We start from the raw sequence: 121,896 nt of genomic DNA on the forward strand, positions 1-121,896 counted from the left end.
TCGTGGGGCAATTGCCCCACTCCAGGGGGAGGAAGGGTTAAAGCAGGTCAGAGGGAGCCTGCACAGAACCCTCCAGTTAGAAGAGGGCTTACTCAGTAAGCCAATCGGGAGGTGGCTTGTTGCAGCAGCCAATCAGGGCCAGCAGGGGCCATATATAAAGAGCTACTCAAGAGCACAGAGGGTAGTCTTTCCCTGGCCTGCTAGAGAGAAGGACTGGCTGCCTAGGTGCGCCATGGCTAGAGCAGGGCAGCAAAGCAGAAGGAGTTTCTGGCTGACTGCTGCCAGACTGAGGCCCTGGAGGAAGGGCAGAAAAGGTGCTAGGGCTGCCCCCACTGGCCTCGAGAGAGGTGGCCAACACAGACTGCAGTTTGCCCCTGGGACAAGGGACTAGACTAGTGACTGCAGTGGGCTACTGAGGCAAGTGGCTGGACTATAGACTGCTGATTCCCCTGAAAGTGGGGGAGACAGTGGAGTGGGGCCCAGAAGAGGATGCTGCGGTCTGGGGAGCAAGGTAGGTTACAAAGTGGTGGAGACAGTGAAGTGGGAGTAGTGGCCAGTGAGACACCACTGGAGGAGGGTGCCCTGCAGAGGGACTTGAGCTAATTCCAGAACAGCCAGCAGGAGGCACCAAGGTTGTGAGTCTTGCTCCATCACAGTGGCACTCTGCTATCTGGTTTGCCCCCAACTGCTAAAAGCAGTGTGGTACCCAGCACTATCAGACAGGTGGTATGCTGCACCAAAATATGCCCTCCAGTTCTGTTTCATTCAATGGCAACATAAGAGGGGAGAAATAGGAGAAAGTGGTGCAAGGCAGCACTGAGCATGGCTTTAGCAAGATCAGCAATAAATTTCTTTTGAAATAAATATCCATTTAGGAAGACAGAGGGTGATTGTTTTATGCTAGCTTGGTCCCAATAGGAGGTGCTCTGTGGGGAAGCCTTTCAGAGGAGTGTCTTGTATTGTTGTATGTATTGTTTGTATTGTAATAGCACTGAGGAGCTCCAGGTATGCACCAATGGACACTGGGTAGAGAAAGGGTTCATTTTAGAAACCCCTTTGAAGGTTAGTTCTTCTTTAACCAGTCAGTGGGATGAGAATCCTAACTTCTTAAATCAATTAATTCCACTCCTCTGAAGGGGGGTGAGAGCCATATAAATTGAATTTTAAACACCCACACGCATGTGTGTGTGCGCACACACACATTAGTAATGTACAGTTTTTATAGACCAGCTCAGGGTCTAGATAATACGTAAAAACAGAGCAAAAAAAATCTAGAGTTAAGACTTTTCATGGAAGAAATATAAGGACTCTTCTGTGTAATACAAGAACCACCAGCTGAACTATAATCTATAGAAGAACAAGTGCTTCCACTCACAATCAGACATTGAATTATTTGAAACCTTTGCTAGTACATTACTGCGGGATATAGAACTGTAAGTTTAGGGGGTGGAGATCTGGATTTTTACAAGAGAGACTGATTTTACTTGAGTTAAAAGCATCCTCTTGATGCTACATTGCCAAACTAAAACCAGAGAATGAATTTTACAACCTCAGCCAGAGAAGAAATGAACTGGAGAAGAGAGGAGTTGAAGTTTCAAGCAGAATACTATTAAATCTCAAGGAGCTTTCATCAGATCTGAAAGGATCCTCTAATTTGTCCACCTTCCTCTGGGCTGCATAAAGGCAACAATAAAAGTTAAGAAGAGCCAGACCCTACTTTCCTGTGAATATTTGCAGGCTCTGCAACTACAGCCAGGGCTATTTGTCCTTAAAATGGAACTATGAAATTATTTATGGTGGTGTATTCAAATGTTTAGTTAGTATTCAGCTTGTAAAAATGTTAAGTTACAATTTCAACACTAGATGGCTGCATTGCTTATTATGCACTCATCCTCTGCTAAAGCTGGGTAAATGCAGCAAAAAAAAAAATTGCGAATACTCTGAATCAATTTTTCTGTGGTGGGGGCTGGGCTTACTGGTGGTGATGCCCAGTGATTAGGTTGCTGTGTCTCCACTTTCCTGTATCTTCCATGCCTCTAACCAGCAACCACTCCAATGCTGTGAGGGCCTCCTCTTGGTAGGCAGTGACTTGGCCCACCGGTCAGGCAACAAATTTAGTTCACCCTCTTCTGGGATAACAGAGTCCAAAGAAATATATAAAGTTCAATGTCTTCACAACAGGGAGGGCCTTACAGGGGCCAGAAGGTGGCTGTAGGTGGCTCACCCTTGACTCAAGTTTTTCAGCATCTCTACCCTTCTGATAGGGTCTTCCATGGCTGAGCTGCCTAGTGGCTAGATCACTGGTCTTTCAGCCTGTAAGGCCACAGGGCCGTCCCAGCTAAGGGCCCTGTGTAGATCAACCCCTAAACAAGGGAGATGGAATCTCCCTTCTAAGGGGGAGTTAAGACCCACTTCCAGGGGCTACTTCCTACACTTCTCTTCACTTTGGGGCTTGGCCCTGCTAGTTCAGTTACCCCAAGTGCTGGGGCTTATTTGCAGCCTCCCCTTGAAAGGGGTCCCTTTCCTTGCCTCAAGTGGCTGCACTGGCTGGCCGGTCACTGATCTGTCCCTTCAGGCAGACAGAGAGCTCCTGCCTCCTTGCCAGTCAGCCCCCAACTGAGCCAGGCTCCCTTCTTTTCTACCCCTTCCAGGCCTGGCATTTGCTGCAGATACAGTGGGATGGGGCTAGTGGAACCCAAAGGTTTTCTTTAACCCCTGCAGTGCCAGACAGCAGTTTCTCTGCTTTGTCACAACCCTCTTTTTACTTCTTTTCATGGAATAGATTCAAGTAATTATGACTATTCTCGAACGATTTACAAATACAAAAAAGGACCTCTGTTTATAGAATCATAGAAACGTAGGGGGACTGGGGCGCTCTAGGGGATACCCCTCCCTTCCCACAAGGAGCACGGGGGATTCCCCCCCCCTTCCACCCACAGTGGCTGGGGAACTCTGGGGGATTCCCCCATCACCTGTGGGGACTGGGGAGCTGCAGGAGACCGCTGCACCTGTGGGTGCTGGGAAGCTGTGGGGGATTCTCCTCCTCCGCCCACGGGGATTGGGGAGATCTAGGAGGTTCCCCTACTTCCCGCAGGAACTGGGGAGCTCCGAGGCAGCAGGGGTACACCGCAACTCCCAGCCACTGTGGCGTGATGTCGTGGAGGTTTGCAGAAGTCACAGATTCCATGACCTCCGTGACCAAATCCTAGCCTTACTTATCAGGTCTGCCAGCAGTCTTCTTTTTGAAGAATAAACTTGCCCAGTTTTTTTAACCATTCCTCACAGGTCAAATTTTCTAAAACTTTTATCATTTTTGTTGCTCTCCTCTGGATGTTCTCCAATATGTCAATATCTTTCTTAAAGTGTGGTGCCCAAAAGTGGACACAGTACACCAGCTGAGGCCTCACCACTGCCAACTAGAGTGGGACAGTTGCCTCCTATATCTTACATGCACACTCCTGTTAATACAGCTGAGAATAATATTAGTCTTTTTCACAACTGCATCACATTGTTGACTTGTATTCAATTTGTGATCCACTATAACTCTCAGATCCTGTTCAGTAGTACTACCACCTAGCCAGTTATTCCCTGTTCTGTAGTTGCGTGTTTGATTTTTTTTTCCTTAGTGTAGTCCTTTGCACTTGTCTTTATTGAATTTCATCTTGTTGATCCCGGACCAATGCTCCAATTTGTTGAGATCATTTTGAATCCTAATCCTGTTCTCCATAGTGCTAGCCACCCCTTCAAGCTGGGTGTCATCCATATGTCTTATAGGTATACTCCCCATTCCATTATTGAAGTCATTAATGAAAATATTGAATAGTACAGTATGCAGAACAAACCTCTGGGGACTCCACTAGATTCATCCTCCCTGTTTGACAGTGAACCATTGTTAACAATTCTTTTAGTACTGTCCTTCAACCAATTTGCACCCACTTCATAGGAATTTCATCTCTACCCTAAATATTTCCCTAATTTGCATATGAGAATGTTATGTGATACTGTTTCAAAAGCCCTACTACAATCAAGATATATCATGTCTACAGCTTCCCCCCATCCACTAAGACAGTAATCCTGTCAAAGAAGGAAAGTAGGATGGTTTGGCATAATTTTGTTCTGGACAAATCTATGCTGGCTGTTACATATAACCGTATTATCCTCTAGGTTACTCCTGAGGAAATTCTGTGCCAAAAAATTAAAAATTCTGTGCACAATATTTTAAAATTCTGCAAATGTTATTTGTTAATAAATAAATGTGGCTCCAGCATGGCAGTGGGGACCACAGGCTATTGGCTGCATTGAGGTGGGAGATCACCCTGAAGCCCTCACATGCCCTGGTACAGGGACTCGGCAGTGAGGCTGCATCTGACCCTGACACAGTGCGAGGGCTGGGCCTGCCCCAGAAACAGCCCGGGTCCTGGCCCCTCTGCGCCAGGTGCATTAGGTATGGGTGGGCAGGCTCAGCCCAGCAGGATACAGGTGTGGAGGGACTTAATGTGGGGGGATCCAGGTGTGGGGTGAGATGTTTCTGAGTGGGGCAATCTGGGTGCAGGCAGCTCAGTGGGAGATCTGGATGCACAAGGGCTCATTGGGGGGGTTCTGGGTGCAGGAGAAATGGGACTCTGCAGGGGATCCAGGTGAAGGTGGTTGGGGCTCAGCAGGGGGGTCTGGGTGTGGGGACATGGGACTAAGTGGGGGGGTCTGGGTGCTACAGAAATGGAGCTTGATGGGGTGGGGGTCCAGGTGCAGCTGGTTGAGGATCAATGGGGTGGCAGTCCAGGTGTGTGGGGGCTCATCGGAGGGGTCCAGATGTAGGAGGGTAGAGCACGTCAGAGTGAGGGTTCAATGGGCCTGCTTAACAGGGGAGCCCCAACTACTGCCGAGGGGGACACTGCATGCTGGTCTCCCACTTCCCACTGTGATTCCCCTATCACCTTTTCTTCTCCATTCCGCTTCTTAATTCCCACAGTCCACTCCCTCTGCCCTATTCCACCCCCCCTTCCTTCCCTACTGCCTCTTCCCCCCTCATCCCCTCACCCCCTTCCCTCATTTCCCCACTCCCCCTTACTTAGCCCCACTGCGGGCACTCACTGTTGCACAGAAAACAGGAAGGTTCCCAGCACACAGAAGGGGAGCATGACTGGCCTCAAGAACCAGGAGATGGTATTCAGCTGCAGAGTCTGCGGGGCCAAGATGCAGCCTCCTTCAGCTGGGCAGCTCTGCGCTTGCAGAAATGATGGGGGGTGCAGTGGCACGTAACCCCATGTGCCCCCCTATGCCTTGCCTCTGTTTGGAGGGGGCAATCCCCCCCAAAACTGCACCCCGGGTTGCCCCCCACCCCCCCATCCCACATGGCTTCCCTGCCATTTTCTGCAGAGAAACACAGAAATTCAGGAGGAGGGGGGCATTTTCTGCAGATGCGCAGTCACGCAGAATCCCCCCAGAAGTATCTAGGTGCTTACAAATTGATTGTTTAATAATTTGTTCCAGTATGTCTCCAGCTATCAAAGTTAGGCTGACTGCTTTATAATTCTTGGGGTCCTCTTTGTTCCCCTTTTTATAGATAGGTACTATGTTTGCCTTTCTCCAGTCCTCTGGGACCTCACCCATCCTCCATGAGTTCTCAAAGATAATTGCTAATGGTTCCAGGAATGATTCCTTAAGTATCCTAGGATGAATTTCATCAGGTCCTAGAATACATCTATCTTATCCAAATAGTCTTTAACCTGTCCTTTCCTTATTTTTCCATTCTTTCCCCCTGGTTGTTAATATTATGTTAAGTATCTGGTCAGAATTTACCTTTTTAGTGAAGACTTAGGCACAGTAGGTATTAATCACCTTAGCTTTCTAGATGCCTTCCATTATCAGGTCTCCTTCCCCGCTAAGTAGAGGACCTACACTTTCCTTCATCTTTCTCTTGCTCCTAATGCATTTATAGAACATTTCTATTCCTTGCTAGGTGTAATTCATTTTGTGGCTCATGTTTTCTGATTTCATCCATACATGCTTGTGCTACTCTTTTATACTCACCCTTAGCTATTTTTCCACTTTTCTACTTTTTGTATGATTCCTTTTTGATTTTTCATCTAGTCTCCCTCAAGGTGGTGGTTTTGTATGTTTTCTATAGCTTTCTCTTTTTGTTATTGCATTCAGTCTTTTACCAGGTAATATAAACATTGAATGTACGTACACTCTCCACAAAAGCACCAATAAATCCTACTTTGAAAATGCACTGACAATAGTCTGAAAGTAGAATATTTAACTTACATGCACTGCAATGAGGATTCATTGCTAATGGGAGAATGGAAGAAACATATCTGAAAAAGTTTTAGAAATGGCTACTCAGTGTTCTATCTCTGGTATAGGCTGAGGAACAAAAGCCACCTGGGGTTTATAAATGTCATACTTATAAATTTGACCCCCAGGCAATACCTATACCCTTGGCATCCAGGTGAAAACTATTGACACCCAGAACACAGAAACACCTTTTACTCCTGGTGTGCATTTTTTAAAAATTGGTAGTAAATATTAATATTTTTATATGTTAAACTCTCATAATTCTTTGCATATTAGTTCTTCTCCCAGAATCCTTGCAATATTAGCAAAAAGTGTGTCTGAATTCTAGGGCCTCAGAGTATTCGTTCTTAGTCTGAACGTAGTATGGGTCCAGAGTTCAAGAATGTATATATTTAAATATTGGGTGTACCTAATTATCCTCAGCCCCTCTCAGTCTGCGGGAGTTCACATGTCCAGGAAAAAGTCCCCTTGAAACTAATGAAAGAGGCCAATAGAAGTATGTTATAATAAACAAGATTGGGTAATAAGAGGTGCTTACGTTCCAATTATGTTCAGTGATTGATAAGAGGTATCTGTTCTTGCACATGTTTTCTGTAATGAATGAAATAGTGACCTACTGAAAGATGTTTTTAACTCATTAGCAACTGCCTGTTATCACAGATGGCAATAATAAAAACTGGATTAGAAATCCTCTTTAGTTATCACTCAAATAAATTGAAATAACCTTAAAAGAAGTTCCATAAATGAAATGAGACATTACAAACGGTGAACATCCTGGGAAAGGAATTTTTCCCTTCAAAAAAGAATTTTTGTCATTGGGAATGATCCCTGCCATCACTCCATCAGTTATAGAGAGAGGAAGTGGGGGCCAGCTCTGCATTACACAGAGTGGTATAGTATGTTTTTCTTTATTCTGAATAGTGCTGTATTTGTCTTTGATTGATAATCTTTAAATAATTCCATCCAAGCTTGTCATTTTGACAATCTCATGTTGTTGTTATTAAATTCAAACATGCAACAAGATGCATTCAACACAAATAATCATTCATTCCAACAAGAAATGTCTCCAGAGTCATCCACCAAAACAGCAAAATACGTATTTGGCTTTGCTTCATTTATTGTGCATCAATAATACACTGTGTTCTGGACTGCATGCACCCTCTTTAGTAATTCTGTAGAAATACATAGCACTGTACAGCACAGAATTCATTCCAAACAAGAGTACTATCAATCCATTTAATCAAATCTAATATCTTTCTAAAATTGCCTGTGCTCTGATTTGCCTAACTGTTGTTTTACATTAGCTTGAGGCTTTTCTTTCAATGCATCCAATTGCCCCTTGATTCTAAACACAGTAGCAAAAATAGCAAATGTTTGGGGGGGGGGGTTGTTTTTTTGTTTTTAAAAGCGCACAGAGGTTTTAACAGCTTCTGTGTTATATTATCTTGAGCTGCCCAGGGCTGTGACCAGGGTCAGGGCAGCCTCAATCACAGGTGTGAAACTATTGAACTCCCTCACTTAATCTTGCTTACAATGCAGCAGTAGGCTGTGTCCCTCTTTAAACTCGGATCTATAGAGCTTCAGCACCAGTAACGTAGTTCTGACAGCTGTGTTAGGTAACTCACTGCTCCAGGAATAATAATTGTAAAGAGTCAGACCGCAGACTCTCATGAAAGGTGGGATCCTGAAGGAGAGGAAAATGTAAAGGTTACAAGTCTTCTGTGGATTATAACTGGGGGTGGGAGGAACCTCTGTGGACGAATCAGGGGAGTTAGCCCCAAACTCCATGGATTCCTCAAGATCTGCTGGAGGCACAAGTCTGTCCACATAAGAGACCTGGTGCTTCTATATTGGTCCTGAGGCTCCCTACTGCTCACCCCATCTTTTTGAAAGATTGGCTCCATCATAGCCATGCTGTCAGGACTCCACAACCTGCAGCTCCCTCTGGAATCCTAAGGTAAGTGAGGGAAGAAGTCCTATGGCAGTAAGTTTCTCCAGGACAGTTAATATATTGTTATGGCAAGATGGGGCTGTTACACAGTCTCATAAGTTCTGCTTCTTAGGGTGCGAGCACAATTTAATCTTTGAAGAAATGCTGCATTGTTCTTTATCTTCTGATGCACTGGCCTTTGCGGGGAGCTGTTTCGAGCAGCAGTAGAGTTTACTCTCTGCCTTCTCTCTAACTAGAGTCAATCAACCTGCCAGGCACTGAAATCTACTACTGCTCAGCAAAGGGTTGACAATATGCCTTGGCTGTGTATCTGAGGCACTGGGGTAAGTTGATCTAAGTTACGCTACTCCAGCTACGTGAATAACGTAGCTGGAGTTGACGTAGTTTAGGTTGACTTACTGTGGTGTCTACACCATGCTGCATCAATGGGAGATGCTCTCCAGTTGACCTACCTTAATGTTCTTGTTCTGGTGGAGTACCGGAGTCGACCAGAGAACTCTGTGGTCGATTTAGCGGGTCTTCACTAGACCTGCTAAATTGACCCCCGGTGTATCGATCGCAGCAGCATCGATCCTTGTTAAGTGTAGACATGGCCTGAATGTTCACTTTAGTTGGAGGGGGATGTGACCTCAGGCCCATCTTTAATTCTGACCTGCTCACACCCCATGTACAAGTCTCTGGAGTTCCATGGATGGTGCTGTGCAAATAGCCCCAAACTCTTTCAGCTCAAGAAAGGGAAGGTCCAATTGCTGAGTCCCCTCTGTGCAGATCTAATTGGTACAAACAGGCCCCAACTTCTGCAACACTACCAGTTTGTGGTAGTTTAACTATTGAATGGAGTAGCCGTCTCCAATAAAGAGGTGTTTGTGTAGTCTCTTATTTTAATAATTTCCTGGTCTGTAGCCATATCCCATCTGTCAAATAATACAACTCTTATTTTTAGATGATTTGATACAAACTGAGGTGGCACCAGGGAGAGCTTCTAAAGAACAGTAATAATGAAGCCTTTCTAGTCCTTTTTATCCAGTATGTAAAATTTAACCTTGTGGCAGTTTTATCATCACTTCCCTACCCAGGCATGAAACATCAACATAGAGAACAGTAAATGCTCTGTTTCTCACAGCTGTCTTCAAGTCAACAAACCTTTTTTTCCAGAAGGGATTAAATACACACTTTTTGTGACAGATAAAACATAGAAATTGGATGTAATAAATTTTAGAACTTTATCTTCTGTATTACTCAACAGAGAAGGGCAGTAGGAGGCAACTCACACTTTGTACTCTGGTGGAATCTTTCAAATGGGGAAGGCCGATTACTTTACAAACGTTACAATATTAAACCCCACAACCCCCCTTAGGAAACTATTCCTACAACACCTCTCCGCCATGGGTAAGTGTAATGTAACATCCATCCTTCTTGGAAGGATATTGGCACTGTCATTGCTGGGATATCTCAAAGGAAGAGCCTGATTCTGGAAAACATTGTTAATGGCACTGATGAGGATATCTATATGAAATTGCTTCGACATACTTCTACAGAAGAACACTTTTTTTTTCCCCTGAATGAATTTTTACAAAGCTGTTAAAAGTAACACTGCTACCTCCTTCCTCATTGAAGGAGGCAATTTCACCTCTAGCTTTATTAACTGAGGGTGCGGATGTAGAAACCTAAAGAAACAGCAAAAGTCCAACATTCATAATATTCCTGGCTCCTTTTTTAATACTAATCCCCTAGTGTTAATTATTCCATTGGGAGGATTCTGATTAGAACTGAAGAAACAGTTATGAGCATTGCACGGAGAAAGGTGAATGTCACAATTCAGAGAGTAAGGCCCAGATCCCCAAATGGTATTTAGGTGCCTAACTCCCCTGGAGTGCCTAAATAACTTTTGAGAATCTGGGACTAAATGAGCAGCTCATTACACTGCAGAACAATGCTCTGAGGAAGCTCAGATGTCAGCTGCTGTTTTTACAGGATGGTATTACAAATTATTAATTATTCATTACGTATTTATTTGCCTTAAGCAACAGAACAAAATTGCGTAGGAATCTCTTTTCTCTTCCCCTCCCCCGGAGCTTTATTTCAAAAGTAGTGATGAATGATTCTGAATATGGACAGCCTGCTTGTGCCCTTCTAGTCAGTTTCTGGCTCTGCTCTGAAACCAGCCATAGAACTGTGGGCCCATCTCTGCTCCCATCAAAGTTAAACTCCCACTGACTTCAGCATGAGCCAGAGCTGGCCCTGGAACAGCTGCCCTCTGTTAAGGAGAGGGAGGGAGAGAGCGAGCTAACCAGAGAAGGTGACAAATATACATTTTAAGTTTTTCAGGAAATTATTTAAAAAAGCATCAAATAAAAGTACAAAGATTTACAGAGACTTATCAAAGTACATACACCAAATTGCTGTTTTAACCTGGCCCAAAGCTTACTGAAGTCAATGGAAAGACTTCTGTTGATTTCAGTGGACTTTGAACTAGACCCTTTATTATTTATCAGCCCTCCAGAGCTGATCACCAATATCAGAATACTATTCAACTAGGGCCAGATCCTGTGGTCCTAACTTATGTGAGAAAACTTTACTAATATGTGTAGGCCCATTGCCTTGAGGCAGTGTTGCCTAGTGGACAGATCACTGGACAGGCACTCAGGAGACTTGGATTCCATTCCCAGCTCTGCCACTGGCCTGCTGGATGACCCTGAGCAAGTCACATCCCCTATCCGTGCCTCGGTTTCCCCATCTGTAAAATAAGGGCTATGAGACTCACCTCCTTGGTAAAGCACCTTGAGATCTACTGCTGAAAAGAGCCACATAAGAGCTGGGCGATATTACTTGCCCTCTAAGCACTCTACGATAAGTCTTCCGCCAAGACAGCAAAAGAAAGATGCCTGTGAGTAATTATGTCCAAAAGGGGCGCCCAGAATCCTTGGCTGTACATGGACCTGGCTCTCGGAGATTCTCTCTAAAACACTGGTTGCTCGATGATGTGGTTAACATGCCAAGATGGCCAGTAATTGGAACGCTTCAAAACCTAATTATGCATAAAATCTGTAGCCATGATTTGTATATAAAATATTGCAGGTTTAACACAAGGAATGTTGATTTTTGGTTTTACATTAATAGGCCTCATTAACTCCTTATGTAATTACAAAAACCGGACAGATCTTAGAAGAAGCTGATGAAGCAGCTCTTTCATAACCTCCACATTTTAAATTCTAACTTCTGTTTTCTTTACTGTGCTCTGGTTTCTATGGTTATCCTTTCCTTTATGGCTGACTGTGCCATATACTTAGGGTCAGATGTGGTAGAATGGAATAAAAACAGCTTATGAAAACAGTGTAGAATCCCTCCCCCCTCCACTCCTGATTGTTTCCATTGCTCAAGCGTTATTCATTTTAATCACTAAAGTATGAGGTTCTTTATTTTATTGCCATGTCTGGCGGTGTATATTCCTATCTGCTGGTTTTTGTTTGAGGTCTCCCCCCCCCTCCCCCCGCACCTTTGTTCTGCTTTTAAACAGCAGAATTTAACTTATAAATGGCTCTGTGACTGAGTCTAAAATCTTTACTATTCCTTTTCACTATTCTTGTTTTAAATACCTAACTGGTTATGTGTAATCCCCTACTATTACAGGGATGGTAGTGTGGAAGACAGCATGAGGACATAAAAGACATGCTTGAAGCAGCAATCCCTAACCAGGAAGTTCCTACGTCAATAAAGCTCCCTGCTGCAACACATCCTTGTCCTCTTTGGTAAATATGGAGGACCAGGAACTCTGATCATTCCAGTTCTCCCTTTCTTTAAAATAAGAAATTAAAACTTAAGTTATAAATCAGTACACACACACTTCAAAATAAATGTCAAATTCCTTAAAAACTATTTACATTATCAATTGCACTTATAGTGCTGGGCCATATTCTAAACATCAAGTCATTGAGGGGGTCAGATCAGTCTTCCAGACCATGTTCTCACTTCTGTTGAGTTTGTGCATGGAGTGCCCTGTGGAAGGGGCTCACTTCCTGACAGAGTACCTGTAGGTCTCAAATCCTCTCTTCATTGCATTTGGAAATCTTTAAAATGACCTCAATACCTCTGGAGAAGGCCTCTTGGAATCTCCACTAGTTAGGGTTCCAAACAGTGCTAAAAGCTTCTGATCCAAACTTTGTTCCCTGGTCTCAATTAGGTGGCACTTTTATTCTGTGCCAAACACTGAAGGTTTTGTTGTTGCCAAGTTTTTATTTCAGCATCCCGTTTCTGAAATTCCTTCAGGCCAGGCCACTTGGGTTTAAGCTGTGTCAGTGCCACGGGTAAAGGTGTCCTTAGTCATCTTTCCCATCAGAAATTCTGCTGAAGATAATCCAGATGCGAGCAGTGTTGACTTATATGCCACAAGTGACTTATATGGGTCCACTGATTTTTGCAGAAGTCTTTTTAAAGTCTGCCCTGCTTTCTATCTATCTCCCCATTGTTCGGGGGAGAAGGGGGTAACATGGACTACTAACATGTTGTTGCCAAGTTTTTATTTCAGCATCCCGTTTCTGAAATTCCTTCAGGCCAGGCCACTTGGGTTTAAGCTGTATCAGTGCCACGGGTAAAGGTGTCCTTAGTCATCTTTCCCATCAGAAATTCTGCTGAAGATAATCCAGATGCGAGCAGTGTTGACTTATATGCCACAAGTGACTTATATGGGTCCACTGATTTTTGCAGAAGTCTTTTTAAAGTCTGCCCTGCTTTCTATCTATCTCCCCATTGTTCGGGGGAGAAGGGGGTAACATGGACTACTAACATGATGTTCAAATTCAAAGTCCTCTGCAAATGCTAGGAATGTTTCAGAGGTATTATCAGGTCTGAGGATTTCAAGAACTCCATATCTCGCAAATATTGACTAGTTTCTGTGACTGTAAGTCTGTGTAAGTATAGCCGTGTCAATATATCTGGAGACATAGTTGACTGCAATAATGTATTTATGTATGTGTGTCCTAAAAGGAATCTGTGGCTATCCCCTGCCAATATCTGTCAGGTAGCTTTGTAGAGAGTAACAATCACCAGAACCACATTTTGTTTCCCTTATTACATGTCTCACAGCCCTCTACTAAGGTCTGAAGTTGCCTTCTCAGACCGGGCCACCATACAGATCTCAGGGCACTAGCAAAACACTCATTTATATCCTGGTGTCCCTCATGGATTCCGAAGAGCATCGCTTTCTGAAGTACGATAGGAATAAGCATCACTGTCTGTTCAGAAGCAGGTCATCAGCCACATGAAGGTCATTTAGGCCCTGGCAATATGACAGCAGGTCTGTTAGAAATTGACTCCTTCAACCCCACCCTCTTTGGCAAAGTTGAGTGAATTTCTGGCAGTCTCATCCTTTTGTTGTTCATCTCAAATTTACTGAAGTTGGCTGGCAGATGCTGGAATCGCTGCCAGAACAAAATCAAGTGGACTTGGACATCTTTTTTCAAAGCCTTTTCTTCCGTTGGTGGCTGCTCAACTGGGGCGCTAGATAGAGCGTCTGCTGCTATGAGACTGCTTTCCCTGGTATGTGTGCAATGTTGAAGGGAAAAAAAATTCACATTAGTCGTAGTCAGAATCTTTTAATCCATGGTGGAAGGTCATCCAGTGGTTTTGAACCTAATAATATCACTACGGGCTTGTGGTCTGTTAAAATCCAAGCCAAACAGGTCTACACTACAAGTGGCTGCTAGAACTTAATTTTCCACTTGAGTGTATTGCTGCTCAGTTTCTGAAAGACTTTTTGATATGAGTGCAACAGGTCTCTGGTTTCCTTCTTTGTGTGAACACTGCTTCTAAACTGTACTCAAGGGCCTCTTTGTCTGTCATTCTGCTTCTGCAGATTATGTGGCCTAGCCCTCTGGCTAGGTCATCTTTCAGTTCAGTCCCTTTCCAGAGGTAACAAGAGTCCAAACAGAAAACCCAAAGTCGGCCTTTATGCCAGGCTGTCAGCTCCCATTTTGTACTCATATGTCTTTGCCTCTTTCAGCCCCAAGGCTTGTACCTCCCCTCTTGTTGTGGGGAGTGGTAGGGGAACCTAGGCCTACCCTTTCCTCTGGGTTCCAGCCCAAGGACGCTGTGCTAGGCAGCTAAGGACTGCTCCTCACAATCCCATATTGGTGTTCTACCATTTCCCTGCTTGTGCACATCTCTCACAGGGCAACAGCCTCCACTACTCCGGCTCTGAAGTTCTGTCTCCTCATGCAGCTTCTTTCCAGCCCACTGCTAAGGAGTTCCTTCAAGGGTGGTCCCAGCCTCACTGACAGCAGTTAGGTTATCGTCAGACAGCTACTCTCACTCCTGAAGGCAGAAGTCCCCACAGCCCTTCTCCTTGGAGCCTGGTTTATAACTCCTGCCAGCTGGAGGGCCTGAGCCAGCTTCAGCTGAAGCCTTTCCTCCAATTAGTTCTGAGGTTCACCACACAAACATCCCCCTACTGCTATTGCCACTGCTGTGAGGGATGAGGCAGCATATATGCTGGTGTCCCCCCTAAAGCTCATCCCAATTGGCTGGGAGAGAGGGGAGCTTTCCTCACGCACTCTGCAGGCTCTTGGTCCTGGTCCTTAAACAGAAGGTGACAGTGTTTGGGAGGAAATCCTATCTATTCCCAGGACTGCTTCCTCTCTACCACTATCTCCTACATTATTATACATATCAAACCTCCCAAAATCTTAAAGGTCCATGCCACATGATGAGAGTGGACTGACCCCTAGGTCTCACTCCCCTTAAAGGGACAGACTAGGTAATCCCACATTCACTTGATAGTGGTTCCTGGGTGGCTCTCCACAGTGGGGGCAGGTCCAGAAAAAAAATTGTCTTCCCGTGGGATCAGGTTCCTCAGTGGCTCTTGTTTGCTCCCTGCATGGTGGTTCCCCTGTATCCAGACTACTCTGTCGAGCAGTTCTGGGTTCAGGGGAGGTGAAGAAAGCAACTAAGTGTTTTCAAGCATCCTGACCAGAGCTGCACACAAGGGAAAAAATCCAGCAGCAGCATGTGGCTTCCCCACTCTCCTCAGCTGGCCAGGAAGGGCTCCACAGACCACACAGTTTTGGAATGTCTCTTTTAAACTCCTGTTCTCTCTGCCAAGAGCTACTTCACCCTCAGCCATGGATACTTTAAAGGCAGGAGACTTATAGCTAGGTCTGATCCTCATGACACCAGATCTTATTAATTAGTTTGGCATTGATCCGGGGAGCTTGCTATATGGCCACTAATGAGCTCTGGCCTGTGAGTCTCTTGTTCTTTTGTTACCAATTCAAGTGGCTCCTCGCCCCTTAATAGGAAGTGTTATCAAAGGGCTTCTGAATTTTGAGTCTGGACACAAATGAAACTGCCAGTGATGTCATTCCCAAAGTCCATAATGGTGCCCATTGCTGAGCAATTCTTATTTTTCTGAATTCCTTTGCGTAGTATCGGTAAGATATGACACTGAGTGAGTGCACTTGAGGGTGATGACTGTGCTTCTCACGTGGTTAAAAATCCTTTTGCCCCAGGCACGTTATAATCGCTGAGAAATGCATTGCCTGTCATGTGTTATTGCTTAATTCAAACCGATTAAAGGCAATAAAACAAGCATCTATTGAGAGCACATAATGCTTCTTTTGTATTAAAGATAACTGTGTATATGTGAGCTGACATTTTTTAATGCTCAGGCATCAAGGATTATAAGTGAATAAAACAGGCCATGAATAAACACAACAATTATATTTTATCTAAATGAAGGAGGGAGAAAAAGAATAAAGCCTGAAATAATACTTTCAAGCCTCATTAGGTTTGGTATGTGTGTTACTCTCAAGCTAACAGTCTTCTAGCAGGGTTGATGTGTCCATCAAAGAATTCTTCCTGAAAACCCAAGGAAAAATTATGTATCAGTAAACTAAAACCCGTTTTCTCCTATGATACACAGGGCCCAATTCTGGCCTCTTTACACTGCAATAAATTTAGAGTAACTGCTATAATATCAGAATGTGGCTTGGAATATTGATTGATTATATGTGTGTGTGTGTTTGTATATCAGAGGGAGAAATGGCTTTCTGTTTAATTTTTTCATTGGTTTTTGGACAGAATTTTGTTGATGGACACATCAAAATGTTTAGTGATCTCTTTAATCATGCCAGTGTGTGATTCAGCAGGGGCTGAATCTTTCTCCCCCCCACATACACAAACAGTTTCAGAAACCCTGCTGACGAGCTGAGCACGGGGGGGGGAGGGGGGGCGGGAGGGGGAGGGGAGAGTCTTGTTTTGTCAATGTAATATTTTGCAATCAGGTCAGCAACACTTCCGAGGCTGTTCTACCTGCAGGTCCCTGGTGGGATCGTGGCTTTACAAAGCCTGTCTGGAAGCAGCGCATAATTTCTAACAGGTAATGGAGGGATTGGCTTTTTTTTTTTTTTTTTTTTTTAAATATATAAATCAGATATCTACCAATTCAGCACCCACCCACGTTGTATGACCCCCAAGAGGTAAGTGGTACCCTAATACTCTGGAACCTGCAGTGCTCAGTGAAGGGGTGGGGAACTTAGCGGGTGAATTCATCCAATGCTGCAGTGCAGCTCAGAGCAGTGCACAAGGGATTTGTTAGTGAGCGCTGCAGAATGGATCCAGTAAGTCTAATTGTTCTCTTTCCATCCTTCTTTCATCTACCTCTTTTTCAAATTTCAAGTTTTACTTCTTTTAACCTTTTAATTTCGAATTAAAAAAGAAGAATCTCAGTCAGCATTTTTGTCACGCTGAATCAACCCAGAGACGAACCCAAGCCAAGAAGTTCAGATCCAGATCTACTTCCATAACCTCCCGTAAAGTACGCAGCTGGGATACTGTCAGTGTGCGTACTGCAACTTTAAATTCTAAGAATTCTGGTCTCAGGCAGTGGCCACTTTGTTCTCAGCGATGCTGCACCCAGCACATGGAAGATTGAGCTCAGTGTGTTTGTGTGTCTCATGACACAGATGCCAAGTTTTTCAGGTGTTTCATATGAACTCTCTTTCTCCAGTTTTATTGTATCCTTTAGTCCAGTTTTGTATGGTCGCAGGACTAATTAAAGCCAATGCATCACCACAGCTATGTTCAAACTGAAGGCTCACAAACTTTGGCAACATTTACCCTATTTTCTAGTTTGTACCCAGACCTGAAAACAGGCAAATTTTTCCTGGGATGGGGTTTCATTGTGACATTTTTGCACAGCTGTACTAAGCTAATTCTATTATCTTAACCTTCACAAAAGGACATGCTCTCCATAGCCCACAGGAGAGGCACGGAGATTTCAGTCCATCTGAAAGAGATTTCAGCAGTGGTGTAACTACTATGCCGCAAGGGATGCAGTCATGCTAGGGCCCATGACATTATGGGGGCTCAACAAGACAGAGTGGCATTCCAGCACTTCACCTGGCACAGGAGGTGAAATGCCATTCACTTAAAATTGGCCCCATAAACCCTGCATCAGAAGGAGGAGCAGCCAGGCCAAATTTGAGTGGCATCACGACCAGGCATGCAGTGCTTGCAGTCATTCTCCACTAAATGCATCCGATGAAGTGAGCTGTAGCTCACGAAAGCTTATGCTCAAATAAATTTGTTAGTCTCTAAGATGCCATAAGTACTCCTTTTCTTTTTGCGAATACAGACTAACATGGCTGCTACCCTGAAACCGGTTTGGCCCAGTCACCTCTCAATCATGACATGAGCTGGGAAAGCGCACCTGTAAATGGCCAGAAAGGTCTCTGGTCATGGAGTGGGTGAGGGGCTGGGGGCAAGTTGTTTAACTATGGGATGAGTGGGAGGGATTCCCCCCGGGGTACCACTGAGCCCTCTGACATACCAGCCTGGGCTCCCTCTCTCACTGTGCTGCTGTGGCAAGCTGCAAACATTCTCCCAGTCCTCCACCTTCACCAGCATTCATGCAGGTAGGGACTCGCCCAGCTTTATCACTAGCCACTGCATGAACCAACAGTAGAAAGGCTAAAGCCAAGGTAACCATCAGCTTCCCAGGCAGGCACCCCTCTGGAGCATAAACCCAAAGTTATGCCATCTTGCGCTGCACAGGGAACCGTAAAATGTAAGCTCATAGAGTTCACCTCCCACCCCAGTCAATGTGGAAAGGAATACACAATAGTCTTTGCCCCTTTAGCTTCAATGTCCCATGACCTTCACTCCAACTCGTTGGTTTAGATAAAGCAAAAACAAATTTATTAATTTCAAAAGATAAATGTTAAGTGATTATAAGTGATAGCAAACAGATGCCACAGGAAGGTTAAGCTACGTGGCTCTGGGAAGAAGGATAAAGGAGTTTGAGGCGCAAGTGGTGTTCTCGTCCATCCTCCCTGTGGAAGGAAAAGGCCTGGGTAGGGAATGTCGAATCATGGAAGTCAACAAATGGCTACGCAGGTGGTGTTGGAGAGAAGGCTTTGGATTCTTTGACCATGGGATGGTGTTCCATGAAGGAGGAGTGCTTGGCAGAGACGGGCTCCACCTTACGAAGAGAGGGAAGAGCATCTTTGCGAGCAGGCTGGCTAACCTAGTGAGGAGGGCTTTAAACTAGGTTCACCGGGGGAAGGAGACCAAAGCCCTGAGGTAAGTGAGAAAGCGGGATACCGGGAGGAAGCACAGGCAGGAACGTCTGTGAGGGGAGGACTCCTGCCTCATACTGAGAATGAGGGGCGATCAGCAGGTTATCTCAAGTGCCTATATACAAATGCACAAAGCCTTGGAAACAAGCAGGGAGAACTGGAGGTCCTGGTGATGTCAAGGAATTATGACGTGATTGGAATAACACAGACTTGGTGGGATAACTCACATGACTGGAGTACTGTCATGGATGGTTATAAACTGTTCAGGAAGGACAGGCAGGGCAGAAAAGGTGGGGGAGTAGCACTGTATGTAAGGGAGCAGTATGACTGCTCAGAGTTCCGATACGAAACTGCAGAAAAACCTGAGTGTCTCTGGATTAAGTTTAGAAATGTGAGCAACAAGAGTGATGTAGTGGTGGGAGTCTGCTATAGACCACCGGACCAGGGGGATGAGGTGGATGAGGCTTTCTTCCGGCAGCTCGCAGAAGCTACTTGATCGCACGCCCTGCTTCTCATGGGCGACTTTAATCATCCTGATATCTGCTGGGAGAGCAATACAGCGGTGCATAGACAATCCAGGAAGTTTTTGGAAAACGTAGGGGACAATTTCCTGGTGCAAGTGCTAGAGGAGCCAACTGGGGGGGAGCTTTTCTTGACCTCCTGCTCACAAACCGGGAAGAATTAGTGGGGGAAGCAAAAGTGGATGGGAATCTGGGAGGCAGTGACCATGAGTTGGTTGAGTTCAGGATCCTGACACAGAGAAGAAAGGTAAGCAGCAGGATACGGACGCTGGACTTCAGGAAAGCAGACTTTGACTCCCTCAGGGAATGGATGGGTAGGATCCCCTAGGGGACTAACATGAAGGGGAAAGGAGTCCAGGAGAGCTGGCTGTATTTCAAGGAATCCCTGTTGGGGTTACAGGGACAAACCATCCCAATGTGTCGAAAGAATAGTAAATATGGCAGGCAACCAGCTTGGCTTAACGGTGAAATCCTAGCGGATCTTAAACATAAAAAAGAAGCTTACAAGAAGTGGAAGGTTGGACATATGACCAGGGAAGAGTATAAAAATATTGCTCGGGCATGTAGGAATGAAATCAGGAGGGCCAAATTGCACCTGGAGCTGCAGCTAGCAAGAGATGTCAAGAGTAACAAGAAGGGTTTCTTCAGGTATGTTGGCAACAAGAAGAAAACCAAGGAAAGTGTGGGCCCCTTAATGAATGAGGGAGGCAACCTAGTGACACAGGATGTGGAAAAAGCTAATGTACTCTATGCTTTTTTTGCCTCTGTCTTCATTAACAAGGTCAGCTCCCAGACTGCTGCGCTGGGCATCACAGCATGGGAAGTAGATGGCCAGCCCTCTGTGGAGAAAGAGGTGGTTAGGGACTATTTAGAAAAGCTGGACGTGCACAAGTCCATGGGGCCGGACACATTGCATCCGAGAGTGCTAAAGGAATTGGCGGCTGTGATTGCAGAGCCATTGGCTATTATCTTTGAAAACTCGTGGTGAACGGGGGAAGTCCCAGATGACTGGGAAAAGGCTAATGTAGTGCCAATCTTTAAAAAAAGGAAGGAAGATCCTGGGAACTACAGGCCAGTCAGCCTCACCTCAGTCCCCAGAAAAATCATGGAGCAGGTCCTCAAAGAATCAATCCTGAAGCACTTACATGAGAGGAAAGTGATCAGGAACAGTCAGCATGGATTCACCAAGGGAAGATCATGCCTGACTAATCTAATCGCCTTCTATGATGAGATTACTGGTTCTGTGGATGAAGGGAAAGCAGTGGATGTATTATTTCTTGACTTTAGCAAAGCTTTTGACATGGTCTCCCACAGTATTCTTGTCAGCAAGTTAAAGAAGTATGGGCTGGATGAATGCACTATAAGGTGGGTAGAAAGTTGGCTAGATTGTCGGGCTCAACGGGTAGTGATCAATGGCTCCATGTCTAGTTGGCAGCCTGTGTCAAGTGGACTGCCACAGGGATCGGTCCTGGGGCCGGTTTTGTTCAATATCTTCATAAATGATCTGGAGGATGGTGTGGATTGCACTCTCAGCAAATTTGCAGATGATACTAAACTAGGAGGAGTGGTAGATACGCTGGAGGGCAGGGATAGGACACAGAGGGACTTAGACAAATTGGAGGATTGGGCCAAAAGAAATCTGATGAGGTTCAATAAGGATAAGTGCAGGGTCCTGCACTTAGGACGGAAGAACTGAATGCACCGCTACAGACTAGGGACCAAATGGCTAGGCAGCAGTTCTGCAGAAAAGGACCTATGGGTGACAGTGGACGAGAAGCTGGATATGAGTCAGCAGTGTGCCCTTGTTGCCAAGAAGGCCAATGGCATTTTGGGATGTATAGGTAGGGGCATAGCTAGCAGATCGAGGGACGTGATCGTCCCCCTCTATTGGACATTGGTGGGGCCTCAACTGGAGTACTGTGTCCAGTTTTGGGCCCCACACTACAAGAAGGATGTGGATAAATTGGAGAGAGTCCAGCGAGGGGCAACAAAAATGATTAGGGGTCTGGAACACATGACTTATGAGGAGAGGCTGAGGGAACTGGGATTGTTTAGTCTGCAGAAGAGAAGAATGAGGGGGGATTTGATAGCTGCTTTCAACTATCTGAGAGGTGGTTCCAGAGAGGGTGGTTCTAGACTATTCTCAGTGGTAGAAGAGGACAGGACAAGGAGTAATGGTCTCAAGTTGCAGTGGGGGAGGAGGTTTAGGTTGGATATTAGCAAAAACGTTTTCACTAGGAGGGTGGTGAAACACTGGAATGCGTTACTTAGGGAGGTGGTAGAATCTCCTTCCTTAGAAGTTTTTAAGGTCAGGCTTGACAAAGCCCTGGCTGGGATGATTTAATTGGGGATTGGTCCTGCTTTGAGCAGGGGGTTGGACTAGATGACCTCCTGAGGTCCCTTCCAACCCTGATATTCTATGATTCTATTCCACAGTCCATTGTCTTTGCTTATGGGCCATCAGCCCAGTCTGGCTTCTTCATTGTTGTACCTGAAAGGCTGGCTGTGGGTGTTTTCCAGAGTAAGCCCACTTGAAATACAGATCCCTAGTCAATATTCATAACTTCAGATACAAAAATGATACATGCATATAAATAGGATAATCATATTCAGCAAATCATAACTTTTCCAATGACATCTTCCATGCCCCATCTTGTACAAAATGCATCATAATATCCTAATTATATTATAATCATACAACTATGAAGAATATGGTGTGCAATGTCACGGAGTGTTGGGAGCCTGTGGGGTGAGGAGTTGGAGGTAAGAGGGAGATGTTGGGGGTGAGTTGTGGGGCTGTGAAGGGAATGGGGGAAATTGGGAGCTAGTGGGGTAGGTTGGGTGCCAGGATGTTATGGGCAAGTGGAGGATGTTGGGGGCTGTGGTAGGTGGGCTTGAGGTGTTGGAGGCTGCTGTGAACAGGACATATGTGGGGGCTGTCAGGAGAAGTGGCAGCTGGTGTATGGTTGTTGGTGTATATGTGGGGTGCAAGGGCCATTTGGGGGTCTGTTCGTGTGATGGGGGAGGTGTGGAGAGGGATATGTATGGGGTGGGGGCACTTGGATCAGTGGCCCCTGGTGAGAATGAGGCTCTTTACTCTGTTAGACTGTGATTCCCCTAACTAGGCTAGATGGACTGGCACACTCTGGCTTCTGTGCAATGTTTTGACAATGGAAAGCCATTGTCAACCTGATCTGATCAGCTAGTTAAACTGGATTTATGAAGTGGCTCAGAAGTAGCTGGAGCATACCAGTCAGTCTTGCCCCATATGGGGTAGCATCAAATCCTATCCAAATAGTTTGTGTATCTCAGAGGTACTTAGAAGATATTACAGATGATGGTGAGGCCTGGCTTTTTATCTAGATCGAGCAAAAGTTCTATGACATGGAAGCAGACCTACCATAAGTGCCTGACTTAGTAATGTAAAATAGGCGAAGTATTGTGATCTTTGAAAATTGCTGAGGATGTAGTTGCTTTAAAAGATTTGTTTATTTGTTTCTATTGTATAGCAGTATGGATCTTTTTAACAGAGACCACATTTTCAGGAATGCTCTGTATATTTTTGTCAACACTTGTTTGCATTTGATGCCCAGCCACATGATTGGTGAATGCAAAACAAATGAAGTTTGTGTTCAGATTGCAAGGTGTTCCCATGGGCAAAATTTTGGGTTCAGCTATAAAGATTTGGGGGGTTGGACTGCCCATTACATTACACCCTTTTGCAGGGGTGCAACTCCATTCATTTAGTTCCAATAGAGTTATACCAACTTGAAACTGGAGTAACCCATGGGCTTTTTGACTAACTAAATGCGTGCTTTGGATGTGCCTTGCTGTTAAGTTTAAAGTTAGGCATATAAAAGCCGCGTTGTGTGTGTTTCAAGTGGATATGATAGGTGTATTTATTACTTCTGTGTGAAGTCTTGTAATTGTTGTTGCACAGATTTTCAGTTAGAAAAAATTTACTGGTAAATTGTTAGTTGATTTTGAACATGGGTGCTCTGTCTTATGGTGATATCACACACACGTTTGTTTGTTTTAGACTATCTCTTGTTGTGTGTGACAAAATTAGCAACTTGAGATCATTTCTGCAGGGCTCTTGCACTATAAAATTAAGCACCATATTATTGCCATTGAGAAATGTATTTGTTTGTATTGCTAGAAATGTATGTACTGTTTTAAAATGTTGATGCCAGAGCTGCTAAACATGGAAATAAAAGGAGACTAGTGAGAAAATTGCCAAGTTGCCAAAAATTGATTTAAAAAAACACCTGTCACTACACTGATGTGCTCACAACACTGTCAGTCACCAGTGACAAAGTCACCAAGTATTTTGGCAGTGACTGTGTTGAAAATTATTTTAATCCTGATAGCCCCAAGACATTCAAACTCGATAGTGCTCAAAGAGTGCAGCATGAAAATATTAATAACCCCACAGCAACTTGTGATATATTAATAACTGACTCCAGTGAAGTTCAAACTGAGTTATTTAGAGAAAATTCCACTGACAAGTCAAAATTTAGTGCAGTTCGGAACAGAAATGTTTTATTGTAAAACACGGCCTGTGTCAGGCTGAGGAGCATTCCCTTGTCACGCTAAGACAGATTGATGCTTTTCAGCATCTTATTATGAAACTATGTCAAAGGCTGAAATCAAACTTAAAGTAACCTGGTTATGCTATTCTCCTGTGCTGGACAAAAGTTACCGCCAATGCTGTTGGCTTTTTGGGGGTTGGAAAAAAACTCAGATGACTCAGCATGGATAAGTGGAGTGAGAAACTGGCAGCATTTATCTCGAAATAGAGCAATACACAAAACATCTGCTAGTCATGTCAAAGGTTGCATTAGTTGTGCTTGCATAGTAGCATTGACAAAGATCTCAAATTAAAAATAAAGAAACTGGCCATTTATTGACGGCAGGTCCTTGATCGTATCGTTAGTATCACCCTTACTTTAGCTATGTCTAATCTTCCATTTGCAGGTTCTAGAGAGATTATTGGTGAAGGAAATAGTGGCAGCTTCTTGTCTATTATAGAACTATTGGCCAAACATGATCCTGTTCTTGAAGAACTCAAAAGGAAGCCAAATGGCTCGCTAATGTATTTCAGCCCAGAAATTCAAAAAGAGGTCATATAGTTGATGTCAGATCAGGTTATAGAAAGTGTTGTTAGTGACACCCATGAATGCTCTGTTTTACTCAGGGATAAGAGACAGAACTCAGGACTTATCTAAAATTGACCAGCTATGTCAGTTTCTCAGTACGTTACTATAGAAAAAGATGAAAATGCAATCCCGCCAAAATAAATATGAATGAGAGTTTTCTAGGGTTTCATGAAGTAAGTGGTCAATCAGGTGCTAATCTTGAAAGTGATATCATCAAACATATTGAAGACAACAAGTCTAGAACTATCGAAATTACAAGGATGGGGATATGATGGTGCTGAGAATACGAGTGGAATCTATTCTGGTGCATAAAAAAGAATTGCTGCGAAAGAACCAAATGCAAGGTATGTGCACTGTGCTGCACACAATTTGAATCTGGTGTTAAACAATCCATTATGGACAATCACAGAACTTCAAACTTTTATGATTTAGTTGTGCCATTAGATACATTTTTTACTATAATTTTAACCAAGGGGCTTTGCTCTCTTCTTTTATAAGCAAATCTGACCTAACTCTGAACAGACTTTGGCCTACACATTGGTCTTCTCGTTATGATTCTTTGGTTTCTTTGAGATATTGATACAGAGATATACTTAAAGTCCCCTTATCTCAAGTTATTGTTAAGACACTTATCACTGTTTTTCAGACTGAAGTTCTGGAAGCAATAAATGTTGTGTGCAAGATGTTGCAGTCAGAAACTCAAGAACTGGGCAAAGCTGCAGAAATGCTATAAAATGCATACAATGTAATGGAAGGTCTTAGAAATAGTTTTTCTTATATCAGACAATCAGCCATCAAACTTGCACATACATGAGGAGTACAAAATAACTTCAAATCTAAGCATGCACAAAAAGCTAAGCATCATTTTGATGAACTATCAGCTAACTGGAGATTAACAGATCCAGAAAGTCAGTTCAAAGTACACCTCTACCCCGATATAATGCCGTCCTTGGGAGCCAAAAAATCTTACCGCATTACAGGTGAAACCACGTTATATTGAACTTGCTTTGGCTTTGAGCATTTCCGTTATTAACAGTCACTTCCCGCACCCTGACTGACCCCTCAGAACCGCTGACCCATCCAAACCCGCCAGCTCCTTGTCCCCTGACTACCCCCTCCAGAGACCCCCCTGCTCCTTGTCCCCTGTCCACCCCATCCAGAGACCGACCCCGTCTCTAATCATCCCCAAGACCCCACCCCCTACCTAACCCACCTGCTCCCTGTCTCCTGACTGCCCCGACCCCTGTCCACACCCTTGCTCCCTGACAGGCCCCCCGGGACTCCCACGCTCTGTCAAACACCCCCATTCCCTGTCCCCCGCCGCCCCTCCCCCAGAACCTCCGAACAATCCAACGCCCCCCGCTCCCTGTCCCCTGACCGCCCCCCAAGACCCTCTGCCCCTTATCCAACCCCTCAGTCCTGGCCTGGCACCCTTAACACGCCACTCAGAGCAGCATGTCAGAGTCAGACACGCTGACGCGCTGATCCACCAGAGCGTACAGCCCTGCCTCCCAGAGCGCTGCTTTACTGCGTTCTATCCAAATCCGTATTATATCGTTTTGCGTTATATTGGGGTAGAGGTGTAAATGTTTTTTTACTAAAGTATAGACATTGTAATAGCACAGCTCAACCATTACTTCCAAAGCCTGAAATTAATTGTGCATGACTTTCACTCTATTCAGCCTGTTTTTTGTTTCAAATCTTCTGAAGACGATGTCCATGCAGCTGAAGTGGCTTTGGCTTTGAGGCGGCTTGCAGAACTACCTCCATATTTCACAGCTCAATTTATCACTCAGATTGTTCTTGAAATCCAAAAAAAAAAGAAAGAAATTGCCAGCAGTGAAAGAGCCAACACCAATGCTGAGAGTCAGAAAAACACACCAACAAAAAACATTCTTATCTAGTTTTCCTGATGTTTGCACTGCATGCATGCTGTTTCTAACAATTCCTGTTATTCTGTCCATTAGTGAATGATCTTTTCTAAAATTAATTTAAAACTTTATTAATTCAACAAGGAAACAAGAACAGCTAGAGCTAACCATTCTCTCAGTAGAAAATATATGAGCAAGAAAAGTGAAATTTTGAATAAATAGCTTTTCTGTGTGTAGATAGCCTGTATATTGTGTTTGTGTATTGATGGATATGTTCTGATTTTCCAAGAGGATAAAGCTAAGCAAAAATTTAGATTTCTCTGAATTGGGACTGGGGCCCCTAGCCTATTCTTGCACCAGGGCCCTCTGGTGACTTGTTATGCCACTGGACTTCAGTTCAAGTACTCATCATGGGGGCTACCTTATAACCCCGTCATGCTAGAGTACTTATGTAATTCGTAGTGATGACACTAGAAAAAGGACAATTCTGAGGCATCAGAGATATGACACCGCTGCAAGAGCTCAAGAGAAATGAAAGCCATGGAAAAGTACTTTTCTAACAGAGATCCTTCAAGGTGCTGGTGAAACAATGAAAAGTACGTCAAATGCTAGGACAGTCAAGGCATATTATGACTGACTTTGCCTAGTTTAAGTTATGCCCTAACCTAGAACTGTCAGGTGTTATTATTTCCAGCAGTTTGAGTCCCTTGGTTATCCATTTAGGGTCACATATGTCTTTGCTTCCTTAACAGGCAGATCTATTTGCAGGCAGACCAATTATAGTTAAATATGTAACCTGGAAAAGAAACATACATTCATAGTTTACACATCCCTGAGGAGATAACTGTAAACACTTAAGCCAAAAGTTAATGCTGAATGCTTGACTTTTGTTACATGACGGTAAAATGGTTAGAACAAGTTAAACTGAAATTCACCTTTGTTTTGCAATACCTTATCTGTCTGACAGCATTAAAGAATGTGTTGCCTATGCAGCAGCTCACTGTAGCAAACTGACTGGCTGACACAGTTAAAGAATATGTACTGTCAATGCCTATTGCCCACTCAAGAGATAACATCTCTCTCTAGTCTGCAATGACTTTAGCTACCACAATGAGTTTTTCATATAACAGATGGCAACAAGTGCATTCGCAAACAAGACTTTCTGTTCTGATAATCAAAGTTGAATGTTAATGTATTATTATTATTATTCAGCTCTCTATTACTGAGGTCATGTCCCTCAATGTACATCATATTGCAAATTCCCTTGACTCATTCACCTTTGTCACCCATGCTATTCAGATCATGGTGGCATTGTAGTTTAAAATAAGGAGGAGAGCTCCCGAAGTATCCAGGGACACGTCCTTCTCCTCCCACAGCCTACTTTCCTGTGTGGACTTGGCAATTAAATCACTGTGTTTCTCTGCTGCCCTCCTGCATCATGCTTATTGGCAGCTAACGTTAGACTCATTGTTGCAATGCTAAGTCCCTTTGTGGATCTAGCCCATAGTAATTTTCCCATATGGCTACTCGACTCCCATCCCTTGCTGATAAACCAACAAAGCCTTGCAAATACACACAGTACGTGAACCTGAATCTTGCCTAAATTTTGCAATGATATCTGACTATGGCAAAACCAGATTCATTCAGTCTGGAGCCTAATTTGAAATTGAGGGCCTGAAATTCCACTCCAATTGATTCTGCTACAGAAAAAAAAAATGAACCAAACACAGAATACATTCAGCTCTAAGACCTTGTCGAGACTAATAGCTCTGGTTTAATTAAACCACTTTTTTTTAAACTGGTACAAGTGGTTGCATAGACACTTTTGTTTCCATGGTTTATGCAAGTGGATTAAGCGTAATTTATTTTACTTTTTCTTAAAACTTTTCCTAATTGACTTAAGTGAAACTGAAATAAGTTTGGTTTAAGCCAAAATAACGGAACTAAATTGGTTTGACTAAATCAGTTTAAAATTATGCTGAATTTAAATCAGTGCAACTCCTAGTGTAGACAAGATCAAAGTCTGGGACTACCCTGAGACTCTGCTCCCCTAGAATATTATAACAGCCAAGAGAAAGTGGTTCGATACATGTAAGGCCCAGATTGTCAAAAGGTATTTAAGCTCCAAAATACCTTTTGAAGATCTGGGCCCTACTAACAAAAGTGCATGGTGGGCTTGTCTACATAGGAAAACTACACTAGTTCAACTAAAGGTGTTATTTTAAACTGATTTAGTTAAACCACTGCAAACCCTTGTGTCTCCACTCTTATTTCAGCTTAAAAGTGGCTTCTTTCCATTTACTTTAAGTTGATTAGAAATTGACTTGAGCTGAAATGAGAGAGTAATGTACACTGGTTTAACTAAATGGCTTTTAAAAATGTTAAACCTGTGCAACTTGTGTCTTTAGACAAGGCCTGTGACAGTGCTTGTGTGCTAGGGATGGCATTCTGGTCCATGACTAGGCCTCCATGGTGCTAGAATAATACAAATAATAAGTAGAGATCAATCATATTCACTCTGCTGCTGGCACGTTAAGAGCACAATGAGAAAGGAGTACTAAAAAACAACCAAAAACACTGGGGCTGGGACTCCCTGGTTAATAAAGACACTTTCCTAAATTGGTTACCTGTTCACCACAGCTTTATTAATAAAATACATGTATGTAACAACAAGCGACCAGTTGTCTAGACCAGAGGTGGGCAAACTACAGCCCGCAGGCCACATCCAGCCTGCGGGACCGTCCTGCCTGGCCCCTGAGCTCCCAGCCGGGGAAGCTAGACCCCAGCCCCTCCCCTGCAGCCACACTGCCGTGTGGGCAGCTCTCTGGGCGGCAGGGTTGTGCACTCATGCAGGGCAGCGTGGCAGCGTGTCTGGCTCCGGCCGGGTGGCGCGGCTCCCAGACATCCTGCTCTGAGCGGCATGGTAAGGGGGCCGGGGCCAGGGCTTGGGGATTGGATAAGGGGCAGGGGGTCCTGTGGGGCAGTCAGGGGACAGGGAGCAGGGGGTGGCTGGATGGGGCAGAGGTTGGGGGGGGCAGAGGACGGGGAACAGGGGTGTTGGATAGGACATGGGAGTTCTAGGGGGCCTGTCAGGGGTCCAGGCAGTCAGGAGACGGGAGCAGGGGAGGTTGGATAGGGTGTGGGGTCCTGGGGAGCGGTTAGGGGCGGGGGTGTGGATTGGGGGCGGGGTGGTCAGGGGACAGGGAGTTGGGGGGTTGGATAGGGGGTGGGGTCCCAGGGGGCGGTTAGGGGTGGGAGGTCCTGGGAGGGGACAGTCGGGGACAAGAAGTTGTGGGGGGGGTTGGATCGGTGGGGCGTTCTGAGGGGGGCAGTCAGGGGGCAGGAAGTGGGAAGGGGCAGACAGCCTTCCCTACCTGGCCTTCCATACAGTTTTGGAACCCTGATGTGGCCTTTGGGCCAAAAAGTTTGCCCACCCCTGGTCTAGACACATGCACACAAAGCTTTTGCCATAATTGATACATTCATATAAAATTGGAACAGGAATAGAAAAACAAGTGGGCAAAGAGATAGTCTAAAGCAGGCATCTGCTTCCATAGTATAGAAAAACAATCAATAAAAATCATTGCAAAAGTTCTTAAAGAAGAAAACATACATGATGGAGAGACAAATGTAATAGTTGATGATTTGGGGTATTTTCATATCTAATTTGGTAGGTGAGGACATTTTGTTTATATTTTTCAGCCTTCTGTGGGTGAAAATCAAATATTTCAAGGAAATATTCCTGGGTTGAGAGAATGAAGGGTTATGATATCTATCCATATGAAACCAAGATAAGTCAGTAGGAGGGAATAGCTAATTGGTGTAAGCATCAAGTGCGTAATGCCTAGGAGAACCAGTAGGCCCAGTTCTGTGGCCTTTTGTTACACATGAGATCAGAATCACAATAGTCCCTTCTGGCCTTAGAATCTGTGAAATCCTGGCATTGACACAAATATAAAGTGTGGTATAAATTTAGAAATCAAATACCTTCCTGAATCAGGGCCTTAAACATGTGAGTAGTCCTAATGAGTGATTTATGTCCTGATGCTTTGTGAATCATTAGGGGCAGAAGCGGAGAGGTTCATCTCGTTTGACAGCTGTAAGTCTAAGCATTCCAAGGATGACCACCATTCATTTCCAGCCCTCATTAGACCAGGGGTGGCCAAATTTATCGACCCTCCGAGCCGCTTATGACAATCTTCAGAAATTTGAGAGCCGGGGCGCTCCTGCCAGGGCTTAGGGCTTCAGTTGCACAGCGCGTGCCTGCTGGGGCTCAGGGTGGGGGGGTAAAGTGCCCTCCAGATTTTTGCCAGGATTTGGGGGCTCCGCTTAGTCACATGATGCAGCCGGATGCCCTTCCCTGCACAGCAACTACTGGAGCCAGATGTGGCTGTGGGGTGAGGCAGCAGCAAACAGCTGGGCGCTGCAGGGAGGGGCTGCTGAGGGTAAGAGGTGGGGTCTGCCTGGGAGTGGGTGACTCAAGCTGTGGAGAGACATCTGAACCTTCCCCCTATTCTCAGCAGTCACCAGTTGACTCTGACAGTAGCCTTTAGCCCCACCATCCTGCTGCAGGGCAGAAGCCCTGAGCTCCCTCCCTGCAGTCTGGAAGATGGAGAATGGGGTGAGGGGCAAGGGGCAGGCATGGGGTCTTTCGCGAGCCACACTGTCACCGTAAAAGAGCTGCATGTGGCTCACGAGCCACTGATTAGCCACCCATGCATTAGACCTTAACATCACACCAACCCAATTTATAGAAAAGGTTTTAGATATCTTAACGCTCCCCTGGCTTTACAGAATAAGAGTTATGAAGAGTCCCAATAAAATATTTTAATCCAAATAGATGACATAATACATCAAGATGTGACATACATGACCCTTTCTTTGGGATGAGCTGCATAAGTTGCTCATAGATTCAATGTTCATGAGTAATGCAATCACCTGCAACAAGAAGCTTTAACACACCAACCTTTCACAAATTCTTTTTATATTACGTTACCGATCTGTAATGCGCGTATACTCAGGGTCTAATACAGAGGTATTTATTGATCCCTAATGTCCCTAGTTTAGTTGGGGAAAAACAAATGTCACAACAAATTACTGGTAAATCACATCTGTTCAATGATCTGTTCATAAGGGGGAATCCAGGGAAATCCTTCCAGCTGAGAACCACACCACAGTGCTAACGGTTCCACAATTCTGAACATTTCGAACAGGCAACATTTCAGTGCGGGGAGGACCTAGGTTCATATATGAAAATGTGTGCCCAACTGATTCACAGTGTGTGGAGTGACTGCAGTTGTGGGCACAACTAATTACACGCTCAGTTATCAAGGTACATTACTACACACTGGGATTCTCCAATTCAAGTCTAGTTTGCACCACTAACTGACCAGAAATGGCCAGTAGATAATTCCACTCATGTACAGGAGATCCCACCATTGCAAAGCTAGTGGAAGCACATAGCTGCCTCCTGCACCAGCCACCCCTTCCACTCCCTAATGAAGGGAAGGTTTCAGGGAGTGAAGAGCCATGCCAGGAGTTAGCTTGGGGTATGGTAGAGCAGAGCTCCACTCTGCCTATTCCTCCACTGATGGAATGTCATGGATGGACATTATGCCAGTGGCATTAGAGATGTTCATCAGCAGTTCTATCTTACACTGGCATTGGGTGGTGCAGAATCAGGAGGGCACAACTAGTTTCTCCCTAATGCGTCCCTCTCTAGCGCCTTCCCCCACCCACAAAAAAACTCACCAACTGTGTCTGAGCAGATGAGAATCTAGCTCCCAGCCTTTGGGCCTCATTTTAATTTGGACCTCAAGACTTTCAAGTCAAGAAATGTATTTCCTCAGTTTCCTATCCAAATTTTATGGTTTGTGTAACCATTTTATTCATTGTCATATTCTTTTATTTGTCAGTACAACAAACTTTTCAGCTTCCATCCTCTCCCTGGGAATTTCACAAGGATATTGCTGCTTCCAGTTAGTTAGAAGGGACGCTTTGGAAGTGGAACTCATGTTAGCCATGGTGTGCATGGAAGAGAATATCTAGGCACCACAGTCTCCTTGGATGAGCACTGCAGGTAGCAGTGGAGGAATGTGTATCAAGTTGGTACTGGAGAATTCTCTCTATCTACTGCTGCTTTGGAAATAAATACAGGTGTGTGACGTTACACCCCATATTCTTCATAGAAATATGGTTATGATATGAAGATGGCCTAACTAACATATATTTTATGCAAGATGGGTCTTGTAAGGTATCATTGGAAAGGTTATGATTTACTGAATGTGATTATCCAATTTGTATGCATGTATCATTTCTGTATCTGAAGATAGGAGTATTGACTATTTAACAATTATAGCTGTGGTAATACTTGGAGACGCCCTTCAGACAATAAACAATCTGCCTTGATGGGTTGTTAGAAAAAGACAATGAGTCTTTAAAGATGTGGATTTCCCATCTTGCTGGAGTTCCTTCCTGTGGACATTGTAAATAAACCTGGTTTCATGGTTGCTACAACACTGAAAGGTCAGGTGATATCACCTGATACAAAGTGCCATCTTGGACACTGCTGGTACTTTTCCACTGGAAACAAAGGCTTCCTGCCTTATGTAAATTCTATTTAAGGCAGGGGAGTAAGGCAAACAAGACTCTTCTGCATTGCCTTCCTGCCCAAGAAGAAAGAGTGCTGAAAATACCTGAAGAAACAAAGGAACTGAGCTGTGGGAAAAGCAAGGGCTGAGTCCCAACTAAAACAGAGGAGTCTAGTCTGTAAAGAGAAATAACTGGAACTCTAAGACACAGAAACTCTGCAACTTGCCTAAAAACAACATTTAGGGTGAGAAATTACATTTCGTAACCTTTTCCTTTAGTTAATCAAGCTTAGTTTGCGTGTTTTGTTTCATTTACTTAGTGATCTGCTTTGTTTTGTTTGCTATCCCCTATGATCACTTAAAATTTACCTTTTATAGTTAATAAACTTATTTCTTGTTTATAACATAACCCAGATTGTTCAATTTATAACTGGAGGGTCAAGAAGCTGTCCATATCTCTCTTCACATTGAGGGAGATGGTGATTTTTTATGAACTTGTGCTGTGTAGGTCTTTCTGTGCAGTGCAAGACAATATTATCTGGGGTTTATCTCTCCATTGTGGGTGTGCATGTGAGTGCTGGGTGAATCCTCTCACACAGATCTGACTACATGGAGTCTGTGTCTGCAGCTGGGTGTGGTCTTGCCTGGCTGCGTGCTGGAAAGGGGCTTGAGAGCCTAGCACAGCAACTCAGTGTAAGGAAAACTTGGGAGGGCTGAGTGGGACCCCAGCACATCAGGTGGGGTCCAACCCATCACAAGGTGATTACAGAGATTGGGGAGTTGGGGGAGGGGGGAATCCACCAAACCCAAAACAAATGGAACTGGAACAGCACAGTTCAGGTTGTGTTTTCTTAGCTTTTTTCTTTGCTTGTTTACCTCTTGTTTGTCTTGTGATGCTTCCACTTACATACAGCATTCTTTCCCAAGGTAGCATTTCCCTTAATAACCCAGTCTAACAAACTGCAGCCTCACAAACGGCAGATGCATCAGAGTGGCAGTTGCAGAATACAACTAAGTATATTCCCCTTGTAATCCTTTACCTAAAAACAAGTCAGTAAGTAGAAAATCTTCATTTCCATGAGACACCCTATGGCAAGGCAGATCAAGCGGATCTGTTCCTCAGTTATCACTGTTGTCCCCTCTCTGCAAGATTAATAAGCATTACTGTGATTTGAGATTTGTGTCCAAGTGGGAGATTGCCATATTGCTACACTGCTTTGTGTTTGGTTAGCAACAGCTGCAAGCAATTATTATTATTATGGTAAAGTTACAGCAATGATCTGTGTTTCTCAATCACCATTAAGAACATCAGTATTTGGCCACAAATGGGATTGTGTCGATGCAGATAGCCTGATTTGTGCATGCATTCTTCCCCACTTTCAGGAAACAACTTTTTCCCCTTCAGGGCAGGCAGGATTATGTGCTGAGATAAAAGCAGAGTTTACAAGACAACATTGATTTAATGATGTTAATAAACCATAGTTATTAGTTCAATTATATAAAAGCAGGTTACACTGCCAAACTTGATAGCAGGGGATGATTAATACAAATGAAACTCATACTCTTTAACTTATTCAGTTCTCCAGGTAGGGAGCAAAATATCTGAGTTTATCTTCTTGTAAATGGCTCTGAAGGATTGGTTCTGACTTGTAAATGGCCTTCTGGTCAACAATGCAAGTCTCTCTGTCTGCTTGTAAATTGGAAGGAAATTGCCCTCAACCTGTAGTTACTGTAGGCTAGGCTGAGGGGTGAGAGCACTTATATTTTTGGATTGAAAAGCTTGAGCAGAAGATGAAAAGGGGAAAAGAGTGCTCAAATTTAGGCTGCTTTAGAGGAAAAAAAATCTTAAAAAAGAAAAAATAGACTGGCAAATTATAATGCTCCAAAATGTAGGGGTGAGCCTGGATGGCCCAAGTAGCCTTTTATTGTCATGCCATGTTAGTATGTAAGAATGTCAAGGCAGGCAGATTGGAATTTTTCTGCCAATTGAGCATGCTTCTTTCTAGGAAGAAAAGCAAAAACCCTGCCAACTCAAGGTCTACTTTTTTGTATTATTATTTACTTGTTGTGCTGCAGGATCAGATATCCCCATTATGCTAAGTGCTGTATAAACACATAGTTAATAGCTTCCAACCTAAATTAAGATGAGAACAATAGGAGTTACAACATAGTTGAAGTCTGTCTTCTTTCTACTTAGTATTTTATTGAATTTGATCAAATAAATTTGTTAGTCTCTAAGGTGCCACAAGTACTCCTGTTCTTTTGCAGATACGGACTAACACGGCTGCTACTCTGAAACCTGATTTAGTCCTGTGATTTTGCCTACACAGATCTGACTTGCTTTTGCATATGTGTCCCACACCTAGATGCTTTCATAGAAGGGTTTTTTTTTAATGTCCACATCTAATTATAGTTGGATCCCTATGGAATAACAAGCTCTTTTAATGTACAAATATCCAAACCAGCTTTCAAAAATCTATTTTAAAAGTCTCACTCCTAGTCATAGAAGTAATGGACACCTCTATAATTAGTCTGATGTGTTTGACAGTACGTTTTTCACACAAAAACTGACCACAAAAGTACTTCTTGGTTGACCTAACAACCTTTCTGTTTGACAGCCCATATGTGAATGAGAGAGAGACCGTCTTGTGTCTAGTGGCTGGATATAATTTGGCAAGACATAGTAGTTTGAAATTAATATATTGGTAGTATAGATCAAAGAGCTGATGAAAAGATTTTAGTTCCTGAACTGGGGTAAGAAAGTTAGCCCCACAAGTTCTACTTGTACATCATTTTCAAAACAGGATTCCAGGCTCTTGCTTCCTTTATCTGTCCAGTGTCAATCTTCCCATTGTGACTTGCTCTGCTCTGGTATGTCAGATCTCAGATTCTCTCTCAGCAGCTAGCTCAGCACTCAGCAAATCTCTTATTCTTATCATCCAGAGTACCTGCCATTGCAGCTTTTGGATCTCCTTTGGTTAACCATACTTGAGCCTCTCCACTCAGTTAGATCACGATCAATTGCAAATACTTTTACCTGTATCTGTGGCATACTTACTGGGGAAAACAAAAGGTCTTGACCCAGAAGGAACTTCTGTTGCCTTCATTGTATGGCAGGTCAGAACAGATGACCACATGCTTTCTTCCCAACTGTTTGTACCATTCCCCTAACTCCCACCTCCTTGTTCTCCCTCACAGGGTATGTCTACACTATATACTAAGCCCAGGATCTGACTCGGCTTTTAGCCCAAGCCCCCAATTATCCACGCACAAATCAGTTTGACTTAGGTCAGCAACCCCTCAGGACCCATGAGGCTGCTAGAGCAGTGGGCCAAAGCCTAATTCCCACTGAGTCTTTATTTAAATGATGTGGAGTCCTGAGATTCAGGGCTCAGTTCAACAGTTGAGGAACAGCCCCTATATTAGGTGTGATGCAAAACTACACTGCCTTGTGGGGAGATCCAGTAGCCTATATGACGCGGTTCCTGGGACATAACGTGGACTGTGGGACCACCGAGCCCTCCAAACCCACCAACCGGATCTGCCTCTCACAGCATGGTGCTGATGTCAAGCTCCAAGCCTCTGACAGGCACTGCACTCTCACAGCCATCCACAGGCAGCAACACACCCAACTGAGTTATACGAACAATCTCCTAGCCATTCATGAACCATCAATAGGGAGGCTCCAGCCAATTCCCCACAGCTCCCCAATCTTGCACCCCAGAACTATACCAGTGTAAGCTCATTACCTAGTTTGGCATTTCTTCATAGGAAAGTGGACATGCACCAACCTGTGTAATTTAAGCTGAGATTTCCCAAGCACTTCCACCAAAAGATACCATTTTAGGTAAAATATAAAACAGCTATATTCATTACAGAAAGATAAATTTTAAGTGCTTATAAGCAGTAGACATAAAGGTCAGAGCTAGTTACCTTAAGAAATTTGAACATGCATTCAAAATACTAAACTTTTAGTCTAAGCAAATGTTGAAACTAACAGCTTTTCTCCCCCTGACAGATGTTACAAGCAGTTTACAGTTCCTCAGTACATAGACTGGACCTTTCCCACATGCTCCCCATTTGAAAGTCTTTGTCTTCCAGACCTTCTTCCAGGTATTGAGATGGGGAGGGGAGCACGGGGGAGAGGCCAAGTGATGATGTCAGTCTCTCTTTTATATTTCCTTCCAGCTTCCTGGGAATATCTTTGCTGTGACATGGGTTACTTTGCCCCCATGGTGTATGTGCCTTCTCCGAGAAGTCTCCGGGATAGTGGAATGGGCATTGATGAGCCATTAATGCCATCTGGCTATTGATGGCTGGTTGGGGGGGTTCCCAACCTCACGACATATTTCAGTAACACGTATAGCAAAACTTCCCATACAATGACAGCACATAAAATCCAACAGGATATTAGGGTTCATCAGATCAAGACTTTTGAAATGATACCTCACAAGGCATATGTTGAACAAAACATATCATAATTATACAGCAGTGGTGAATTTGGGGGTTCCAGGGTGCTGCTTCGAGGTGCATCACAGGCTACTACACCCTTTTGTGGGGCACAGAGTATCCCTCACTGTGCACTGGTCTCATTCTGTGGGACAATGTGGCAGTGTAGCAGGGAGGACCATGGCTCCCACACTTTTGGGGTTTTTTTGTATCCCAGCGAGAGCTAGGAGGAAGCAATTGCTTCCCTTCCCTGAGCCCAAAAACTGCAATTGTGGCTGGCATTTATGCAGGCTATACACAGTAGGGGAAGAGTACCTGCAATCTCCCCTATATATACTATCATGTAAGGACCAGGAGCAACCTGACTTTCAATGTGACAGTGTTTGTAGAACATTATTAAGCACCTTCAGGGCCTAATAACATCAGCCACACTATCAGAGGCTCGTTCACCTGCACATCCACCAATGTGATATATGCCATCATGTGCCAGCAATGCCCCTCTGCCATGTACATTGGTCAAACTGGACAGTCTCTACGTAAAAGAATAAATGGACACAAATCAGATGTCAAGAATTATAACATTCATAAACCAGTCGGAGAACACTTCAATCTCTCTGGTCACGCAATCACAGACATGAAGGTCGCTATCTTAAAACAAAAAAACTTCAAATCCAGACTCCAGCGAGAAACTGCTGAATTGGAATTCATTTGCAAATTGGATACTATTAATTTAGGCTTAAATAGAGACTGGGAGTGGCTAAGTCATTATGCAAGGTAGCCTGTTTCTTCTTGTTTTTTCCTACCCCCCCCCCCCAGATGTTCTAGTTTAACTTGGATTTAAACTTGGAGAGTGGTCAGTTTAGATGAGCTATTACCAGCAGGAGAGTGAGTTTGTGTGTGTATGGGGGTGGGGGGGATGTGAGAAAACCTTGATCTATGCAGGAAATAGCCCTACTTGATTATGTAAAGAGTTGTCACTTTGGATGGGCTAGCACCAGCAGGAGAGTGAATTTGTGTGGGGGGTGGAGGGTGAGAAAACCTGGATTTGTGCTGGAAATGGCCCACCTGTTGATCACTTTAGATAAGCTATTACCAGCAGGACAGTGGGGTGGGAGGAGGTATTGTTTCATATTCTCTGTGTGTATATAAAGTCTGCTGCAGTTTCCACGGTAAACATCTGATGAAGTGAGCTGTAGCTCACGAAAGCTCATGCTCAAATAAATTGGTTAGTCTCTAAGGTGCCACAAGTACTCCTTTTCTTTTTGCGAATACAGACTAACACGGCTGTTCCTCTGAAACCAGTTTCTACTATGCCATTCAGCCAAGTCCTCTCACTCTCCTTTTCGGGAGGCTTTGTTGTAGATCCTGCAAACTCTCTCATCAGTCCTGTTATGTGACCCCAGGTCCAGAAAAGCAAATAAGCACATGTGTTGCTTTACACCCCTGAGTAATCCCATGACTTCAATGGATCTACCTATGGTTACGCTGCGCCTATCCTGAGTGCATTGCTAGATTTGGGCTTTGGTCTGGCTGAACTGTTACAGTTGACCAAAGTCCTAAGAGCCATTAAACAAGAATATACAGTTCAGGACTATATAGGAAAGGCAAAGAGAAAACAGAGATAGGTGCTAACAGAGGAAAATTATTCCAGCAACTGGTTTAATTTTAATATCATTGGAAAATAGAACAAACTAAAGAAATCAAGGGAAACTTGGTGATAATAAGTTGCAGTTTACTACCTGGGGAGTAAAATTGAGACAGCAAGCCTAGGAGCTGGACAGAAAGGAAAACATAAAGGGTGCAGGCTGTTTCATGAACAAGACTTCTTTATATACTCGGGTTGTAAGCTACCTATGCTGAAACAGCAGAGAAGATTTGAACAAGAAGGATCAGTTAAAAGAAAATACAGCCTTTTCTCCCCTTTTACTGAAGACAGAGTGAAGCTCAACTAATATTCATTAAAGCATTGATTACTGACAGATTACAAAATATTTTCTTTGGGATTTAATTTTCTATTACTCAGCTCTTCGTCAATAAGGTTACTGCTTGAAAGACTTCCATGCCAGTGCCTATTATTGTTGAGGTGATCCCAACACTTGAAATATAGTAAATCTGAATTTCTTGGCCAGATTTTGAACGGATATAAATTGATGGCTCTCCATTAAAGTCACTAGGACTTCTCTTATTTACACCAGCTGAGGGTCTGGACACTGATGCTCAATGCCTTAGAGGTAAATTTGTTCAATTCCCTTCCCAACTGGCAAACCAAAATACTGTGCCAACACAGAAGGAAAAACGGGTTGAGTCATTCATTGCAACTGAATGTTCCCTTGATCTAGAAGGCTCAGAAGCATCACCTGCAAACCAGCCATGGAGTCAGTAGACTGGAAGGACTGTTTCACTGCATTATCATTTAAAAAAAAAAAAAAGGCTTTCAGAGCTTTTCCTAGTTGCAATATTCTATGTGACCAGTTCAGTCGACAAGTTGTGAACGATTAAAATGCTACGAGCCCTTGACCCAACTGCTCAACAGCTAACACTCATTTCATTTGTATAGATTTGTAGGCAGATGGTTACAGGAAGGATTTTGCAACAAAACAAAGTCTCCCAATTCCCCAAATTCAAAAATAAATAAATCAGTATTTATGTGGAACACTGTTTAGCAAAGAGGTTTAAGATATAATGAGCCTAGCAGGAGCTATAAGCCCTTTATTGGCAAGTTGGACTATTATTGTGTATTTTTTCTAGCGGGGCGAGAGAAAATGTTCAAATGCTACAAATTACGAAAGGAGTATCCCCACAAGGACCACCGACCTCAGCCGTACACTGGGTTAGAGCATTAGTTCAAATATAAACAGATCTGTGCATCCCTGCCCCCACCAAAACCAAACTATAGAAATGCTGTGGGAGGGAGATTTTACTATCTGTTAACTCTAAATGAAATAACTTGTACCCCTGTCCTCTTTTGTGAGGCTTAGCTTAGAAAATAGTAAACAAGAGGCCCTGTCCAATGAGGCACTGGGTACCCCCACATGATGCTGAGCACCCACAGCTCCCATTGCTTGTAGAGTGTGAGGGGCACTCGGCACCTCACTAGCTCTCGCCCAGATTATATGCACACACTGACAAAAGCCACTTAACTCAAGCCACATATTTGACAGGTTTTCAGGGAATTAGCATTATTTGCTGAAATGCTCACCAGCTAGGGTTTGCCATCAAATTACAGCCTGAAGTATTTGCAATTAAAATGAACACTGGAGGCCAAGCTTAGACTTGGTATAAATGCATAAGATACCATTTAAGTCAAACGAGTTGTACTGTGTTCCACCCGGTCTAAATTTAGCCCAGAGTAGGCCTCTTCCCTTAGGCCCCAACTCAGCAGAGCACTTAAGTGCAGAAGTAACATTAGACACATGCCTAAAACCATCCCTCTTTTCAGGGCCTGTGTAGCCTTATCAGTGTGAAGCACCATTTCATATAAGGATGTTTACACAGAAGGTATATTTTAGAGTAATACAATATAAAAAAATAGTATATGACATAAGGTATTTTTGTTGGAAAGATCTCATAGCTTTTATTTTCTGCAAGATTATATCCACTCTAACCCTGCCAGTACATGAGGGACAGACTAGGTGACCTCTTGAGGTCCCTTGCAGCCTTGTCTTTCTATGATTAGAGTCACAATACATAAAAAATCCTACACCTATTTTAAAACATGAAATATAAGAATAAACTAAATCATTGAAGTGCAAAAAATGCTTTAGACTCATGCTCTGATGCCACAAAGCCCTTGTGTTCAGAAGTTTGCCATTTGGGCTGAGGTTCCCTATCCCTGTCTGATGGCAATTTTTTATTATTATTTTTTTTTAAATTTAGGACAAATTCTGCAACCCTTCCTCAGACTGTAACATCCTGCCCACAGTAGTTCCACAGTGTCCAGCATGAGTACGTTTTGCTGAATTATGTGCTGATTCATTTGAATGCATTAGCTCAAAAAAATGTAATACATTCTAATTCGTATAGCATCTTTCATCTCGGGGTCTGAATGTGCAACATAAACATTCATGTCTTTGTTTCAGTAGGGAGATAATACTTCTCTCCAGTTTACAGACAGGAAAACTAAGGCAGAACGATCACTGTAAATGACTTGGCTAAGGTCACATATTAGAAGATGTGGCAGAGCCAGGAATAGAACCTAGGTCTCCTGACACCCAGTCAAGTTTCTTCACCACATCATCTTTCCCCCATGCAAATAAACAAATAATGTACATTCCTTGTGCACTGAAGAGAAATGGGAACTTCTGATAAAGCAGCACTTATGAAGCCCCAGTGTTCCAGTTAATGATCCAACTCTTGGACGTGGCAGTAATGTTTTCAAGAAGTGAATAGGGTCCAAGCTGGCAGGGGAGACAGTAGTTTATTTTGGAAATAATGTTGCTTTAGTCTAAATGGCTCTCAGATTGTGGAGTTGAAATGGGTGTCAGTTGTGAATGAATACTCTGCCACTGGCATTAAAAGTCTCAGTGTGGCAGAGCTCTCCAGACCCCATATTTGTGTATGCACTCTTTGACCACTAACACCCCTGTGTACAGCTAACAGTCAGAGGCCAACCTGATTTATCCAAATTGGTTTTGCATATGAAAATAACATTCCTGTAGAAGTGACAGAATTCTTGAAAAGTATGCAGGTATTTGCATTCACAAAATGGTATGTTTCCCAGATGAGGCATCTGTTTGAAAATCTGACTTTTCGTTCGTTTAGATACATTTCTTTTATAAAATCTTAAAGAAAAAAGTTTGTGAAAGTGACATGCTGGTGTTACTTATTCTGTGTATCTCCTATTTTCCTACAGTTGAGAGGCACATACATACTCACTTGCTCTCCTCTGCCTGATAAGGTCAAGGTAATGAAATCCGAGTCTGCTGTACACATCATTGCTATTCACTGTTAACGTTGGCATTTGAACTTCCATCTATCTGTTTTATATATTAGGACAGCAGAGTTGAGAGAAGAAAGCTTACCAGCTAGGGTGAAAAAAAGCATTCTTCACCATTAATAAGTTGATCCAAGTAATTTTTCTTGAGATGGAAAAACAGACTTGACTGTGCTCCCAGTCCTAGAGATAGTCCCTCATAGAATCAGTCTTTGAGCCCGATGGAGCCAGGGGTTCTGAGCCTTCCTCATTTGAGGGAACTACACACTTGGAGGGCAGTCGCACTTTCCCTGTTTAACACACAAAAGGGCCAGACTCTGGGCTTGTCTTCACTACTGGGGTAAATCGACCTAAGCTACGTCAACTCCAGCTATGTTATTCACATAGCTGGAGTCAACGTAGTCTAGGTCGACTTACCCCGGTGTCTTCACTGTGCTGCGTCGACGGGAGATGTTCTCCCGTTGACTTACCTTACTCTTCTCGGGGAACTGGAGTATCAGAGTCAACTGGAGAGCGCTCTGCTGTCGATTTAGCAGGTCTTCATTAGGCCTACTAAATCGACACCCACTGCGTCGATTTCAGCAGCGCCTATCTACCTGGTAGTGAAGACAAGCCCTCTGTCTCTTTCATTCACATTATGTAGTATCTTACTCCTTGTGCAGTGTCACCGAGAGGGATGGAACTATTCAAGGCAGCAGGTACTTCTCAGCGTGAGCACAGATGGCAGCATCCAGTCCTAATTTTCTAGCTCTTTACATTGCAAAAATAACCTTGAAATATAAACCAATATAAACTCATATAAGCAGGTATCTAGGGCTTAACCAGCTGGGAACCAGTTATGCCACAGGAGGACCTCAAGATTCACCTCCCCCCACCAATTATATTTAAGCAAAATGAGTCAGATAGCATGGACTGTATCCTAAAGATTCATCTCAGGGACCCACCCTAAACTCCTTGCTTCTGCCCTGTGCATAGTGGCGTGATCATGGTGGATGGCAATCAGTTACATTTGGAGGCAGGGCCGCAGTGAAAAATTTGTTTCCCAGGCCCTGGTTCTTATGGACAATAGTTGAGTCTACTTGGCAGGGCAGCATGAGGAAGCGCTGCTTGCAGTGTGAATAAATGGAGGCATTCAGGCTATAGTACAGGCAATTCAAGACATTTTGCCAGTGTTACAATTTACTTTAACATGAAAGACAACTTAAGGTGGTTCAAGAAAAGGACTTGACCTGTGGTCAAGAAATTTAATTTGAATGTGATTTTTATAATTGACACAGGGCCAGACTGATTAGCCATAGTGTGACTATGCAGTGAGTAAGGGGGAGTAAAACCTCACCCCTATCTGTACAGGTTCATTAAAGGTTGCTTGGGTTCAGTAGGGAGAAAGCAGGGGCTACATCAGCAGCGTGCTCCCCACCTCCCAAGTGACCGAACAGTGGGAGAGAACAGAGCCATGGCTTCACAGATCCCATGTCAGGCACAAGATGGGAAGCAAGTTCCACCCGTTACTACTTGTGAAAAGCATGAGAGGGAAGTCACAATTCCATCCTGGAGCAATGCAGCCACACACCAGCCCATAGTAAGTGCTGAGCCGAGAGGCTCAATCTAGACCACAGTGATTTGCAAATGAAATCGCCACCAGAAATCCATGAAATACTTGAATACTTCAAGAATGAGAGAATCACTTAAAAGTACACAAACACAAGCCATCTTTGATTTTCATACCAGCATCATTCAACTCATTTGTATAATCCATCATTTGAAGCATTGAGATCTGAAGACAATGAGAAGCACAAATTTGCAGGGAAATGAAAGCTCTCTGTAAGACCATTCGGTTTAACACATATCTGCAGAATGTAGGTTCTTTTATGTTAAAAGCAGTTGCCAAACTGACCAAAATTCACAACAAGATGGGAATTACGGGCATGCACAAAGGAAAGCAAATATTCAGAGATGAAAGGAAATATCGCTGTAGCACCTGGGTAAAGTGGTTTCCATTATTTCTTTGTCTAAATAGTCTATTAGTTTCTATAAAACAGAGTTTAGGCCCTTTTCCCCCTAAGTTTACTTACAGGATTGTGTCGTCCCTCCACAGCTAGTGAAGTAGGTGCAGAAATTTATAATCTCACCTCCACAAAAGGGAGAGGGAGGACAAGAAACATTTAGAGAATTGTATCCAGATAGAAGCTTGTATATGTTCAAATTATAATTTGGTTATTTATAATGGCTTTCATACTGGAGTTATGTTATTCAGTGATCCCAAAGTATTTTATAATAAGAATTTGAAATTGGTAGTGAATGACTGAATAGCCCAACAAAATGATTTGTGTGCTTAGAAATAGGTTTGGCGTTAGAGAACCTGTTTAACTGAGACACAATGTTTTAAGTTATGTATGTATCATTTTTCTCTCTATCTCTTCATCTGTATTGCCAGCCTAGCTTAATATTATGATCCAGCTGCACAGGACTCAGAGGGAGAAGAAAAACAACTATTGCATTTTAAATATGTCTAAAAGATGACATAAAATGGCTTTTCCATACCCAATATCATATTTTAAACGTCTGATATCTCATGATCTATTTTGGTTAGTAAAAAATGCTGAAGAAGAGGGGGACTCCTGGCTTTCTAATGCTAGAGAGCTTTCAATGGGTCCTGAGATATCACAATTTAAACTTGTCATTTGCATGGGACTAAATATTGCCAATTCTGAGCCTTGAACCAGTCAGTGCAAGTTTAGTGGAGAATATCCAAACTTTGAGGAGAAAGAAGAAAACATTTTTTTCTGCCAGGTTGTTTAAATGTCACTGAGAAGCTGCTTAGAGGTTGGACATGCTAGAAGTTGTCTCCACAAGAATGAATTGGAAGGTAGCGTGCATGTGAGGTGATTAAAGGTGCACTGTAAATTCTCACGATGCCCTGGCAGTTTATTACACAGATACCAGCACCAAATATGGGATATGTAGCAATATAACATCATTTTAAAATGTCAGAGATTCTTTAATCTTACCTGTATGTATTCACTGCTCTCAGTTACACTAGCACAAGTCTGAATTAATTTTATTGACTCCTGAGGAATTACACTGGGTTACACTAGCATACCCAAGACCAGAGTCTGGCACCGTATGCCGGTTCTGCATTGGTGGTGTTAGCTTTATATTTTTTCTTGAGCATAACTAAATGTGATAAACTTCACTAAAAATTACAAAAACGATGTAGGAATTCAGATGACCTCAAAAATACAAGAGTTTAATGATCTCTGTTTGGTGGTATCCCAAAAGATTTGGATAGACGGTTTACACGACAACTTTCATTGCAGTGCAGAATTAGTTCAATTAAAATCAATATCAGTACTAGCAATTATCTATGTAATTTCAGTACATTTCATTGCAGGCATTTCAGCATGGCAATGTTTTGGTGCAACTGCACTTCTCCCTCATTATCATCTGTGTGATACAGTTTGGAGATAAGAGAAATGTAAACCATTCAAAGGGCTGTTTTGGGGCCCAATCCATTAAAGTCAATGAGAATTTTACCACTCGCTACCATGGGAGCAAGATCAGGGCTTTAGTTGCTTTTACACTTGAAAATGTTCAGATGAAATAGAAATTTAAAGCAGTCTGTAGTGAGGCAGAGTGGCCTCCCTCTGGACAGGAAAGCGAGGAAGCACTACACTCCTCTTGGTGGGTGGAGCCAAACCCACCCTGCCCAACGTATAAAAGGAAGGCTCTGCAGCTCATTTGGGCTGGAGCCAGCGGAGGAGACAGATGCCTCTGCTTTGCAGTGGCACCCAGGAGCAGACAAAACCTTGCTGATGAAACGTCACTTGATAATTCAGACAGTACAAAATTATGTGATCTGTGGATTAGCACACTGGGCCAATGGCAAACACCATTGGTCTGTAAAAAAGATAGGTCCTCTTACTCTGGCAGATGCGCTCTCTCTCTCTGTATGTGTGTGTGTGTGTGTGTGTGTATATATATATATATATATACATACACACACACACATATACATACACACACACACATTCTGGCACATGATATATCAAGTGCAGAACTATTGGAAGATTAGACTCAGAGGTTAAGGCCAGAAGGGACCACTCTAGATCATCCAGTCTGACCTCCTGTATGCCACAGGCCACCTGCCCCGCCCAGCACCTAAAACCAGCAACCAAAATTAGACCTAAGTATTACAGCCCACAGAAGACTAAACTATTGTGTGTCACAGGCACAGACTAGGCGGGACCGAGTTGTACCAGTGCTTGAGGCCCCTGTTATGGCAGGGAAGTTAAATGGGATATGCCCAGATAACCCTGGCAAGCAACCCACAGCCAATGCTCAGAGGATGAAAAACCCCCACGGTCACTACCAATCTGCCCGGTGGGGAGGAAAATTCCTTCCCAACCCCACATTAGATGATCAGTTAGACCAGGGATTTCACACTCAAATCAATGCAAGGGCCACATGAGGACTAGTACATTGGCCCAAGGGCCATATCACTGAAACCTTTTCATACAATGATACCAAAGTGTAGTAAAAAATGAAGAGTAATATAGTATGCGATTAAAAGTCAGTGTATTAACTTTTTAAAAACTATAATGTGAAGAGGGGGTTTAATAAAATATAAACACTCAGTAATGCACCTCACTCAGATGACAAAACACGCATTTACTTTTAGAATTACTTCGGTTAAAGCCCCACACTCTGCCCCCGGCCCTGCCCCTGCCCCACCTGTTCCCACCCCTTCCCCGCCCCCATTCCAACCCTTTCCCCAAAGTCCCTGCTACAACTCCGCCCCCTCCCTGCCCCTATTCCAACCCCTTCCCCAAATCCCCGCCCCGACCCCGCCTCTTCCCCACCTCCTCCCCTGAGCGGACCATGTCCCCGCTTCTCCCCCCTCCCTCCTGGAAAGTCCTAAGCACTGCCAAACAGCTGTTTGGTGGCAGGAAGCACTGGGAGGTGGCTGGAGGAGTGGGGACCCAGTGTGCTCGGCGGGGGAGGAGGTGGTGTGGGGCGGGGAGGAGCTTGATTGCCGGTGGAGTCGGCGCCTATGGCAGGTCACAGGAAATAACTCCACGGGCTGCATGTTTGAGACCCCTGAGCATGTGAGCAAGAACCACCCAGCCAAGCACCTGAGAGAGAGAGAAAGTTCAATGCCACCTCAGATCTCTGGCCTACCCCACCTAGTGCCCCATTTCCAGATGTGGCCATCCCTGATACTTCAGAGGACGGAAATTAAAAAATAAACCTCCCAGAATACACTAGGAAGAAAAAAGATCCTTTCTTGACCCCTGCAGGTGGGCAGCTGAAACCCTGAAGTTTGAGATTTAGGAACACAAGACAAACCATAAGTGAGCCCCAGAGTTGTTGAGTCCTGCCCCCCACCATCACAAGCAACCCTGTCATACAACTGCACTCATAAGTTTGTTCAGCTCTCTCTTAAAACTAATTACATTGTTTGCTACCATACCTCCTGTTAGGAGGTTGTTAGAAACCTTAATTTTCAGCCTGTTATTGGCCATGTTATTGGTCTGATACTAGACAAGAATGATTTTTCTTAGCATATGTGCAACATGCCTCAGGCAGCATGTGACCAGGATTCATCATGGAATTTGGTCCACTGGTTGGATCATTAGCTTCCCCAGCTTGGGCCAGGTACTGATGGGGAGTGTGACATGAACACTGATCCATGCCACCAACAAGAATGGTGAAGTTATCAATCATGATGCAGAAAAGGCAGAAATATATTCAATAGATATATTTGTTCTGCATTTTGAAAGCAACAAGATGATGTATTCATATCTCACAATTATAATGAAATACTTTCTATTTCATCAGTAGCTAGAGAGGAAGTAAAACATTTTTAAGCCCTCAGCAGCAGATAACTTGCACTCAGGAGTATTAAAAGAAGTGACCAAGGAGCATTCTGAACCATTCATGTTGATTTGTAATAAATGTTGAAACATTGAGGAAGTTTAGGACTACAAAAAAGCTAGTGTACTAATGTTGTGCCAGTATTTAAAGAGTGCATCTCTGGGATGAGCTGCAAAGCTATAAGCTAGTTGGCCTGACATCAATCCTGAGCAAGATAATGGAAAAAACTGGTGTGCTGATGCAATCAGTAAAGTTTAAAAGATGGTAGCATAAATAATGCCAATCAATGTGGTTTACAGACAATAAGTCTGGTCAAATCTTTTTTTTGTGTGCTAACTTAAGTTTGGTTGTCAGGCATTTGACCTAGTTTGCATGACATTCCGATAAAAAACCATTAGTAATTACATTATAGAAAAAATCAATGGAGCCCAAATTAAATGGATTAAAAACTGGTTAACTGGTAGATTAGAAAAAGTAATTGTAAATGGGGACTCATCCTCCAATGGGGTCCATCGTTATTAAATATAAAGCCATCACTGGACTTGATAAAGACTCATTTGGATCACTTGATAAACTAGGCTAATTTGAACATGTGTTTTAATAAAACCAAAGGCAAGGACATACATGTAGGGATAAAGAATGTCACACTTATAAGATGGATGGTTATATTATGGAAAGCAGTGACTCTAAAAAAAGAATTAGGGATCATGGCTGATAGACAATTGAATATAAGTTTCCAGTGCAATGCTGCAGCTAAAAAGGGTGAACACAATTTTTTAATATACATGAAGGGAAATACCAAGCAGGAGTAATATTACTTCTGTATGCAGCATTAGAACACTGTATCTACTTCTGTTGACTACACTAAACAAAGGATGTTGAAAAATTGAAAGGATTTAGAAAAGAACTCAAAGAATGATTAGAGGTCTGGAAAACATGCCTTACAGTGAAATACTGAGGAGCTCAGCTTTCTCTTGAATAAATTAACAAGTGAATTGATCACTGTCTACAAGTGCTTGCATGGGGAAGAGATTTTTTGGTAGTAGATGGCTCTTTTAATCTAGTGGAAAAAGCATATTGAGACCCAATTGTGCCTTCCAAGATATTCAGGGCACTGCATGCATATTTAAAATAGAATACTATTTAAATAATAAAGATATAAACATTGAAAAAGCATCAAAAATCCCAATTCATTGGTAACATTAAAAATGTGTGGGGATCTTACATACAGCTGTCAGGGTTTTAAACTGAAAACACCTCTGGAAGAGTAAATTATTTTAGATTTTTTTTTTTAAGTGGGGATGCTTGGCCTGAGACAAGTATCCAGGAGGAGTGAGTTCTATCCTAGAGCTCCCCACAGCAAAAGCTCAGTCACCTGTTGATCAGAGAGCATGATGGTGGGACATTTAAAAGATGGTGACCATGGAGATGGCCTGAAATTCTCATAATGGCCTCTGAAACAAACAGTTTTCCCAATGCACAGCATGCTTAATATCACTCATATAAAATACAACATCCAACAAGCGTGTCCTGCTTTTTGATCTTCCTTCAAAGGACAATCCAGCATGCTTCACATGAACTCAGTTATTCCACTGAAGGATCTGATTCCAACACCACACAGTCAGGCCAGGTATGCACTACAGACTATATCAGTATAACTATGCTGCTGACAATTTTTAAAGCAAAATTGCATTTTTTTTAAAAAAAAAGACATGTTCTAGTTTTATTTGGGGGAAGTCTTGTGGCCTGTGTTATACAAACTAGATGGTCACAATGGTCCCTTCTGGCCTTGGAATCTATTAATCTTCCCACTTGTGACACTTTTTAATGTTGACACTTTAGCTATGGTGGAGCCATCCAAGTTCTTCTACAATACACATACCTCCAAGTCAATGCCTAATGTAACAAGTCCTAAGAACAACCTGGAAAGCCTACAGAGCCCAGTGTTTGGATCACCTGCAATGTTTCCCTCCAAGCTCATGATGCACAGAGCACAATATCAGGTATGTAAAGGAGACAGCAACACCTTGCAGCAGGATCACACATGTTTTTTGTCTGACCCTAGAAGTGAATTATTTTTATATTTGGTTGGGACATGGTTTGGGCCAAAAGCAGAACGGAAGGAAAAAAACAGGGCTTTATGTACTTTACAGACTTTACAGAGTACCTCAGCATTGACTCATATTTGTCAGAGGAGAAGGTTTCAGAAGCCAGGTTACCTTGTTCCAGGAGTTTGGGGCCCACAGAATGACAGAGATGAAGTGGTCAAAGGGTAGCAGCTGGTGTCTGGAAAAACTCCAGCCTATTGTTCTGTGTAGAGCTCAAGATCAGGAGCCTTGGAGAGTAAATTGGGGCAGGGTTCCCCTCTCTGTCAGCCAGCTAGTGGCGGTGCCAGGAAGGAGGGCAGCTAATAAGCTGCCTCTTTCCCCATTGGTCTTCAGCTGGTGTGGGGGAAAGAGGGTGATCTTTACTAGCATTAACTAACTTGAGTTAAAATCATAATAAGGACAAGGCAGTTTGGGTTGCAGACTGGGCTCCCCCACAGACTTTAACTCACACTAATAGCTTGTGAAAACTACAAATTGCCTTGTCTTCACTAGGATTTTAACTCAAGTTATTAGGGAATTCAAGTTAAGAGCACACCTTTTTTCCTCGTGAAGACAAGCGAGATGATTGTAGGAAGAGGACTGGCTGTTTTTCTCTTCCAGGGAAAGAGAGAATGAGAATGAGAAAGAGAGAATGGACTTCTTTGGATGCTACTTCCCTGCCAGGAAGGAAAGTCAAAACACACCCACCCAGCAGGGAGTCCTTAGGTGAAGGGGTTCCAGCAAAGAGACGTTTGAGTTTATTCAGTTTTAGTGCAAGTTTTGTTTCGATTAGACTTCATCACTAGCCTGGGATGCAGCTGGGTGAAGACGCTTTAAAGGGCCTGCTGAGTCGGGCCAGCTCTCAGCTGCAGCCTCTTACAAACCAGAATATGGGTATTTGCATAAAAGCATATATCATATTGCTTTACACATTGTGATTATGCAATAAGAGACTTTACGGTATATCTCAATAAGAAAATTGAGGTTGCTTTGGTAGGTTTACAGTCTTAACTCTAATGTTGCACTTAGCAGTATGACCTTCTCTCCAAAAAAGTGTGGAACTCTTATAGACATTAATAGGAGTTCTGCATGCATGTCGTGAGGAGATTAGACCCTTTAGTCCTGAAATTATTTCTTTCTACAGAAACCTTCAGTGTTCTGTGAAAATTAGATCAATATGGCTCATTTGTCATTTTAATACATTCCTTATACAATCATTTGCTTTTTACATAATTGTTTATTCATGTATGCTAGTGACAGACTTAAAAAAAAAAATCTGTCAGTGTGATCATTGGGCATGTGCCATGTGGAATTAGAAATTCTGTAGATCTCCATTATAGCTAGTTTAAAAATGCTAACTCAGTCTTCCCCCTCCCCCCGTTGAACTTTCATTGTGTGAGAAGCTGCAGTCAATCTTTTATAAACCTTTACTGCCCTCTGGTGGAATTTACTGTATGCACATCTGCAAAGCATGCATTAATAATTAATTTCCCAATGTACAAATAGGTTGCTGTAGACACGCTTATATTTACTTTGTACCATTGTCTATCTTTACCAAAGAGCAACAGCCTGGCATGCACTGCACTTACTGAACAAAATATTAAGGGCTAGTGCTTGAAGATTTGGTGTAATCTTACTCCCTTCCTTTTTATGCACTTATTCATATATTTACAAGCATATTTGTATGCACCTCCCCTGACCTGGAGTGTCAGAACCACTCTTACAGGAGATTAAAAAGTCTCTGTCAGACACAAGCAGTGTACAGGTGTTTGGTTGTTTTTTCATTTACTTTGCCATGAAGTTTAATTAAAGGCCTGCATGAACAAACACCTTTTCCATTGCCACCAAATGTTTACCAAGCACAGGCTGTGTGAAACTGACTGAGTGAGAGGGAGGTCCGCCTATGGGAGCATTCCAATGAGAAGGCTTTGCTACCTCAAGAAGCGTCAGCAAGAGCAACGCAACAAACCTTAGCAGTCATGATAGACTGAGGGGATCTCTCAGGCGGCTCAGCCCTAGAAGAAGGACAGCCCAATGGTAAGGGGACTTGTCTGGAACTTGGGAGACCTGGATGCATTCTTTGCTCTACCACAGATTTTTTATATGACCCCAAGAAAGTCCATTTATTTTTGCATTCCTCAGTTGCCCATCTGTAAAATGAGAATAATAGCACTTCCCTACCTCCCGGGGGCATTGCATTACGTTAAAGATTGTGAGGTGTTCAGATACCATGTAATGGGGGCTATATCGATGTTAACAATAGATAGATCTTTAAAGGTCACAAACAGCACCTTCAATTGAATCCAGAAACAAATACACAGCTTGTGGAGAGCCCTGATGGTACTCACAATTATTCATCCCATTTGGGGGGTAATTCACTGTTTTCAGCACTAGCTGTAACTTAAGGGTCTTCTTCATGGCCCCTTTCAATACTACAGCTTCGATGTGACTATGACACTTCCCAGGAGCACCCAGGCTTATGAAGCATCTCATTGCCACCTGCCTTAGCATGAGGAAGCCTTGTCTATGCCTGTAGTGTATGAGCTCCCTGACTCCACCAGTCACAGGCACCACAAGCATTCCCCTCCTAGCCTACACAGGCTCTGCTGTCCCTCTGCAGCTTAGTAAAAGGCATGCTCCAACCCTTGAACATCCCTCGGGAGTGTCCAGTCCCTGGTCCATTGGACACTTACAATTTCTCAGATTCACTGCTCCCAAAGGAACAGTACCCCCCAGCTTACTAGTTATACCTTAGATCACAGCTGCCCTTAAACAGAACTTAGATATTTTATAGTGAAAATAAGTAAAACCCTAACAAAGAGAACAGAATCAAGAAGTAGCAAGGATTGCTTAAATTAGCCTCTGTAGCAGATGACTGAGGGTAGCTAATGGAATGACGATTTCTTAAAAAGGCTCCAGAGGTGACCCTGGCAATTAGAGGCCAGTAAGCCTATCTTCAGTATCAGGCAAATTGGTTGAAACTATACTAAAAAATAGAATTATCACACAGATAGATGAACAAAACTTTTGTTATGGGAAATCATGCCTCACCAATCTACTAGAATTCTTCAAGTGTGTCCGACAAGGGTGATCCAGTTAATCTGGTATATTTTGACTTTCAGAAGGCCTTTGACAAGGTCCCACACCAAAGGCTCTTAAGCAAAATAAGCAGTCATGGGATAAGAGGGAACGTCTTCTCACGTTTCAGTAACTGGTTAAAAGACAAGAAACAAAAGGTAAGAACAAAAGTTTAGCTTTCACAAGGGAAAGAGGTAAACAACAGGGTCCCCCAAGGACCTGTACTGGAACCTATACTGTACAACATATTCATAAGTCATCTGGAAAAGGGGATGAACAGTGAGATGGCAAAGTTTGCTAAAGATATTAAATTACTCATGATAGGTAAGTCCAAAGCTGACTGCAAAGAGTTATAAAGGGATCTCACAAAACTGAATGACTGGACAACAAAATAGCATATAAAATTTGATGTTGATAAATGCAAAATAATGCACATTGGAAAACATGATCCCAACAACACATACAAAACTATGGGGCCTAAATTTAGCTCTTAGCACTTGTGATAGGGTGTACTTACCGCACACTAGTCCTGCAGGGGTTAACCACACCCCATAGGCCAAAGAGGCCACGCCCCTTGAACTTGCTGGGAATGCTCCAACTGGAGGCAGATTATAAAAGAGGGTAGCCCAGCTCATTCTGGGCTGACTGTGGAGGAGAGCAGATGTGAGTTGCAGGCGCCTGCCCAGAAGCTGACAGAGCACCAGGCCACAGAGAGCTGCCATGCCAAGACCCCGGTGAGTACCCAGATGTCCAGTGAGGACCACAGGGGGAAGGAGTCCCTGGAAACCTCACCTGCCAAGTGCCCCAAGGAGATGGAGGACCTGCAGAATGCAGAGACAGGATAGGAAGTAGCCACAGGGAACCAGACATTGATCCAGTTGTGGTACCGGGAACAGAGTCAGTGTGTTTCAGTGGGATCCCTGCGGACCCAGTGGTGAGACCACTTGCCACTGATAGGGCCTTGGGCTGGGACCCAGTGGAATAAGGAGGGCCCCACCAGTGGGTGGCGGCCTGATCCCCTCTGGACACAAGGCCCAAGCTTATTGCTGACTCTCGCAGGAAGCTGTGGGACCCTAGACAGCGAGGGCTGCCTGCCCCACCCTATTGGCTGTGGCCACCAGGCTGCATGGTCCAGACACCAAAGGGCCACCCTATTGGCTCTGGACACTAGACAATGCTGCCCTGAATCAGAGGGTAGCCACCCTGATGTCATCTTGACACCCCGTGACGGGGTGTACTTACCCTGTGACAGCACTCCTGAAGAGATTGTGAAGTCATTGTGGATAGTTCTCAGAAAATATTTCAATGTCCAGGGGCAGTCAAAAAAAGGAAACAGAATTTTAGGAACCATTAGGAAAGGGATAGATAGGACAGGAGATATCTTGATGCCACTATATTAAGTTCATGGTATGACTACACCTTGAATACTGAGTGCAGGTCTGGTCAGCCCCATCTCAAAACAGATATATTTGAATGAGAAAAGGTACAGAGAAGAGCAACAAAAGTGATTGGGGGTATGAAATAGCTTCCATCTGAAGAGAGATTACAAAGACTGGGACTCTTCAGCTTGGAAAAGAGGTGACTAAGGGGGGATATGAGAGAGGTCTATAAAATCATGACTAGTGTGGAGAAAGTGAACAGGGAAGTGTTATGTACCCCTTCACATAGTCCAAGAAAATGGGGGCACACAATGAAATTAACAGGCAGCTGGTTTAAAACTAAAACAAGCAAGTACTTCTTCACATAATGTGTAGTCAACCTGTGGAACTTGTTGCAAAGGGGTGTTGTGAAGGCCAAAAGTGTAGCTGGGTTCAAAAAAAGAATTAGATAAGTTCCTGGAGTATAGGTCCATCAAGGGTTATTAGCCAAGATAGTAAGGGATGCAACCCCATGACATAGGGGTCGATAAGCCTGTGACTGCCAGAAGCTGGGACTGGATGACAGGGGATGGAGCACTTGATAATTGCCCTGTTCTGTTCATTCTCTCGGAAGCATCTGGTACCAGTTACTGTCGGAAGACAGGATACTGGGCTAGACAGACTATTGGCCTGATCCAGTGTGGCCATTCTTATGTTCTTAAGTAATAGTATTGGAAACAAATGGTTACATGTAAAATAAAATCATAGCACACATACTAGACCCTAGACTTAACTAACAAGATACTTTCTTATCTAATGAAGTTTAGCTCACCCAAAGCTTTTGCAGCATTTTCCAGACAGGTTGTCTGTGATCCTTGTTTCATAAGGCAGAACAAGCTAACAGTTCATCTCCTTGGTGAAAGATCCAGGGTGTACTTCAGGGCCCCCAGTAATACCCCCAAAATCTATGTCTTTACTTGTAAACAGGATCCTCTCCCTCCCCGCTGTTTTTTTTCCTGCAACACTCCTCTCTTGTAATTTTTGCAATCTCTCAATTAGCATCAGGCTCAGTAATGCAAACAGGCCTCCACTGTGATACATACAATATACACATGATCAGATAGAAGGAGAGAAATGTCTGATACCCTCTGCCTGGACGAAACCTCTCCAAAGCATGTCACCGCCTAGTGACCTGCCTTTAACTTCAAGGCTTTAAGAACAATTTCAGTATAGATACATAACTCCTTAAATATTACCTGTACATACACTTCATAATGATTATGATGACCAGTGGGCTACTGGTTCTTGTAGAGATCTTACTTTGCCACCCTTTGGTGAATTATCATGCGTATACCCGACCCAGGGGATCCCCATAAATCTCCATACATCCTCTCTGTCAGTTTGCATCAAGAGGCATAGATCATTGTGGCCAGGTCTGCCCCAGAGAGTGTGTGTGTGTGTGGGGGGGGGGGTTACATTTTCCTGGTCAGCCTTAAACGGACTGTGACACAAGAACCATTACCATTGTCTGGGATTGCAGACTGAGTATGATATCCTGGACTGCTGACTATTTTGCCTGAGATGGACATAAATTAAAAAAAAAAAAATTACAGCAGACACAGCTTCTGCCCTTTCCTTCCTGTGCTTCCACCTTACCCCCTTTCTCAGCTACTTCACTTCCATTTATATCCTCAGCTGATAGACACTAGGAAAGCAACCTGAGCATTGACAAGAAATACATGAGCATGTAGAATTATCTCCATGTTTGTGAAACATCTTGGGCAGCAATATCGCTCGCTCTCTTGATCACCATTTTCAGTCCGATCCTGCAGTCACATCTACAGAAAGTGTGCGCGATCATTTCGGCTGAGCCACTGATCCCAAAACTACCAGTCTGTCAAAGTTCTTCCCTGCGGCACCCCAGCCCATCCCTAGAAATATCATCATTTAGACTTGCCCAAGAGACGCATTCTGTAAGTCCTGGACTCCAAGAAAACACAAGCACCTGATTTTCCACTCACCCTGGAATAACGCAGGAGTAAGTCCATTGGCATCAACAGAGCAACTCTGGTGTCCAACTGACATTTAAATAAGTAGAGAATCGGACCCCACTGTAAAGAAGTTTGAGATTCTTAAAAGCCACATAGGCGCCCTCCAGCACACAGGTCACATTTAATAAAGTCTCATACCATGGCATGGCCAGCCACATCTATACTATTGGGGTAAAGAGATTTAATTATACATTGATAGAGGAATAGACTCGCCACTGGCCTTCATGGCTGTACATGGCATGGAAAGCTCTCTTCATGCAGAGCCCTCTACCAACCACCAAACCAGCCTTGGGGTGGTCTGTTTCTCCCATGACTCAGCCCTCTGGCTGGATCACTTTAGAGTCAAACCCCTTCCAGAGTAACCAGAAGGCCAACAAACAATAGTCCTGTGGCCTCAAGCCAAGACTCTGACTCAAGTCCTGACTCACTAGTCCTTCCACCCCTGCTCTCCAGGATCTTTGCACCATTTTTTTCCAGTGGCTGGCAGAGGAACCCAGGCCCTCCTTCTCTGGGTTCCAGCCCAGGAATTATGTAGTAAGCAGACCAAATCTGCCTATTCAGGGCTCCCTGCTGCCTCAGCCTGTCCACAGGTCTTTCACACAGCCCCTTTCTGGGTACAAATAAGCTCACTTGCCAATGCTGAAAACTCCCCACAAATATCAATGTATTCAGTTGGTGGTTTTCAAACAGTTTATTATTTACTATTAGCAATAATAATGACTCATTACAGTGTTTTTACCATTATGCACAACAACCAAATAGAAGCAATCAAGACCCCACTTGACACTGAGGTTGAAGCTTCATGCTTTTTCTAGTCTTTATATAACCAGCCCCCACTGAAGAATGAATCATCAGTGCTGCTATAAACTGTGCATTTCCATAAATAGATCATTTACAGTGTTGAAGTTTAGCAGTGTTTTCATGTGGCTTATCCAACAGCTCTGCCAGGGCCTAGAACTGTTGCGTCTCAAATTTTAAGATCCTTGACAACATCAGTAATTTCACTTTTTCATAGGGTTGGAAATCTTTATACCTTTATTTTGCTCAGTCCAACAAATGCCACAGGGAACTAAAAACACATAGGGTGGGATCCACAAAGGGACTTAGGTTTTGCAATGCTGAGCATAGCACTGCCTAACTTTTGGGTGCCTAGACAATCATAGGAATTATACTGCGATCCACAAAGTTGACTTAGGCCCCAAGCTTCCGGTACAATGAACAGGCAGAGATGGGCACTTCAGAATGTGATCCACAAAAGCAAGCATGATAGGCACATAAGGCGGGTACCACAACCTCCTCCTCTGGCTGCATTTTGAATGGGACCCAGTATGGTAGGCATGCTCAGGGGTTACTATACCAGGCCCCTCCCACAACTTAGGAGGTCAAACGCCTATCTTCACCCAGTTCGTGAATTGCTCTGAGGCTTATGTGGGAGACAGGCATCTGGATCCCTAGAGTGGGGCAGCAGTGCACGTGTCCCTAAGGTGTGCTACCCCTTTGGGGGCCCTCTACAGGAATATTTGGGGGGGCCCCCACATACAACACATAATAAAAAGTGAATAGGGCCCTGTCATGGTTCCTTCCCCACTCTAAACTCTAGGGTAAAGATGTGGGGACGTGCATGAAAACCTCCTAAGCTTACTTTTACCAGCTTAGGTTAAAACTTCCCCAAGGTACAAAATTATTTTACCCTTGGATTTCCCCTGCCACCACCAAACTTTATCTGGGTTTACTGGGAAACGTAGTTTGGATATGTCTTTCCCCCAAAAATCCTCCCAACTCTTGCACCCCACTTCCTGGCGAAGGTTTGGTAAAAATCCTCACCAATTTGCATAGGTGACCACAGACGCAAACCCTTGGATCTTAGAACAATGAAAAAGCATTCAGTTTTCTTACAAGAAGACTTTTAATAGAAGTAAAGGAATCACCTCTGTAAAATCAGGATGGTAGATACCTTACAGGGTAATTCGATTCAAAACATAGAGAATCCCTCTAGGCAAAACCTTAAGTTACAAAAAAGACACACAGACAGGAATATTCATTCTATTCAGCACAGCTACTTTCTCAGCCATTTAAAGAAATCATGATCTAACACATACCTAGCTAGATTACTTACTAAGTTCTAAGACTCCATTCCTGTTCTTTCTCCGGCAAAAGCATCATACAGACAGACACAGACCCTTTATTTTTCTCCCTCCTCCCAGCTTTTGAAAGTATCTTGTCTCCTCATTGGTCATTTTGGTCAGGTGCCAGCGAGGTTACCTTTAGCTTCTTAACCCTTTACAGGTGAGAGGATTTTTCCTCTGGCCAGGAGGGATTTTAAAGGGGTTTACCCTTCCCTTTATATTTATGACACCTTGTCATAAATATAGAAAGGGTCTGAACCAAGCTGAAGAGGGTACATTTTGGATGAGATATAAAACCAAGCTTCTAGATGTTTGTGGCCATTAAAAAAACCCATGGCCTTTTTATTTTTACAAGTGTAGGCATATTAGCTCTAGCGTCCTAGGCAATGTCCAATGTGGGTAAATCTGCAAACCTATTCTACATTTCCCCTGCAACTTCACTGCTGTGTGTATTTACACAGTTCCTGCATTTCACCCTATGGGCAGCCATGATTTGTAGTGGGTGAATTGATTCCTGTGTATGCTAGTTTGTCAAGCACTTTGGTGTACGTTGGGGATGAAAAGCAGGATCTAATTATTATTCACAGCTTTTTTATTTTCTGGATGACTGAGGAAGCGGCAGGCTACTAACTAACAATTTCTTATTTGAATCCTTATATTCTACTTGCCCTGTGTCAGCCCCTTCTGTTATGTGCTTTCTTTCCCTTTCTGCTGTTGCTCGATATACTGAATAAGCACTAAACACTCTTGCAGGCCCCAGTTCAGCAAATCACTTTAACACAGTGTAACTTTAAGCATATCAGTAGTCCAATTGACTTCAAAGCCATCAGGAAGACATTCCAGAGGCTAATAGAAGACATGATGAAGACAAAGAAGTTCCCAGAGAATGACTGTTTCCTAACTAAAAAGAAAGGGAGTACTAGTGGCACCTTAGAGACTAACCAATTTATTTGAGCATAAGCTTTCGTGAGCTACAGCTCACTTCATCGGATGCATTCAGTGGAAAATACAGTGGGGAGATTTATATACACACAGAACATGAAAAAATGGGTGTTATCATACACACTGTAAGGAGAGTGATCACTTAAGATGAGCTATTACCAGCAGGAGAGCGGTGGGGCGGGGGGGGGGAGAAAACCTTTTGTAGTGATATTCAAGGTGGGCCATTTCCAGTAGTTAACAGGTAGGTCCGAGGAGCAGTGTGGGGGGGTGCGGAAATAAACATGGGGAAATAGTTTTACTTTGTGTAATGACACATCCATTCCCAGTCTCTATTCAAGCCTAAGTTAATTGTATCCAGTTTGCAAATTAATTCCAATTCAGCTGTCTCTCGTTGGAGTCTGTTTTTGAAGTCTTTTTGTTTTAATATTGCGACCTTTAGGTCTGAGATTGAGTGACCAGAGAGATTGAAGTGTTCTCCGACTGGTTTATGAATGTTATAATTCTTGACATCTGATTTGTGTCCATTTATTCTTTTACGTAGAGACTGTCCAGTTTGACCAATGTACATGGCATAGGGGCATTGCTGGCACATGATGGCATATATCACATTGGTAGATATGCAGGTGAATGAGCCTTTGATAGTGTGACTGATGTGATTAGGCCCTATGATGGTGTCCCCTGAATAGATATGTGGACACAGTTGGCAACGGGCTTTGTTGCAAGGATAGGTTCCTGGGTTAGTGGTTCTGTTGTGTGGTGTGTGGTTGCTGGTGAGTATTTGCTTCAGGTTGGGGGGCTGTCTGTAGGCAAGGACTGGCCTGCCTCCCAAGATTTGTGAGAATGATGGATTGTCCTTCAGGATAGGTTGTAGATCCTTGATGATGCGTTGGAGAGGCGTTCTGTTATTAACTTTGTTGGGCCTGTCCTGTAGTAGGTGACTTCTGGGTACTCTTCTGGCTCTGTCAATTTGTTTCTTCACTTCAGAAGGTGGGTACTGTAGTTGTAAGAATGCTTGATAGAGATCTTGTAGGTGTTTGTCTCTGTCAGAGGGGTTGGAACAAATGCGGTTGTATCGTAGAGCTTGGCTGTAGACAATGGACCGTGTGGTGTGGTCTGGGTGAAAGCTGGAGGCATGTAGGTAGTAATAGCGGTCAGTAGGTTTCCGGTATAGGGTGGTGTTTATGTGACCATCACTTATTAGCACCGTAGTGTCCAGGAAGTGGATCTCTTGTGTGGACTGGTCCAGGCTGAGGTTGATGTTGGGATGGAAATTGCTCATCTTAAGTGATCACTCTCCTTACAGTGTGTATGATAACACCCATCTTTTAATGTTCTGTGTATATATAAATCTCCTCACTGTATTTTCCACTTAATGCATCCGATGAAGTGAGCTGTAGCTCACGAAAGCTTATGCTCAAATAAATTGGTTAGTCTCTAAGGTGCCACTAGTACTCCTTTGCTTTTTGCGAATACAGACTAACACAGCTGCTACTCTGAAACCTGTCATTATGCAAGGCACTGCATTTAGCCGTATGGAGTGGAAATCTATCAACTTCATGAAAAAACTCATACAGATACAGACAGACATCATCTTCCTTTCCAAATGCAAACAGATGGACATCGTACCGAAAGGACTGAAGGTAAAAAATCCATTACAATCTACATACCATACAGACTATGCTGACACCTTGTGCCACACGCTCTCAAAGAAACTGCGGAACCACCTGATCAACATCCTCTACAGCAAACAGGGAAAGATTAAGAATGAGCTCTCAAAACTGGATACTCTCATAAAAAACTAACCTTCCACACAAACTTCCTCATGGCTGGACTTTACAAAAACTAGACAAGCCATTTACAACACACACTTTGCTTCTCTACAAAAGAAAAAGGACACTAAACTATCTAAACTACTACATGCCACAAGAGGCCACAGCAATGGTTCCCTTAACCCACCCAGCAATATTGTCAATCTATTCAACTATACTCTTAGCCCAGCAGAAGAATCTGTCCTATCTCAGGGCCTCTCCTTCTGCCTCTCCACCCCCACGAACATGATACAGTTCTGTGGTGACCTAGAATCCTATTTTCGACGTCTCCGACTCAAGGAATATTTCCAACACACCTCTGAACAACATACTAATCCACAGAGACCTTCCTACCAACACTACAAAAAGAAGGATTCTAGATGGACTCCTCCTGAAGGTCGAAACAACAGACTGGACTTCTACATAGAGTGCTTCCGCCGATGTGCACGGACTGAAATTGTGGAAAAACAGCATCACTCATAACCTCAGCCGTACAAAACACAATGCCATCCACAGCCTCAGAAACAACTCTGACATCATAATCAAAAAGGCTGACAAAGGAGGTGTGACTTTGTCCTCACATTTGGGGACAATGTATACCTTCAAATCAGCAGCACTGCTATGGGTACCCGCATGGCCCCACAGTATGCCAACATTTTTATGGCTGACTTAGAACAATGCTTCCTCAGCTCTCGTCCCCTAATCCCCCTACTCTACATTGATGACATCTTCATCATCTGGACCCTTGGAAAAGACGCCCTTGAGGAATTCTACCATGATTTCAACAATTTCCATCCCAACATCAATCTCAGCCTAGACCAATCCACACAAGAGATTCACTTCCGGGACACTACGGTGCTAATAAGCGATGGTCACATAAACACCACCCTATACCGGAAACCTACTGACCGCTATTACTATCTACATGCCTCCAGCTTTCACCCAGACCACACCACACGGTCCATCGTCTACAGCCAAGCTCTGCGATACAACCACATTTGCTCCAACCCCTCCGACAGAGACAAACACCTACAAGATCTCTATCAAGCATTCTTACAACTACAATACCCACCTTCTGAAGTGAAGAAACAAATTGACAGAGCCAGAAGAGTACCCAGAAGTCACCTACTACAGGACAGGCCCAACAAAGATAATAACAGAATGCCACTAGCCATCACCTTCAGCCCCCAACTAAAACCTCTCCAACGCATCATCAAGGATCTACAACCTATCCTGAAGGACGACCCATCACTCTCACAAATCTTGGGAGGCAGGCCAGTCCTTGCCTACAGACAGCCCCCCAACCTGAAGCAAATACTCACCAGCAACCACACACCACACAACAGAACCACTAACCCAGGAACCTATCCTTGCAACAAAGCCCGTTGCCAACTGTGTCCACATATCTATTCAGGGGACACCATCATAGGGCCTAATCACATCAGCCACACTATCAGAGGCTCGTTCACCTGCACATCTACCAATGTGATATATGCCGATGTAAGCAGTGTCAGGATGAGCTCCACCCTGACATCTGGTGGTGAGGTGTGGCAAGCTGTGGAAAAGAACTTCAGGGGCCGATCTCATTTGCATAGGCACACCCACCCCGCCTAGAATGAGGCCATAGCTGCCCAAATGGTCACTTTGGCTGCTGTAGGATCCCCAGTGTCTCTGTTATTGGGGCAGGAAGAATAAATTGTTATTACTCTGATTATGGGAATCAAGGACAGGGAACTGTACTTGGCCTTTTGTTATTATGAAGGGACTCACCATCAACTAAGTAGCACTCGCTAGGCAAGGGTCATGGGTTCCAAAACTCTGTGAATTGAGAGAGGCTAGGAACAAGTATTAATACTTGGTGGCATGGGCCCCTTGGTGAGGGCCTTACATGCTAATTGCACTTCCTTCTCTCTCCCCTGTGGAATATCAGAGCTAATTTTGATTCCATTAGGAGTCTAGTTACAGGCTGCTGAGCTCACTTTGGGCTAATAGTGCACCAGCACTGAGGCTCCCCTACTACAAGCTGAATTCACCTAAGAGCTGAAATCACTGAGTGTTGTGTTAAGTAGTGGGGGAGCCTGAAGATATATTGTGGAGCAGTTTGCGGGACGGCTGGAGTGCCTTGTGGACAGGCTGGTGGAGCAGTTCGTAGGACGGCGGGAGCTGCTTGTGGGCCGCGGAGCGGAGCTGAGCGAAGGAGTTCGTGGGGCGGCTGGCAGAGTGAAGCGAAGGCCTATGGAGCTGTGGGGGGTCAGCTTCAGATCATGTAAGGTGCCTCTTACCCCGTCCCATCTCCACCCAGGTTGGGAGGTAAAGCTCCGCAGATAAACTTTCGAACTCTGGGGCTGCCCTGACCAGGGACAGAGACTTTGGGGTCATTGGACTTTTGGGACTTTGGGTGATTTGGGGTTGCTGGACTCAAGAACCAAAGGGAAAGGGGCATGCCCCAATTTGCTTGGGGTGGGTTTTTTTTGCTCATGGATTGTGTTATGAATCCTGTTGGTGGTGTTTCCCCAACATAATGCCACATTGTTTCTCTCTGTTATTAAAAGGCTTTTTGCTACACTCAGACTATGTGCTTGCTAGAGGGGAAGTATTGCCTCTTGGAGGCGCCCAGCGGGAGTGGTATATATTTGTCCCAGGTCACTGGGTGGGGGCTCGAGCCGGTTTGCATTGTGTTATTGGAATGGATCCCCTAGATACTGAACCCGGCCCTTATTGCTGCCAACTCTGATGGGCAGAAGGGTTACACCATCATGTGCCAGCAATGCCCCTATGCCATGTACATTGGTCAAACTGGACAATCTCTACATAAATGGACACAAATCAGATGTCAAGAATTATAACATTCATAAACCAGTCGGAGAACACTTCAGTCTCTCTGGTCACTCAATCTCAGACCTAAAGGTCGCAATATTAAAACAAAAAGACTTCAAAAACAGACTCCAGCGAGAGACTGCTGAATTGGAATTAATTTGCAAACTGGATACAATTAACTTAGGCTTGAATAGAGACTGGGAATGGATGTGTCATTACACAAAGTAAAATTATTTCCCCATGTTTATTTCCGCCCCCTCCCCCCCTCCACTGCTCCTCGGACCTTCCTGTTAACTGCTAGAAATGGCCCACCTTGATTATCACTACAAAAGATTTTCTCTCCCCCCCCCCCCCCGCCCCACCGCTCTCCTGCTGGTAATAGCTCATCTTAAGTGATCGCTCTCCTTACAGTGTGTATGATAACACCCATTTTTTCATGTTCTGTGTGTATATAAATCTCCCCACTGTATTTTCCACTGAATGCATCCGATGAAGTGAGCTGTAGCTCACGAAAGCTTATGCTCAAATAAATTGGTTAGTCTCTAAGGTGCCACTAGTGCTCCTTTTCTTTTTAGTTAGGAAACAGTCATTCTTTGGGAACTTCTTTGTCTTCATCATGTCTTCTATTAGCCTCTGGAATGTCTTCCTGATGGCTTTGAAGTCAATTGGACTACTGATGTGCTTAAAGTTACACTGTGTTAAAGCGATTTGCTGAACTGGGGCCTGCAAGAGTGTTTAGTGCTTATTCAGTATATCGAGCAACAGCAGAAAGGGAAAGAAAGCACATAGCAGAAGGGGCTGACACAGGGCAAGTAGAATATAAGGATTCAAATAAGAAATTGTTAGTTAGCAGCCTGCCGCTCCCTCAGTCATCCAGAAAATAAAAAAGCTGTGAATAATAATTAGATCCTGCTTTTCATCCCCAATGTATACCAAAGTGCTTGACAAACTAGCATACACAGGAATCAATTCACCCACTACAAATCATGGCTGCCCATAGGGTGAAATGCAGGAACTGTGTAAATACACACAGCAGTGAAGTTGCAGGGGAAATGTAGAATAGGTTTGCAGATTTACCCACATTGGACATTGCCTAGGACGCTAGAGCTAATATGCCTACACTTGTAAAAATAAAAAGGCCATGGGTTTTTTTAATGGCCACAAACATCTAGAAGCTTGGTTTTATATCTCATCCAAAATGTGCCCTCTTCAGCTTGGTTCAGACCCTTTTTATATTTATGACAAGGTGTCATAAATATAAAGGGAAGGGTAAACCCCTTTAAAATCCCTCCTGGCCAGAGGAAAAATCCTCTCACCTGTAAAGGGTTAAGAAGCTAAAGGTAACCTCGCTGGCACCTGACCAAAATGACCAATGAGGAGACAAGATACTTTCAAAAGCTGGGAGGAGGGAGAAAAACAAAGGGTCTGTGTCTGTCTGTATGATGCTTTTGCCGGAGAAAGAACAGGAATGGAGTCTTAGAACTTAGTAAGTAATCTAGCTAGGTATGTGTTAGATCATGATTTCTTTAAATGGCTGAGAAAGTAGCTGTGCTGAATAGAATGAATATTCCTGTCTGTGTGTCTTTTTTGTGACTTAAGGTTTTGCCTAGAGGGATTCTCTGTTTTGAATCGAATTACCCTGTAAGGTATCTACCATCCTGATTTTACAGAGGTGATTCCTTTACTTCTATTAAAAGTCTTCTTGTAAGAAAACTGAATGCTTTTTCATTGTTCTAAGATCCAAGGGTTTGCGTCTGTGGTCACCTATGCAAATTGGTGAGGATTTTTACCAAACCTTCGCCAGGAAGTGGGGTGCAAGGGTTGGGAGGATTTTTGGGGGAAAGACATGTCCAAACTACTTTTCCCAGTAAACCCAGATAAAGTTTGGTGGTGGCAGGGGAAATCCAAGGGTAAAATAACTTTGTACCTTGGGGAAGTTTTAACCTAAGCTGGTAAAAGTAAGCTTAGGAGGTTTTCATGCACGTCCCCACATCTGTACCATAGAGTTCAGAGTGGGGGAGTAACCTTGACAATAGGTCATGAAGGCAAACTTAAATAAGGACCATTAAGGTAAAAACTATTATCTGGGTTTGGAAATCTCATTGTTCTCTGCATTAATTTATCAAAAGGATTCTTGAGCTTTTCAATGAGAGATGGTGCCCACTCTTCACTACTCCCTTCTTTTGCAGTCGAAGACATGCATGAGAAAGAAGGGTTAGCAGTGCAATTTCATACCTAATAAAGCTTCCAATCATCAACAATGTCCACTGATTAATTAAAAGTTCCATCGAGCCAATTTGTGGACTTAAACCTTTTTTAGTTCTGCAGTTTGTTAGCTGCAGTTAGGATATAGCACAAGGTACATTAGGTATTCTTCATTAAAGCAATCAGTTAACTTCTTGTGGAGGTGGTAAAATGAATTCTGTCAGGGTTTTATTCTGCGGAGCACGGGTGTGGGGTGTATATAAGCTCATATATAAGCACAAAGTAAAAGTGCTGAGCGGGGCAAAAAATTCAAGACAAACCTGATCCCGCATTAATAAGGACATTACTCAGCCAGTGTCATGTTACTCCTTGATGCAGATTGTATTTAATCCAGGTCGTCTGAGACTTGCTCATACTCCACCTTCGCTACACTGTGGACTTTTAAGTAAAAAACATCGGAAACTTACTGTGTTGCTGGTCAGTGCAAAGGACTGAGTCCACCTACACTCCCCTCCCCAAGGGACTGCACACACGCTTAAAGTTAGGCACATTGTTTCATGCACCACTTGCTGGGTAATAACATGAGAGAACTATGTTCTTATTTAAACTATGTTCTTTATTAAAATAACTATTTTATAGAGCTGCTCCAACTGCCCCTAGCATGCCAGCTAGGTGTACACAGACTAATTTCCGCTGCCTTCAGCAAACACTTCCTTCTGCAACCTGCGCTTCTCCCTCCAAGATCCAAGCAGGTCACTATGCTTTGGTACCTCTCTCAGTCAAAGCCCTAGCATCAAACTTTACTTCTCCTCCGTTACCAATTGTACTGAAGAACAATAACCTGGCATGCCCTGCTGATCACCATGTAATGCAAAGATGGCAGGGTCAGGAGTACCCACAGGGATAGTCACACTTCTGTTTCATTCAGCTGCTTCACAGTTACAGTAACTCCTCACTTAATGTCGTCCCAGTTAATGTTGTTTCGTTGATGATCAATTAGGGAACATGCTTGTTTGAAGTTGCGCAATGCTCCCTTATAACATTGCTTGTCAGCCACCTGCTTTGTCCACTGCTTGCAGGAAGAGCGGGCGTTGGAGCTAGCTGGTGGGGGCTTGGAACCAGCATGGGCCAGCAGCCCCCCATCAGCACTCCACTCCCCTCAGGTCCCTGTGTGGCATCTGCCCAGCAAGCTATCGATTGCCAGGCAGTTCAGCTGTTCCTCCCCCATTGCCGTGTGCTGCTCCTGCCCTCTGCCTTGGAGCTGCTCCCGGGAGCCTCCTGCTTGCTCTGCGGGGGTGGCGGGGGAGAGGGGTTCTAATGTCAGTCGTGTCCCACCCCCACTCCTGCCCCCTGCTCCTTTACCCCATCTCCACAGAGCGGCGGGGGACACAACAGGACTCAGGACTGAGGGAGCTAGCTGGCAACAGCTGCTGTCTCAAATTGCTGATCTATTTAAAAAAGGCAATGTATTTAGAGTGTGGTCAGCGTACTTAAAGGGGCAATGTGTATCTCTCTCTCTCTCTCTCTGACATATGGTGTGTGTCCCTGTCTCTCTCTGCCATGTTGTCTCCCCTCCCTCCATTTGTGCTGCCTTGTAGAGTGTGAGGCTACATAAACAACAATGCGTTAACCCTTAAGGGCTCAGCCAAGTGTTAGTTCATCATTTAGCAGTAAGGCATTCCCTGGGAAATATCCCACCCTCTGATTCCACCACCTCAACCAAGCTTCACAATCACCATTGTGTGCAGTATTTAATTGTTTGTTTAAAACTTATACTGTGTATATGTGTGTGTGTATAAAATATAGTCTTTTGTCTGGTGAAAAAAATTTTCCTGGAACCTAACCCCACCCGCCGCATTTACATTAAGACTTATGGGGAAGTTGGATTCGCTTAAAATCATTTCGCCTAAAGTAGCATTTTTCAGGAACAGAACTACAACGTTAAGCGAGGAGTTACTGTATGTGAAATAAGAACTTGCAAGATTGGAAGAGCAAGCATTTCCAATGCTTCGTATAAAATAAAAACAGGAGGCTCCTATTCCCTTAAAACCCTTTTCATTAAATCTAATCTTCACTGAATAAAAGGCCCTACCTCCTCCCTAAATATAGGAACCTGTAAAAGATTTCTGTCCTCCTCCTGGAGTAGCCATTAATATCCCACAATGCCCAGGTGCAGACAGGTATTTGGAAACAATGGTAAAACCATGTGCCAACTGAATGCCTGTTATTGATTCTCCTCTGCTACAACAGCAGCTCTTGGAAAAACAATGCAGTTTGACTGGAGTGTATATTCTGAGTGCGTAAACACAGAGGACACTTTTCAGACTAGTGTTAAACATGCTTTGACTGTATATTCTTAAAACACATCAACATAACACTATGCACACATCCAAAATAATGCCTAGTGTACAAAAACATTTTTTCTACTGAAAAGAAAGATTTGATTAGTATGAAGTACAGTTGAGTCCGTGCATTAAGGGGCTACAGAAGTTGATTCTTTGCAGCCAAATTATTACTAGTGATGCTGCAAGTTAATCCACAATCCAAGTGGGAAACTATACTACCCCATGCTAGTAGATAATGTCTTTTGCAGTCTTGACTATTTTGACGTGGGACTATATTCTATAGGAGCTACACACTGTAGGTTCCTGGAGACTTGTGCCATGAGGAAAGTATTTCAGTCTTTGGATGTTAGTGTTGTTTTCCAAAGATCTGTTGATCTTTTGTGTTTCTCTTTGTGGCTCTGGTGTGGTGGATGGGAGAACCTCTGTAGGCAATGAAGACGCGTCAGTGAATTAACAGAGGATATCATTAAAAAAATGACCCAAGGAAGAAATTAAAAGAATTATTTTTATTTTATGCTTGCTAATGATAAAAATATCACTCAGAGAATCAAGATAATCACTATCGTTAAAGATCCTGAACAGTTGTAAAGTCCTGCTTTTCTGGCCGTCATTCAACCACAAAAAGACACGGTAACTCTTTTATAAACCACATCAGAAGCTTTTGGCAGATCAGAGTTTATCTCCTGGAAACTTAAAGTAAGACTTTATGTAGCTAAGAGTGTGCTGGCAACCGTGAGTGATAGGCTCTTTAAATGTCTTACTATGAAGACTTTTTCTTTATCAAGGTGCTGTGTACTCTAATGCCAGAATGAACCTTTTACAGCTGAGAAGTGAATCATCTGGAAAGCAAACATCTCCATTCTTCCCCTTGGCTAGTAGCACTAGTCAATAGTAGAACTGAGCTTAGTTGCATTCTGCTCTATAGAAGCTAGCTAAAATACTGAATCTTTACTTTTTCTGCAAAAAGGCCACTCCATCCAGCATGTAGTCAGAACCTACAGAACATCATGGAAGCTGCCTTTCTCTTTAAGGATCAGATTGTGCCATCTTTGCTCACATGAGTGATACCTTACTCTAATAATCCCATTGAATTCAAAGGGGCTACTTGCAGAGTAAACTACTATTCAGCCTAAGTAGGGGAGGCACAGTCTGTCCTCAGTGTGCCAGCCTCAGGGACCAAACTTAAGATGCCTTTGAGGATATTATATATCTGTATTTGTATAAAGGGAGCAACATATGGACATGGTTCTACCCGGATGCAGATGCTCCCCTTTGTAAAAATTTGTGGCCTATTTTTCTCTTTTCTTTTTGTCCTTGAGGAGTCCCCCGTGTCTCCTTGAATTTTAAAAAATGATTACTGGTAGGTTTATTAATAAATTCCCTTAAAATTTGTTGAATGCATTATTGCCAGGACCTGTTGGTTTGTACATATTCAATTTTGCCTCAGCTATCCCTTTACCTGCTTTTAGTTACTGACTATTACCGAGGTTTTCACTATTTCCGAGGGGCATAGGAAGCAACAAATGTTTACTTGGACTATCATGAACACAGTATTTTTATTAGTTTGTGAGAAATAAGTATAACCCACTGATGGGAGTGTGCTACATGTCCCCCCGCTGTGCCAATCCACAGAAGAGATGAGTTGTTATAGCTCCCAGCTGTCGCTGTCACATAAACACATGTTCCTTTGTCGCTCTTTACGTTCTGTGCTTGTGTCATACAGCTTGTCAGTTCTTCAGAGCAACGGCTGTGTCTTCTTTAAATCTCTGTAATGACTATCACTTTCCAGCATATTTGAGGACTCAGTGTGCCATATTCTTGTTCATCCCCCCGTTTTCAAAAAGTTTCAATTATACACCATTGAGCTTGTTGCCGGCACAGAGTGTCCAAGGCAAGCAACAGCAGGGGTTCGTTGCCCGGTATGCATCACCCAATAATCACAACAGGGTGGAGAAGCAGACAGTTTATTTGCAGCTGCAAACAGGCCCAGGGAGACACAGCTGTCTCAAATCCTGCAGCCCCGACTGCAGATTACATCATATAATTTGTACCCTTTTTCCCAATTTAGCTACAGAAGCATATACAACCAATTACCTATTGCCCTGTACAATAATACAGCCAAAGCGGCCAATCAGATGTTTCCTCATTAGCATTATGTAAGCCCTGCCTTATTTGGTTGTATCCGTTCCTGTGTTGCAGAAAGCTAGTGCAAAACATTCCTTTCTTATCTATACGCTTACCCTGGCCAGAGCTGTCTGAAGGCTGTCTCTGAGAGCAGGCTGTCCGCTCTAAACTGTTTTTGCAGCTTTCTATCTCTGTTTTTATACTAGCTTCCTCATAGTCTGGCAGGATTACAGAAAGTTCACAGAATGGAGAGACTTTGGTTTGTCTGGGCCTAGCGCGGGGGGGCTTCCTCGGCACTCGTGGCCTTCCACCCTCACGAGTTACCTAGTATGATGCCCAGTGTAACCAACAAGCTGGAGTAGATTAAGAATGTCATTATGATTAAGGAGTCAGAGGAATGGCCCAGTAACTGCAGTAAGCAGTCATACTCTGCCACTCACAAACCAAAAGTTCAGAAATTGTGTTGTTAGGGTTCCACCTTGATGATCCAGAGCATCTTGGCAGCTTCAAGCATCCCATCTCTTGGCCTTCTTTCCTAAAGGCATTTCTCCTGTTTCCCCTTCCCTGGCCCACCTCCAAACCACAAGAGCACAATGATACAGGGAACCCCACTGCTGTGGGAGTCTGTCCCTGAGTTCTAAGCAGGGCTGATGAGGCCATGGCACGGGGATCCTGAGAGCGAGGGGCTGCTGCAACCCCTTTTAATATGACTCCAGCATAGTATCTGTTAGAATGGATCCTTATAACTCCGCACAGCTACAATGTGGTATAAGGAGCTAGAAGATTCCACTTCAGGATCTGGGCCTTGGTTTACATTTATACTGTAAACATAACCCCATAATATGCACTGAGTATTGTAAGTTGCATGAGAAAATGCCAAGATACCAGGAGGAGAAAGTCTGTTATTGTGATATTTTCAGCAAGATTTCCTGATCTTACTGTCCTTACTCAGGACACATTCCCACTGAACCCAATACTAGTCTGAGAAAGGACTACAGGATCAGAGTCTAGTTTTGCAGACCTGAGAGATTTGGATGGTTCAGATAACCATCCAGACTTTTGGATACTTACCTGACCTGCACTTTTACACTGTCACCCATCAAAGATATATAGCTGCCTCAGCACAGCTGCGTTTCAGATAAGGTATCAGTCCTATAAGACTCTTAACAGTGATGTCTGCTCCCAAACCTCTTCAGAGCAATCTTGTTACTTTCCAGGTTGCTTTGCAGCAGAGGAACTACATGCACATAAAATGCCTTGCAGTGGTGTACACACACACTTACCTACACACACACACACAAGTTTTCAACCCCACATTAAAAAAAACTGTACAGATTCAATAGAATCTATTTAACCAAAATCCACGTGCCAAGAATTCATTTGCCATGCCCCAAACCTGAACCTTGGAAGCCTTTTCCAGTGTATACTTCTAATGGGAAAGGAGGAGAAAATCTATTAAAAATAAACTAGTTCATCAAGGGGAAAATTGTCACCCAATTAACAAGTGTATTTTCTGAGTACCTAGCAAAGATATGTAATATAAAGCAGCAGAATCCTTGTAGTACCTTTAATATTTATATATATAAAAGAGGAATTTTTTCTCTTGTCTGAGATTGCAGCAATGGTGGTGTTAAAAAAATATAAAGTACAAGACATAAAAAAATTTGAGCAACTGCTCAGCATTCCATTAAAAGGTGATTTTATTTTTCAGAAGTCACTGATTTCTGAATTTTTATTAACATCTATGGTACCTCTTAATACAGAAACCTGCAGCAGTTAGCTGTGACAGAGACATCAGAAGTTGACCACAGTGAGCTGAGTTTTGAAGTCAAAACAGGAGTATGTCAGGGGTGTATCATGTCTGCAATCCTCTTCAGCATTGCCATCGACTGGGTAATGTGGCATACAACAGAAGACTTGCCAATACAGTCTGGAAATCATCAAAATTCAACACCAAAACCAAACTCAAGATTTATCAGAGCTGCGTACTTTCACTACTACTTTATAGTGCAGAATGCTGTGGAATGACAAAGTATGACATGTCCAAACTGTCTTCATTCCAGATAACCTGCCTCAGAAAAATCCTCTGTATCTTTTGGCCCAGAACAATCTCAAACCAAGACTTATTCGCACAGTGCAGCCCAGAAAATACGAGCACCATATTTGCCAGGAGGCATTGGAGATGGATTGGCCATGTGGTTTGGATGGAAAATGATTCCATCACCAGAGTAGCAATAAGATGGACACCTGAAGGTAAGCAAAAACGAGGCTGCCCGAAAACAACATGATGAAGAGCTGTGGAAGCTGAGCTGAAAAATCTGGGGCACAGCTGGCTTCGTCGCTGCCCTAAATGCCAGAGGTGTAATGTGTACTAACTAAGCTAACTAACTAACAAGCATTTCCCTGCCTCAGTTTCTTCACCACTCCAGAGCATTCTTTGGGCTTGCATCAGAGTGCTCTGTGGGATCCAGGATACTTCCAGCACAGCTGCATAACTGCTCTTCTGAAACATGGACATGGAATCTCTCCTTCCAAAACTCCTTTTGTGTATCTCCATGCATCTTCCAATGTGAGTCCTTTTATAACTTTTTACTTTGGACACCTGTCACTTTATCTTGCTTGGTAACTTTCTACCTCTCTCCACTTCCCCCTGTCCCTTCAGCCAGGAGGAGGAAGTATCTTCTGTCAGCTCAAGCAAACCCATTGGCCACTGGCACTTTACCTTGAATCAATGGTCATTGAGTTCTAAGGACCTGCTCTTGTCCCTAGTCTGGCAGAGACATGACACAGCCCTGCCCGCTTATGGTGAATATACACATCAACAGGTATTCAAAATAAAGCATTTTCATAGTAACAGCTCCTTAATATCAGCCAGAATTCATAAATTGTACATAAGCTCCGCAAATCACCACAATAATTAATTGGGTCCAATACAGAAAATTGAGATTTTTGTTTAAAAAAATTATTCCTTAGGAAGGTGGATGGGAGAGAGGGAAAAGGGTATTGCTAGGAGAGTTCTGTTGGAAGGATATACAGTAAATGGGATTATTTCTAATCAGATTACTCACTAAGGGATCAGAATATGAACTACACACCCCAGAGAGACAAAAGGTCTCTGGAGACACAAACATGAGCTAGAGAAGAGTGTTTACTAAGGTGAAACCAAACTTGCTTCCATAACAACATTGCAGCTGGCATAAAAACATTCAGGCATAGTGATGACTAAATATTCTCAGAAAGGTACATGGAAAAGCCCATAGCTCTGACTGTGAGTAGTCAAAGACAAAGATATTAACCATAAATGCAAGTTAGGAGTACTGTATCTGCCTTTATCTTTAGTGCTTTCATGTAATCCAATTTACTTACTCTCTTCTGGAGGACAGTCAGCTGCCTCCATCAGAGAAATGTTTTTCCAGGAATCATTTTATAACTGGATACTAGCTTCCTATAGACCTTTGCAAACCTGTTCCTTTGTATTTTAGAGAAAATTCTCCTTTTTGAATAGAATGGATGATTTAAAGCTGCCCGTCTTGTAACCTCTTGAGCACAAGAACTAGGTTTTCAGGTAAAAGAGCCCCAGTTAGGTGTAATATCTCACATTCGTGGGGGTTCCCAGGGTTCTGAGAACAGAACTACATATTAAACCACACACACAGTTATTTATTGTGACAAATTCCTGTTTTTATCCATGCTATACACTCTACTTTAATAAGGTATTTTAGACAATAAGAGGAAAAAGTACAATCAACATGATGATTTATAATGGTAACACCTTAAGGCCCCAGCTGAGATTAGGGTACCATTGTACTAAGCACACTATCAACTCGTGGTTAGAAGCAGGGTAAAGAGGGAAAAGGCACAGAGAAATGAAATGATTGTCCAAGTGGCAGAGCAAGGACAAGAGTCCAGATCTTCAGACACCCAGTACAGTGTCTTATCCACACTGACTCTCATATTAACAGTTTTTGATTTAGTTTTATGGGCAGAGAATTCTACCTGTAAGAAAAAACATACATAGCCCTTTCCTCCAGAACTACAGCCAGCTGCTATAGCCGGTCAAACCATTCCTATTGCTGTCCCACAGACTAGATTTATGAGATTTTTGTTTACAGTTGCAAGCAAAAGTGAATTTACGTTGTCATGGTAGTTTTCTTCTAATCCTCCTTACATAATCTGCATGGGATTTCATTAGGGTAATTAAGGGTTTTATGTCATAATACAGAGTGTGAGTGCTGAAATAATTTTTAAGAATAATTTCAAAATCACAGTATACAAACTGAGATTGTCCCATTTCTTGCATGCTGCATAAAGCAGAAGAAACCGTGTACAATGCTCTCTTTTAGGGACAAACAGGTACAAGTTAACCTGCCAAACCCTGTGCTGCTTTGCTTCTCATTTCCAAAGCAGCAGGGCATTGTTGCACACCAGCTGCATGCTTTGGTCATGCAGAAATGCCAAAAGGGGCATTGAAAGAGCCACTGAAAGAGCCACTGAAAGAGCCAAGGCTGGACCGCATAGCCACACTGAAAGGGCACATAGACCACATTCCTTTGTGCTCAAAAGGCCCAAGAAAACTGCCTCTTCCTGCTGTACATTATGTTTAGTTCTGGGCATGGCACTGTGGCTCTTAGGTTAAAAAGCACCAGAGAGAGACAAACAGAATTTCACACTTTACAGCAATGTTCCAGGCCTTACCCTCTGTTTCCCTAATTCTGTGGACTGAACTTAATTATCTTGATCTGGCTATATCGTACAAACCCCTTCTAAACATCTGCCTGCCTTCCATAGATTCTGGCTGTGTGTGTGTGGATGAGATATGGCATTGCCAGGGCTCCCTGTATGTGTGTTAATCAAGCGGCTGTGGTACTGCACTGTACAGATATTTGCCATCTGTGACCATTTTCCTGGCTGCTGGCCCCCAGTCCTGTTACATACAATAAGTGTGCAGTTCTTGCCTTTGTGTGTGTTGTCTCACATTGGGGATGGAACTGTGAGTAGTCAGAGTTCGTAGCAATCAGTGCCATCACATGGTTTATCTGGTTGCCCTTGTAGGAAGCCAGACCAGCGTAAGTGTGAATGAGGGTCAGATTTCGGAATTTGCCAGTTAGATTTGAATGCTGAAATCCAACCAACTAGATTTGCTGATCTGATAAAATGTTGTAGTCCACACTGAAATTTGTTTTAAAAGGCATAGAGAGGTTATGGGAGGTGCAATCTGTGTTCTGAGGTTGTTTTGGCAGCTGGCAGGGGAGACCCTTTGTTTCCCTTTAGAAGTGGGGTGAAGAAGAGAATGAAGTGCTGCTTTCTAGGTCTGAACTTCAAAACTCCAAGACCCAGCAGGTTCAGCTGCTGAAGATATAAGTCCTGTCAAACCCATCTATAACCCCTGCACCCCCACCCCTCTCCTGCACCCATGTGGGGAAACTGACCTGGATGCACATTGGCATTTCTCCCTCCCCCTTTCCCCCGCCACCCAGGAGGCTGTGAGGGAGAGAGTGAAGAGCAACCTCAGGGCTCCCTGCATTCGGCATCAGGAGCTGCTGCTCCCCTCACAGCACAGCACAGGTGGGGAAAATGACCTGGATGCACGGAGCACTTCATGTTGCTCCTCGCTCCCCCCACCCCAGCCCAGCTCCCTAGGTGGGTGTGGAGGAACGTTGATGGGGATGTGAGCAGTATCTGTGTGTCACTGGTTCACCCAGTCCCAGCTGAGTCCTTTTCATATGCACTTATATCACTAGAAAGGTCAGGCTAACCAACTGGTTTATATAACATCTTACAGAAAACAAAAGTTAGCTAAATAAAAAGGCTAATAAAGCTTGGTCTGTAATTTTACTACCACAGAGACCATGATGCAGAAAGTTACTATGCAACAGTGCAAATGTCAATACAATTAAGTTTTTTTTTCAAATTAAGGCATAAATCCTTTTTCTGCCCTAAATCTGCATTACAGTGTATTCCAAAAGCAAACTAACAAAAACAAACAACCAGTTATTTTTAACAAAAACAGATGCTGAATCATAAGAACATGAGAACGGCCATACTGGGTCAGACCAAAGGTCCATCTAGCCCAGTATCCTGTCTTCCAGCAGGGGCCAATGCCAGGTGCCCCAGAGGGAATGAACAGAACAGGTAATCATCAAGTGATCCATCCCCGGTTGCACACTCCCAGCTTCTGGCAAACAGAGGCTAGGAACAACAGCCCTGCCCATCCTGGCTAATAGCCATTAATGGACCTATCCTCCATGAATTTTTCTATTTCTTTGTTGAGCCCTGTTATAGTCTTGGCCTTCACAACATCCTCTGGCAAGGAGTTTCACAGGTTAACTGTGCGTTGTATGAAAAAATACTTCCTATTGTTTGTTTTAAACCTGCAGCCTCTTAATTTCATTTGATGACCCCTAGTTTGTGTGTTATGAGAAGTAGTAAATAATATTTCCTTATTTACTTTCTCCGCATCAGTCATGATTTTATAAACCTCTATCATATCCCCCCTTAGTCTCTTTTCCAAGTTGAAAAGTCCCAGTTTTATTAATCTTTCATCATATGAAAGCCACTCCATACCCCTAATAATTTTTGTTGCCCTTTTCTGAACCTTTTCCAATTCCAACATATCTTTTTTGAGAGGGAGCGACCACATCTGCATGCAGTATTCAAGATGTGGGCGTACCATGGATTTATATAGAGGCAACATGATATTTTCTGTCTTATTATCTATCCCTTTCTTAATGATTCCCAACATTCAGTTCACATTTTTGACTGCCACTGCACATTCAGTGGATGATTTCAGAGAACTATCCACAATGACTCCAAGATCTCTTTCTTGAGTGGTAACAGCTAATTTAGACCCCATAATTTTATAGGTATAATTGAGATTATGTTTTCCAATGTCCATTACTTTGCAATAATCAACATTGAATTTCATCTGCCATTTAGTTGCCCAGTCACTCCGTTTTGTGAGATCCTTTTGTAGCTCTTTGCAGTCTGCTTGGGACTTAACTATCTTGAATAGTTTTGTATCATCTGCAAATTTTGCCACCTCACTATTTACCCCTTTTTCCAGATCATTTATGAATATGTTGAATAGGACTGGTCCAAGTACAGACCCCTGGGGGACACCACTATTTACCTCTCTCTATTCTGAAAACTGACCATTTATTCCTACACTTTGTTTCCTATCTTTTAACCAGTTACCAATCCATGAGAGGACCTTCCCTCTTACACCATGAGATAATCCAGGTTTTTCTGGTGTTTTTACACTGGAATCTTGATTTTTTGTTTCTGTTGTTGGACTCAAAGTAGCCGTATTGGTTCTCCCTTTAGACAGTGGAATTTGGAGGATCAGAGCCAGAATTTGTCTGGATGTGGGTAGGTTCCCAGTACTGGATCTAGATGTTTGTGATGCTGTAGGAGGACATCAGGAACTATTTTTTTAAAAAAACTGGACTATTTTGATAGGCCATTCAAATTACAGAGATTTTTTTTGAGCAGGTGGGGGGAGAGGGGAAGGAAAGAGTGAGCAGGATCCAGGTAGAACGATCTTTCCCCCCAAACAGTAGATTATTAGCAGCGCAGTCCCAGTTACCTATCAGGGAAAAGACATCAAAGTATCTGTGCCTCTTAGTCAGGGATGGCTAAACTGCAGCTCGTGAGCCACATGTGGCTCTTGTAGAGTTAAAGTGCGGCTCGCAGAACACCTCCCCGCTCCCTTCCGCCCCTTAGCAAATTGCGGGTAGAGGGGAAGCTCTGGGCTTCTATCCTGTGGTGCGACTATGCGCTTCTGCCAGAGACAACTGGTACCCACTGAGAGGTGGGTGGCACAATTTAAAGGTTTGCTGCCCCGCAACAACTTGCACCACCCCTCCAGACATGCCCCCGTTGCCCTCAGCAGCCCCTTCCTCCAGCTCCCAGGTGTTAGCACCGCAGGGCGGGGTAGTGGCAAGCTGCAGGGAGTTGCTGCTGCTGCCTTAGCTCCCTGGGGAGAGGCAGCAGCAAAAGCAGCAGCTCTCCCTGCAGCTCCCAGCTGTTTGCTGCTGCCTCTCCACATGGCTGTAGCTCCCAGCTTGTGGGCTCCAGCAGCTGCCATGTAACCATGTAACCAAGCAGGGCCAGCAAACCCTGGCAAAAATCTGGGACGGCGGCACGTAAGCCCAGAGTCCTGGCAGGTGCCTCCCGGCTCTGGAACTTCTGAAGATTGTCATATGTGGTTGGGAGAGTCAGTAAATTTGGCCACCCCGATCTAGGTCCTTGGGCTGTGCAGTGCCTGGGGATCACCTGAGGGCAGGGCTGGATTAAGACCTTTAGGGGCCCTAAGCACTGAAAAGATTATGGTGTCCCCCCCCATACATAATTCAAAATAAAAACAATACTATACCGTAAAATAAAATTTTCTTTTTTGAAATGACACAAAACTTACTTACATGTACATGCTGAAATTAAAATAGCTTCTTTCTAGATTTTCTGATTGCAAAATTCTGGATAAGTTCATCGAAGCTGACTCGACAAAGCATGTCTGCTTCCATACACAATAGGGAAAGTGAATCAAGACTGTCCTGACACAATGTTGTTCTCTGAGGGTTTTTTATTCTTTTCAGCTGAGAAAAAGAGCGTTCTGCGGAGCAGTTAGTAACCATCAATGATAGAAAAATACGTAGCACGATCTCTACGTTTGGAAATACACATTGTATTCCGTCTTTCAATATTGTGTCATGAAGATCAATGTGACTGAATTTCATTTTTCCTGTTTCGTTAAACTTTTTGCACATATAACAGTGGAACTGCCGTACTTCTCCTCAGAGATTCATGTTCAAGTCAAGAGGGTATGAGTCAACTAGCTTTTGGGAACCTTGTGAATATTGTTTGTCAGATAAATCCATATCGTTTAGAAATAAAATCTCCTTGATACTTCTTTGTACACTTCACCTCTCCTCTTCATATGAGCTTCAAGTGTATCAATTATAGTATAGTAAGTAGATACGTGAAATTTGTCTCTAGGATTCAATGCTGTTTCTGTTGCACTGCTATCATTTGCTTGTTTTTTCCTGATTCGCTTGCAGGACGGGGCTTCTTTGTAGTTAGTATCAGGCAACATATCTTTTGATATGTCTTCAAATCTTTCGAAATCATTCCTCAAAGTGTGTAAATGGTCTGCTAATGATTGACAGAGGTCTGCACATGTTTTCAAATCCAATTCTTTTTCTTGGAGAGCTTAACTTGTGTGGTAAAAGTGTTGTAAAATTTCATTCCACACGGTCAACATGAATACAGACTCTAGTCCTTGCATCTTGTTTGCAATGTTTTCTGCCTCTTGTATAGTTTCTCCCTTTTGTGATTGGTCTTCAGCTATACTCGGAAGAATATATCAATAATAAAACATAACTTTATTGCAATACATGACAGGATCTGATTTCCCCGCATTATACCGATCTACCTCAGTAGGATGCCCCCCCCCCCGGTTTAGGTGGGGATAAGTAATAAAAAGAGAACAGAAAAAGGGGGGAAGAGTGTGGAGTGGAGTGTAAGGAAGTCTAACAAAGTTCTGATTTTTCCCATGATGACTACTTTGGTGCTTTTTTGGAAATATCAAATTTAAAAAAAAAAATCTCTTTTTTTTTGGTGCCTGCTACTTTGCTGGTGCCCTAAGCAGGTGCTTGGTCTGCCTCCTGGGTAATCCAGCCCTGCCTGAGGGGCTGAGGAGTTCACAAGCACTGCTGCTCTGAGGGCGCTCCCCTGGGTGCGCGCTCCCCTGGCCCGTGCAAGAAGGAACTTTTCATCCCCAGGAGACCCGAGCCGCGCCCCACAGGGAAGAAGAGGACGCGAGACCGGCCGCCGGTGTCTTCCCTTCCCACGACAGTCCGGGAGGGGGCGCTTCGGAGGGGGGGGGCTCGCCCCGCTTTTCCCAGGACCTGATTGACACGCGGCGCTGCGCGCTCCCTCCCCGCACCCCCGCGGCCGGCTCCCCGCCTCCAGCGGGCCGCTCCCCAGCGGGGGCCCTGATTGGCGGGGCGGCGGGCGGGGCCGGGAGCGCCGCTGTCAGACTCCGGCCGGCAGCGAGGCAGGCGCGAGCGGCAGCTGCTCCGGGAGCCGAGGCAGAGCCATGAGCGAGAAATGCGACGTGATCGTTGTTGGGGGCGGCATCTCAGGTCAGTGCGGCCCCTGGCGTGTCACGGCTGGGGGCTCGCTGCCTTTGTAACTCATCCTTTACAGAGGAAGGGGCTGTAATTTACCCCCCCTCCTCCGCCTCTGAGTTCCACACCCTGGGGATGGCAACGGGTTGTGTGCCTGATGGGTGCCCTTGTTTAGCCCCCGCGAAAGTGCAAACCCGAGGCAAAATCGTCACAGGCCCCTTGACCCTGATTCAGACCTGGCACAGCGGAGAAGCAAAAGGTGCAGCTGCACTGCGGGTGGTCTTGAGTTTTGTATGCAAGCTGAAATGTGATGCCCCCCCCCCCCAAGGCAATGGGTGAAAGCCTTGCCCCATCGCAGTCCGGTGAGCCGGGTGGCAAGGAAACTGTAACTGCCTCTATCATGCTGCAACAGCTATAACTGTTGCAATGTCAGGAGTTATGTTTTCCCCGACTGAACTCTATTGATACTGATGTGTTGCATAGGTGTCCGTTGCAACAATCAGCCCAGGTTAGGCTTCCCTTTACTTAACTGATCTTATAAGGAGTGTAGGGTAAAGCACTTTTGTGACCTATTTTGAATAAGTATCTCTGATAATAGATTGTCTGAGCAGGATGCTTTATACATTTTCTCTCCACTTCTCATTTTGGGCTCATATTTCCTTCTTTAGGGTCTCAACCATTCCCCTCTCAGCAGCAATAACCCTGTTGTCCCCTTTCCTCAGAAGCGGAACAGTCTCCCTTGGCACTATCACGCTGCTGTTTGGAAGATTGCCCCAGTGCATGTGACAGGTTTCAGAGTAGCAGCTGTGTCAGTCTGTATCTGCAAAAAGAAAAGGGGTACTTGTGGCAGCTTAGAGACTAACCAGTTTATTTGAGCATAAACTTTCGTGAGCTACAGCTCACTTCGTCGGATGCATGCAGTGGAAAATACAGTGGGGAGATTTATATACACAGAGAACATGAAACAGTGGGTGTTACCATACACACTGTAAGGAGAGTGATCAGGTAAGGTGAGCTATTACCAGCGGGGGAGGGGATGGGGGGAACCTTTTGTAGTAATAATCAAGTTGGGCCTTTCCAGCAGTTAACAAGAATGTCTGAGGAACGGGGAGGGGAGTACTTTATTAGGCATATTAGCCAGGCTTAAAGGATTTATGCAAAGCAAACCCAAACATTCTAAAACAGTGTTTAATTCTGATCTCTGGCATTCCTGTGCAGCTCTCACTAAAGTAAATGGGAGTCATTCACAGGTACATGGAGCAAGAATTTTCTTTATCGTATAAAAAAGTATGTGTTCAGAATATTGTAGCAGGTGAAATGTGAAAAGCCCAGAATTTCTGAGGGACCCAGGCTTCTAGCAAGGACATCTTTTCTCAAAGAAAAAAACCCCATTTTAACTGTCGCACTGTAATTTGGAAAGATCAATGTTAATCAAGAAAATATAAACTACATCTGTGCTGCAACCATTTAAAAATAGTGTTTCTGTCACAGTTGAATGACAGATTGAATTGAACCTATCCTAAACCTTGGCCTACACATGTGAAAACAATAACATTAAACAAGAGCCATCTAGTTCACACACACACCGTTTTCTTACTGGCAAAACAGCAGTAACAAAGTGCAAGAACGAGCTATGCATTAAGAAACATCTGAAATGACAATAAGGGCACCTTCTACTTCTCTTGTAACTTCTCAGAAGTGAAAGACAAACTCTCCCCATGCCTACGATTCTAGTCTGTTTCAAAAGCAAGAAAACCAAGCCAAAACTTTTATCTCCTGGCTCCATTCAGTTTCATTGTACAGTGGGGTTTACAGGTCATTTCATTACATTGTACCTAACTAGGGTGCTACATTATTTACTAATATTGACACTGCTGTAACTTTACAATTCTATGAAAAGGGTTCCCCACTTAAAATCAACCAATGGTTGTGGTCAGCCTGTTGGGACAGTTGATAACTGACTCACTGAGTTGCTGCACTGAAAATGACCTCTTTCCTCAAACCACTAACAAAGATTTCCACATACACTGTAAAAGGAAAAGGAGAACTTGGTGGCACCTTAGAGACTAACAAATTTATTTGAGCATAAACTTTTGTGAGCTACAGTCCACTTCATCGAATGCATGCAGTGGAAAATACCATGGGGAGATTTATATACACACAGAACATGAAACAATGGGTGTTACCATACACACTATAAGGAGAGTGATCAGGTTAGGTGAGCTATTACCAGCCGGAGAGTGGGGGGCGGGGGGGGGGGAGAGAAGGAGTACTTGTGGCACCTTTGTTAGTCTCTAAGGTGCCACAATTACTCCTTTTCTTTTTTCCAGTTAAAGTGTATCCTGAAATGGAGATCACTTATTCTGCATTGTTCTGAAAACTATGCCATGAATCAATTAGAGGGTGGGTTTTTTGATTGAGAGAAATGAGTTGATCAAGAAAACTAACACTGACAAACACAGAAACCAGTGATCTTAAAATCACAAACTAAATGAACCCTCATCCTTAATATTGCCTAAACTGTCAGTGGATATAAGGAAGAACAAGTAAAGTTTCAGACAAATAGAAAGCTAGTAGCACTCTGGGTGAAGGGAGATTGAAAAGAGGAAATGAACTTAGCCTAGTTATGGTAGTTAGCATTTTTTTTCAGCTCCTAAATGGCTTTGCTGTCTTGTGAAAAAAGGTAGTGGTTGAAATGAATGTATTTATTCATTTCATTCTTGTTTGTTGTTTTTCTTCAATGATCTCAGATGGATCCTTTTACAGTCTGAAAAGAAAAAATGGGCCTGATTCTCCTCTCATTTGCAATCTTTTATACCAGGTGTAACCACGCTGATGTCAGTGAAGTAACTCTCAAATTACACCAGTGTAACGGAGAAGAAAATCAGGCACAACTCACTTAAACGTGTATTTGTGGTACCCAACCAATCTCCATTAAAAGGGAAATGGGAGTGGGAAGAGAGGAGAGAGTTTCTCCCTCAGGATATGGTGGAAATGTGTTGTAGCTCAGATTGGCACATCCACATTTGCTTGGCAAAGATTTCTGTTAGACTAATGAGAGCTGAGTTTAAGGTGACCATTGCCAGATTTAATTTCTCAATTGTGTGTGGAAATAATTAGATTTGCCATCATTGAAGCAGTAAAAGTAATCACAGCACTAGCATGTTGTTATAGTAGAACTTTAATGTAATAAAGATTTATTGATAATTGCCTTACTTTACTGCTAACTGATAAATCTTAGGAGAATAAAAAAAGAAAAATATTCACACCTTAAGGTAAGGAAAAATTGCAGACAACCCCCTAAAGAGTTTTTTTTCCTTTTATTGCTCATTCAGACTCAGCCACACTTACTGCTACAATGGGTTAGTAGCTAATTTTATGTGGAATATGTGAATTGCCATAATACTTTAAGAAATAATAGCCTACAGTGTTTTTTTTTAAAGCTGGTCTCTTTGTTGCCTATAGTAAACAAATGAACAGAGAAAGAGGTTGACAGGTGAAAGATATTTATCTCTGTGTATTTAAAAAACAAAAAGATAGCCTTAATTTTGAAAAGTGACTATTGATTTTGGTTTCAGAGTAAGAGCCATGTTAGTCTGTATCCGCAAAAAGAACGAGGAGGACTTGTGGCACCTTAGAGACTAGCAAATTTATTTGAGCATAAGCTTTCGTAAGCTACAGCTCACTTCGTCGGATGCACGCAGTAGAAAAAATTTATTTTGGGTGTCTTAATTTTTAGGTTCCCAGCTTGGTAAGCCTTAAAGGGACCTGATTTGGGAGGGTTGGATGCTCAGCATTTTCTGAAAACCACTCTTGTTTAAAGTTCCTCAAGCCTGGCATCTAAAATCATGAGTATTATTTGAAAATTTACATCCATAACCATATGCCCCTCCCCGCCCAATACAGTAGTTTAACTTCTTGCATTGCCGTAATGTTTTTAAAAAGATTTCCCAAGATGTAATCTCACAGTCATAGAGGTTGCAGAGAAGCTAGGCTGCAAATAGTCTGACACAGGGATGTACAGCAATAGGCCATTGCGCTGCCATTGGAAAGAAAGAGATTCATGACTGAGACAAGACTTTGCTTCTCAGCCTATTACAGGGGTGGCCAAACTGACTCGCAAGCCACATGCGGCTCTTTCACCATTAAAGTGCAGCTTGCAAGCCTCCCACGCAGCCCCCTCTTCTTGACCTACCAGACTTGGGGTGGGGGAGAGCTCAGGACCTCTACCTTGCAGTGAGGTGGTGGGATAGGGGCTTCTTTCCAGCAGGGAGGGGGGCTTGGGGCTTCAGCCCTGCAGGGCGCACCTGCTGGGGCTTGGGGCTTCGGGAGGAGTGGGGCTGAAGCCCTGAGCCCTGGCTTCTGTCTCTTGAACTTCTGAAGGTTGTCATATGTGTCTTGAAAGGCCAGTAAGTTTGGCTACCCATTGCATGAGGCTAGGCACTTGCAACGCCTGCTCTTTCAGGTTAAAGGTCTTTAACGTCAAATAGCTGGTCTCCAGGCTTACGGTTGTTCCTGATGTAAGTAACTTTGAAAACACTGGGTGAAATTCTGGCCCCATTCATGTCAATGGTAAAACTCCTATTGATTTCAGTAGGGTCAGGATTTCATCCAGTAATTCTGGATCTGATAGTGTGGTTTCAGACATATTCTTTGCCTGGTGCTGTGATATCAGAGATAGAAATATAGTTACCTCTGCACCGCACTGTTCCTCAAACTTTTGCAGTGTGCTGTGTGCTAATAGTCCACCAAGGTGCTGCTTTCTGGTCTCGCTGTGGCTGCATTCTTGTGATCTTCTGTGTATATCATTTGGGATATGCTTTGGGTCTCTCGGGATGGAAAGTGCTATCTGTAAGTAAAATAATAATTACTCTGGTTATGGCATAACTCTAACCTTCTGGTTATGGCATAACTCTAGACTCTTCGCTGCACCAGCAACTCTGAAGGTCAGGTATTAAAGGAATGTCCACAATATATACTGATTTTGGCAGTCTAATACAAATTTCAGATAAAATGAATACTTCCTTAGAGAGCTACACTGAATAGTCTACTTACATGGACCTCATCAGAATAGCATCTGAGCAGTTTGCAGTCATTAATGAATTTTTATCATCACAACAATCCTGTGAGGTAGGAAAATATTACCTCCATTTTACAGACAGAGAGTGGAAGCACAAAGTGCACTAAACTAAGCAACTTGCCCAAACTCACACAGGGAGTCTGTGGCTAAGCCAGGATTGAACTCTGATCTCTTGAGTCTGAGTCTTATACCCTATCTACTAGATCATTCTTCCTACCCTATGAGCTAAAAGGCCTGGTTAATTTTATTGTGCTTGCAAATAGCTTTTTCTGGACTTCTATCTGCAAGCCAAATAGTGTTACTTGACAGCTGTATACTTTCTAAGCAGCTGTATTTTTCACCGGTTAGACTTGGTTTGTGTTCTGCAGGCTGACATTAATTTATCTTCCTCTTATCTAATTTTACTGTTTAGTGCACACTGTACATCTTGTGTTTTCTGAATCTATTACTATTCTGAATTATTACTGAAGGTTGATATTATTGCTATTTCTTCTGAAATGAAGGCAGTGACAGGAGTCATTTAGGGCCTCCAGTAGCATGACAAAAATTAACTGGGATACAGTTTTCTTGTAGTGTCTTCAAATGGATGGAGCTTGATTTCAGGTTGCCATGGAAACCCCTGTGGAGGCTGTACAAATTGTCTTGCCTTGTTTATCCTGATTTAATAACAAGTGGACTTCTACAGCTTGAGAATAAACAAGGCACGTTCTTGGCAGGCTCACTAGACCAGCTAATGCACTGCTAATTTCTAAACTTGGCACCCCCGAAAAAGTGGTATATAGGAAAACATGGTCCAAATTATGGTCTCTGTTGTGGCTTTTATAGTCTCAGCTATGTTTAGTGGGGATAGAGAATGCAGTGGTGCACTGCTCCAGCACCAGCTGCTGGAGGCATTCTCTTTGTGGCGGAGAGAAGCAGAGAGAATCCCTGCAAGGGTGTTGGGAGAACACACTGATGCAGTAACTACTATCCTCCTGGAAAAGGTACAGCATGTGTTCCCCACAGTACTGGCCACCAGCTACTACAGGGCGCAAAAGGAAGGAAGCCTAGTACCTTAGTCACGGGAGTGCTTCCACTGAAGTCTACAAGGCTGTTTGTGTACGAGGAAGGTGCTACCCAGCGTGATTAAGGCTTGGAGAATCAGACTCTGAAACAGTGTGCCCCATTTCCCTGTTCTTTACCCTGTCTTGTTGGAATGTCATTATGGGCTAGATTATACACAATTTACATACAGGGCCAAGCACAGCACCCCAAAGGTCTTCCCCCTCCCTCCCTCCCTCCCCCTGCTGATAGGGTAGAACTAGTGCAGAGTGTGCTGTGCCAGTTTAAGGGGTGTTAGCAGTAGGCATACTCCAAGCTGCTCAAGGAGACATCTGTATCTCTGAGATCCCTCTCTTAGTGCTCCCTGTGAGGCAGAGTCTCTGTGCTGCCCCTGTTGCAGAGCTATGCGTTAAAGGTATAGTTTAGCTCTATGATACCTTTTATTCAGCTGTCACCTATGTAGGGTCTCCCCTTTTTCTTTCCCTTTATACTGAGCTAAACCTGCATAATTCTGACACTGACTGGGAGAAAGGAACCTTATGGGTCAATGAACCTCACAGCACAGCTGACATTTAGAGACCATACAATGGAAGCACCAGATGGGAATATTCTTTCTCCTCCTTAACTCAGATATCACCACTTTCCTGATACAATAAATGTTGTTGTTGCTCAAATGTATCCTCTTTAATGGGCTAGCATTTCTCATCATTTTCTAAAATGCACCAAATTATAAGCAGTAATGAGAAACTGTGTGGTGAAAGTGGAATGTAAAGGGAAAAACTGGAGACACCCAAGTTAGACACTTTCGCAAGCTTCTCACTAGCAATTATTTTTTTCAGTACAGTATTTCAAACTTCTACCAGCACAGCTGCACATAATCACGTATTTCATTTGTGCAACAACAGGGCATTTTAACTTTCTCGGTTTCTGAGAATGATTTTTTTTTCTTATGAATGTTTTTCCTACCTATGAAATAAAGTACCATCTGGACAAGGGCTATAGGGATTACTCCATTTTGTCTTCAGAACAAATGCAAACACACAGTTACACTATCCATAGCATTAGAATGATCTGGCCTTTTGAGGTGTGTGTGTGTGTGTGTAAAAGCAGTGGTTTTTAAATCACATTTCTAAGGAGTATGATCAGCATGAATATTAAATTACTGTTCCTTACTGCAGGGTATCTTATTGGAAACCTAAGACTGTCTTTCCGATACTTCAAAACAAAACAAAACAAAGAAGCTGCTCTATGCCAAATTGGCCTAAGGAACAATGGGTTAATGACAAACTTGTGATTGTTTTTTACAATCTTGGTTCACATTCATAAAAATAAAGAGGATTGCTATCCTAATGGTTTTTCGGTGTCTCTGATCTCCGTCATATGCTCTCATAATTAGATCATCTGGAAGAGAAAATCATTTATCTTGCAAAGCATCCACATTCAGCCAATTTGATTGCCAGGGCCAAACCCTGCTGTATTAAAATAAATCCCTATATCAAATGTACTGTACTTCTGACTGTGGACAGGGATAGTGGCAGGGAGTGAGACAGGGAGTTGATGGGAGAGAGAAGAACTAGGAAAGGTTGCTTTCCGGAGATGTCATTCTATATATCATCATATATTATTTGTAGCACCTAGTGGCTACAATCAACACGGGGGGCCTGTCTCTTCAGGCATTGTACAAACACATAGAAAGAAACAGTCCCTGCACTGAATAGCAGATATTTTGTTGTCTAAAATCTTAATACGTTTTTAAAACCTTGGAGATTGAAGCTTGAGTCTTTGGGATTTTATCTGTCCCAGTGTTTTTTACACAGAGAACTCAAAGTTAATGTTAACCAGATGGTTCTGTAGTGAAATTGCATTTCACATTTAATAGGGTGCTAAAGCTTTTCACGGTTTCTGGAGACAGCATGGAAAGTTCTGACCACACGGTTTTGTTGTTTTTAAAAAGCTCTTCTTGCTCTGAATAGGTCTTATACTTTAAAATGATAGTTTCTCTTTTTCCTGTAGGTATGTCAGCAGCCAAGCTGCTGGCTGAATCTGGGCTTAGTGTTGTGGTTTTAGAGGCCCGTGACAGAGTTGGAGGAAGGACTTTCACGGTTAAGGTAAGTGCTTTTTGACAGCAGTAACACTTGATTTTGTGGGCGCATAGGGCTAAGGATGGGAAGAGGTTCTGAATGATGCGGACCTTTAAAATGGGTATAAATGTAAAGGTTGCTTATTAAAAACTACATCTCATTTGGATTACGTGGCATGTACAGTGGTTGCCAGTGCGCTTAATGTATATCAGACACTGAATTTGAAATTATTCCCTTCCTCCTTCAGATACAAGTTAGACTTCTGTCCATTGCAGAGGAGAGTCCAAATCATTATTACTTTATATACATGTGCCGGTGGAAGGAAGTTGCCAGACCAATATGATAATAGCTAGTTCTCTTTGGGTATTGTTATGATGTCAGAAAATACAGGGCCACTATAGATGCCGTATACAGCCAGGATCATATTGTAGAAAGATGTATGTTTGGAAGGACCAAAGGTGGTGTTTTAGGGCAAATGGCCACTCTTTCTACATGGGTACAATCCAGTAGAAGACTGAAAACTTTCACAGATCTGTGATAAGAAGCAATCAAGGCTCTTGAATATTAATATGACATAAGGCTCTGTCATTACAGCTCAGAGGTTTCTTTTAATGCCATTTCCCTATAAGGCTGTCTGTAACAAAACTATTACAAAAACGTACTGTACTTTTTTCAGAGTAGCAGCCGTGTTAGTCTGTCTCAGCAAAAATAAAAGGAGTACTTGTGGCACCTTAGAGACTAACAAATTTATTTGAGCATAAGCTTTCGTGAACTACAGCTCACTTACTTTGTTTCCCAACTACATTGGTTGTCATTAACAAAATAAGCATTTACCTGAGATACCACACTGTGATGTACAAATATTGCAGCTATTTCTGAATCTAAATATAGAGAGATGCTTAATTATGTCAGACACCACTGTGTGGTAACTGGGGATAAATATTAATATTCAATAGCAACCATTGTACTTCAAATCCCAGCACATAAACAACATCCTTCTATGACATTAAAAATGCTTGATTTAAAACTCTTGCTATAAACAAAATCGAACAGAATTATTGTCTTGGGAAATCAGCCTGCTAACAATAGTATGTGTGTCTTCCCAAGTGTATCTGATGCTGTTCAAAGTTCTGCATGGAGCTCCTTCACTGCCAGGCACTAATGCAGCAGTGTTACATGTTCACACTGTATTACATCCCAGTCCCGTGGTGCTGGAGAAGAGATTATTGTTTTCAAATACTCTTGCTCAGACTAGAGGTGCTCAGACACAGGATTATTGTTTTCAAATACAGGTGCTCAGACACAGCAGAGCTAGGGGCCATGTAAGTACCTGGATAGAAATGGCAAGCTTTAATATCAGATCTATTTTCAGTTTGTAAATATTAATAAAGGAAACCTTCTGCAAGGATTGTGGGGGGCCTCTCTTTCAGTACAGAAACACAGTACAATATGGATTCTGAAAAGGTAGGGATAGTTTTTTTTTTTTTTTTTAACGGCCATTTATTTAGATTTTAACATTGCATCTTGTATGCTAAGGACCTCAAATGATTAAAAAGACAATAGGGGAAACTATATTGAAATACTGAAAATAATTATCAAACTGTCATGATCGCATTACCATGTGTAATAGTCCTCTATGTCTCTCATAACCCTCCTTATCAGAACTGTGTGCTTGGTTCTCCACTGCTTTGCACCTCATCTACTCATTGACATGTGGGCATGACTGCATTAAGGCGTGGAGAATTCTAATCTAGCAGTTTTCAAAGTAGCAGCCGTGTTAGTCTGTATCCGCAAAAAGAAAAGGACTACTTGTGGCACAAATTTATTTGAGTATAAGCTTTCATGAGGTACAGTTCACTTCGTCGGATGCATCTAGCAGTGTTTGACACTCACTTTGCACCAGTTTTGCACAAGTGTAAATAACTACATAACTTAGACCTCAGTGGAGAATCCAGCGCTAACTTTCTTTGCTCTATCAGGAAATGAACAGTGAGACAATAGAGCTTCTTGAATTCTGTAGTTAAAGGACTCAACCCTATACCTGCTTGAGTCAATGAGAGTTTTGTCATTGACCACAATGGGTGTAGGACAGAGGTCATTGTAGAGATTCTGCAATATCTAAGACCACCTTCCAGTTCCTAGAGCTTTCTGCTGCAGGCCATCCTATAGCCTTTCTGATTCTTGCAATTTTTCTTTTGACAGAACAAGAAAGTTAATTATGTAGATGTAGGTGGAGCATATATAGGACCTACTCAAAACCGAATCCTCCGATTGGCCAAGGAACTGGGGGTAGAGACTTATAAAGTCAATATAAAAGAGCGTCTTATCCATTACGTGAAGGTAAGATTTAAATCTTCTTTTCTGCACAGACAGCTAATGAGAATGTGGAACGTTGAAAAGTACTGGCATTTGTGAAAAGAGTCCTGTGTAAAGTGCCTCTTTGGTAGTTCAGTTATGCATTTATCTGTAGTAGATACTGCTTTTCCATTTTGATTTATTGGCAATTGAAACAAAGATTTTCTTTTTTAAAGTGTGTAAAATATATTCAGTCCACAGGTGCTGGGGGGAGCAAATGGTCATTCCACCCTCCCCCTTTAAACAAGGGGAAACCAGCCCCCCACCCGACCCCCCCGCCACCACACACTTTTGAGAACCGGAACTCAGAAAGGGCTCAGGGGCTCCACCAACCCCTTTTGGCTCCTGACTGAAGATGGGTGTAGTAACGGCAGCACCCCTCCTCTGTTGTCATGATAGTGGGGTGGGCAGGACAAATTTGAGTGGCGTTGTGACCCCGTGTTTCCTCCCCACTTTTGCAGTCCTTCCAGAACCCATGATTCAGTTAGACTGTTACAATTTTAAGACAGGACAAATTTGGTACCTAATTATTTTTGAAAATTATGCTTTGTAGAGCTTCAATATTTCTGGATGGCTGTCCAGTCTTTTGCATCCTGCTTTCGAAAACTCATATGACTTTAATCAGAAGCATTTATAGAAGCTGTAAGCAGCTCTGTGTGAAAGTTCTTTGCTCTTTAATTTTTTTATTTTCTAATATAACCTTGTAAAATGAGGGGGGGAAAAACACCCATATAGGTTTTGAGCCCCACAAGGAGTAAATGCCAAACAAAGAGCTACTTCTCTGGCAACAATTTACATTTTTAGCTATGACCACGTCTAAATAAAATGACAGTTCCCATGCCTGCTTGGCCACGCTACTTGCTTTTTTATTTCCTTAAAATTCTCCATACATTCTTCCCTTTAAATGAAGTGACATCAAGATAATAGCTGATCAGTTCTGCAAGTTGCCTGCTGCTTGGGCAAGTGGCCATTTTCATTGAACAAACAGCAGTTCCATGGAATGTTATTTTTTCCTCGCTGAAGAAAAACAATGAACAGCTGAAAATTGGAAGTGGGCCTTGAGAAACAGTTTCTGATATGAAATACCAGGAAGACCCAGTCATAGAAGCACAAAAACAGTTTTGTAGTTTAAACTATTTTTAAAACACATTTTATTTTTCTAACACTCAAAATATGCCATTTATGAAAATATTTACATGTAAATGATTTGCCTAACATTGTTATATAAATAAAATCCTATAAAGAACATGTAGGATAATACCAGATATGACATACTTTTCACAGTAACAAGGCTAACTACACCTCTGACCCCTTCTGATCTCTGTGCGCTCACCTCCTCTCAGGTCTCAAGCCTTTAGCCATCACCTCTCTCTTGGGGTGGAATCATGTGATTCCTTCATTCTCAGGCCAGGCCTTAGCTGCAGTCCCCAGTGATGCGCCATGATTTATTCAGCAGGCCTGACTTAGGCTCAGACCTTGCAGTTCTGTTCCCTCCAGGAGCAGTGACAGTAGTAAACAATGACCAGGCAGCTTCCTAAAAGCAAAATATTACTTATTTAGAACCAAAGCATTTAAGAGAAAACAGATCTTAAAAACTAGAAAACATACTACATGTATGTCTAGCCTATTAGGCATTTACCATTTTTCACATGGGGACGCTAGTGGTTCTAAGCTTCCTAAAGGCCCCCCTGAGACCTCTAGGGTTTGCATAATTTGTTCTCTTAACTCACAAACCATTTCTTTCCCCCTGCTTCACAAGGAGTCTCCTTTTAAAAGCTGCTTAGTCTTTGTGATCACCCCGTGTCCCAGAGACTAGTCATCTTTTAACTGTTTCATAGAATATCAGGGTTGGAAGGGACCTCGGAGGTCATCTAGTCCAGTCCCCTGCTCAAAGCAGGACCAGTCCCCAACAATTTGTAGCCCTTTGATTTATTCGTTCCTAGTCATGGCAGAAAAAGGCTTACAACTTTGTTGGATACAGGATTAAAAATCCTTGAAGTAGATAGCTTTGCCCATTGCCTTGCAAATGTGTGCTGAGGTGTCCATATCTGGTCCATTGTCATCTTCCTATTTGTTTTTTCCCCCAGTCCCCACTTAAGCTAGATCAGTACATTCATACAGGAAAGTCTTAACCCAATTACACAATAACTTCCCCTCACTGAACAGATCACATACCATGTTCCTAAAATTGTCATCTCAACATTCTTAGATTATTAGGTATCAGTTCCTACAGTATTTATAGCAGTATTACATCTCAATATTCTTAGGTTATTACTTAGCAGCTCTACTTCTGTTACAATGCTTACAAAATAAATTGGACCAGGTTTTCAGTCTCTGTAAATTGTTATAGCTCCAGTGACTTCAATCAAGCTATGCTGGTTTGCACTATTTGAACATCTAGCCTACTGTATTTAATTTAAACTCAAATGTGGGCCCCTTTCCTTCTTAATGACTCTGCCTGTCCTGTGTGCTAGAAGCCTCTAATAGGATACATGAATTCATACCCTAAATCCATTTTGACACTGTAGATCCACGTTTCTTTGTCCCAGGTTTCATTATGTGTGCTTTAGGTAATGACAGTGCTTCTCCCATAAGCTTTCTTTGGTGTAGAAGTGTGTTCCTGAATAAGAAGCAGAATTACAAGCTTGTCAACTATCCTACATGCCATGGGCTAGTCCTGGATTTGGCCTTGCAATCCTGCTGAGCTACCTTTCTTCTATATGTAGGGCTTCTGAAATCTCAGATCAGAGCAACAGAAAGCAGATTAAGTTCTTAACATGCTGACTGCCATAGGTGCTAAATAAATAATGCCTCCCTTTCTCCAGTAGGACTGCTATTCCAGGGGCTGGAAGGCAAAACGATCAGAAGCTGCCTTCTTTCTCTGTCAGCTGTTCCCCTTCCTCCTCTTCCTTCTTCAGTGTATCATCGTTCTGTGTTGCACTATAGCAAAGATCCCACCCATCACTGGTTGTCTAATGTAACATTGGGTTCATCTACACTTGGAGCTGGGAGTGCGATTCCCAGCTCAAGGAGACGTACTTGCGCTAGCTCTGATCAAACTAGCATGCTAACTATAGAACGTAGCAGTGGCTGTGAGAGCAGCAAGATGGACTAGTTACCACGAGTACATACTAGGGGTCTCTGACAGGTATGTAATCGGGGTGGCTAGCCCCTCCTGACACTTGCACTGTGGTGATTACATTCTATTTTTAGTGCACAAGCTCAATGACTGCTAGTGCAGGTATGTCTCCTCCTTGTACCCCAAGCTGCAAGAGTAGACACATCAATCTCAGATATCCCCCTTTGTGGGAGGCACATAAACACTAGGACAGAACCTGACAGCATGGTCTATTTCTCTCTCCCTCCCACAAATTCCAGCCCTAAACTACTTGCTTTCTTCCCCTCGGATCTCCATTACTCTTTCTTCTTTCCCTTGAGATTTTGTGTGTTATCACATTCTCAGATGGCAACTACACTATCTCCCTTTTAATCCATTCTCAAGATCCATTTCTACTGTGATGCGTACAAGAAGTTAGCTACTTAATACTGAGTACATTAAGGGACATTCAAGGCTATATATATAATTGCTTGTATGTTTTATCCCTTTCCCTCCCGTTCATATGTTTCTTGGCTTCTTAAATTATAAACCCTTTAGGGTAGGGGTTGTGTCTTCATGGGTGGAAGCATGCCTAGCACATTCTAGATGCTACTGGAATCTAAACAACAACAATAGTACTTCCCAGAAAATGTAGAGTTAGTCAGCAGACTATTTGATACGTGGAATTATGGGCATGAAATTCCTTTATTGATCTGGAAAATATTTGCTATTTAAATTACCAGGTTAATTAATTGTAAGTTGTGGATTTGCTACCAAGTTCCACATTTGAACGGAAAGCACTCAGGGGCAAGATTTAAAACATTTCTATTTAACTATAATACAGTATCTCTCTGAGCTAAGGCTTGTCATAATTTGTTTAGCTGTGGTTAAACAGGGAGCTCCATTCCCAAGTGCTTGTCTCTGAGGTTCACATTCCAACTGTGCTGAGGTCAGAGAGGTGAATGGACAGATTGTTCAGGAAGCCCAAGCCAGCTTTAGACTTTGCTATGACAGTTTCAACCATTCATGCCCCACCACAGATTCACAGAGATTTTTTGTTCGGCAGTTTCCCACATGAGTCAGGAGGCTTTGCTCTAGGATACTGCTTAGAAACATTTAATTTAGAAGCAAGGAAATTTAGCTAGGAAGCAACTAAAGAGATTTAGAGTACTCCAAGACATTCTGTGAACTTCTATCTGGGGAAGGAATTTTTAAAGTGTATTATACTAATTGCACTTTTAAACGGGGCTTTGGAGTGGAGCCCGGAGCTGGAGCGCGGAGCAGCTCCGGAGCAGTGGAGCTGCAGGTTTTTGCCTGGAGCTGGAGCGGAGCCAGAGCACAGCTCCAAAGCTCTGCTTTTAAAGAACCATGCGCTTTCACTGGTAGATAGATACACAGTGGCTGCAAAGGAAATCTAAAAAATCCAAATCCAAACCCAAACCTACTATCTGTCTTTTCGCATTTTTTGTTCTCCCTTTTTCTATAGAAAGAACTCCACTTGTTACCATGTCAACCAACATGAATCAAAAGCTAGTTCATATTCTGAAACACTAAATATATTTGGTTTTGGCATGTAGATTTTGCTTAGCTATTAGGCTATCTCTCCAGCAAGACTGTTCTTTATTTATTGGCCCCCCCGCCCAGTAAGAGTGTTTTAGGAATGAGGGGGAAAGGGAGGACTTCTTCCTTCACAGATCTGGTTGACAGTGGGGGGGTTGTTGTTTTTTCTGTCTGATATGTTACTTTCATTGAAAGTCCCTCCATTTTCACTTTCATGTCAGTTGAACAGAAGCTTCTAGAAATCATAGCTGTTGGTACCTTGCTGTGGTGTTAAATGAAGCTCCTCTTACAAAATGTGCAGCCTATTGGTGTCTGTCTGCAGCATTCACAGTGATACACAAAATCAATGGGTAGATAAGGGATTTTTTTTTTTTTTTTTAAATTTTGGTTGTGCTGCATTCACTCAGCATTTTCAAAGCATATGAACTTCTGGCAAATGGCAGTCGTTTGCATGTAAAGCATGGTGTCTAATATAGAATGATTTCTTCCATGCAAAGGGTACGTCTATACTGCAGCTGGGAGCATGCTTTCCAGCTCAGGTACACAGACACACACTAGCTCTGCTCAAGCTAGCACATGAAAAATAGCGTTGTAGCTGGGGGTAACATGGGTGGCAGCTCAGGCTAACTGCCTGAATACAAACCCTCCCAGACGTTTTGGGTATATACTTCGGTAGCTAGCCTAAACCGCGGCCCAAACTGCCCTTAGGTACCTTTTAGTACAGTAGCTCAAGCAGAATTAGCACGTCCGTCAACATACACGGGGATGAAGGTGCAGCTGGCGAAGGTGTGAGCAAGTCTGTGTAGAGATTTGTGAACTGCAGAATCAGATCCAATAAGGGGAACGACAGACATTCTGAATCTGAATGTTCTTGTTCCTTATGCACGAGCACTTGGGAAGAAGGGCATGATGGCATAAGGAGCCACCGCTCCAGCCCAACCTGTGTGCATTGTGCAAGGCCCAAGGGCAGTCTCAGTCCCTGCATTCAGCGGAACACAGGGGCTGCTTCTTCTAGATACCACCGTGGTGCACATTGCCCCAAAGGAGGCGTGGGAAAAGAGAGAGGTTTCAAAACACACACACACCTCTGCCCTCCCTCCCCCAGCCCCCAGATCAGCAGAGAGGAGTAGGCTGTGCCATCCTCAAGGTGGGTGCAGCTGTGCACTTCCCTTGCACATCTTGAAGCTTAGGGTGGGATTGCATCTCCCTGAACTTTGCTTGGGGTGGGATGGCTCCGAAGTGCATCCTACCATGGACTAAATGCCACCGTTTAGCCCTGTGTGTGCACAGTGCAGCTCTAACAGAAGCCTTCTCTCCAAATTGCTTTTGCTAAGCACTGAGCTGTGGAGCATCAGATTGTTTTCTTTTGTTTGGTGTGAGGTAACTAAGTCAGGCAGGCAGCAGGATTAAAGTCTGTAGGAAAGTACTCAACACCCTAGGGAAAGAAAAATTAAATAAACTCTGTGGGTTAGTCAGGCAGCCTGGCTATTAGCATGGGAACCAAGCCAGGAGGTTATTTGCTTTTCAGTTAAGGAAACAGTAGTTCAAGGTAATCCACCCAGAACGTTACAACTCTCATAAAAATGAGATAATTTCAACCCTTGCTCACCGCAATGAACCCCTCTGTAAAGAACAAAGACGCCACTGATGCCCTGCTTGGGATGTGGCAACTTTTAAAAGCAGTTATATAAACTTTTGGGCCAATAACCACTTGGCCTGGATTTCCCCCTCCCCTGGAAACACCCATGCAAGAAGGTGGCATGGGGATGGAAGATGGTCAGAAACTACAGTGATGGGCACCAGGATAAGCATCTGCATAGATAGATCAATGATTTCCCCCTTGGAGCTTTCCTTGTATCAGTCCTTTGGGTTGAAGTAGCAGCTTCCCTGCCCCGCATGCTCCACAGATCTCCTGAGGTCTCCAGCAGGCCCAGGCTATCTGCATGGAGGTCCTGTGTCTACATGCTAGATTTGGGGACCTCTAATCTCAGCCCCATCATCTCCCTGGCAGTGTGGCTCCATTGGAGCCATGTAGTCAAGGACTTCCCCAGTTGCTGCTTCCTCCAGGATCCCACTCCTCCTGAAGTTGCCTTCCCTGGCACAGAAGAACTACACAGAAGTTAACACAGCCTCACGCTGTATTAATTGTCCACTGTTCTAATTCACTGGTTTGAGGGGAGTAAAAGGTGCATCCCGCTTGACTCTTCCCCCTTCTGTATGCAGCGCATCATTTCACCATCTACAGATCCCAGACTTCACTGAGGTCTCTCCACAGGGTCCAGGCCAGCCAGGAAGGTTATTGTGGTAGAAGTCACCAGCACCACACATACCCCACCACACCTCTACCTTCCTTTGTGGGGGACAAGGGAGTAATTCTGAGGGAAAGATTCAGCCCCTGTGGTTAGAATCGCTAGAGTTTAGCAGGTGAAAGGAAGTAAATCGGGGATCGGTCCTCGGTACGGTTTTGTTCAGTATCTTCATAAATGATCTGGAGGATGGTGTGGATTGCACCCTCAGCAAGTTTGCAGATGACACTAAACTGGGAGGAGAGGTAGATACGGTGGCAGGTAGGGATAGGATACAGAGGGCCCTAGACAAATTAGAGGATTGGGCCAAAAGAAATCTGATAAGGTTCAAGAAGGACAAGTGCAGAGTCCTGCACTTAGGACGGAAGAATCCCATTCACCACTACAGACTAGGGATCGAATGGCTAGGCAGCAGTTCTGCAGAAAAGGACCTGGGGGTTACAGTGGACGAGAAGCTGGATATGAGTCAACAGTGTGCCCTTGTTGCCAAGAAGGCCAATGGCATTTTGGGCTGTATAAATAGGGGCATTGCCAGCAGATCGAGGGACGTGATCGTTCCTCTCTATTCGAGATTGGTGAGGCCTCATCTGGAGTACTGTGTCCAGTTTTGGGCCCCAAACTACGAGAAGGATGTGGAAAAATTGGAAAGAGTCCAGCGGAGGGCAACAAAAATGATTAGGGGACTGGAACACATGACTTATGAGGAGAGGCTGAGGGAACTGGGATTGTTTAGTCTGCAGAAGAGAAGAATGAGGGGGGATTTGATAGCTGCTTTCAACTACCTGAAAGGGGGTTCCAAAGAGAATGGATCTAGACTGTTCTCAGTGGTAGCAGGTGACAGAACAAGGAGTAATGGTCTCAAGTTGCAGTGGGGGAGGTTTAGGTTGGATATTATGAAAAACTTTTTCACTAGGAGGGTGGTGAAGCACTGGAATGCGTTACCTAGGGAGGTGGTGGAATCTCCTTCCTTAGAAGTTTTTAAGGTCAGGCTTGACAAAGGCCTGGCTGGGATGATTTAGTTGGGGATTGGTCCTGCTTTGAGCAGGGGGTTGGACTAGATGACCTCCTGAGGTCCCTTCAACCCTCATATTTTATGATTCTATGAAATAAAGGGACCCCAGTGATCCTTTCTGCTACTTTCTTTAGAGAGCCAGTTTGTCACATCCAGGGTGGGGCATGAAAGAGCCTGGAAGCATTCCTTCTGTGCCAGAGCTCTGGCTAGGTGTTAGTTGTGCTGGTGCAGCTGGTCCTCCCTGCTCAGGCTTTCAGTGCTGTAGGTCAGCAGAAGAAATTTAGTCTTCAGAGCCGCGGATCGAACACCTCATCCAAGGCCTAATCCTCAGTCCACCAATGTCAATAGAAATTTTGTCACTGACTTTTTAGGGCCCAGGATTTGGCCCTCCAAATACCATTAAAATTCCAGTCAGTTACTGAAAGCTGTTACGTACCAAGCCAGTGCTATTGCCTCAGTTTAGCAAAAGAAAATAAATAAAAGCACAATAATTTCAATGTTTGGATTGTAAGCTCTTTTGTTCTGTGTTTATATAGTAACTAGCACAATGGGGTCCTGGTCTGAGACTGGGGCTCCTAGGCGCTATACTGCAATACCAATAATAGTAAATAAAAGAAGAAATGAGTGTCAGAAGTAATGCTAAACGTTTCTAAACTTGCTCCGAGTAGGCTTAGATTACATGGTGGTTAAAATATTGGCAGCCGGTCTGCACTAGCAGGGGAGCTGAACTGGGGCTAGTGCAGCAGTGGGAAATGTGCAGGAGAACACTAGTGTAGACGCAGCCAGTATGGCTAGAGAGCGTGCAGATTCTGTCTGTCACATTCGGAGTTCCAACTGCAGTAAATCAGAGAAGAGTTTTTGGAGTATCTGAGCATTTTGCTGCCTAAATCAGTTTAATCAATAGCTAACATTGGCAGAGCTGCTTTGGAAGAAGGCCTACAGAGTTACTGTCAGCTGTTATTATCTGGCTCTTGCTGTGGGCACTGATAAAGGAGTGCCTTGGTTTGAATAAGGGAGGGGAGGGATGGGAGGGATTTATTTTGAACCTACAGTCACAAAAATGACTCTGCCACTTTTTTAAAAAAAAATAAACACTTTCTGGGATTGAGTAAAATAGGCTTAAAATGTGAGGTGGTGTGTGTTAGCTAGTCCATTCCCAATGGAAGTTCAGTATCCCTATTGCCAGTTTGTGTGAAGAAGGGTCTTTATTACACAATAAAAAGAAACTGAGCTTCTTTGAAAGAGAAAGTACCTCCTTCTTGTATCTATCTTGGCTTTCTGTAGCTAAGAGTTGGGTGAGGCTTGTTCCATCTTCTATTCATGCAGGAGATAGAGCTGTGGGAAGTTTTCATATTGTCATTCATTCTGAAGGGAGAGTTTATTTCTGCCCATTCCCTCAATGTCACCTGTGCATTGCAACACCTGGCTTTGTAGCCTCAGTAATAATTAATCTTTAAGGCAATGAGATGGTGAACTTAGACCTTGCCCTTTGCCTTTCAGTGGCATTCGCTTTGTTTTATGATGAGAGAGAGTGTGTGCTGATATTTCAGATGCATCTAGAGTCCTGATTAATAATAGTTAAGCTCCACAAATACAGAATATGATTTTTTTTTAAACAAAGCAGTAAGAAAGATTTTTAAAAACCAAATAATTTGCTCCTTCCTATAGCATTTATCCCTTATGAATAGTATCAGTTTACCAAGCTAGGACTTCTGCTGTACTAGCCAGTACATCATGATTCAGCATCCATCCAGTCGTATCTGCTCCACCCTACAGCACCGTTTGTTCTCTTCCAAATTCCACTTCAGAGCTGCTGCCCAAAGCGAAGGAGGAAGCAGTTTGTCTTGATCTGAATAACTACCTTGCAGCTGGTTCATGGGAGCGTTCGTTCTGTTCTAGTAGCAGCAAGTGCACGTACTGCAGCCACATTGGAGGGATGTGGAGAAGAGATTATGGGCAGCAATTCCCACCCCACCCTCTCCTAAAAAAGATGGGGGAGAAACTTTGGCCCCGATGGTTGAGAGTGGCTACAAAAGAACTCTGAGCTAAACAAGTACCCAGTACCCAGAGGGAGTACCCTGTTTCAAGTGCTCAACATAATTTGAAAAAAAAAAAAACAACCCGTAAGGACTTTGGGAGCCTAAGCAGCACTGAGAGTGGGAGGAGGTGACAGTGGCTCAAGGCATTATACCTAGCTGGGCCACAAGCTGGCACTGTACCTCCTAGATCTGCTGTGAGAGCACGTTCGCTACCAGCTCTTGCTACAGTTGGGACAAAGGTATAGCCCACATTCCCCATCCCATCCCAGAGCAGCCCTTTGGCCTCAGGTCATTGTGTGGAGATAGAAGGATCATGGCTACATCTTACTGAGGGATCAAATACTACTGGCTATGCCAGGCGACGCCACCCACCCTCCCGCCGCAGTACTATACCTGCCTCCTGTGTCCCCTCATCTCTGCACATCTGCATTAGAACATCCATAATTTGACCCTAAATCTTGAGGTTTGCCTTCTTTACTAGTCTCACCAACTCGGGTGGTGAAATGCCCTGGTGTAGGGTTTTGGTGTTAGGATCTCTGTAGAAAGCCAGTCAGAAGAGAATTAATAGGGCGCGCGCGCACATACAGCACAAAGTCAATGGGAATTTTGACATTGATTTCAAGAGGAGCAGGTTCAGAATGATTTGGTGAGGAAACTATGGTGACTGTTGATCCAGCTCCTCATTCAGATAAGAGCTGTCAAGAGAACTAGCTGCTCAAATGTGTGTCGTTGGATTGCTTTCCTTTTAATGATTTCCCAAGGTCATCGGAAGTAGTCTGTATAGCTGCAGCAGTTTCCTGGCAGATCCATTTTTGTATGTATTCATAACGAGAATTATTTTCTGAAGCCAAAAACATCTGGAGGGTTTTTTTAATTGGTTTGTTTTTAGTATAGAATTTTTTAGATGCTAGTGTTGTCTCAGGATGCGTCATATCACAAAGGAATGTGGCCAAATTTCTAAGCCTAGTGACTGATGATCAGTGACTGCAGTCAAAGATATTCAGGTAGTTCTGATGCTTATTGAGAGTTTATCCAAATTTTTCGTTGCTTATTCAGTGTGAGCCACCAAATTGTCTCAGTTTCAGCCATCAGTAACAGGCTTAGCAGCAAGAAATACTTAACATTTAGAACTTGTCTTCCTGAGGAGTTATTCCAGAATAGCTATTTCCTGTGTGTGAATATTTTGTGCATTAAGATATTCTTATTCTGGAATAAGAGCATCCGTACATGGAGTTAATCAGAAATCACTAATCTATTTTAAAGTCACACCCCACCTTATTCCAGATTATTTTTATGTGTATACAAGCCCTCAGACATGGCTGAAATCTGCTCTATTATCTAAAACCAGATGCTACAAAAACTGAATTTTTGGATCCTATTAAGACAACTTGGTTTTCTTAACAGTTTGTCACCTGGCCTACTTGTTGATCAGCATTTCTCACAGCAGAAATTTACCCAGGGTTCATTTACAAAGACTTTTTGGATTGAAAGTTAATTATAATATTGCTTTGGTAACTGCAATTTCTGTTTAATTTGTGCTGCCGTGAAGCCTTGATCCGTTTTCTGTTGTATCTCAGTTGGTTACCTTTATTTGTGCATTTCAGGGGAAGTCCTACCCATTCCAGGGTGCATTCCCTCCCATATGGAATCCCATAATTTACCTGGATTATAACAATCTGTGGAGGACAATGAATGAAATGGGGAAAGAGGTATGATGTAAATGCGGACTGCATATAAATCTATCATGAGATTATACCATCAGTCTTGGTGTCACAGGGAATAGGCTTTTTTATATGAAGGTTCAGAAAAACCCTTTCAGAATTCCAATATGGAGTGTCAGACAACAACCACAAACACTGAACGATATCAGGGCACATGCACTGAAAGGGTAGAAGTGATTTTTATGGCTAAAGATTGGAGGCTAAAATGTGCTATTTTACTAAAGGACTTTTAAAAATGTCAAACCCTGGACCATGGAAGACTAGACTGTGTTTAGACAATCTACCTTTTATAAAGGATATAGCTGCAGGGCCCCAGGAAAAGCACTGTATGTCACAGAGGTAAGATTCCTGCCTTGCTTGGGGAGAATAGCAATACGTTACTAATCCAGACCAGTAGGGGAGTATTACCTCCTGTGGTGGCGCAGCTGTGCTGTCCAGTGTATTGGGAAAGAGGCAAAGTCAAGATTCTGCCAACGTGCTCAAGGATGGGGCAAAGCAGTGGATGTGCTTAGCACTTGCTTACCTCTGCTGTAGGTCCAGAAAGGACAGCATAGGAGTTGCAGGGGTGCTTACTGTTATGATGATATTGATGTTTGTGGGCAGCTCCGTAAGATGGACTAGAGGCTAGTTCAGAGTGACATTATTTTTAAAACCAAAATTTGTAAATGCTTCAGAAATGGAACTTTTAACATTCTTGACCATCCACTGTGCAAAAAAATCCCTGCAGAGGATTTCAAACTTTCAGGTATCTGTCAACTGTTCCATAACCTTTCTACTGAACTGAAGGCCAATCTGGCAAAGACTCACACACCTCAATAACTTCACTCACACAAGGACAAGTTACTCATATGTGTAAGGTTTTGCATTATGATGTACCTACACTACATGCTTTCTCCCAGAAATCTCTGATAATACCTTTCTTTCGACAAGACTCAAATAAACAGTAGTGCATTCCTGTGTTGAGACTTGTAGGCAGCAGATCAGCATTAAATGTGTAGTTCAGTTTTACAGTGTGAATAAAAGGCCAGATTCTGCCCTCGGTTTTACTCTGGGTTTGCATGAGTGTATCTATTGATGAAACAGAGAGAATCCAGATTTACACCAGTGTACCAGTAGGTGGGAGCAAATTTGACCCACTATATTAGCAGGCCTGGGGCTGCAAACTAAATATGACTAGGTAGTAATATACTATGCACTAAGTTTAATATTTTGCCTTCATTTGTAGATCCCTGCTGATGCACCCTGGGCAGCCCCACATGCTGCAGAATGGGACAAAATGACAATGAAAGAGCTCACCGACAAAATTTGCTGGACCAAGTAGATAACATTTTATTCACTTTAAGATCCTCTAGCTTCCTTGGCACGTTATATGATGGGTTGTAAAGTGCACTTACTGAGGTCTTCATCACGCTCTTATTGACTTCAAGTGGGTCAGGTCAGACTTCAATTTTGCAGATGATGCAAAGGGAAAAGGGATTGTAGTGACTTAGGAGGAGAGAGTTAAAAATATAGAATGAGCCTGACAAATTAGATGTTTCTGAAATCACTGAAATGAGATTCAATAAGGACAGAGGCAAGGTGGCTAATGTATGAAGAATAATTGAATGCTCCAGCAAAGAATAGAAGATAATTGGGTAGACAGTAGGAAGAGGGAAGGTTGTAAAGGTATAGTGGATGATGAATTGAATGCATTAACAGTGCTGTGCTGTCACAAAGGCAGCAAATGTGATACTAGATTGTCTCAACAGAAGTACCCATGTAAAACGAGTTAAGTGTTTCTTTTTGCTCAGCATTAGTGAGGCCACAACTAGAGTAGTTTTTGGTGGTGCAGTGTATAAAAAATTGACTAATTAGAGCAAGCCCAAACATCATAAATAAATAAAAATGATATATGGGTTTTACAGCAGTTGGTCTATGAGGGCAGGTAAAGAGAGTTGAACATGCAAGGAGCTGAGCGCCTCAACTCCCAGTGTTCAGCACCTGGCAGCACCAGGGTCTTAGATTGTAAGCTTTTGTGGGAATGGGCATTGTCTTTTCCTTGTCTGTAAAGTGCCATGCACTTTCAGGTGCTATCTGAATAAAACACCACTGCCTGGATGTGGAGTCAGCAGCTCCAGTTGTGGTCTGCTCTTCCTTCCTCATTTCATAGCATCCGCCCTATAATGAGGCAAACAGAACCAGGTAGACTGTATTAAACCTATCCCACTTTGCTGTGCCATTCCCTTACACTGTACTGGAATAGCTTCCACCTCTATACTTAGTACAATACCTTTTATTTAGGCAGGTCAGCACTGTTTGCCTTTTCTTTCTTACTAGTTTTTAGCACTATATCAAAGATTTCAGACTACTTTCTCCCTCAAGGTATTGTGCTTCTCTGAATCCTTCTCCTGCTCTGAGGCTTACAGAATATGGCCACTAGGTTTCTGTCCTGATCGTTATTGCATGATATTTTCCATACAATTAATTTTATAAGCCACTTGTCTACCCATGCCTGTAGTCCAGTGGTTATCAACCTGGAGCCCAGTCAGCACACAGCTGTGGCCTGTGTAACATGCTCAGGGCCATACAGGTAGCATATATACAGGTGTGGATGCGGCCCACATAACACATAGAGAGCTGCTTATGTAGCCCACGATGGTAATAGGTTGAGAATCACTGTTGTAGTCTATAAAAGTAATTGTGAGCAGTCCTTTCTACACCCAATGGACTTTCTTCTAAGTCAGTAACTCACAGATGTATAAGCAGTACTAGATTTATAATAAGCTGTATGCTACAGTGCTTCTGTGCAATGTGAACAAAACTGATTCTATTGCTGATTCTTGTAATTTTAATGAGGATGTTGAGCTGAGATATGTTCAAAAACTCAAAACTCTCTCTGCTTTATTCCCTTCAAACCAATCAAAGTTTCTGAGCCACTGCTCAGAATGGTAGTATTATAAGTAGGAAACTCATCTTTCTGCATGCTGGGTACTTTCAGAGCCACACCAATAACTTGCAAAGGCAAGTAAAGCGCATGCCTAAGTAAATTAAATCTACCCTCAGAGCCAAAGTAAGAAAGGGCTGTAAAAGTTCACAAGTTACATATTCCATCAGAGATAGCTTGCTAAGTTGGTTACCTCAGCAGATGAATAGAGATTCTCTCTGTTAATGAAACTTTATCTGGAAGCACTTTGACTGTCTTTCATAAATGATCTAACTTAGTATGCTAATTAACAAATCACAAGTGAAATATAGGTGAATACTCTGGGCCTAATTCTCTGGTGGTGTAACACTGTTGTGTTGAGTGGAGTTACACCAGCAGGGAATTTGGCCCTCTGTATATATATTTACTATGATTGCTGTCGTTGCTGTACATTGTAGTACTTAAATTTGACGAGGCAATAAAATGTATTGCAGTGACATGTGGGAGAGTAAGGAGTGGCCTTGGAAATGTACTCCTTAAGCTACCAGGGATGTATCAAACCGCGGGAGTGGTCTACTTGATGAGCTCCCCATGGAGGAGAAAGGCAGAAGACCTCCACTAACTGGCTATCAAATGCATCTCCTGTTGAGAAAATATTTGTTTTGTGGCAGTAGTGGCAACTGGGAAACTAGTTAAGAAGCAGGGTAAATAAGAATGGGTAAATGATAGGGAGCTTCTTATAAACATATTCAAATAGTCCTTTCTACAGGCCAAAAAAATTGAATTGAGCAAAAATGATCTGTGCGCTTTCGGGAAATAACCTTGTTCAAAGATAATAAGGAAAAACTAATAATAGCCAACAGCAAAGTAATATTTATTATTGCTTAGTGACTAATTGAATTTAAGTTCAATGGTTAACAACAACAAAAACCTGTTTTGAACCAAAACAGAATTGTTATGGTTTTTCTCACCAAAACAAAAAAACAGACATTTTGTTCAGGTGCAGTGAAATATTTTAAATATTGTTTTGAAATCATATTTCATTTTGAAAGTGTAGTTTCAAAACAAAATGTCAAAACCAAAACATTTTGATATTGCCAAAAAAAAAAATAAAACTTCCCCAGTTTTTTTCAGCTGAAACTATTTAAGTTCAACCTGAATTTGTGATTTTGTTTCAGGGCCCTGAAAAATGCATTTTTGGTGAATGTACTAATTATCCAAAAACTTTTACCCAGCTCTAATATCTACTTCCTAACCCCGTTGTCTTTGCTTTTGTTTTGCATACAGAACTGCCAGAGAGTTTGCTACTCTCTTTGTGAATATCAATGTCACCTCTGAGCCACATGAGGTCTCTGCTCTCTGGTTCCTGTGGTACGTGAAGCTGTGTGGGGGGACAACCAGGATATTTTCCGTAACCAATGGGGGGCAGGTACAGAATGTCATAAATGTTTCCTTTCTTGAGATCATAATGAACAAGTGTGGTGGTCCTTTTCCATTGCACAAACTTAACAAGTTCTCTGCAGTTAATGAAAAGATGAATAATCAATCAATAATTTACACAGTGCAAGAGTTCAATATGTGTTTGAAAGTGTCAAATTATCATCTATGGGAGCTCTGTACAACGTGGCATCTAATCAGTCTAGGCCTCAAGTTAAAGCAGGACAATTTATTTAACTTCCCTCCCCACATCCCTTCAACATAGGTTTTTTTGCTGCTGTTGTAATAGCTGCCATTTTGGTTTCCATGGCCACTTATTATTGAATGTATGAGTGTCCTTCAAGCATACAAAGCAAGTGTAGTTCAAACTAAATATAAGTGTAGTAAAAAGTGTACTTGGATAACTTGATGAGTTAACTCAAAACAACTCTTGAAAATCTGGCCTTGTTTGTGCGCTCTGTGTACTTGAAAATCTGACCCTGATCTTCTCGTGTGTTAACAGAATTTATGATAGACTCTACTCTGAAGATGATTTCTTGGTGGGGTTTTTTTTTTCCAGGAGCGGAAGTTTGTTGGGGGTTCTGGTCAGATTACAGAAAAGATAATGGAACTCCTCAAAGGCAGAGTTAAACTGGAGAAGCCTGTAGTTTGCATTGATCAGTCAGGTGATAGTGTCATCGTGGAGACTCTAAACCATGAGATATATGAGGTAATTCAATAAAAATAATAGTAATTTGCATTTAGAGTGTGTGTGTGTGAGGGGAAATGTCCACTGCAGCTCTTAGCCAAATGTAATCAGCACCACACATTTGTGTGTCTCTGCTTCTCAGACTCCCCTGAAAGTCTTTGAAATCTGCTTTACTGATTTATTTATGACTGGGTCTCATATTAATGTATTGTTAGTTGGCTCCTGACATTAGTCTACCTTCTATCTGCTTTGTTATATTGTGTCATTTTATATTATAGTGCCACAAAGGTCATCTTAAATAAAGGAAAATAATATTTAGGTTCATATCTAAGATTGAAGGTGTGTGTGTGATATATCAATTCCTTGTGTTTCAGGGCAGTTATGTGATTAGTGCCATCCCCCCAGGCCTGACTACAAAGATCCATTTCAACCCAGAACTACCGTCGGAGAGAAACCAGTTAATTCAGCGTCTTCCTATGGGTTCTGTCATTAAATGCATGGTGTACTATAAAGAGGCCTTCTGGAAGAAGATGGGTATGTGGGTATCAACTCCAGGGAAAAATGAAGAACTTGGGAGTTTAGTGTTACACTAATTTTAAAGCCACGGTTTTATCATCTTTAAGTGTTGGAGAATGGGCAAAAAAAAAAAGTTTCCAGAACTGTGTGTGAGGATGCTTCATTTCCAATATCAGAACAGCCACCGTTGCATTAAACAGGTGGATTTTTTTTATGTTATGAGGATTTATATCTCTTCAACCAGCCACCAAGTCATTCCACTGTTGTCCACTACAGGGTTTCTTGCACCTGCCTCTGAAGCATCTGATTACTATCAGAGGCGAGATACTAGACTGGGAGGACCAGGGGTCCGATCCACTATGGCAATTCCTATGTTATGTCCTACCCCTGCTGTTTCTACCCTACTTCTGTGTAATCCCCTTTGAGAGTTCCACAAGGAGTACAAGATTGAGTTTCCACTGAGGAGGCTTGCCAAGAATAGGGTTCTGGTGTTGTTTTGGGCAAGCTACTTGAGGAACAAATAAAATATATTTCTACTAAGTCTGAATTTTTTTTTCAGTTTCTGTTATTTGATAAGAGTAAGTCTCCATAACTTTCTGTGAGTCACAAATAAATTCATGCAAAGCAACAAAATCCCCATTTAAAAACAAATTGGGATGTGTATGTACACGCAGTTTGGGAAACTGTACTGACAGGGAGAGAGAGAATGCTAGAAGGAGGTTCCAGATTTCTTGGTATTATCAGTGAATGAAGAACAGCTCTACATTTACTTTTTATGGAATTTTTTTCATTACTACCAGTGAATAACACCCAGCAGTTATTATATGTTTCCTTTCTCCTGTCAGATTACTGTGGCTGCATGCTTATTGAGGACGAAGAAGCTCCAATTTCAATAACCTTAGATGATTCCAAACCTGATGGATCTGTGCCTGCCATTATAGGGTAAGGAGCCCCTAGTCCATATTCCTAGATTTTTGGATGCTTTTTAAAGGACTTACGGAGGGGATTGGAAAGCATGCAAATCACTATAGGTGATATTCATACATTGTAAGGATGCATGGAAGGCACACTGGGCCAACTGCAGTCTTTGGGCATCCTCTTGTGTGGGATAAAGTAGTTATGCAGCCCCTTCAAGCCTCTGGATTCCTTGGAGAGAGGCTTTTCACCAGCTGTGAGGAGGCTGGTGGGAAGGGAGGTACATTGTCCAATGTGCCTATTCCTATGGTTGAAGTTAAGCACACATTTAAGGGTTTTGCTGAATTGGGTCCATAGATATTAAACCTCTCTTACTCAAATTTACCAAGCATCTTGCTCTGGCTATACTGGGCCTTCTCTTTTGGCCATGCTGAATACTGAAAATGCAGTTGACAGAAGCCATTGTTTGTCTTGAATCTGCAATGCATTGAAGAGAGATGAAGGACTGTTCCTCACAGCATCTTGTAATTCGGTTGAAGCACAGCTGCTCAGTGACAGATTTGGAATTCTGGAGAAACTGCCAAGTATTTAGCATTTTATTTTGGAAGGAGAGCTGGAAAATGTGTAACAGCACTTAGTGGCTTTTGAAAAGAGTGAATTAAGTGAATATAAATTAAAGAAAAGTTTACTAAATGTTTCCATTTTAAATCCAATGCGAACCTTCCAAACAAGCTGAAAAAACACTTGTGTATATATACCAAATAATTGCATGTACAGTACCATACAGAGAGAGCCTAACACTCCTATTGAATTGTGTAACGTTATGGACACACAGTTCTAAAATGTCCTTGTTCTGAACACCATGAAACCCCCTAACATTCCTCTCAAGTTACTGTCAACAACAGGAATGTAAATATTTTTTCTTGCTACTAAAATCAATGTCGGAATCATCTCTTTGCTAATATGCACAACTTTATGAAGGATTCCAGGAGCCAAATTCATCTGAGGTCAATGGAATTATTCCAGGAATCAATTTGACTCTAGCTGAAAACATCTTAGAGCAATTACTGTTAGGAATGTGACTAGCCTTCTAAACTGCTTGTCATAAAATATATGTTGTGTATACTGTAGCCTCACTCTCCTGCAATTGCCCTGCAGCTGACCTAATCATGGATCTTTTAATAAAAGTGTTATTGGCCTTGTAGGAGGGGCAGCTACCTGGGAATTTAGAGGGACAAGAAAACTAGAGCCCAGTTCAAGGAAACTCAGGTCTTGATCTTAGCCAATTCGGATTTAGATCTCGATATGGAAAGAGAGGCTGCACGTCTTGTATTGGTTGATTATCTCCTCACACTGGAGGAAGATCAGGGTGTTGCCTAATTCCGTTCCCACTGAAGTCAATGGGCATTGCACCGCTCACTTCAGTGAGAGGAGAATTAGGCCAATGCTGAGCAATTTTGAACATTCCACCATAGGGGTGTCTATTGATTCTTCCAGAACTGTGAGCTCTCTTTGATACCAGTTACCACAGGGTACTATTGACCCCTGTGCAGATCCTAGCAGGGGTAGATGGAGTTGCTTTCAAAGGACTCGGCCCCTTTCTGAGATCTCCCCCAGACTCTCCCTTGTCAGTAGTCCATGCCTCCGTCACCTTCACCTTGAATTGCTGTACTATGCTGTACCTGGGGCTACACCTTCAACCCATTAGGAAGCTTCAGCTAGCACAGCACGTGGTAATCAGTTTTGTTAGCTTCCTGCAAGTAGCACTTTACTCCTGCGCTCTGTGATCTCTGTACAAGCTGATCATTTCTGGATATAATGCAAGAAGCTATTGAATATGGATAAATGTATTCTGTGATGATTAAGCTATTTATCTGGTAAAAGAATGAGACTTACCAGGAGTGTGTTTGCCTCACTCATTGTAAAGTCTTTTAAACCAAAGACTTTATACGTGTGCTTTGTAAATCAGCCTGTGTATTGACACTGCACAATACTTATGTCCTCTTGTCTTTAGTTTTATCCTTACAAGAAAGGCCTATAGACTTGCACGGGTCAGCAAAGAAGAGAGGTAAGAACTTACAAATTTCAAAGAGTTGTTCTTTAGGATGCTTCACCAAGTAATTTTATATACCCATAGAGCAACTACAGATAATAGTATTTCCTAAACGCCAAGGGCCAAACTCAGCTTGCGTAAGCAGGCACAGCACCCAGGGAATCCATTTTAAGGATATTTTAAAGGGTCCACATGCTATCTGCTTTTTCATGTTATCACTAGCACATTGTCTTTCATAGATAGTCCTGGGGCACTGTTTTGGTCTGCGACAACTGCTGGTTACTGCAAAGATTCCAAAATGCTTGCTTCCTTCCTGACCATTTTCACATAGTTGGTCCATTAATGACATGAAGGGAGTGCTGAGGTACATAACCTTCGGTGTCCTTCCCCTAAGGGCCAGACAAAAATATTCTGACATTTATTATTATTTACATACATGTATAAACATCCGTGTCTACAACAGTACTATTTCCACAACCATGTATGAAAAAAGAGTCCAGTTTGAAGCTTATTTTGTTATTCATAATAAATAAAATACCATTGAGCATTTTACAGGTCGAAATTTGCTCTCAGCTACCCTGTTGTAAATCTGGAGTGATTCCATTGACTTCATTGGAGCTATTCCAGACTTATACCAGTGAATCTGAGTATAATTTGACCCTGCATCCTCAGATAACTGTACAAACATTCATTTATTGGCACTCAGTCCAACATGAGCCTCCCAAATGTGATATCAGGATTTAGCACTTAGGCATCAGCGTTTGAAAATTTGGCCTAAGAGTATGAACTTGGAATCTGTTGCATGTGCAAAAATAACTTTACCGTGTATTGAAACAGATTTTAATGTTAAGAACAGCAGCAAAGAATGAGGTTCTTTCACTTGTTTTCTGATCGCTGTTTATATTTGTGTTTAGGAAGAGAAAAATCTGTGAGCTGTATGCCAAAGTGATGGGCTCAGAAGAGGCTTTACATGTGAGAAACCATGGCCTGTTCTTTCATTTACATTGTAGTAGTGCTACTTGTTTCTTCCGAATGGTGAAGCAAGGACAACATTTACATTTTAGTTCTCAAAAGCAATGCAGGTTACGCTATATGATACCCGCTTCCCCAGCTGCTGGTGAACCCCAAACACTAGCAGGAGTCAAGAACTCTGACTCTATACCAGAAAAGAGGATAAGAATTGTCAAAGTCATCTATATTATATGGGAGATCAGTTCTCCATAGAAGTACAAACCTGCTCATTTTGTGCTGTTGGATAGTATTAACAGCATGCAGTGTGAGTCCTGCATCAGCATTGTAAAAAAAAATTCTAGTTTTGTTTCCTAAAAGCCGAACATTTACTTATTTTATTTCCAATATCCTAGCCAAGGGCTTGTTCTTTCTTTCACGTCTTGTTAACTGTTACAGCCAGTGCATTATGAAGAAAAGAACTGGAGTGAAGAACAGTATTCAGGGGGATGTTATACAGCCTACTTCCCACCAGGCATCATGTCTCAATATGGAAGGTAAACAAGATAACATTGTGCTTTTTTTTTTTAAGTAACTTCTTTGTAATTGTTACAATATTCTTTCTATACAAAACACATTGAACATACAGCATAGGGTGAAATCCTGGCCCCACTGAAGTCAACGTGAGTTTTGCTGTTGACTGCAGTGGAACCAGGATTTCACCCATAATCTTCAGTGAAACAGAACACACTGGCTAATGGACCTATGTCAGCAATACAAGACCTCTTCCCACTAGGTCACTGACCATTTTTGCTGCTTAAAATGTTTAATATGTTCCTTCAGTGCTTTCTAGAAGAGTGATGTTGTGACCACTGAAGTCAATGGGAGAGTTGCCATTAACTCAATACCGGCAAGGTCAGGCTCAGGCAGAGCTAATTCAGTTAGTCACAGGGAAGGAACAAATAAGTAAAATTCTTATAACGTAAACCCAAACCCACAAACAATGACATACAGTTCTTACATCTAACTAGGAGCATAGGAAAATTGCTTTGTTCATATGGCCCACTTCAGCTACTAGTGATCAGAAGTCTAGTTCTATTACTGAAGTACTTGCGGTGAACATGATACTCCTTCCTGCACACAATGGGAACAACTCAACCCATACGTCCTTGGCAGGGGCACACTATGGCCCTTTTAAGATTTTTCTCAAGCTGGCTGCCAGTCATCTGGGGAATATCCTGTCCATGTTTCAGGATGCTGGGGATTCCCTGAACATGTGGGTGCTATATTTTATTAGCCTGAGTGCCATGGAGTGATGGGTGAGGTTTATGGCTTTGCCCAGAGGCCGAGCTAGTTTCTGGCAGCTGTTTAAAGTCTAACCCAGTGTTTTCTCTGTGACCAGTAGAGACTCTCCCTCTATGAAAAGGAAGTGAAATTCCTGTGGCTGTGTGGACCAGGAAGCTTATGGAGTTTGTGCAGCTAGCATCTGAACTAGAGCAGCGCAGGGTCCTAAAGGGGGAGATGCAGCTTTCTCTTCTGCACACAGAACTAGAGCAGCGCAGGGTCCTAAAGGGGGAGATGCAGCTTTCTCTTCTACACACAGAAGCATTTCTCTCTCTTCCCCTTTAGCATGCAGCCATACAAATGGGCAAGTTCTGCTGAATCTCAAAATATAAGAGCAACCCATCCCTGCAAAGGCATCCTTCGTATCCAGTTGTAATGGAAGAATAAAAGCAAAGCGGCCATACAGGGGAAATAAATCCATTTAACCACAGTGCATTTCTGGTGCCTCTTAGGATTGTTCCCTATCCAAGCACTAAAATGAGACATCTTCTGAGAGATCAGTTTGTGTCTTGGATTTTCTCTGATTTTCTGTGTCTTGACTAAAGTTAACATGTTGTAAATAGGAGCAGGTAAGATGCTAACCGAAGGGAAAACCTAATGTATTTCTTTCCCTTTCCATACCAGCCCTTTAGGAATTCTTGAGAAACTTAACAGGCTCTAGTGTCAAGGGCAATAATTGCTTTTAAAATGATCGTCAGCCTTCCGTTAGTGGTCTTTGACATTTTACATTTGTTTTAAAGGATCATTCGCCAGCCCGTCGGCAAGATCTACTTTGCGGGCACAGAGACTGCTACCCAATGGAGTGGGTACATGGAGGGGGCTGTGCAGGCAGGAGAGAGAGCAGCAAGAGAGGTACGGATAGCCACTTTTCCTTGATCATGGCTATTGAAGACCAAAAGAGGCCAGATGTTTCATGGAGATTTTGATCTTTGTTTCTGACATGGAGTATGTCTGCATTTGGAGCTGGAGCTGGGGCTGTGATTCCCAGCCAGAGGAGACATATCCATACTAGCCGTCATGGGGCTAATCACTAAAACTAGAATGTAGCTGTCCTCGCATGAGTGACAGGGCCACCCCAAGTAGGTGCCGGTCAGAGACTCTAGGTACGTACTCAGGGCTAGCAGCCCCTCCCACCACTCCCATTGTTGCAGCTACATTTGATTTTTAGCCTACTCCCTCACTGAGCGCTACCACAAGTGGGTCTCCTTGAGTTGGGAATCATATGCCCCGCTCAAAGTGTAGACATACTCTGGGTTCATTAGCTACTGTAACTGTACTAATGAAAGAGGGCTCCTAGAATGAACAGTGGCAAGATTCCAAAACACCACGAGCCAAAGTTTAACTATATTCTGTATATTATTAAACCCTTTGAGGCATTACAAGTTAAAGTCTCAGACAAATCTGAATGTTATCAAATTCATCACTGAAATATTAAATCCAAGCCAGTGCAATGTATCCTGTGCCTAAAAATAAACACCTCAAGCCCAGTTCTGCCCTCAGATCTACCCATGCAACTTCCCTCAGAGTCCATTATTTGTTTTAGCTCATTATGTATTTCTTGCACTAGCTTTTATTTCCAGTTATAGACCCTTAAAATCTGACCTTTCTATGACAAGTGGTCACTCCCTTCTGCTTCTCTCTGACAGAGAGCATGTAGCTGAGGTCTGTCGATCCATCATAGGCAACGAAGAGTCTGTTTCAAAAAAAATAAAAAGAGCAAACAAATAGCACATACAGGGCTTGCTTCTCAGTCAGACTGGGGATGTCTGCACAGCAGCTGGGAGGCTTGCTCCAAGCCCAGACAGACGGACTCGTGCTCACGCCGCTTGAGCTGGCATGCTAACAGTAGCAGTGTGGACACTGCAGCATGGGTGGCAGCACAGACTAGCCATTCGAGTCCCCAGTCCGCCTGACCTCCTGGGTCTGGGCTCAGCTAGAGAGCCCAGGCCACCATCCCTGTCGCACTGTCCTCACTGCTTTTTTAGTGTGATAGCTAGAGCAGAGCTAGCATGAGTCTGTCTCCCCGGACTGGAAGGCTGGCTTTCAGCAGCAGTGTGGATGTACCCAGGATAAAAGGACCTGCAAGTGGGCACAGACTATATTTTACCCCCGCCACTGTTCCTTTACTCTGGCAGAGCAGTGTAAAGGAGGCTTAGTGGGACTGAGAATCGGGTCCAGGGCTTCCATTTGATACGATAGTCTATTATTTTAATAATCATAAGTGTTTCAGATCACCCCTCCTTCTCTTTCCCTCTACACACCACAACAGTGGTAGCTACAGAGACATTTACCTATTTGTGCTGCAGACATTTTATGCCCTTGCAAACCTCTGCCCTTGTTACAGCACTATGGTTTTTTGTTGTTTTAGAAACACTGATTTTTATACTCCCCAAAAAGCCAAGGGATAACTCCACAATTGAACCTTCAGAGGCACAAATTTACACCTCTGTCCCTGTGATTGGCAATCCAACCAGCATCACTGCCAGTAGATGTTCAATCTCATGAGTGACACAAGGTTAAACTTACTTTAATATTTCTCAGGTTGGGTAATAGACTGTCAGGTAACCTTTTCGCCTGTGCCTAGTGGGATGAAACCTATGACAACGGTCTCAAATGGGAAAGCTGCACAAGTTGCTCTGACTTTTAGCTTATGGAAAAAAAAAGTTTTTCATTTTCTTCATTACTTAATATATTACCAGCCTATGATTATTAAATAAAACATGAATGTTCATGTGGTGTCATTATTTTTCTTCCAGATATTGTTCAATATGGGAAAGATCTCAAAGGGTGAAATCTGGATGCCTGAACCAGAGTCAGAGGCAAGCTTTATATCCTGTGCATTGATAGAGCAATAGCTAAACCCAGTGTTCTGGTTGCTAGCCCTAGCTAAGTTCTTATAGCGATGGGGCCAATTGAGTGCTTCGGATCACCTAACATTATGAATGAATTCATCTTCCCAGCACCCCTGTGAGGGAGGGAAATATTGTTTGTTATTTTGCAGATGGGGAACTAAGGCCCAGAGAGAATGATTTCATTGCTCAGGGTACTACTGGGAGTCTTGGAATAGCCAGGAAATGAACCTGATTCTGCTGACTCCCAGTCTAGGTCCTTAACCACAAGGCCACCCTTCTTGCCTAACCTGTTGTCTGATTTATATCCGTGGTTCTCAGCCTTTTCCATATTGTGACCAAGTTACAACAGGAGGTGTTTTGGGACCCCCTCCTGCCCCCCATTTAGTTAAAAAGAAAGAGAAGCCTATGATTTATATAATACATTCGTGAGCTCTGTACTCTCCCTCTCATGGCAGAGGTGACCCTGCACTAATACTGAATGTTTCCTCCTCCAGGATGTCCCAGCCCGGCCAATCACTACTACCTTTTGGGAGAGAAACTTGCCATCTGTACCAGGACTGCTGAAGCTCGTTGGATTTTCCACTTTCTTCACTTCAGTGGCTGCCATTGGGCTGTTTGCCTACAAAAAGGGGCTGCAAGCTCAAAACTAAAGTGTGTCCATGGGAAATTGCACACTTGCTGTTTTCCCCTTCCCAATCCAAGGGTTATCTTTGGAGAGGAGTCACACGGAAGGCTGGAAAGGGCAAGAGACCTTCTTTAGGTGTTCAAAAGAACGTCTACATTAACACACCAAAACCATTCAAATCAGTGTCAGTTCAACAACAAAAAGATCTATTGTGGTAAAAGAAGTAGCATTTCTAGTTTCCTTCTACATTAATTTGGCTTGATTGACAGCATAAAATCAATTGCATATATTTCCTAATATCTGGAGGGGACAATCCAGAGCAGAAACTTTGCAAAGGGCAAGATGCCCTTGGATAATATATTTTCTTCCATTTGCTGTTTTGTTTTTTTTTAAAGTAAAATTAATATATATCTTTGTTTCTAAATCCATCTCTGTGCAGAGGTTGAGTAGGTTAGAGGGCTCTTCTGTAAAATCCCTGCTGCACATAAGACTGACAAGCCAATTGACTTACAATAGCAACAATTAATTAAAAACATATTTGGGTAATTATTACATAGAGATATAGAACTTAGCCATGAGCTGAATGAAGATAATTAGCATTCTACTCCCACCCCCCAGTTCAATACAGCCAGAAAAAGAATACAGATGAACTTTTTGACTGTATGTTATTGAACAAATGGCCACACTTGTCTAACAGTGGAGATCTGTATCTCAGTTGTCCATTTGCTATGGATTATGTGGACACATTATGGATCTGTTACCTTCTGTCCTATACACCTGTAATGCTGCTTGGCCTACTATTAAAATTGACAGAAGTGAATTAGCGAAGTTATAGACCAACTGACCTAGGATACTAAAGACATTATTTTCACAGTGTCAGCAGTTTCCTGGCTCCCTATTAATTTGCTGTTTCCCTTCACATATAATCTGTACTGCCTTCTTACTTTCAGGGGAAATACATGTGGGGCTGGAATTACTGCCTTGTAAATGCCAGTAATTGGATGCTTCTGGCCATCCCACTGTTGTACAGGAGACATTTATTGCTACATTCCAACAATGCTTCATGCACTTGGAACTTTAGAGTGTTTGTTTTCCAAATAAACACTTTTCAGCGTGTTAATTTAGAGTACAAACAGAATGATTTAATAGTGCTTAAGGCCTGATCCTGACATCACGGAAGCCACTTATATCCAGGGGAGCAGATGCAGGCCCTGAATGAACATTAATCTGCACCTCTTGGAAAAACTGAATCAAGGCTGTCGTCTTCTACACTAGGATGCCTAAAACCACTCTACTGCTTTCTGCAGTTCTCTTATGCTAAACGATGAGCTCAGAGAAGCCGGAGTGTGTCTACCGATTAAATTAATGTGGTGTTTACAACTTGTTTTCTGCAGGTGCTGGGCTATAGTTGGTGTGGTATGTTCTCCAAAAGTATTAACCAAATAATCACTGTTATTAACTGAAATGGAATATATACATTTCAAAATGTGCCATTGTTATGAACTGCTTTTAAGAATGTGGATATTGTATGTAAGTCCAGGAATTCCATTGTAATTCAACAGTTGTGAAATGTGCCTTTCAATAGTCCTCAAATCTTGATAAAAGGATCCATTTTGTAAAGCTTTCTTCAGATTCTTTCACTTGCATCTTTTTTGTGAGTTTGCCCAGTGTTCTACTTATTTTAGACTTTGCCATCTGCACCTGTGTTAAAGCTCGTGATACATCACATACAATAAAACTGAAACACATCCAATGGATCTTAATCACCAGACACAGAAAGAGAAGTCTTCTCAACCCATGTGACCTCTCTCCTAACCCCTCCCTTTACTCACCCTCTGTGCCTTAGAGAACACTTGAATGCAGGTCCTTCTGGAGTAAACTCAGTGTAGGCTCTGGTGAACCAAGACAGGATGCTACTTCCAAAGCAAAGGACTTTTCACTGAGACAGCTTGTCACCAGTCCGCTTCCAATAAAAACTGGGCACGGTTAGTGCCAGCACTCAGATGATCACAACTACCACAGTCAGAAAGGTACAGTAACTGCTCACTTAAAGTCATCCCAGTTAACATTGTTTCATTGTTATGCTGCTGATCAATTAGGGAACATGCTCGTTTAAAGTTGCGCAATGCTCCCTTATAATGTCGTTTGGCAGCCACCTGCTTTGTCCACTGCTTGCAGGAAGAGCAGCCCGGTGGAGCTAGCTGGTGGGGGCTTGGAACCAGGGTGGGCCCGCGGCCCCCCATCAGCTCCCCTAAGTTCCCTGTGCGGCAACCGCCCAGCAGGCTATCAATTGCTGGGCAGTTCAGCTGTCCCTCCCCACACTGCCGTGTGCTGCTCCTGCCCTCTGCCTTGGAGCTGCTCCCGGGAGCCTCCTGCTTGCTGTGCATGGGGGGGAGGGAGGAGGCTAATGTCAGAGTGTCCCCCTACTCCTGCACCCCACTTACCCCATTTCCATTGAGTGTGGCGGGGGGGGCAGGGAAATGGACAGGACAGGGCTCAGGACAGAGGGAGCTTCTGGCAGCAGTTTCTGTCTCAACTTGCTGATCTACTTAGAGTGTACTTAGAGTGGGGTCAGCGTACTGAAAGGGGCAATGCGCGTCTCTCTCTCTCTCACACACACACACTCTGTGTCTCTCTGCCATGTTGTCTCCCCTCCCTCCATTCGTGCTGCCTTGTAGAGTGTGAGGCTACGTTAACAACAACGTGTTAACCCTTGAGGGCTCAGATGATTGCTAGGTCATCATTTAGCAGTTAGGCATCCCCTGGGAAATATCCCACCCTCTGACTTCACCACCTCAACTAAGCCTCACAAACATCGTCACTGTGTACCAGTATTAAATTGTTTGTTTAAAAAAGAAGAGAGAGAGAGAGAGTGCGTGTTTGTGAAAAATTTCCTTGGAACTTAACCTCCCCACCCCCCTTTTACATTACTTCTTATGGGGAGATTGGATTCGCTTAACATGGTTTCACTTAAAGTCGCATTTTTCAGGACCATAACTATAACTTTAAGCGAGGAGTTACTGTACTTCAACCAGTAGAGAGCTCCAAACTATTTACATCTTCACTCAAAGCCACTGCATGAGAATCATCCAGGCTGCACCATTATTTATAAAATAATCTGGAGAGTTTTCAACTTCCTTACCCATTTGGTACGTGCACACATTCTCTCTTGAATTTAATTGTTGGGAAAGGACATAATAATACCAGCAGGGAAGCCCTTGGAAATGTTGGATTTTTAATATACTCAAAAAAGAACTGGAGAAGTTCATGGTGGATAGGTCCATCAGTGGCTATTAGCCAGGATGGGCAGGGATGGTGTCCCTAGCATCTGTTTGCCAGAAGCTGGGAATGAGCGACAGGAGATGGATCACTTGATGATCACCTGTTCATTCCCTCTGGGGCACCTGGCACTGTCGGAAGACAGGATACTGGGCTAGATGGACGTTTGGTCTGACCCAGTATGGCCCTTCTTATGTTCTCAGTGGCAGCGCCAAACTTTGTTGAAAGAGAGTTTGTGGCAGACTCCCTGCAGAAAGTAGTTTAAAATGGAGCATTTGGGAATTCAGTTCTGCTTAGTTTGACAAAGGAAGAACAGCAGCTACCCATGTTTTTTGCCAGACAAATGGCCACCCCTTTAAGTCTTCTTTACACCACTCCAGCAGTGGCCAGCTGAGGATTCCCATGCACGGGGGAATCCTCCAGCAATGCAGAGTTAGTACAGACGCAGTGAAGAAATCCTATGCCACCACGCCTCACAGGGCAACATGTCAGGGGCACGGCCAGGGGAAGGGAAGATGGCCTGAGTGGTGCCACACTTTGGCAATCCCTGGCTGCAGGAATGGCCCTATGGGCCACTGCAGACAGGCATAACTTAAAGCACCTCTGAGCTGCTCTAAGTTGCACCAGGGCTTGAATATTTCACTAACTTAATACATTATATATCTAGCCACTCAAATACATTCACCGGTTTGTGTATATAGGACATCTGTCTGTGTTCATTTGAAATTGATTTCTACGTTTTGCTTCTAAGACAGCTTTTA

General features: G+C 43.1%; 1 protein-coding gene and 1 long non-coding RNA gene across 3 annotated transcripts; both read left to right on the plus strand.

The window, feature by feature from the left end:
- Window positions 1–54,028: 54,028 nt before the first annotated feature.
- Window positions 54,029–73,974, plus strand: LOC142073199 (uncharacterized). The gene is made up of 3 exons (XR_012669927.1): window positions 54,029–54,115; window positions 73,221–73,410; window positions 73,570–73,974. It is a non-coding gene; the product is annotated as an uncharacterized LOC142073199 (long non-coding RNA).
- Window positions 73,975–81,154: 7,180 nt separating this feature from the next.
- On the plus strand, window positions 81,155–119,481 carry LOC125642893 (amine oxidase [flavin-containing] A). 2 transcript variants are annotated; one of them, XM_075132321.1, is made up of 15 exons: window positions 81,155–81,299; window positions 89,419–89,513; window positions 91,689–91,826; window positions 103,460–103,564; window positions 104,802–104,893; window positions 107,766–107,907; window positions 108,475–108,624; window positions 108,978–109,137; window positions 109,965–110,061; window positions 112,049–112,102; window positions 113,002–113,059; window positions 113,495–113,592; window positions 115,120–115,231; window positions 117,136–117,198; window positions 117,726–119,481. In XM_075132321.1, exons 1-15 carry the CDS (start codon window positions 81,254–81,256, stop codon window positions 117,879–117,881), a joined length of 1,566 nt encoding a protein of 521 aa, XP_074988422.1. In that variant the 5' UTR covers window positions 81,155–81,253; the 3' UTR covers window positions 117,882–119,481. The 2 variants fall into 2 exon arrangements, with proteins under 2 accessions (XP_074988422.1, XP_048720772.1); XM_048864815.2 differs by lacking the exon at window positions 81,155–81,299 and adding an exon at window positions 82,270–82,289.
- Window positions 119,482–121,896: the final 2,415 nt, after the last annotated feature.

The sequence above is a fragment of the Caretta caretta genome, chromosome 1 (genome assembly GCF_965140235.1).
Source record: "Caretta caretta isolate rCarCar2 chromosome 1, rCarCar1.hap1, whole genome shotgun sequence".
Taxonomy (NCBI): domain Eukaryota; kingdom Metazoa; phylum Chordata; order Testudines; family Cheloniidae; genus Caretta; species Caretta caretta.

Excerpts from the sequence above, each read along its gene's own strand:
- LOC125642893 (XM_075132321.1), top strand. The coding sequence starts at position 81,254 with ATGAGCGAGAAATGCGACGTGATCGTTGTTGGGGGCGGCATCTCAG. Across the intron at positions 112,103-113,001 it reads CGGGTCAGCAAAGAAGAGAG|GAAGAGAAAAATCTGTGAGC; the intron begins GTAAGAACTTAC and ends ATTTGTGTTTAG. Across the intron at positions 117,199-117,725 it reads TGCCTGAACCAGAGTCAGAG|GATGTCCCAGCCCGGCCAAT; the intron begins GCAAGCTTTATA and ends TTCCTCCTCCAG.